General features: G+C 36.4%; 3 protein-coding genes, 2 long non-coding RNA genes and 3 pseudogenes across 8 annotated transcripts; all 8 read left to right on the top strand.

Annotated features, from left to right (window-relative positions):
• The first annotated feature begins 6,207 nt into the window (after positions 1–6,207).
• On the top strand, positions 6,208–7,773 carry LOC147476845 (uncharacterized; annotated as a pseudogene).
• Positions 7,774–15,674: 7,901 nt separating this feature from the next.
• On the top strand, positions 15,675–18,020 carry LOC147476844 (uncharacterized). 2 transcript variants are annotated; one of them, XR_015208474.1, is made up of 4 exons: positions 15,675–15,912; positions 16,773–16,876; positions 17,493–17,673; positions 17,820–18,017. It is a non-coding gene; the product is annotated as an uncharacterized LOC147476844 (long non-coding RNA). The 2 variants fall into 2 exon arrangements; XR_015208473.1 differs by lacking the exon at positions 15,675–15,912 and having other exon boundaries at positions 15,991–16,876; positions 17,820–18,020.
• A 35,796-nt stretch (positions 18,021–53,816) lies between these two features.
• LOC147476843 (pyruvate decarboxylase 1) lies at positions 53,817–58,744 on the top strand. The gene is made up of 7 exons (XM_086582083.1): positions 53,817–54,462; positions 55,031–55,194; positions 56,490–57,051; positions 57,517–57,605; positions 57,712–57,829; positions 57,953–58,141; positions 58,327–58,744. Exons 1-7 carry the CDS (start codon positions 53,980–53,982, stop codon positions 58,495–58,497), a joined length of 1,776 nt encoding a protein of 591 aa, XP_086438209.1. The 5' UTR covers positions 53,817–53,979; the 3' UTR covers positions 58,498–58,744.
• A 14,498-nt stretch (positions 58,745–73,242) lies between these two features.
• LOC147476842 (malate dehydrogenase, mitochondrial-like) lies at positions 73,243–78,962 on the top strand. Its single transcript, XM_086583004.1, has 7 exons — positions 73,243–73,728; positions 73,807–73,980; positions 74,057–74,225; positions 74,302–74,363; positions 74,446–74,570; positions 76,401–76,518; positions 78,579–78,962. Exons 1-7 carry the CDS (start codon positions 73,477–73,479, stop codon positions 78,714–78,716), a joined length of 1,038 nt encoding a protein of 345 aa, XP_086439130.1. The 5' UTR covers positions 73,243–73,476; the 3' UTR covers positions 78,717–78,962.
• Positions 78,963–79,076: 114 nt separating this feature from the next.
• Positions 79,077–79,666, top strand: LOC147476841 (uncharacterized). Its single transcript, XR_015207921.1, has 3 exons — positions 79,077–79,215; positions 79,352–79,413; positions 79,541–79,666. It is a non-coding gene; the product is annotated as an uncharacterized LOC147476841 (long non-coding RNA).
• Positions 79,667–80,047: 381 nt separating this feature from the next.
• Positions 80,048–83,194, top strand: LOC147476840 (GDSL esterase/lipase At1g28600-like). Its single transcript, XM_086583003.1, has 5 exons — positions 80,048–80,406; positions 80,513–80,725; positions 81,374–81,522; positions 81,769–82,042; positions 82,640–83,194. The coding sequence occupies exons 1-5, from the start codon at positions 80,145–80,147 to the stop codon at positions 82,897–82,899; spliced, it is 1,158 nt and encodes a 385-aa protein (XP_086439129.1). The 5' UTR covers positions 80,048–80,144; the 3' UTR covers positions 82,900–83,194.
• A 2,379-nt stretch (positions 83,195–85,573) lies between these two features.
• LOC147476839 (GDSL esterase/lipase At1g28600-like) lies at positions 85,574–100,015 on the top strand (annotated as a pseudogene). The gene is made up of 5 exons (XR_015207920.1): positions 85,574–85,905; positions 86,024–86,236; positions 86,564–86,710; positions 86,939–87,212; positions 99,460–100,015. The product of XR_015207920.1 is annotated as a GDSL esterase/lipase At1g28600-like (transcript).
• Positions 100,016–104,414: 4,399 nt separating this feature from the next.
• Positions 104,415–108,486, top strand: LOC147476838 (GDSL esterase/lipase At1g28570-like; annotated as a pseudogene). The gene is made up of 5 exons (XR_015207729.1): positions 104,415–104,715; positions 104,832–105,044; positions 106,273–106,421; positions 106,655–106,928; positions 108,031–108,486. The product of XR_015207729.1 is annotated as a GDSL esterase/lipase At1g28570-like (transcript).
• The last annotated feature ends 35,693 nt before the right edge of the window (positions 108,487–144,179 follow it).

Here is a 144,179-nt window from a genome sequence, read left to right as displayed (position 1 = left end):
TGCCAATCGGTTGACCGTTGAAGGACTTGTCAATATAGGAGGGTGACCAAGTATTTCTTCGGTTGTTGCAATGCCATCTCACAATCAATGTTCCAAGTTGCCGCCCCTTTAAAGTCCGGAAGAAGGGATGACAACGATCGGAATATTTAGAAATAAATCTATGAAGCGGCAAGCCGACCGGTAAAGCCGTTGAATTTCCTTCTTATTTTTTGGTGATGGCATATCAATAAGCGACGCGATATCGATCAGGATTAGCCTCAATACCTCTACGAGTCATGAGGTATCCCGAAATTTTTCGTAAGAGAGGCCAAAAGAATATTTGGTGGGATTGAGTCTCATGTTATACTTGTTAAGCCTATCAAAACCGGTTGGAGATCGGAAAGATGATCACCGGTAAGCCGATTTAACGACTATATCATCAATATAAGCCTCCATTATTATCCCCGCCAGATCGGAAAAATTGTATTGACAAGCTTTTGGTAGGTTGCACCGGCATTTTTTCGGACCAAAAGGCATAACGATTATGTAGCGAGAAAATGCCTTGGTCGGTAATGAAAGCGGTGAACTCTTGGTCATCAACATTCAAAGAGATCCGGTAGTACCCTGAAGAAGCATCCATGAAAGATAGGTGTTGGAATCCCGAAGTGGCATCCACTAGTTCGGAAATTCGTGGCAATGGATACGGATGAATCGGACAAGCTGCGTTAAGGTTTGTAAAATCAATACAAATTCTGATTTCACTACACCAGAATGGTCAATTCCTAACAGACCATTTTTTTCATTTCTAACGGATATAACTGTTACCAATTTACTTACGGATATATCCGTTACTCCTTAAGTTTGTTGTTAGTATATATCCCAATTTATTTTTTTGACCCAACTTTTAATATATTTTACCGATAAAAAAAGAAAAAAATCGAGAAAAAAAGAAAATAAAACAAAAGCCTAAAAGCCAAAAATCAAAAGAAAGTATAAGTCTAACTATCTCGCCTCTTCACTCTCCCTTCCCATTACCCATTTCAACTCCACCAAACTCAGAAACAATCTCCATTACCCATTTCAACTCCACAGCAGTTCAACAACTACTCTGGGTTTTCAGTTTTTTTTTTTTTTTTTTTTTTACTTTACTTATATGAACATTGGGTGGTGAATATTGGGCTTGTTCTTTTTTTGGTATTTGGAAGATTAACATACGCTGATTCGATATATGTCCCCGTGATTTCACTAAGCGATTCCTTCGTTGTTGGATTCGATTTCGATCTTTCAGTGGAGACTTGTTCTCCGGTGTTACCGAGGTGAGTTTTATTTTATTGCTTTTAATAAAGATTTCATTTTATTGTTTTATTTGATTTTTATTGTAATTAGTTATTATTTAGCTTTGATTCTTGAATACAATCGATTAATTGCCTCCCAGATTGTTACAATAGTGAAAAATAATTAAGAAACACACAAGCTATTGAATTTTATCTGCAATGCCCAATATATTTTTATTTTTCGATTTGTTATTGGTGCATTTTGGATTGAAGGGAAACAATAATGTTAACAGAGACATTGACTTTTCTTTGTTATCTTACCATCCGTTGGCTAAAAATTATTTTTGTAGATTGTTGTTTTGGGTGCATTTTCCAGCTTGATTATATTTCTTTTCTAATGATAATAATAGTAACAATAGTAGGGGAAAAGGACTCAAACATCAAAAGAAGAAGCTCCACGTTTTTTTAAGAAAGGCGATAGTTTTCTTCTTAAGTTTGGTCAATTCAATTGAAATTGTATGGTGTTGAGCTTTTTCATATGGCCGCACATTATGTGGAATTGTGGCCCATAAATGTGAAGACGTGATTTTGAATTTGATTGGGGTGAGTCCACTATTGTATCCGATTGAAGGAAGGATATTTTGGTTCTTGATTTCCAAACTTTTTGAGTTGCTAATAAAAGTAAGTGAATATTTTTGAGTTGTATCACAAGCGTCAAAATAAAATTGAAGAACCAAAAGCATGATCATCGAGAAGAGAAAGAAGTAAAAGGTAATACAAAAATTAGATGATGGCGTCTTTATTATACAGTTTGTAAAGGGTGTATGGTGTATAATGTATAGTTCGGAGGATACATCATTTGAGGTTTTGAACTTTGGAAAAACCCGATTACTTCAAATTAACTTGAACTCGCTTACGTGTTTTTTCGTTAATGGCGACTTCAATTTCGCTTTTCGACTCGGGTTTACTTGCTTTCTCACGGAAAATGGTGACTGTTTTTAGAATGTTTAAACTTACCACAATTACTCTGTTTCGATCAGCTGGTCGGCTGGTCTTGGGTAATTCAGTTTGTTCAGTGAAAGAATTCACTGCTCGATTAGTTTAGCCCTGTCTCTACTCTCGAGTCTTGAGCAGCAGCTGTGACTTGTTGGCCCATATTTCCTTTGCCTTGACAAAACACCATAACAATTTAATTGGGAGACAAGCTTCAAGTGGTGGGTACTTAGCACTTCCACTGTTTTTGGATACGCAGATTCTCAATGATTCCCTATCAAGTCAAGAAAAAGAAAATGACTGCTGCCTTTTGCAACGATGTGGCCTATTTTAAGATATTTTATACACATGGTTTAGAGCCTTCCAATCATTCCTTGGGAATTTGGTCAGTCGATTTGCATGATATTTGTTTGTTGAAATGCTTCGTAAAGTTTGGTCAATCTCGTTGCAAAAGATGGCATTTATTAGACTAAAAAATGAGATGGGTATATTAGTGAACAGCTTGTGCATGTCTAGAAGATGGAATCATGTGGCTACTGCTGTTCCTGCGCCATTGGGTACTTCAATGACGAGTCATGGGAATGTATTTTTATTGCCTGAGAATGATAAAAATTTGGAAATGCCCAGTTTTGAGTTAGGTAATAATATTGGATCTATGGAACTCATGGCTGTTCCTAAAAGAAAGGTAATCTTGTTTTTGAGTAAAAAAAGTTGGTTTCTTTTCCTGGATTTTGGGTGTGTATAAATGGGTGATGGTTGTTTGTGCTTTTGGTGATTTATGTTCATACATTAATTAGTATTGCTTTGCTAGGATTTCCGTTTCGATAATGTCTTTGAATACTTTTTTGGCGTTGTAGTTCAAACGGAAATGATTTGAAGACTGGATGACCTTTACCTGATTTGAAATGATTGCCTAATTCGTATTTTTGCATAATTATTCATCTTTTACTGCTTTATGTTTGATCAATAATATGTGCCAAATGTTATAGATAAACATTGTTTGGTATGAAAGCTATAGTTACCTTGTTAAAGGCATGAAGAGTTTTCATTTCGGTCAAAGCAGTTCTAAATATCTTAGAATGCACGATTTGATTGAGAATTCACTTTGGAAAATACTAATTGATTGTATGTTAATCTATTCATGGCATCCTCAATTTGTTGTTGTCTGCGTGATTTGTAAGTGGGAGTAGTGCATACTAGGCGGTTGGCTTAGAAAAACAAGCGTAAGATAGAATTTTCTGAAAATGTTGGTGTATGACACTTATCCATTGTGTAGCTGTTTTTTCTCATACTTGATATGTTTTCTTTTTGAAGGGTTGACTAATTTTCTCAAAAGTTTCACTTGTTGCAGCTAAGTCTAATTTTGAGGTAAAATATTAATCTTTATTGGTTTAATAGATGTGGTTATAAAAGTTTGCTTCTTTGTTGGTTATGTACATAGCTCCTGGATTACATACTACTTGAAATGCGATAATTAGTTGTTGAGGATATAAGAGTATAACTAGGCTAGACTTTTTCTTTTAGGTTGGTGCATATTTAATTTCATTAGTTGCCTTGCACTAGAATAAATCAAATCAATAGGTAGTGTTAAAGTAGCATCTGTACTCACAAATACAATTTCCTAGTGGCTCTTTCATTCTGAAAAAATATGGGCGCATGACATATATTCATTGTATTTGTTAGTTTTGAGTTGTAGATATGGTGGAAATTATATGTTGCATTAAGCGACAAGCTATACACCTGCAAAATTTAGTGTTCTAACTGTTGCTGCCCTTATGGATTGAAAACAATGTTACCTGCATTTGAATCTTATGATGGCCGTTTATTTCTTGCTTTTTGGTTGTACTTGGATAGCTAGTTGTCTGTTATTTATACTGATCATTATTTCCCTTGGTGTCTAAATATAGTATAGAATGTCTGAACCAATAAATAAAGAATGGATGAGTGAAAAGGAAAGAGGCGGCACAGTCTATTCTATGGGAGTCGAGGTTTTTCTTAAATTTGCAAAGTGGAAGTTGGGTGGGAAGAAGTGTCCTTGCCCGTGCAAGAAGTGTCGAAATAGGTATTGGTTGACTTATAAAGATGTTGAGCACCATTTAGTCTCAAACGGTATAGAGAAGTCCTATTGTGTATGGACTTTACATGGTGAGGACTTATCTAACATTGCCGTTCATCCTCCAGTGGTTGCAAATATTGGAGAAACAACCATTGGTGATGTTGCTATTGAGATGGAAGACACCGAGGAAGAAACTATTGGGGAGGTCGGGATTGGGATGGGAAACTTTGTTGACTCTTCTTTTGGATTGCATGAAAGAGTTGTGGGTGATGGCAGTCTGGGACCAGAGTTTGATGAGCCTTATGTTCCTGAACCAGACTTAGGAAAGAGATATTATGAATATAAGAAAAAGGCAACTGAAAAATTGTATCCTGCATGTGAAGGTCCCGAGACAACTCTCTCTGCACTTGTAGAACTTCACAATGTAAAGAAACAATTTGGTTGGTCTGGAACTAGTATGACAGTACTCTTATCCTTGTTGAGGCGATGGTTGCCTAAAGGTAACACACTCCCAGAGAAGTATCCGGTAATGAAGGAGATGTTAAAAGACTTAGGGATGAAGGCTACGTGCATTCATGCGTGCGAGAATTTCTTGTATCTTATATTGGAAGGCAGAGAAAGATTTGATGAGAATGTCCCGAAAGTGCCAAGCTCCAAGATATAAAGTTAAGGAGGGGGTAAAGGGAAAAAGAATTCTAAGGAGCCTAACAAAGTACTGAGACATTTTCCTTTAATTCCAAGACTTAAGCGGTTGTATAGTATACCGTGGATAGCACATGAGATGACATGGCATGCACGAAAGCGAGACTTTCCGTGGCTTATATCGTCATCCAATTGATTCGGTCGATGGAAAATTTGTAAAGAAAAGTGGCGGACTTTGCTAATGAGCGGCGCAATGTTTGGCTTGCAATTGCAACCGATGGGTTTAATCAGCGTGGCATTGGTCTACTAGTTATAGCTGTTGGCTGTCATCATTTGTGCCTTACAATCTCCCCCCTTCCATGTGCATGAAATCAGAGTTTCAGATGTTGTCTTTGCTTATACCGGGTCCCATACCAAAAGGAGACATTGATGTTTTTCTTGAACCTTTATATGACGAGTTGAAAGAGTTGTAGGAAGGAGTGCCAGCTTATGACATGAACAAAAAAGAAGACTTCACTTTGAAAGCTATACTAATGTGGGGGATCCATGATTTGCCCGCATATGGAAACTTAGCGGGCTGCGTAACACATGGTTACAAAGCTTGTCCTATTTGTGGTGACAACACTTCTTCCATATATTTGAAGTCTAGTAGGAAGAATGTATACCTTGATTACCGTATATTCCTTAAAGGTAATCACCCATTCAGGAGCGGCAAGTACTTGGGACTAGTGGGTAGCAAGAAAAGAGGAGCATAAAATTCCTCCCAAGCGATTAAATGGTGATGCACTTTTGCAAGCGTTGAGTTATGTGAAGTATAAACCTGGTAAGAAGCGGAAGAGAGGCGGTCAAAATGTGGTTAACGACAATGAGGGTAATGTAGTTACATTGGCATGGTACAGAAAGTCCATATTGTTTTTCCTTGTTTACTGGATTCACCATAAAGTTCGTCATGTTATTGATGTGATGCACACGAAAAGAAAATGTTCTGAGCACATACCGACCACGATCCTTAGTAAGAAAGACAAATCAAAGGATCTCGACCGGTGCGAGAGGATATGAGGGAACTTGGCATACACCGAAATCAGTGGATGCAAACTGACCCGCCGCAAGTGGGAAACAAGTTAAACCTACAAAGACCGTTCATTCTAGATAAAGCGGAGAAGATGAATTTTCTTAAAACTTTAAAATTTTGAAGCTCCCATCGGGTTTTCATCTAATCTGAAAGTAACATCGTCGGTCTTGATCCACCTTGTTTGTTTCGTAATGAAATCACATGACTATCATGTGATTATGCAATATCTTTTGCCCGTGCTACTTCAACATGCTTTTCCATCTCATCCCCGATTTTGCGGAGAGCTCTTCACCGGATAAGCTTATTTTTTAACATATTATGTTCGAAAGTTGTAATTGAAAAGAAATCCAAGATGCCAAATACATGGTTGCAAAGGCATTGTGCGTGTTGGAAAAGTACTTTCCACCATCATTTTTTGATATTAGCATCCACCTTGTTGTGCATCTAGCTGACGAGGCATTGATGTGTGGACCAGCTAGAGATCGTTGGATGTATCCGTTTGAGAGGTAAATTATGCTTCTTTCAATCCCCATTGTTTTTGTCTCGGTTTTAAATAAAATTAATAAATGCATTCATGGGTTTATCGCTTAAATAGGTCGATGAAGGAGTGCAAAGATATACCTAGTAACAAACGATTTGTTGAAGGATCGATTGCAGAGTCGTATCTTGTTTCTGAGTCTGTTAGGTATGCAATGGAGTACATTCCAAATCCACGAGACAAAAATCACAAAAGCACTCTTTGGTGAAGTGTTTCTAGATGAAAATGATGAATATATTGATGAGGGGCCTGTGCTTGGAGGTAAAGATGTGATTTTGTCTTCGGAGCAATTTGTACAAATCCGTAGATGGCTACTTTTTCGGTTGGAAGTCGATGGACTTGACGATCACTACAGGTGTTAGTTCTTCGCATGTGTGTCTATTTTCCCGTAATAAATTGACAGATATATATACTAACTTTTTTGGTTAAATTTTAGTGATTATCGTGAGTCTTTGCAATCTAATTCCGAGGCAATAGGAAAGGGATAGCAAAGGCAGTAGAGATACAAACAGATTTTATCGATTTGGTTATATAATAAGGTATTAGTTAATGGAGATAGGAAGATACGATTTTTTATGTTATTATTTACACTTTTTGAATTGTGTTATGTTTTCTTTGTGTAGTTCTTTGGAGAATGATGACACTTCATCTGAATTGTGGTTCTTTTGCTAGAGGGCCATTGTTCAAAGCTAAAAGTTTTCGAAAGTATCCGTTAATGGTTATTTATTTTCTACTAAGTCTCCACGATGAGACCGTTCTTACTCAAGACAGTGGTGTTTGCATGAGTGCAATTACTACATTCACATCAAGTAGGAAAGATAAAAATCCTATCGATGCATCTGCTATGTGGTATGGGGTCATCAAACAAATACTAGAGGTGGATTACACAAATTTCAAGGAAGTGGTGTTTTATTGTATTTGGGTTAGAGTGGAAGATAAGACCAATGGCTGTAAGCTATGCCCAGACTCTAACTTGTTGATGGTAAATTTTAATCGGCTCAAGAGCTCTGACAAAATGTTAGATGAGCCGGCCATTTGCGCCAAAGAAGCCCATCAAGTGTTCTATTCGAGAGATCTAAAAAATCTTGATTGGTGGGTGGTCATACATTCACCAAGGCGAATGACTAGTCAAGTGGACCAGCTAGAAGTACCAGAAGACTTTCAATCTACTCTTGCACAGCAACCTAATTTGAGATCATTGTTAGAACCACGTCGATGATTGTTGTGTGTGTACTTGTAATTTTGAAAACATGTTCAAAATACTAGTTTTCTCTTTTGATGATTATGTACTAGATTTGGATGCTAATATTTTGATATCCTGGTTAATTTGATAGTACGTGCTCTTCCTTTATTTTTTCTTATTTTCTTTTTACTTGATCTATTCTACATTTTTAAGATCTTAATAATTGTTTGTTATATGTCATATTTGAAGTGTTATGAAATCCTTGATAATATGTTTTCAATTGTTGGGAATTGTTAGGTTGTTTTGAATAATGGAGTCGGGGTAATAGAAATACACCTTTGCAAAGCGCATCGGATGCATCTTTCCCAATTGAATGTAGTTCTCGGTCATCCAAAGCGCACAATTAAGAGGTCCTTCGGGAAGTTGCTTGTTGAGGTGTGGTCTAATGGCCAAATTGTTGGACCAAATGCAAGCAACTTCAAGACTGCAATAGGGGAATGAAGTGAGGCTTCATATCCCGATCAACACTAAAGATTGGCGACTAGTGAAAGATGGCTTTAAGGATGCTATTTGGAAAGCCTTGACGGGTTTTTTTTTTGTATTGTTTTTGGTCAACTCTACCTTTCTTTAATCTATATCTCACCATATTGTTTCTTATCAATCACTTTACTCATGGCAGAAGGAATATGAATTTAATGTATCCATTTTTTTCGCTTTCGTCCATGGGTTGAGACAAATTATCCTAAAAAACTTAGGACTGTGAAAGCGACGTATCGGTCAAAGTTCTTGGCAAACACTGAAAGCATTGAAGCAGCTAAGGCAAACTGCCCACCTGGTGTTAATCCAACTCTTTGGGTTGATTTTGTTGACTATGAGCTTCAACCTAAAGTAAAAGGACAGAAATGCAAAAAATGCAAACAATAGGGCAATGAATGATATTGGTACTACTAATGGGAGGAAAACCTTCTCCCAAATACATAAGGAGCTGGTACGTATCACTTTTGAAATAAAAATATCGTTTGATCATGTATAAAATTTGCAAAACAATTAACTATGCTAGTGACTAATATATTTTCTTTTAGTTGTCTTTCTTTAGCACTATTACTAAGCATTGATTATTTGCTTGTAGCAAGAACAAAACCCTCAAGCAAAAGGACTCGGGTAGATGATCGGTGCAAGGGCGTGGAACGCCGTGATGGTTCAATTTTGGCAAGTGCTCGGGAAAAATATGTGAGTAGAAATTTTGTTTCTTTCTATTAACTAAATGTAGTTTTTGATTGCTATCGGATATATTTTTAGATATTTGATTTGATTTTAAAAAATATATATATTGCGGGGATCAAGTGAAAGCGATTCAGAAAGAAGACTAGCGAGTGGAGAGACTAACACGAAGACATCGACTCCGATCGTTGACTGAAGTACTTGGCAAGGAAAAGAAGAACCGCGGTCCGTGGAGTTGGTTCTAATATTACCGTAAAGCTACTACAACATGCTGCTGTGGCAAATGATTTAATCAACCAAATGGCCACTACATCAGTTGCAAAGGTCGAGGCCGACATGGCTTCATTGAAATCAAAGGTCGATGGAGACATGTCTGAGGTCAAATCAATGCTCAAGGTCAATTTTTTCTTTGCAATTAGTGGTAATGGTTAGAGTTGTTAATTCTTGATCCACACATAAAAAATATCCTTGCATCATCTACTCCATCGCAGGTTCTCATTCAACAACAACTATGCAATAATGTGACAGCCAATGCCGAAGCACATATGGGTGTGACTACACCTAGAACTGAACTTGGTTCAAATTCTGCTCAACGGCATTCTTCAACAACTCCTCAGAACTTGACCCCCCGCTTTTTGGGTCGGCTTGCAGCGACCTAGAGTCACATTACTAGATAAGTTTGGTGCGCGAAGTTGCTAAGGGGTCCGTTGATGTTGGTGCAACAATTTGTCATGGCAGAATTTGGTTGGTGGAGAGAGAAGAGTGTATATTGATGAAGTATTGGTTCCGATCTTTGCTGTTTATGACGGTCCACAAGATGGTAATGCAACTTTGAACGCGTGGGTTGAAGGAGGGTATATAGCTTGGCTTGATGGGCGATTGAAGTATGATTGCGTTGTTTGTAGGTTTTAGATCTTTTTTGGATTGCTCTACTTTTTGGTTTTTGTGCTTTAGTTTGGAAACTTAAGAAACAAATATGGCGTTAAACTTTGATGTAGTTGTGGTTGCCATGACTTGGAACTGTTAGTGTTATCATGACTTAGAATCTTAATTGTACATAGATGTCAATTCTTTTTATTAGTTTTATGTCTTGACTTGCCTTGTTGTAAAGAAATCAAGGCCTTCCGTGTATTTAAGTTTAAGTGCGCAGATGGCAACATGGATAGAGATGATGAGATGCTTGGAGCAATTAGTAGTCGGCCGGGGATCGTAAGCCTGGTTAGTTTTTTTCCTTCTTCTTTCCATTAGCTATTTTAATTTGAAGTTTTTACTTTTATTTGCCACTAATGATTGTGTAATTGTTTGATGCATGCAAGGTTCATAATGTTGGAACTCCATTGTTGCTACTTATGATTATCTTAACATTATCTTGGTACATACTATCCTTCTATCTGTTTTTCTTTTTATTATTATTTTGGCTTTTCTAGTATATGAAAACAGTACGTAACTAGTACATACCTTCCTTATGGTTTCGGTATCGCGAGACTGCACTGCACAATGAACCAATGAACACGCGATGATCCTTTCACTCACTTTCTTGAGCCAGAAAAGTTTAAGAGAAGTTCCTTTAGTTACTACGAGTTCCTTTAGCAGTAGAAAATTCTTTTTGATCTCAAGTAAAAAAAATTCAAAAAGTTTTTTTCTGTTTAGAGATTTGTGAGTGGTTTTTTGTTTGACTCCGATATGTTATATTTATGGTAGTGTGTTTTAAAAAAAATATATATTATTATTATAGTTGGTTTATTAATTCTGTTGTTTGGTTTTTACAGAAATTGTAGATAAGAGAGAGAGATATTATCAAACTCAACTCGGTGTGATAATCCCAAGCTAATTCTCACAACTTGTAAAATGTAAGATCTGTTTTGTCATTTTGAGAATTTGATTTTATGGGGATGGGTGGATTGTGGGTTCCGGTCTTTCATCTTATCTGTTAAGGAATTCTCATACTTGGATTCAATTCATGGTCTATTGAGTATTAATCTCTCTTCACATCCGGCAAGTAACCGAATCTTTGTAAATCCTGTGTGGGTTTCTCTTTCCAACTTATGGGCGTTGAAATTTTATTTTCCAAATTTACTTGCATGTGGTGGGAATCTGTGTGCATGAGTAAATGGAGTAATTGGGTGTCATCTGAGATCTTCAATAGGCTTCTACTTGTAGTGGAATCTATATAATATTCTTTTTTATCAAGTGAAGGCATTTTATTTTAGAGAGAATTGTTGTTAGTTATGCATTTCTTTCTCCTTAGTATCACCATAAGTTGGAGCACATTTCTTTCTCCTTTGTTTCAATGCTTTTTATGATTGGAATTATGGTCATTTGTAATGTGACAAGCACATTATCATCTTGTCCGTTTGATCATTTTAGTTGAGGGTTTTTGAATTAATGATCTGTCTTTCAATTTTGTAGACCGTGAATCGTCTTTGAAGAAATTTGGTTCTACGTTAGGTGTTGAATCATTATATGGTATATGTTTGTAAGATATGGTGATACTGAGAAAAGGCTAGATTATGGATATAATGGCTTTCGGTGCCTACAATACCCAAAGCTTCTAGATCATTTCGGGTAAATACTCCTACCATTTTTGTATGTCTTCCTAATTTTACCAAATATGAAAATGGTTCAACTTCTAATTTGTATTTTACGGTTTCGGAGAAAACGCGTTCTTATAAAAAGAAAGTTGAAGACAATAGTATGTGTGCATTTGAGTTGTTTTTGCTACTGTAGGCTGGAAACTTATTGCAAGAGAGAGAAAGTACTCCTATTTCTAGTAATGTATCCCCGAAAAGTTATTGCAAGAGAGGGAAAGTACTCTGCTTCAAGTAATGTATCTTACGGTAGAGTTCAACCCACAATTGTCAAAGATACCATTAAGAAGGAATTGCTAGATGAAGAGAAACCACTAAAACTAGAACCCCGTGATCAAGGAAGCTCGATGAGAGTGTTTTTGCTTCTGAATTTGGCTTGCAAGGTAGCAATAAGGATCGCGTTCGGATAATGGTATTTGCTTGAAGAAGGTGTTTGTGAAAAGCAGAAAAGAAATCGGGAAGGTTACCGACAAAAAACAAAGAGATGTTCTGCGGGATGTCTTTGAATCCTACAAAGCGGGAAGTTGAGCTGAGGCGCAAAAGATTGGTACCTTACCAAATGGTAATGTGCGACACGCGTGCGATTCACGAGTACCCAATGGATTTAGATACTAAACCCCCGCACTTGTAAGTTCGATAGTAGTGTGAAGGTGCCTTTGTGCACCGACCCCATTCTTCATGGTCCTTTTCCTAGGTACCATGATGATGTAAAATTAGTTAGTAAAGATGATGGCGAAAACTTCTTACGGGTGCACCCAACCTAGCACCGTGACTTTGAAGACTTTTAGGGCACCACCGCGTATTGGTGACCGCAGGATAAAGCTGTTGGCATCCGGATCTTGGAAAGTTGCCCGAAATTGAAAGATGGGGATCTTTTTAATAGTGGTAAGCTTCTTTCGGTTTATTTATATCGGTATCCCCCGTTGAGTTGGTATTTTGTTAAATCTTAATTCAATGATCACATTTTAATTGGGGGTTCTCTTATTTTATAGATGGGGACATGAAGCCTGTTTTCCTTGAAGGAAAACTTGTTACACGCGCCAAAGGTCTCAAAGGAGCTATCCTTTTAAGAAAAGGAGGCTATATGAGCAAAGCTCGAGTGTCCACATCCTACGAGGGATCATTAGTGAAGGAAATTCTAGTTCGTTCAAGAAGGTCAAGGATAATGAACTCTATTTTGGAGGAACAACAAATGGAGGTCTATATTTGACCATGTTATCGACTTTGTTTAAGCTGTTTACGCCTTTGTGCAATGTTTTCTTGAAGATCATTGTTTGTTTTGCAGCAAGTGGGGCTTCATGTTCGGTGGCTGCTCAAGACTCGTCCTCCCGGTCAAAGATTCTCATGGTAATAGAAATTGATTATGTGTCCTTGAATGATATTGGCCGACATTTAAGGAGTTCTTACATGCACTTATCTTCCTTATCTCGGTGAAGCTCAATTATCAAGTCCTTCAAGATACGAACTCTTTATCGAGATTCGGAAAGTGCAACTGTTGGTTCATTTGAAGGTATCTGAGCTTCCTATTTTAGTATTGTGGTTTGGACATTCTCATGGCGGTCTTTGTCCCAAATAACTAGCTTTCTTGTCCAACTTGGTTGATTTTTTTATTTAAAAAAGTATCCATCTCTGCTGTTTTTAATTGTGTCTTTGTTGGCATGTTATTTGTTTATAGAGGACAGTAATGGAAGCGGTAAGCTCGCTTTTACTTGGGGAGGTCTCGTGTTGATGTACTTCTGCAGGGAAAGAAGATTAGGGACAACAACAAGACATTACCGCAAACTGGAATCTCTCATAGCAATAAAATTTGGATGGATTGGGCTTCACCTCGAGCCAAATGTTGTAAATTCTCCACCACCTCTCTGCCCTCAAGACCCTCCCTTTCTGCTCCATTGTGAGGCACAACCACTAACTAGGTAAGTGATCTGCTCAAAAAATTTCAAATGATGACACTGTTCTTGTTAAGTACCAGAGACCTTTTGATGTGTCAATCTAATGCTTTCTTGAGCCAGAACAATAGTTACTACGAGTTCCTTTAGTATCGATTCGTTTTTGTTACTACTTGGCATTATTTATTGATAGGGACGTAAAACAGTTTGATGGGTTAGTCATTAGTAGGTTATATGCTTGTATAGGAGGTGAAATAGTATTACAAACATTAATGCTTTGAAAATGCAGAAACTGTCCAGGTTTTAGGATTCGGTTTTCTCTTCAGTAGGTTGCAAAAGTTCGTTCCAAATGAAAGGATTATATAATTTATTTACCGATCAACTTTTCAAACTGTCAGTTTATTGTAGCACTACTTTTATTAGGAGACTGGCCCCAAGATCTTGGGGCCACTCCACCCCTTGCCTATTGGTTTTGACTTTTGAGTTGGAGGCTCCAAAGTTAATCCATTCTCCTCCTTTCTTCCTTCATAAATACTTGTTTTGTGCTTATTGGTAGATAATGATAAACTAAGAGCAAACCTCTTTAATTTACTGTAGGCAGATGGCCTACTTCACACTGCTTGTGGGACACTAAATTATGTTGCTCAAGAGGTATTTTTCTGGTTCTATGCTGTTTAATCATGAATTGGTTTTCACTATTGCATCTTATGACAGTTTGTATTTTTCCGGTGTTTTTCTTATATTAGGTTCTTAATGATTAAGGTTATGATGGAACAACAGCGGATATATGGTCCTGTGGAGTGATTCTTTTTGTTCTTATGGCTCGCTACTTGCCTTTTGTGAGTCAAATCTAATATCTCGCATACAGAAAGGTGACTACTTAAATATGATTTCCTTCCTAATTCAATATTAATATTTGATCGAGAGAAGTGTTGCATGATCTAGTTCACTTTGAAACTACTGATCAACAAGGCTGATTTTACGTGTCCTTCATGGTTTTCGTCCCAAATAAAGAAAACCTAATTAAAGCGCATCCTTGACCCCAATCCTCTTATGTAAGTTGTCTCCACTCTCGAGAAAGCTTCTTCCACGCTAGTGGTTTTATAGTTAAACTTGACCCCAAGCCCAATCTTTGAGCTCGTTTTTTGTCTTGAAATCAGATCGTAGATTTGATGTGTTTGGCTTTTCTATAATGTTACACCTTTTATGTTCCCCAGAGAATTACAATCCCCGACATACTAGAAAATGAATGGTTTAAGAAAGGGTATAGACCACCAGACTTTGAACAAGGAGAAGACGTAAGCCTCGATGATGTTGTTGCTGTATTTAACGACTCAAAGGTATGATCACTAATTTCTGATGAATTGAGCCCTTATGCTTTGTTTTTTTTTTTATTTCTCGTGCTCAGTGGTGTTATTGTAACTGTAAGAGTATGATTATGTTCACCAGCCACTGGTCAAAACAACCAGCAGCATGACTGTTTCCCTTTGCAATTTATCTCCTAAAAATTTCATTTTTCGGACTGACTAATGAATGCTCCTTTGTAATCGTTTGTTTACACCTTCCAACTATAGGGTCTCGTCAGCCGAGAAACACGTTTTACTTCTCAGCGCCCTGCAAATGAAATAATGTCTAAAATAGAGGAAGCTGCCAAACCTCTTGGTTTTAATGTGCACAAGAATAATTACAAGGTAAAACGCTGCATCTTAATATGGTATATTGATAAGGACGCTCCACAAGTTATATGATTAAGCATTTTTAGCAAAATTATTTGATTAACTTGGCAATATGCCAACCATATTGCAGATGAAGTTGAAAGGTGACAAGACTGGAAGAAAGGGCCATCTTAACGCCACGAGGTACAAAATGATTCCTTGAGCAATATGAACTCTGTTCTTATCTGTGGGCTGTTGCTATAACATGGTATTTACTACCTTTTCTTTTCTAGGTTTCAGTTACAATTGATGGTTGTCAAGAAAAGATTCTGCCCTTTTCTGGTCGATCGGGATTGTATATCGAGGGTTCAGTTTCTCCACCGATTTCTGGTGTTGATATAAGAGTTCACTACACCATTTGGGTGATTTACTAACGCACACAATTTCCACTTTCTAATGTTTTATAACCGTTAGTTATTTGCTAACAGTAGACAAGCGTAAGGAATCATTCTTTTCCGTTTGTAAATATATAAAATTACTGTTTGTTTATTTGCTCACGGTATAATAACACTCACTTTCCGCTGGAAACAATTAAAACAAAAAAAAAATAGAAAGGAAATGACATAGATCCAATAAATTCATCGATCTCGAACTCTCATCAGTTTCAGAAAGAGCAGCAACGCCTACGCAAGGGAGAGCTTGGGTGAAGAAGGGAGCACAAACCATCATCTCTTCATCTTCGATAGAAGGTTCTTTCTCCTTTCTGGCCTTCTCTCTTCTCTTCTTCATTTGGTTATGGGATGGAGAAATCGCGGGTTCTAGGTATGATCTTCTCGTCTTCCTTTTATTTAAATTATCTCCTTTTTTCATACTTAGGGTTTTGAGAGGATCGTCGAGAGTGAATTAGTGTTTACAATAAGAAATTTCGATTTTCCAATTTCAATTTTTTAGTTAGGTCTTTGTGGTATAAAATTTAAACTGGTATGTGGGAGTCTATGAATTGGGTTTGCACTTTAAATTCATTCAGTACCTCAATACTTTGAAAATGAGGGGTTAATTTCTAGTGCATGCGGTAGAGATGTTATTAAGATGGTGATAGCGAAGGTGAGTGTTGTATTATGAGGATGGTGTGTGGAACTTTTCTCATTATCAAAATTTCCTAACTATTGTCTAGGAATTTTGCGTGTAGCAGGCGCAGTCTACATTTTAGTCTTTTTTTATTGACAACAACTGCTAAACTTTGCATGTAACTCTCTACAGAGTACTCAATATTAGGAAAGCTTTTTAAAGTTATGTTTCCTAAGCTTTTGTTGGTCAATTGGCGTTTTGCCTTGGGTTTTCACTTTGCATTTGGTAGCTCTTTCTTCTAGTTGGACTTATATTGCTGCCTTTGCTTAGAACTCTTCATTTTGTATTCTTTTCTTGTTGGAATGTCGAAAAGTAATAGATGGTCATATAATCAACTTTTCTCAAATTAAAAGGAAATAAAGCTTGTACTCGCTTGCTTTGTTCTTGGCCTGTCCATCAGAGGCTATACTTCTGTTTGCCTGTATAACACAACAATTTCTTATTTAGCGTTATGCTCGTTCTTGCCTACCATTGTGTGTTTTACAGATTAATTTAACAAAATTGTTTCTTCATCCAGATATTGATACGTTCTTCTTGCTTATTTTTGAAACAAGCTGATGGACTTTCTGTGGAGCTGAACCTTTCGTCTTGTTATGACTTAAGTAGAACGATGTTGTGACTCTATCCCAAAACAACTTTCAGTCATGCAAAAGCAGAAGTATGTCTAACTATTAATGAAATCTAACCTCTTAGTGCCTTCCATTATCGTAATAGCATATAAGTTTTCTCGCCCCTCTTATTTTATTCTTTTTTATTAGACCATAATATATTATATGCATGTACTCTTTAACTACCTCAATAACCCTCACCACAATATTATATTTTATGCATGTACTCTTTAACTACCTCAACCCTCATCACAAGATTAGTTCTTTCAACTGCCAGCCTGCCATTAGTATTGAAGCCTGTGGTATCTCAGTTTGATTTTATTACACTTTGGTTAATGCATTAAAGTTGTCATAAGCTATAGAAGGGTCCCATAAGGACACCCAGGTCTGAGAAGCTTTAATTTTTCATACAAATTTCATTTTCATCTCTTAATCAGACAAAACACGTACCAAAGTGGTTTAATTTATATTTACTTTGTTTGGTACAATGTTGGTTCTATTTTGACTAATTTTGCTTTTGTAGCTGTATTATATATTTTAGAATTTGTTATCATCATTTACCATCTTTTTCTGCCATTACTTAGTTTACTGGTCTCTGTGTATTCTAGTACAACAACTTTACACTTATAATTTTTTTTTGGATGAATTATGTTCCCTTTTTTGTAGGGTTTCTTTTCGATATGATCTTACGACTCCTCATGTTTGCTCCTGATTGTAAGTTGTGATGCATCTTCAAAGAATCACTAAATCCATTCAGCATGGGTGTGCTAGCTCGATTAATTGTTGGCTTGTCACGATTATCTGATTATGAAGTCATTAATGTTTGATTGGGATCCAAGCTGAGAAGGTATATTCCAATTCTTAGTCCTTTTATATTAACTTTGTTTTGTGATAACTTTAATGAGAAATCACATGAAAAGTATTATTTATATATAGTTTGATTCATTGATTGACCTCCAACCCCAAAACCGTTTCCATTGAAATTCTGTGCAGAAGAATCATGTAAGTTGCTTAAGGAAAGGTGCAAGCCTACACAAAAGGGTACTCGGAGTATGTTGCTTAAGTTTTGCCGTCATTCATATGTAAGTATTCGATCAAGTTCGATTGCTCTTCTTCAATTTCGTTGTTATCTAAACTAGCTTCTTGGTATATGTTGTGCAACTACATGTTGTTCTTTATTTTATGTTCTATTAAAGTTGATATAGTTGATATTCATCAGTCAAGAACATGGTTCTTATCGGTTTCTCTCTTGCTTGAGGGTGATTCAAGGTAAGGGATCAGCCACGTAGCTCGAATTATTTGCTACTTTGTTTGAAAATTATGAACGAAATCATTCCCTTGGAGGACCAAGTTCTGGTGTAGGGCTTGAGCTTGCATTTGTTAAAGGTACCAAGTTCTACTTTTAATTTTATATTACTTCACTACTTCACTTTCCCTTACTTATTTTATAGTCTACAATTGGTTTTAGACTTACTTTTCTTTGACATATACTATTCGATGGTTATTCATAAGCTAATTAAGTATTCCTTATTCTTTATTCACTACAATTCAATCAAATATCATGTTGTGTTATTAGAGAAATGAGAAGAGGCCTTCTTGTTCTAGCTCATGTATGCGTATCCTCGTGCTTCCATGTACAAGATAGTAACCATGTGTACATGGGGTGGTGAATAACAAGGTATGTACTGTTGAAGCTGGGTCCAGGTGCTGGTGGGAAGAAGTCATTCTCAACGATCTTAAGGCTAGATTCTTCCTTAGCTGTGATTGTATAAAAGTTTGATGTTCAAAGATGTTTAAGAAAGTCAATTACCATAGTCGTACTAGCTAGCGCATTGCGCTTTTGTAAACTTGCTTTATTTTTTAAATGTACTTGGAATCTTGTTATGTTTTATATATTGTTGTAAATCAATTTTGCTTGAGTGGAGTTCCTTAAAAAACTGTGATACTTGATTTTGGATTACATTCAATGCAAGTATGCAAATTAAGGTAGGTTCAGGTACTCCCCTAGGGTATAGGGAACATTTTTTTTTTGTCAAATTTTACCACCTACCTACTTGGCTAGAAACTGTTACAATACCTTATGGAACCGTTGCTAAGCAATTTATAAAGTAACACATCAACTTTTGAAAAACCGTTATAAATAATTTCAGTAACGCTCTGGAACCGTTACTAAAATTACCGTTTGTAATGGTTTATAAGCGTTACAAAAAAATTTAACAAATTTGCAACACCGTATTACTCACGCAAAAAAACCGTTACAAATAATTTTTGTAACGGTTTCTAACTGTTAATAATAGTTTGTTATGGTATAGTGGTTGTAACTACGCAGATAATAGTGGCGACACTCCTCTGCGAGAAAAGGTGAATTAGTCTTTGGAAACGACATAACCGAACGGATGGTTTCTTTATTGGTGGGCCTCTATATGATGATGCTGATTACTGAGATTGAGGCTTCAAAGGTTTGAAATCTAAATGATTTGATTTTCTTGATAATATATTCTTGGGCTGCTTTGCAAATCTTTTTCCAAACCTTGCGAACCTTTTGTATTGCATTGACAACCCATATGTTTGGATACCTCATATTTAAATTGGACCGCAGATCTAAAATTTGAGTCCTAGTAGTGTTGATGTAGTATGGGGACTTGGAAGTATGCATCTGTTCATCTCTTGCCTTGATTTTATCTATGATGTTGTGATTGACATGCTATTTTAGGATAGCGTATTTGTACACTTGTAGGTGACTAGGTGCAGTGTCTTTGTAAATTAGCTAGTTTCAGTTTTGCCTTTCACTTTCCATTTTATATTGTTTAAAGTGATACTTGATGCATTTTGTCTTTCAATGAGGTGATGTTAAATAGTTATTGTGGTGGGCCTCTAGATAAAGAACGTTGTTCTAATTTTGTGCTTAATTGTTTGCAGCTTCGGTTATCATTTAAAATCAATTGGATCAAGTTCCTTTTCTTGTCGAAGCTTAGTCAAATTGCCATATGTATATACCCTAGAGAAGAATCTTGAGTTATTTCCTTCTATTCTCATTGTCACTAAGTGGTGAAGATGGCTATAGATGAGAACTTGTGCTTTGGGTTCTCTATCTTTTGGTGCCCTCTTTCTTATATCTGTATTCTTGGGGTCCAAAGATTTTCTATTGTTAAGATTGTGTTGTGTTAGACCTTGGTCATACATGGCCCCCGATACATGGCCCGGGTACCTATAGCATCGATAAAGAATCACCACTCTTGAAGCTTTTCAGATCTGTAGAATTAGGAAGAAGCGTCGATGGCGAAGGAGAGGGTCCGATAATCAATTTGCTTCTCCATAGTCTCGACTTAGTACATTCATGTCCACCCACTCTCGGAAGGCTTTGGGAGCTCCTTTTCCGCCTTGAAAACCGGTGAAAATTTTGTACTCATCATATCATTGTATATAAGTATGAGAAGTCAGTCACATAGTTACGCTTCTACTCATCGACATTATTTGACCAAATTTGTATTGGATATTATTTGACCGGGATTTTTTTTTTATTTAGTGGCTACAGTTTACTAACGGATATATCCGTTACAAATAATAGTTAGTAAACAAGTGACCACATCCATTACTAACGGTTATATCCGTGAGAAACAAATTATTTTCCGCTAGAAACCTGGCGCCAAACTTGACTAACACTTATATCCGTTACAAATGACAAATTTAATCGGGTCCACGAAGTTGTTGGCTATCCGTTACAAATAATTTTAGTAACGGATATAAACCGTTACTAATATTATTAATCGATGAACGGTTATATCCGTTTACTAAAGTTAACCTAAGTGAGAGTGGCGTGAGAACTAACGGATATAACCGTTAGTAAAAATATTAATAACGGATATAACCGTTAGTAAATGTCTTTTCGGTGTAGTGTTTGTCCGTTCTTTTTGGCACCGCTACGACATTAGCAAGCCATTTCGGGTAAGTAACTTCGTCGGATAAAGTTAACCGCAAGTAGCTTATCAATCTCCTCTTTAACTTTGAGCTTCGATCAGGTGCCATTCTTCTTGGTTTTGCTTAACCGGCCCGAAACTTGGATCAATGTCAAGTTTATGACAGCAAATGGGTCTTCGAAGGGTCTATTTCCTCGATTTTTTCCGAAGATATGCTTATTTCATTTGTAAAGGGAAACCAACTCTTGTTGTTCTACACTCGAAAGTTCAGTGAAATAAAAGTGGTTTTTCTGCTGAATCTCCTACTTGCACTTCCAAAAGTCGATCCATTGTCGTGGCCCCTTGCACATGAGCCTCAATATTATAGATGGAGGGCACGCCGGCTTGGTAACTTTAACTTCAAGGGGGTACTTGCAAGGATCGTATTACCTCGAACTTCAGATTTTTATAGTCATCCATTGCTTTGTCATGACAGGAATGGGTAGATACCGGTCACTACTGAACCTTGCAAATATGCCGGAGAATGGGAACTTGACACACCGATGAAATGTGGAGACTATGACCCCATGGAATGTATCCAATCTTTGCCCAAAATTGCGTTATAGTGGGATCGACGGTCCATCAATAAGAAATCGAGCTCAACTTCTTTGTTCATTAATTTGATTGGTAAGGTAATTCTTCCAACAAATGAAGATGTTGTCCCATCAAAACCGATGATAGGATTGTCTTTGGCGATGATCATACCCTCGCGAAGTTGCATCCGAGAATAACATCCCATGAAAATGGCGAAGTGGATTTGGCGTGGTCGATCATCATACCCGTTGAACACGAGAAGCACCTATAGACACGAAATTATAACTGCGTCATAGTGAGGGTGATATACACCACGGAGATCATCATCAGTGAATCGGATGGGCTCTTCTTCAGAAGTCTCGGTCTGGATTCCTTTGACAAAATCGACTTTGTTGATACGGTTAAATTCACCAACATAACTAACTTTCAAACGCTTTTGATTCTTACTCTGACTTTTGGAAAGAGACTCAACATGAGAATGGGAGACATTAATGACATGCTCATAAGTTGTAGCAACTGCCTGTTGAGAGTTTTTCGTAAGATATTCGTTCAAAAGTCCTTTCTCCACTAATTTCTGAATCCGACCCCGGAGAGAGTGACAAAGTTCTGTCTCATGGCCATAGTCATTATGGAATTTACACCACAAGGCTTTGTCCCTTGTCGCTTTGGTATCTTTTGAAAGTGGATACGGCGGGGAAAGAAGATTCCCACTTTTCAACTTCATATATACCGAGTACTTGGCATTGACGGGGTTAGTTTTAGCTCGGTAGAGTTTTTCCATCCGCGATTGAAATTGACTTGCTTCTCGATTGTCATTCTTTCCATTGTTATGTTGTTGATCCGATCGTTCTTGCGCCCGGCTTAAAATTTTTGCTTTCAGAAAAATCTTTACTCTCGAATATCTTTGTCCCCTTGTCGCTTTTCGCCCGATAGGTTCTCCTCGATCACGGATGTGTTGTTCAGCCCTAACATACGATCGTATCGAGTTTTAAAGGGACATCTTTAATTAGAGAGTGGTAAAGATCCCTTACAATGAAGTTGAACTTCGTCTCTTTCATAATATAATGCTTCTTTTAAAGGCTTAAAAGAAGCATCCCATCGAAACTTCGGAACATCTGCTGCGCCTTCAAAACCTAGTAACAAAAGTATGTAACTTCGCCACGTTGTTGCTTGATGTTCGAAGTGAGTCGACATCCTTTGGCGTCTTGCAATTGTGGCGGAAACGATTAACAAACTGATTTTCTAGTTCATTGAATTGGTGAATTGATCTTGAAGGCAACTCACTAAACCCGGTAATGCTTCTCCCTTTAGAGTCGATGGAAAGAGCTTATATATGGCGGATCATCTCCACCCCATAACACCAACTTATTTTTGAGCGATAGAACATGCAAGCCGGGATCTCCTTCCGACTCATCATAAAGTTCAAAATCGGGTTGTTTGAAGTCGGGATGGTGGTAAGCTTCTTGAATGTCGACCGAAAACTTATCAAGCACGCGCCATCATTGGTATCGTCAAGTTTTTCGTTCTTACATCCCTTGACTCTCTATCGTTAAGTTCTTTTGCAATCAACTCTTTCGGTTTGTTGTTCATTTAGAGTTAAAGTATTGGCTCGAACAATTTGGGCCCGGTCGTGCCCATGTGGAGACGGATACCTTCCATTATCTCTTATTGGAGTTAGAGATCTTTGGCGGTACCCACGATCACTCCGACCGGTGATTGTCTTTGTCTATCCTCGTAACCCGACTGTCTAGGCGGTAGGAGAATTGGTCGGAATAATTATACCACTTCTCCATGTTTTTGTTGTTTTTATGCGGGATGCCCACCTTCCGGTCGTGTCGGACATATCTCGGATGGCGGTCTTCCCCACGAAATTGCTTCCGAGGTAAATCTTCCCTTTAAGATCGGACATGTCTAGGGTAGTAGTTATCCCCGCCAATCCGATTCTCCCCATAAGTACGGGTAATAGTGGTCATTACTCTGCAGTCTGGTTGGTTGATTATTGAGAAATAGCACGTTCTTTGAGGGGCGGCCGAAGTGGATCGTCAAGACGGTCCCATACAACTGGAATGGCCTGCGTCCGCCGTCGGGTCGCCTTGATGTTGTTGAATTTGCAACATCGTCCCACCGCCTTTGCCTCTTTGCCGGCTTCCTTCTCAAATTCCTATTTAAATTTTTGACTCGTCGAACTCCCGCCAACCGTATTAGGGGTGAATTGGAACATTACTATCACCTTTTTCCGCTAGTGGGCATGAGAGTGATGTCCACGTCCATATCCATGTCAATCGAAGGATCGACATGGACAGACGGGCGGACCGCATGGCGGATTACCGACTTGTCGATTTTCTTGTTGCAAAGTCATTTAAGGGTGGCGGCACTTGTCTCGCCTTTTCGGCGGGGCGGAGGCGATGGCGATTCTTACGCTTCTGATCGGATGTTGAGAATTGATCCTACTACTAGAGCAACTTGATTGTTCAACGGTTCATGCATCGGCCGATTTAAATTTCGAGGGTTCGCGATTCTTGTTAGTAGGAGGAATATGTTGACTATTTGGTCTACTTCGTGCTTACCATATTGATTGTTTCACGTGATAATGAATTCTCTCCCCCCCACAGACGGCCCAATTATGTTTCGGCAAAGAAACCGTTTCAACACAACGAGAACAATGGTAAAGAACTTCTAAGAAACAGAGGAATTTGATGTTGGGAGAGATGAAACTAAACCAAATAATGGGCCTTACGCACGTGCCCAAGATCTATTCTCTAGGGATCAAGTTTCCACGTAGTTCCATATGAAAAATAGTTTGATATTTATAGAGGTAGAGTAGAGAGTCCTTGTAGCTCAAGTAATCTTGTATCTTGAGTAATTGTGATAGAGTATAACTGTCGGTAACCGATAACTATCTCTTTGATAAGAAATGAATCGGATAAATCAACGTACATAAAGGTTCAACGTTAATGGGCCCATCACGTTGATCCATGATATTGCGAATTGGGCTTTAGCCCTGTTGATTAAATGAATAAAATAAAGACCCCTACTAATGGACGTTTGCTACGTAGGTGGGGGTCGAAACAAATCCAAAAGGATAAATTTAGACATTTACACTAGACGTTCACTTTGGATGATTTGTATGCATAATGCATCTCATAATCTCATCGAGCACCATATTATAACGAGACATGTGTATGAGTTTGAAGACATCCCATACACCATATATATGTTTCATAAAATGTGTCAAACCTGTAAAATAGCCAAATGTATTAATACTAAAAAATTAATAATGATTTACAAAGAAACAGTCACCATGCTACCAGGGGCGGGTACAGGATTTGAATCAAGGGGGCTGCTAGTGCAAATTATAACTAAAAATGTTTTTTTTGGTGAAATATACATTATTACTAGCAAATTATAACTAAAAATGTTTTTTTTGGTGAAATATACATTATTATAGCTACTATTTTTTTTCAACGGAAAAATTGGGTGGGCTACAGCCACCCCCCTGGATCCGTCTCTGCATGCTACACGAGTTCAGCCGCGCGTACCTCGAGTCTTATAATACAAGGTGGCTGCTTAAAGTAACCAAAACTCAAAAATTGGATAAAATGAGGGATGAGTGAAATTTATAAACTATTGGGGTGTCAAACAAAATGGTCCACTCAAATTTGAGTTTGGGGATGCTACATCCTTTTAACACCAAATTAAATTAATTGTTTCCAAATTTCAAACCTAGTAGATAGTTCCAACCTATTTTTCTATTTCCTTTTTAGTCTTACTTAACAATGGTTATGGATTTGAATCAAGATATATGGTTCTAATGCAAATTAATTTGGGTGATTTTGGACACACCCATAAAAACACTCTCATACCCCAACTTTAAAATAAATAAAGAAAATTGTTTTAGACATATTTAGGTTCCTAAATTACCTTTTTTTTATTAGGCGGCGTACACAAGACAAAACAAGTCATTTATTAGAATATACATCGTGAGACTATGTTTTCACTTGTAACTAAAAAAAACGTGCATGTTCTTCTCATTTTTCTTTCAAAAGCAAAAAAAAATAAAAAATAAAAAAATTGTGCTCTTGATTTCTTCTCCAATAATTTACATATTTAGCAACATTTATTTCTCTCACCAATAAACATGTAAGCACCCGCTTTTGATTTGAATCAACCATACCAAAGTAATGAGGATGAATACCAACCTAAAGAGGATGAAGAAAAAATTCAAAATCAAATTTGGACGACGGGGAATTCATATGACTATTATACTTTGAATTACTACAGTGGACACGTACAAATACCCACGTTTTTTGTCTGGCCTAATTCTTGATCAACAACTAATGATTTTGAATTCTAAAGTGCAAGATTATAAGGTCGTGTGCTGTTTCATTTTTATTTTTATTTTTTTTCCCTTATTGAAAATACCCTAAATAACTTTGGGAGATATTATTGGGGTATGACAAAAACTTTAGTTAGTTATGGGGTATGGGAGTGTTTTTATGGGTGTTTCCAAGATCACCTATTAATTTTTTGTTTGTTTTATCAAAAAATAAAATAAATTTTTGCAAAATAGAATAAAAAAAAAAAAGTGGAACAACAACAACAACAACATCAGTGGTAAAAAAAATAGCTAGCTAGCTATATAGTAGAAGTGTTATTTCCAACCCGCCCCCACCCCTAGAGTTATACTTTGGGATTACAAAATTGCAAGATTTCTGATAAATTGCAACAAAATTTTGAAATCTTTAAATTCCAACCCTAAATTAACATTTCATTTTTTTTTTTAATTTCTTGAAAAAGACGGTTATTTTTTGAGTTAGTCTTCAGTGCGCGAGATGTATGGTGCACAGATAATGTGGGCCTTTGGATCAGTACTTTTGTCATGCAATACACACGCATCCCTTGGTATGAGTAGCCTAGATTTGTTAGCATACCTTACGACCTACGACCTGCGCACCATAGATTTAGCCTATTTTTTTATATTCTGAATGCAACAGTTATTTTTTTCATAACATCAGATTTCACTCGACGTGGCATGTATGAACAAAGGGAACTCCTACAGTACTACAGTACGGTGGTAAAAAAGAAAATAACAGGTCCCACCACATTTCCCCCAGTCCACTTTTGAGGAGGCAGTCCACTTTTGAGGAGTTCAGCTCTGTTTGCGGTTATAGAATTAATATATATAATATATAAAGTGGGTGTCACTTTCGATCAAGCTAGTTTTAAGCGGCAGAATATGGAGCCCACAAAGGGGAGTGAGATCGAGTATTTTCTCAAATTTTGTGAATCAAATCGGAAATCTTTCTTTTAGTCAATTTACAAAATGGTAATGCATTATGGTAGAAAATTACAACTGACTCAGCCCCAAGAGAGTTTCCACAATCCACACTCGATTTGAGAATAGGACAAGGTGGCTGTAAGTTTATAGGATAAAGACATAAAATAAGTTGAAGGGCATACAAGACATTGCAAGAAAAAGAGGAGATTGGAGGCTGAAGTGTTGAACTGCTCGGGTCACATGAGTGCAAAAGCATAAAAATACACAAATTATCACACCCTGAATTTCGACAGAATTCAGAAAAATAATATTTGTTCCTCGACTTTTCGATCTTCGAGGTGTGACGCACTCTCAACTCCCAAAAACCCATAAACAATTTAAATATGCAGATAATTAAAAACCAATAAAAAATTTTCAATTAAACAAAAGTCTTCTTCATTACAAAAATTCACAAATAAGATTAGGTTACAAATCTCTTTTCAATAACTCTTTATTTAAAATTACAAATGAAAATACAAATAATATTGTCTCAACTGAAAATCTATATCACCTCAAGGAAAAACAAAACCTATCTTGAAATGCGGCGCTAACGCAAACCACAAGCAACAACCAACCTTCTTCAACACTAAACCTGTCAAGACTTATCAACTATGTTCATTTAATGAACATACCCGGATAAGCAAACATGCAAATTGGGTCAAGATTATAAAATCTTTGGTATGAGTAGCTCTAAAATATAGCATATACTTATACATATATATACACAATCCATAAGGCAGTTAGTTCCTCCACCGAGGCGCCTTAACTTCCAACAACTAATACGACATCCTTAAGTACAATAATTAAGGCAGGTAGTTCCTCCACTGAGGCGCCTTAGCTTCCCAACAATAATACAAAGGCATTTAGTTCCTCCACCAAGGCACCTTAGGTTCTAACTAAACTAATAACCAGCCAAGCATATTCTATACTTACCGCATCAAGTAATTAGTTTGACCCACCCTTCTGCAAAACCATATATAATCATCTATCTAAAGATATATCATTAACCAATATATTACCATAATTATATTAATTAAGGCTTTCTTTGCGTATCCCTAAAATCACGTCGTATCTATGTCTTACCTAGTTTCTCTGGCTACCATAATCGCTTTCCAATACCGAACATATACATCCACATGCCTCTCCTCACATAATGAACCACTCCGTGCGTAACTACCCTGAGCGGGATGCCGCACACCAGGTAATCCTCACACAAAAGCCATTATGTGAGTACTGCCACTATTCGGCATAAAATATCGCGCGTCTCGTTCTAATTTTGCGAACGGAATAATCAAGTCACTATTTGGCTACGCTAAAAGGGCCATTCAGATTCACTGAAACGCCAGAAGGGCCAATCAAATTACTTACGCCCGAAGGGCCATTCAAATTCACTGAAACGCTAGAAGGGCCAATCATATCACATATGCCCATCACAAAGGCCAAATCACATGAGTTATGGTAGCTAGGTTCTAGGATTTTCGTTACGTAATTTATTCAAGTGTCATACATTTATATCTCAAAATAATTCTTATTCTATCCTATGCCAGTATACTTAATTGTACTGAAGCTCAACGTTTCTTGTTATAATAAAAATCCACATTATCACATGCCAATACTATTCATTGTACGATATCCAAGCATCTCTATGTCAAATCTCAAAACTTATTATTTCGCGTCCCAATCATATATTGCACTACACCATATGGAATATCTCAAGCATTCATACATACTACAATTCATTTAAGTAGCAACTCATAATAATAATCAATCATGAAATATATTCGTTCAATATATTTATGTGAACTCAAGTCACCATCAAAGGCACGCATTATTTCCATTTGTGCACAATATAAATAGTATATAAATAATCAAAATATAAGTCCATTCCACCAAATGTCAAAATAAAACGACATTAAAAAGAAAGAACAACTCAAGTCCAAATATCACATAATTATTCGAGTCCAAATCACCAGTCAGGTCAAACTGATCAACCATCAAAAAACCCAAAATTAAAGTCCATGAATCTAAGTCCATGAGTAGTTTAATTCTCATAAAAACGTATATATATAAGTCTTATAAGAATTTTCCTCTTGTTATGTGTCAATATTTATATGCTTTACACACTACTCACGTCAAATCTTAACTAGATAATGAAAAACCTATTTATACCGGCTTCCATAACATTTTTGCATTTGCTTTGGTCTATACAATTTACAACATAAAACGTAACATAATTATACAGTCAAAAGTCCACAATCAAAGCCCGAAACCAAAACCCAAAAATCTAAATATTTAAATCCCCTATTGGATCTATTTTTAAGTTATATGGACCGGCCCAAAAACCAAATTAGAAATTGGCTCAAAACACAAATGGGTTCGGCCCAGAGAATTAAACTGAAACCGGCCCAACACTTAAACTAAAACTGGTCCACAACTTAAACTAAACTGGTCGAAACAAAAGATTAATCCGGCCCAACAACTAACTTGTGTTTAGGCCCAAAAACTTAAATCAAAACCGGCCCAACCAAAACAAAATAACATCGGGCCCAAAGAAACCAACCAAGGCCCAAGCCCAACTGACCAAACAGGTCGTCTTCTCCCTCCAGCAACTCTCTCCTCCACCACTTCCAGCCACCACCCACCGGCACTCCAAAACAAACCGAACCAACTCTATTTTGCACCCCCTGAAAAACCCAACATGCTGATACCACCCAATTGAAATTCCAGTACCCTTCCAAAATCGCATTTTGACGCCATTAATGGACCTCCAAGCTTCAACAGCACCTGACCACCCATCGAAATAGTTGGGTTTTGATCCCTAGCAAAACCTAACACTATACTATACAAAAAAAACTTGATTCCTTACCTCATTCACCACTTACAGAAAACTCAACCTCTATTGACGAGTCTTCAAGCTTTTTGTCAAAGCTTCAACAGCCCAACCACACCACAGACTCCAATCGATAGCTCGACCACCATATTCCATCCAACAACAACACACAACCCAATCGGAAGCCACCTTCCACCCACAATCAATAGCCACCACCGATTCTACCTCGACAACCAACAAAATGGTCCAACCAAAACTAATGAAATTGATAACACAATCAACAATACTCACAGTAACAGTTTATATCTCTATATGGATAAATAATTAAAATTTATTAGTAGTCAAACCCAATTTTATCATTATAAGTTGGTTTCAAAGAAGTGAGTGTAATATTTCAAAGACACAAATGTAATGAACAACAAAAATAAACAGAAAACTTTTATATTTTGACAATAAATTCGTAAATTTTAAATAGACAAAAATTCTAGTTTTAGTAGTCGATGAAAGATAAAATCTACTCACTTAATCAAAAGCTCCACGAATCTCTCCTAGTCCGAATAATCGTCATCTCCAACCCCTAAATAAAACGAAATGCCTCCATTTTTATTTTATTTTTATCTCCAAACCCTATTCTCTAGAAAAATATGAATATATACTTGGGTTTGAAACATAAGCCCAACACAGACTCGGGCCCAGAAATCAGGCCCACATATCCCAAATCCAATCCAACGAATTTTAAATAAATAATTAAATTAAATTAATAAATAAATAAATAAATATGTATTTTAAATACGGGCGCGTTACACTAATCCTAAAAGGCAATCAAAAAAGCAAAGCAACATTTCTCTGTTCCTACTTCCTGCTACTCTGTTAGTCTGTTCTCTTGTCTTCTTTTCTCTTCTCATTCACTTCTCAGTTTTTGAGTTTTGACAATGGACTATCCACATAGATGGATATAAGGGGGTGCGTGTGGGGGCGGTCGCACCCCCTGAGATTAGAAAAGCTCCACTATCATATAACTAATTGCCTAGAAAAATCTTCAAACTATAAGGATTCGCACCTCCAAAAAATTTAGCAAACTTCTACTACCGCACCCCCAAAAAATTTACAACTATAGTAAGAATATAATCAATAAAAAAAATCGTATGAAAAAAAAAACTAATAAAAAACATTCCAATAAACCAACTTTTTTTTACTTCTCTTTTTCCCCTTACAAAATTATAATTTATCATTTATTTTGAGTCCAAAACCATTAAAGAGGGACAAATGTGTCTTTGAATATGTTTGATGGGTTGATGATACTAAAACAAATAGCCAAAGGCCCAAAGCCCAACCAGTCAGTTTGTATAATTCTAATCACCCATAACAAACTCGTATGCTCTCCCTCCTTTCTTTCACTCTGAATTCTTAAACAAATAGTCAGACCTCAACCCAAAAAAAACAAAAAACAAAAAAACAAAAAACACAAATTCAGAAAAAAGACTTGCACAAACCCAAATTATTTGTGTTTTAGTTTCGCAATAAACCGCTTCAACACAAAGCAATGGTAAAAGCACTAAGAAATAGAGGAATTTGATGTTGAGGGAGAGAAACCGAACCAAATAATGGTCTACGCACTCCAAGATCTATTCTCTAGGGATCAAGTTTCAACGTAGTTCCTTATGAAAAATGGTTTTGTATTTATATCGATAGAGTAGAGAGTCCTTGTAGCTCAAGTAATCTTGTATCTTGATAAAGTATTAACCGAATGGCAAGCCATGTGGCTAAGGTTAATTATCATTATCTTAAATAAATGAATTTAATGGACGTTTGCCACGTAGGTGGGGGTCTAAACAATTTGTAAAATTCATTATCATTATCAATAAAATTTTCACTTAAAAAAACAAAAACAAAAAAACAAAACAATATAATTTTTTATTTTCAATGTTAATCTTTTATAAGTTAACATTATAACATTATATAATATAATGTTATAATGTTATATATAACATTATATATAATGATATAACATTATAAGTCTATATAACATTATATGATATAATGTTATATAGACTTATAACATTATAGGAAGTTAACAATTTGTTAAATTGTTGTAGAGTTGTGGACTAGATAATGTAGATATATATAGACATAGTAGTATCAATTAATGACTTAAGTATTTAAGTAGTTAACTTCATCAGTCTATATTAAATTCTTAGTAGTCAGCATACTATAGTTTTGTGAATTGAAATAAATGCATAATTTTGTTTATCTTTATTGTTTAAACCTTCTGACAAAAAAAAAAAAAAAAATGGTGGGGTGGGGTGTGCACATAATCTCGCATCCCTTGGCTTAGAATCCTGGCTTCGTCCCCGACTATCCACCAGGCAAACCATCCTACCCCATTCCCATGCTACCACCATTCAGAGGAGCAAGTCGTCCCGCTCCCCATAAGGGTTTATCCATCTCCTATTCTTCTCCTCCCTATAAGGATTTATCCATCTCCTATTCTTCTCCTCCAAAAGTTGTTACCAAAACCACCACTAGGCAAGAAGCTATTGACAAGGTTTGTATTACTTGTGCATTTTTTTTGAGTCCTATTATTGACGGACTCCATATTGTGTTGGGCAGACAAAAAAAAAACAATTATTACAAGTGTATCATTAGTCTCAAAAAGTCCAAAAAAATTAATAATTATTACAAGTGTGTCATTGGTCCCAAAAAATTTAATTCGAAAACCCCAAGCTTAAACGACCCGGCTAAGTCGTTTATTGTGCAAACCCAACGATATGGCCACACCGTTTTTGGATCGAGTCCCTCCAACGATGTGCCACACCGTTTGGATTTAAGACTTACTTGGCCACATCGTTTGAGACTTAGTCCAAACAATAAGCCACACCGGTCAAGAGGCCAAAAAACATAATTTTATATTTTTTCAAAGTTCAAATCCCAAACGGTGTGGCCATATCGTTGGAAATTTAGTCCAAACGGGTAGCCATATCGTTGGAGACTTAGTCCAAATGGTGTGGCCACATCGTTTGAGATTTGAACTTTGAAAAAATATAAAAAGTTTCGCTTTTGCTTCTTGACTTGGTCGATGAGCACATCGTTTGGACTAAGTCCCCAACGATGTCCACATTATTGGGGACTCAATCCAAACGATGTGGTCATATCGTTGGGTTTGCACATGAACGATCTAGCCGGGTCGTTTAAGCTTGGGGTTTTCGTATTTAACTTTTTGGGACCAATGACATACTTGTAATATTTGTTTTTTTTTAGACTTTTTGATACCAATAACACACTTGTAATAATTGTTTTTTTTTTTGGTATGCCCAACACAATATGGATCCGTCAATAAATGAAGATGGGTTTTAATTTGTACTATTATTTGCAGGCTCGTCAAAGTCGTCAGGAACGCTATCAGATCACAGAACCGCTGCTAGAAGCAGGTAAGGTGCAACTAGCTAGGTTGTTAAAAACTCATTTTAACTATATATATAAAATGTTGACTATTCTAAGACAAACTATCATGCCTTATCACATTGAATAGAAACTGGGGAGGAGTAAAACCTTAAAACATCTCCATATTTCTCCAGTCCGATCAGATAAAAAAGTAGACATAAAAATGTAAGAAGACGAAGACATGACGTAATAATTGTTATGACTATACTATACTATTGAAAAACAAAAAGTCATATGCCCACATGGCCTTCCTTCACGCGGCCCATTAGAGTTTTATAGTTGAAGGACTTAAAGCCCATTGCAGAAGCGTTTACGTTAAGGGCCCGTGCAAGTTAAGATGTTGAAATGTTTGTGACAGCACAAAATGCCGCGGATTGCATGATATTTTGAGAAATATGCAGGTTTTTAAGCCAACCGGCAGCGAAATGTCCCGGGTTGATTTTTTTTTCGATAATGATGTCCCGGTTTGATAATATTGTGAGATGTTGAATGTTGATTGATCAGATTGTTTGACGAACCGCGATTTTAAGAGCCTAAACAGGATTACAGGAACACATTCTATCGCTAAAAAACCGTGAGATGCCGCGATATTGTTAAATCAATTTAGAATTTTAATGTATGTGCCGTCAATTTTCTCATCTTTTTTGTGACAAACATATTGAATGTCAATTCCTTTGTGTAATTCACAAAACCCTTAACTCAAACTCATATTTCCTTTTTGAACCATTAACTGAGAAGAGAAAGAAGGAAGAGATAGAGAGAATCAGAGAATGAACCATTTGAAAGAAACAAATATAAAAATAGAAAGAGAATCAAGCAATGGGCTAAGATTTAGTAGAAATAAAATGAATGAATGAATTAAATAAGAGCAAGTTCAATGGGGGACTATATGGGCTGCTAAAAGCAAATGTAGCACTCCAACCACAAAAATGTCATTTCAATGGGGTTTCTAAAAGGAGTCAAAAGCCCAACCAAAGTTAAGACCTTCGCTAGTATCTGCTATAATAAGCTCAAGAGACAAACGACATAGTTTCTGCGGTCCGTGTGTTAAATTTCGACGGATGGCAAAATCTGTGTCATCCGTCCAAAAAAAATTTAACTTAAGATACAAAATAATGGACGGACGGAAGAAACTATGCCATCCGTATCATTTAGCACTTCAAAACATAAAACACAATTGAATTGATTTTTTTTTATTTTGGGGTGTCAAATTTGGCTGGGCAAGCTAAAAGGCCTATATGACATCTTTTAGCAGTCCAATTTAACAGCTTTCCATTGGATTTGCTCTAAAAAGGGATGTACTGGGTTAGTGGTCGAATGGGTTGGTTGGACCACATGCATTATTTTTTATTTTCTTTTCTTAAAGGGGAATGCGAGGAGTTGATTGGACCGCATTATTGTTCTAGTATATACCTAATAATTAGCTTTCTTACTAAAATCTCTTTGTTGCGTGGTGGGTATTATGTCTCATATTTAATTTTGAGAACCTCCTATTTAATTTTGAGAACCTAGGTTTGAACCACCCCATAGCCCATTCGAGTTTTACAAAGAAATTCATTAGAGTATTTATGAAATTTTTTGTTATTTAATATTTCTGAAAGCTCTTTGCGGAAAATAATCAACTTAAGAAAAATGAGAAGTTATATAATAAATCTGTGAAAGAAACCATGAAAAGTTTTAGACTAGAAATTTTACCAACGAGGACACAGTCAGTGAAGTTGCACATAAGAAAGCCTGGGCAAATTGCAAAGTAATAGACGACTTGAAATGAATATTAAGATTCATGGAGACATTATAAGAATAGGATTGAGAGAGCTGTTATTGTAGAGATCGTAATCGGAGACCGAAAGTGAAAAGTCCGCGAGATGTTATTGGCTTGTTGCCCTTGTACTTAAGAGTGGAAAGTCGAAACTGGGGTGGGGGTTCATTCTGTGGTTGCAATTGAGGGTTAAGGGCATCACTATGAACTTATAATATGTATTTTTGTGTAGTTTTTAGTGTGTGTCACCTTGTTAGCAATTCGCTGAATTATTCGCGAATCGAATTTTTGAAGGACAATACGTATAATACTTCCGAATATTTCAAATATTCGAAATAATTCACAATTGTTTGTTTTGAAATGAATAATTCGGTTTTTGGCGAATTTTTTAAAAAGTCGGCTAAAAAAAAAGTAATGAAAATTCAGTTGCGCTTTTGTTATTTTTTATGTATTTTATATCCTCACTCTTACTTTAAGTGGCCCATTCTTACATTTTTAGTAATAAATTAATCCAAAAGTTTTGTTTTTATATTTTTTTGGCAATATTTAAATTGTCATGTCATGGTGTGTGTATTTTGAAGTTTGAACTGTAATTTCAATCCAATAACAAATAAATGAAAGTACTTATGTAGATCGTTCAATTGGTTTCAATGTTTTCGTAACTAAATTATTTGGATATGTTTGTTATGTTGTAAAGAATAACAACTATTATTAATATTTACTAACATAATATCACGAATTTTTTACTTTCGAATTTTTGCAACAAAACGTTTAAAACACGTATTAATTAAACACTGCATAATTGCCGTATTGCTAATTTTTGACCGAATATTTGACCGTACCGTTTTTTTGAGTCGCCAAATAATTCTTGAATTATTCCCGTACCAAATTTTTGTCGTATCCCGAATTGCTAACAAAGTGTGTGTGTGGATGGAACTTTAATATGGTTTTTTGTTATTGATATGACAGGGGGATTTGCTGGGCTAGCAGTTGTAACCCCACTTTAATCTTTCCCCAAGGAAATATCATATCAGATTAGGATGTGTAAGTTCTAACTTCTAACTAATCATTTATCTTTTCTTTTTAGCACATTTGGAAAACTAACTAGATGATGTCTATAATTGGAAAACTTAGATGTGAAGAACGAATGTCTCTGCAATGAGATCAAGGATAGATGTTCTGGGTGACAAGGTCGATGAGGTGATTGTTTTTGACCGTTTTGTGGATTCTCCCTGTCGTTTGGTCATTGGTGATGTTAGGAATTAGAGATCACACTAATCTCGATTAACGACAATTATCCTCAAGATCTTGGAATCAATGACAAAACAAGAACATCAATACAACCACTAAAGCAATAATGAAAGAACAAAGAATAAACGAACACAAGGAACTTACGTGGTTTGGCAATTGCCTACGTCCACAAACACACCAAAATCCACTATAATCAAAGAGTTGTTTACAATGTCACAAGCCTCACACAAACACCAATCTCTCTCTCACACGCACACACTTTTGGCACTCACAAATTTATGTTATTACACTATCACAATGCGCTCACAAATTTGGCTATGGCCTTACACTAATTATTGCTCCAATAATGTACTCAGTCTACTCACTACGCGCCCCGTACACTATGAGCTCTCTTAATTGTGTCTTCTTAATTCTTAAATACCGTGGGGGTATTTATAGAGAACGTGAGGAACCAAAGTAGTAATTGGTTTCCAAAACCAATTTACTTGTTCATCACCGTTTAGGAGAAGTAGTGTTGGCGGGTCCATGTTTCCAATTCCAATTTGGAAACTAACCACGTGATGATTAGGCTCCATACTTAACAATCTCCCACTTGGAGACTGATAACCAAAGTAAATCAACTCCATGCATTTCCAATGCATAATGGTGTGCTTCATCCATGATCTTCAAACTAGAAGACCAATTGAAGCTAGACATTGCTTCAGCTTCTTAATAGTCACTGTCTTTGTCCATTGTGAGTCCCAGCTCACTGCAGTAGCTCCCATTGTAAAGACATAACAAGTAGTGCCTTTCTTGTGATCAATTTCACCTGCAAAGTCTGTGTCCACATAACCTTGCAAGTACACATTACCCTTCACATCAGTAGTATCACTTAGATACCACAGTATCCACTTCACATCCCAGTACTGCTTGCCACGATTGGCTATCAACCTACTAACAACTCCCACTGCACGGGAAATATTTGGATGCGTGCAAACCATGTACCACTGCCTAGGGGCTTGTGTCAAACTATACAAGCTATTTCTTAGCTTGCATACCATATTCTCTCTACCCAATTCAATGAAGCACTCACATTGCTACACATACCTTCCTCTTGGTCACCATGGAGGAAGACAATTTTCACATCTAACTACTCAAAGTGTAAATCTTCTGCTGCAACAATACTCGACATTGACATCATAGTATTTAGTTTCACAACTGGAGAAAATATGACTATGTAATCAGAGACGAGGGACTTCATCTCATTCTTCATTTCAAGCTCCCTGTCACATCCCAAATTTCCAGAAAATTTAAAATAGGGAATTATCCAAAATATAATTATCTTAATCGCCACCCTATTCCATCTTCTAAAAACCCAGGATGAAACAAAACCCTAATAACCTATTACCAAACATGATATAGAAAAAAAAATATCAAATTAAAACCGAAAGAACAACTCTTCATTCACAAATAAAAATTTACTAACCAACTCTATTACATCTGTTTCAAATCAAAATTTTCTACTTCAGAAAACTTAAACCAGTAAGGCTCCAAAAGTGAATCCAAATCAAACGTCATCATCCATTGCATTCAACCATCTATGTTTCCCAGAACACACCCACATTGCAAAAGAAAGCAAACATGGGTCAGCAAATTCACAATTTGCTGGTATAAGTAAGACTAAATATAAAAACAATATGTTCAATATTTCAAATAAAGGAATATACTATTACAATCATTTCAACTTGGAAGACAAGTTAGTTCTATTTTCTCAAAACAGCATGTAGTTTCTTCCCAAGTAAGATTTCACCCCCAATATACAATTCAAAGAATCTCATATAACAGTATATCATTCCTACTTTCTCAAAATAACTCACAATATAAATATCACTTACATTCCACTTATTAAATGCACATATGATAACCTAATTAAATATAAGTTTGATACACCTTACCTTTAAGCCAACACGTCGTCTTGGGGTAGGATATTTACGTCCCTGCATAAAAGATTAATAGATCCTACCCTCCTGTAAAATAGAGTTAGACATTACAATAAAATGATTTATATCAGCCAGTCAAATTTCCATTCATAATCAAACCTCATTTAAGACATTTAAGTCTAATTGATAGTTTGATACAACCTGGTTCGTCCCGCATATTCGGGGAACACCATTTATCATAATACCTATACCAAGGATAGTCATTCACATGACATCATTACGTCATAAAGTTTCTATGTGCATAACTATAGATCTCAGACTATCACAAGTTATTAATATTTTTGTAATAACATATCAAGTTATAGTCATTTCACAATCACATAAAAGATCACAAATATTCACTAATATTATTCATAGTCACACTTCACATCCATAACATCACACAAATTCACATATTTTTAGTTCATTCAATTCCACAATGTATCTTATTTATTAATCACTTATTTACTGACCTCACATTTAGTTCCTACTCCACGATTTGCACTCCACACATTTGCCAAATTACACATACCAATGTGCCTCTCTCACATCGAGTATCACTACAAGACATATGTCCCAAGCGGGGATATCGCCTCCAGAAACATATTTACATCTTGCAAACTCATAACTTGTGAGTCACAGCCATTTCTAGGCTTTCCATGCGCATAATCACATCCACTTATGGGCATTCAATATCTCAGGTTATTCATGGCACATTCAATGAATACCTTGGGTCATTCCCCCCACATTCAAGGAATACCCATCATACACTAACAGGTCATTCATGACACATTCAATGAATACCTTAGGTCATTCCCACCACATTCAAGGAATAATTAGCTAGTAACAAACCTGTAAACTAAACAAATACCAAATAGTAGTCACCCTTCACGGTCATGAAGAAAAACAATTCCCATGCACATATAATAACTAGCTAAAGAGGAGGTCTAGTATAAGACAAGAAATATACCAAATCATTCTAATTAAGAAAGACAACAAAATGAATAGAAAGAGATGATTACTACCCACATCTCTTTTTTCCTCCCTTTTACACTTTGTTATTCTAACTTCCTATTTATAATGAGATGATTAAATTCATTTAATGAAAGGATACTTACCTGAATTTTCCTGCTTCGTTTTCCAACTAGCAGGAGGTGTTGATTCCATAAAATAATAGCTATCCCTTGATGACGTACCAACACACCAAAGGTATTGTTTCTCATGCTATGCTATCCAATATAAGAGAGTGATACTTGCTGACTTGTATGCTTTGAGAAGGAGATGTCACTTTCGGTGGTGTTATTCCCTAGTTCATTCCCGAACCTTAAAGTAAGTTCTCTTTTTTTTTTTGTACTCTCCCCCCCCCCCCCCTTATTTTTGGTAACTATCCTTATCCCACTTCCAAGTTTTTCTCTTTCTATATTTATCATTATCATTATTTTTGCTTAATTTTTTTTTATTAATATTTTATTTCTAAGCTCTAATAAATAGGAAGGAAAAATACGGATGTTATACTCCCACTCGCTCGCATCATCAACCTCTAATGCTTTATCAAAGCACTATACGTGGCAATGATACTAGCGGTCCTTTGTTAATCAAGTAAGTTGTTGTGCTAATGGCCTCTACCCAGAACTGCTTGAGCATCCCTGCTAGTATACACATACACTTCGCTCTTTCTGTCAGTGATCTGTTCATACACTCTGCCACCTTGTTCAGTTGAGGTGTCCCTCGCAAAGTATATTCCATCTCCATTCCATTATCTGCATAATCATATATTCCTCAAACCTGCATCAACGTACTCTCCTCTATTACCGGATCTCAACTCTTTTACTTTCAAGTCTGTCTCATTTTCAACCTTGGCATTCCACTTCCTGAACACTCCATAATCCTCAGATTTATGTCTCAAGAAATATGCCCACACCTTTCTCGTGTGATCATCAATAAAAGTCACAACATATGACTTTCTGCCATGGGAGGAGACTGTAGTTGGCCGCCAGACATCTGTATGGACTAACTCAAGCTTTTTTGCTTTCAGAGTTCTGCCTACATTCTGAAAACTCACCCGCTTCCGTTCTACAACGCAGTTCTCACAGAAGCCAAACTCAGTTGACTGTAACATGGGTAGTTTTCCAACTGAGTGAAGGACTTGCATTTCTTTCTCACTCACGTGATCAAGTCTGTGGTGCCACACATCCGGATCTTCTTTGCTATACGCAATAGCAAATGAACCACATGCATCAATGGTCCTATAAAGAATACCACTCCTCTTTCCTTTTGCCACCATCATAGAACCCTTAGAGACTTTCCAAACATTACTAGTAAAGGTTGTCACATAACACTAGTAGAAAAAAGGCTTTTTGTGACTGTTTTAAAATGTTATTTGTGACTGTTCTGTTTGAAACGGTCACAAATGATAGAAAAGGGTTTTTGTGACTGTTTTAAAAAGTTTTTTGTGACGTGCGTTTTTCGGAACGGTCACAAATGGTTTTTTTTCTTCTAAAGAAGGTGTATATGTGTGGAGAACTATTTGTGATTGTCATATCCAGAAGTGTGACAAATGGTTTTTTCTAGGTTGTGGAGTATAATTTGTGACTGGTCTTCAAAAACAGTTACATATTTCCGGACTTTATGTGACAGTCTTTAAGACCCAGGTATTTTTCGCTCCCCAACTGCAAGAGCCTAAGTTACCAAAAAAAAAAAACTGCAAGAGCCCACTAAGTAAAAGTAGTTAGAACTTAGAAACCCAGGGCTCGGTTTCTCCATTCTTCCAACACCTCCAGAAACACTTCCAAGTACGTGCCTCTACCAAAAAAAAACGCTCGATCTCCTACGACTCTCTCTCTCTCTTAACTTTGGCCGTTAGGTTTCCAATAACTGTGTCAAAGTCCTTAATCAGTGTTCATTGTCTCTTCCTTCTCATCTCTCTCTTCGATTTTGAACTAAAAAGTTTTCGTATTTTGAGTTCTATGCGATTTTTCTTTCGGGAACAGGAGGTTGGTTGAATCATCAATGCCTTTACTCCCGGGCTAATCATCGAACATATTCTGTTTCTTTCGGCTCAAAAGCCAATATTTCTAATGGATTAATGAAGGTCAGTAGTACTCCAAAACCCTAATTGTTTATAGCGGCAACCACAGATTCATTTGCTTGCATCAAGGTCAAGACCATAGTGAACGTTTTTGAAGAAACGGAGAGCATCATCCAGACGTCCTGCGTCACAATAAGTGCTGCATAGGATACTGTAGATTTTAGGATCGGGAGCCAACTACTCTTGTTCGTTGAAAATGAAGTTGAAAAGGCGTCACGATCTTGGTACCGACCTACGCAAGAGGAGATTGCAGGTCCCGACACAAGACGGCCCCATAACTATATCAGAAGCAGCGTCAAGATCGCCACCTTTGATTAAGGAGTGGAGTCGGTTTGCTAGTTGCCACGGTGGGAGGTCGGTGGCTGTGTTTGATTTGAGAGCGTCAATGCTGAGAAGCGAGGGAAGCGACAGGTCATGCAAAAGTGATAATCAAGTTTCTCTTGGTTATGCAGAAGCATGGTTACATTGGGGAGTTCGAGTATGTTGATGATCATAGATCAGGCAAAATTGTCATTGAACTGAATGGTAGGCTGAACAAGTGTGGAGTTATCAGCCCTCGTTTTGATGTTGGAGTCAAAGATATTGAGCCGTAGACTGCAGGTTGCTTCCATCAAGACAGTTTGGGTATATTGTGCTGACAACTTCTGCTGGGATCATGGATCATGAGGAAGCTAGGAGGAAGAACGTTGGTGGTAAAGTGCTTGGTTTCTTCTATTAGCTGTGGTTTTTGAAGATTGGTCATTTTGGGTGTTTAGATGTTAAAGATAAAGGACTCTTGGTTTCTGAACTTTTTGCTTGAGAGAAGTAGAATTTACATTGAAGTTTAATATGGTATGCTGCTGTGTTTTAATGTTCTATTTTGATAGTTGAACATTGTTGATTTCCGTTTTTGGGGAAATGTACTCTTATTTCATTTGAATGTTTATTTAATGTTATTTTATTAGATTTCCTTTCCTCGCAAAGACTTTGTATGCAAAAAAAAAAAATGAAGGTCGATGAGTTTAATTACTATTATTATTATTGTTTACTTGAGATTTATTGTATTGAGTTTGTTATTTTGATGGATGGACAGCAATATTGTGGTTCGATTGCGGTCCCGAAGAATGGGCAGAGGAGATTTGCATTTGGAGGTAGAAGAAGCTTTGTTGTTAGAGCTTCATCCGCTTCGGCTGATTCGCCAATTGCACCTCTTCGATTAGAGTCTCCTATTGGACAATTTTTATTGATTCGCCAATTGTGCCTCTTCAATTAGAGTCTCCCATTGGACAGTTTTTATCTCAGATATTGAAAAGTCATCCCCATCTTGTTTGGCTTTGTTGTTGATCAGCGGCTTGAACAGCGACCTAAACCGATCGTGATGAGAAAGTTACACCCAAAGAAGAGCCCTCTACCGGCATGGGCCTCGTTTTGTCTGAGTTAGTTTTACTTTTAAATTTGCAATAGTTGAATTGATAGAGTAGTTGGGGTTCTTGAAAGTTGTTATTATTGTGAAAACTTTAGGAGAATTGTTGAGGTTAAGGCAAATGAGAGGAAGAAGGCGTTAGAAGAGATATTGTATGCATTAGTTGTGCAAAAGTTTATGGATGCTGATGTTTCGTTGATACCATCAATTGCCCCATCGTCTCATCTGTCGGGTAAAGTAGATACTTGACCGAATAAAGAGGATAAGCATGAAGAGTTTCATTCTCAAGAAACTTTCTGGCCAGCAAGAAGACTTCTACCTCGGATAGATGTCAAAGCTCTTAGTTTGTTCGGTGCCTCTAAGAATGTCTTTCGAACTATGATGAAGACTAATCACGAGTATTTGACGTGAATGTGACTTGGTCACAATTCTTTCCTAATCCATTCATTTGTATATTATTAAGTACTTATTTATTGATTACCTAAGTCTTAATTATGTTTATTTTTGCTATTGGAATGTTCAATGGAGTTAGCATTTATGAATGTTATTTGAATTTTAATGGATTATATTTCAGGTGTATATTTGTTACAGGTCCAATTTAATGTGAAATGTCTGTTTTCAAATATATTTTTTTTTTTTTGAAAAAAATTATAACATTTATCATGGTTTTGCCAGAACTGTCACAAAAGATACGTTTTTTTGTGACGGTTTTTGAGCAGTTGTTACCGTTTTTAATGGCTAAGAGAGGTTAGTCTGGAACAAATATTTGTGACGGTTTTGGAAAAAAAATAAATGACTCTCACTCCATCACGGTTTTGGAAAAAAAAAAAACAGTGACAAAAGACTTTTTGTCACTGTTTTTAACAGTGATATAAGGCCCTTTTTCTTGTAGTGTAACCTTCATCCGCCAACTGCCCCACAGAAATCAAGTTCTTCCTCAAATTAGGGACATGTCTCACATCCCTCAATTTCCATGCAAACCCTTTCAACTTGATCTGCATATCACCCTTGCCAACAATGTTACAAGGTTGATCATCACCAAGGAATACCTTGCCTAGGTCACCTTTGGTGTAGTTTTCAAAGAACTTCCGATTTGAAGTAACATGGAGCAATGCGCCGGAATCTATGACCCAAGACTCCCAATTGTTCTTCTCCATAAAACATATCAATGCGTCATTATCCACTTCAACAACATTAACATCTTGATTCTTGTTATTGTTGTTATTTCTTGGATCTTTACATTCATAATTGTAATGGCCTGGCATGCCACAATTGTAACACAAATCATCACTTGTATCTCTAGGTTCATGTTCAACATCATCAAGGCTATGAGATTTCCATCTCCCCTTTCTATGTTCTAACCGATGTCGACCTTTGTATGAACTCATTCCTCTACTCTCTGTGATCAATGTAGACTCTGAAGTGGAGGCACTATCCGACTGCCTTTGGATCTCCTCGGTTAGTATCATACTAACAACTTTATCATATTTCAAGATAGATTTACTAGAAGAACCACTAATTGCATAAACTGTGGCTTTCCAACTTAGTTGCATCTGCCTAAGAATTGCGCAAGCCATCACCTCATCACTAAAAGTGATCTCAACTGACTCAAGTTGGTCTTTGGTCTCATTGAACAAATTAAGATGTTCTCTGAAAGAATCTCCCTCAGACATTCTCAATGTAAAGAGTTTCATTATAAGATGTACCTTATTCGCCGCAGAGGGTTGTTCATACATACTTGAGAGAGCTTTCATGAGAGACGCTACCGTCTTCTCGTTCTTGATGTTGAAGGCTACGGACTTAGACAAACTCAATCGGATTGTCGCCAATGCTTTTCTATCAAGAAAATCCCATGCTCCTTGTTCCATCGTTGCAAACTTTTTTTCCTACCAACGGTTCATAGAGATCTTTCTGATAAAGATAATCCTCTATTTGCATCTTCCAAAAGCCGAAGTTTGTACCATCAAACCTCTCAACCATGGTTGTCGTCTTCTCGGTTGTCATTGCTCCCACTTAAACCAAACTACGGTGGAGTAATCTTCGATCACTCAAGAAATGTCTTCAAACACTTTGTGTCAAACAACGGCGGAGTTCACCACTCAAGAATTTCTTCAAACACCTTCAGTAATTCGATTCACAAACCATGCTCTGATACTAGTTGTTAGGAATTAGAGATCACACTAATCCTGACTAACGACAATTATCCTCAAGATCTTGGAATCAATGACAAAACAAGAACACCAATACAACCACTAAAGCAATAATGAAAGAACAAAGAATAAACAAACACAAGGATTTATGTACGTACTTCATTTAATAATCAAGCTTAAATATAACTAATTGTGTATCTTTACTTCATTCCATTTCTTCATAGCTCATAATATATGGATGAACGTTTTGTTGAATTATAACGAAGGTTTCCAGGGGAAGTATTCTTTTCACATTTTTAGTTAGGTACTCTGTTTTGCAATTATACATGCTATTTTACCGCGTATGCGTATGTGCTTGCCTTTCATCCATAAAGTATCGTAACAGTTTTTCTTCACCACGCCCGACACCTTTTTTTTAATGATTCATTAATGCTAAACTTTTTTCCCCCTTTATTTTATATTTTTCAAAAAAATAAAAATAAAATAAAATCCTTCATGAGTTATGCTCCGTCATAGAATGTTACAGTACTCGCTTATTTTGTCCCTTTACCAATCTTATATTAGTCACTCATAACAAATATAAATGTTGGCTAACACTCCACTCTCATAAGGTCAAATACCTAATAAAGAGATTAAGAAATGTGTCCACCGCGACTTACAAGAGTAATAACAATCATTCTATTTTCAAGAAACTCTTTAACTCAACCATCCGTTTAAGTGTGTATCTTTAGTAGGAGGGTTTGGAATTTGGAATTGTGCGTTTACTAGGAGTTCTTGGAATCGAGTTATTCACTTAGTCAGTTGGCAACTAGGTGTGTATGCTAAACTATGAAATTTAATGTAGTATCCACTCGCAGTTTTATGTTCTTGCTACATAGATCTTGTGATGTTATTTCGTTTTTCCAACACTTGCTTTTGCAACAGATTGGAAAGTCCTTTTCTTCATTTAGTGAAAAGATGTCATTAGCTTTGGGTATCAAGGATACAGTTGTAACTAGGGGTGGAACTTATTGGGTCGGGTTAACCCAAACCCGATGGACTAAAACCCAACTTTTGTTGGTCCTGGGCTAACATGTCAGATCCGTGGTTCGAGCTTGATTTTGTAAAATCAAAACCCGACTCAATTTTGGGTTGGGCTCATGTTAAAATATCAAAAAATCGAAAAACCTGAGCCCGTGTGCATATATGTACGTACATATTTCATTCATCCTATTTTTGTTAAAAATAAGGTTGAGAATCTCTATTTTAGAGAGAATAATGTTATCAACAAAGTTAGTTTACCTTTCAAACAATCAAATCTATTTTATTTCATTATAAGATTTCAATTTCAGTGTTTTTTACCTCATAATTCAAAAAAAAATCCAAAATATTTGACCAACCTGATATAACCCGACCCAACCAGACATAACCCGACCCAAGCCAAATTGGTCGGGCTAGGGCTTGGGATGAAAATTTAAGGACCGACTAGGGCTTGGTCTCGGGTTAAAACATTTGAAACTTCGGGTTGGACACGAGTTATGCCTCAACCCGACCCAACCCGCCCGAGTTCCACCCCTAGTTGTAACCCTATACCCCTTATCTTAGTGAAACGACATAAACACTTCTGCCTCCCTATGTAAGCTAATATGGCAACCAGTTTAATCAAATGTTGTTTTCCGTTTTAACAATCACGGCGTCAATTCTCCATTTATTACTTCTTTTTTATTTTATTTTGTTTCCCATTTTCAGGGAAGCTCACGGGAATGCATAGGCAATACAATTTGTCTAACTTTAGGGGTCAGTGGTATGATCTAAGACATCACTACTTTTATTAGAGTACGGACACTAACAGAAAAACAAAAGAAATCTAGACTAATATTATGTGCTATGGATTTACAGTTCTGAGCCCCAACTCATGTTCTCATTTTCCTATATTCAGGTGATAGTTTTGTTGTTTTATTTATTTTGATGCGGAATTTGTTGAAGTTATCCCTCACATGAGGAAAAAGAGAGAAATCAGTTGAAGTCTGAGTGGAAAAGGCTGAGCGCGCACGCGCTCAGATTAGTCTTGCCCGCAAGCGCGCCCGCCCTCATGTTACTGGACTTTTGGTTCGAGGAAAAATCAGGGGGGCACGCGCTCAATTTTGCCTGGACAAGGGCGCGCTCGTGCTCATGTCTATTTTCCTAGTTTCTATTTTGATACAGTAACCGTGAGATTATTGGTTACTATATAAACAGAAACAAGGTTTTGGAAAACCTAGAACTTAAAAGACAACACATAAGTCTTACAGAGAAACCCAATTTTGAGAGCAATCAAGATTGAGAGATAACATTGGCAGAGAGAAAAGCTTGTAAAGAGAGAGGAGTGATCTAGTAATATGAGAGACTGAAAGGAGTGATTGTAAACTTCCTTTGTACTTTATAAAAGGATTAGCTCTTACGGAAGTAGGCACCATTGGCAGAACCACAGTATATCTTTGTGTTGTGGTATGCTTTTACTTCTTTGCATTATTATTTATTGTTAATAGTTGTTTAGATAGTTGGACATGCTAGGTTGGTTTTAGTGGATATTTAGAATTGTATGGAGATTGTTGTTGGTTCAAATACAAGTTATCTGTGTAGTGGGGATCGATTGGTATCGTTATTCCCCAACAAGTGGTATCAGAGCCTTGGTTAGATTAATCTAGGTTGTTATCCAAATTTTGCTCGGAAGATGTTTGACAAAATTCCTGAGAGAAAGTTTGAGTTGAAATAGCTTGTAGAGATGGACCATTCTATGAACACTCTCATGATTAGTCTGAATATAGCTAACTACACCATTTGGAAAGCCAAGATGGAAGACTTGCTATATTGCAAGGACTTGGCACAGCCCATTGAGAATGGGGGCATAAAACCAGATGCAATAGTGGCGGCTGAGTGGACCAAGCTTGACATAAAAGCAATAAGGTACATTCGACAGTGGATTGACGACAGTGTCTTCCACTATGTATCCCAAGAAACTACTGCTTTTGGCTTGTGGAAGAAACTCGAAAATCTCTATGAGAGGAAGTCAACCGGAAACAAAGTGCTGCTTATTAAGAAGTTTGCTAACACGAAGTACAAAGAAGGTTCTTCAATGTCGGAGCATCTTAATGAAGTATAAAATACCATCAATCAGCTGCATTTGATGAAGATTAATATAGGAGACGAAGTTGAGGCTTTGTTCCTATTAACCTCTCTACCCGACAATTGGGAGACGTTAGCAGTTTCTCTTAACGGAGCCACTAAGGATGGAATCATTTCCATGGAGATAGCTACTAGGGCATTGTTGAATGAGGAGACAAGAAGGGGTTCACGAAGCAATTCCTCTCACTCAGAGATCCTTATCACTGAGAAGCGGGGGAGAGATAAGAGCAGAAAACCATCTCACTCTAGAGGTGATGACAAAAGCAAATCTAGGGGTGACGCTAGAACTCCTAAGGCAGAGAGGCAATGTTACTATTGTGCCACCAAGGGTCACTTCAGGTACGAGTGCAGAACACTGAAGAGGGATGAGAAGAATAACTGTGTACATGAAGACAGAGGAACGGAAACACAGGCAGAGATACTACCACACTAGTCGACGATGGTTTAGTGGGAATTGTGTCAGAATATGGTGTGTGCTGTCTTAGTACCTCATGTCAGGATAAAGAGGGGGTGATAGGTATAGGAGCATCCTATCACGTTACACCGCACAGGGAATTCTTCACTACCTACAGCAGTGGTGATTTTGGTGAGGTAAAGATGGGTAACAAGGGCGTCTCAAAGATTGTAGGCATTGGTGATGTTCATGTAGAAACCAATGTCGACTACACCTTGACACTCAAGGATGTAAGACATGTCCCTGATATTCGGCTAAACCTAATTTCTGCTGGAAAGTTAAATGATGATGGCTTTCAAAACTCGTTTGGTAACGGGGTATGGAAACTGAGCAGAGGTTCCATTGTAGCAGCCTAAGGGAAGAAAACTTGCTCTCTTTATAAGACATAGGCTAGTTTGTGTAAAGCAGAAGCAAATACAACAGAAAAAGAAGCTTCCTCCGAGCTGTGGCATAAGAGACTATGTCATATGGGCGAAAAAAACATGGAAGTTCTTGCCAAGCAAAAAGCCTTGCCAAACATTAAAGGTGCGCATTTAAATAGATGCACTCATTGTTTGGTAGGAGAGCAACACAAGGTGTCTTTCCAAAGATTCCTGTCTCACAGAAAGGACAATGTCCTTGAGCTAGTTCACACTGACTTATGTGGTCCTATGAGAGTAAAGTCCCACGGAGGAGCTTTATACTGCTTGACTTTCATTGACGATGCGTTAAGAAAGATATGGGCATATAGTGTGAAGACCAATGATGAAATACTTGACGTGTTCAAGACATTCCATAGCATGGTGGAAAGAGAGGCAGGGAAGCCTTTGAAGTGTATTCGCTTAGATAATAGGGGTGAGTACATTAGGCCGTTTGAAGAGTATTGTCATAGTCATGGGATTCATCATGAGCATACCGTTCCCAAGACTCCACAACAAAATGGTATAGCCAAGAGGATGAATCAGACCATTATAGAGAGGATGAGATGCATGCTGCCTCACTCTAAGTTACCTAGAAGTTACTGGGTAGAAGAAATACGTATAGCTGTGCATGTGATCAACCTATCGCCGTCAAAGCCTCTGAATAGTGATTATCGAGAGAAAGTATTGTCAGGCAGAGATGTTGATTATGGATACTTGAGGGTATTTGGGTGCAAGGCATTTATTCATATTCCCAAGGATGAGAGATCCAAGCTTGATGACAAAGCCAAGCAGTGCATTTTTCTAGGTTATGTGGATGAGAAGTTTGGCTACAAACTCTATGATCCGATTAACAAGAAGGTAATCCAAACTCGAGATGTTGTGTTCTTGGAAGACCAAACCATAGCAGACTTTGAGGAGGGTGAGAAGCTACATACTTATACTAATGATCTTGTTGATTCATCACCAGAAGTTCCTACTGTGGAACGTACAAAAGGTATTGAGAATGTAGAGAATCATGAGTTTGAGCTCATGATAATGATCTTATTGCTCATGATGGGATAGAACCTATTTGTATAGAAGATGCAGATGAAGTGCATGAACCACCACCTGTAAGCAAGCGAAGTGCATCCTCCTGAGCCACAAGAAAATGTGGCAAGGAGATCTGACAGAGAGAGACAAGCTTCAACCAGGTATCCACCTCATACGTATATTTTACTATTTTATGGTACTATCAAGAGGCTCTTGAAGGTACATACAAAGAGAAGTGGTTGAAGGTCATGCATGATGAGATGAATTCTTTACATAAGAATCACACTTATGAGTTAGTTGAGAAACCAAAATGAAGAAAAATTATCAAGAATAAGTGGATCTACAAAGTCAAGCATGAGGAGAATAATCCACACCCAAGGAATAAAGCTCGCCTTGTTGTGAAAGGATTTGGTCAAAGGAAAGGTATTGACTTTGATAAAATTTTCTCTCCTGTAGTGAAGATGACTTCTATCAGGGTGGTATTGGGTCTGATCGCAAGTATGAACCTAGAGGTTGAGCAACTAGATGTCAAGACATTTTTTCTTCATGGAGACCTTGAAGAAGATATCTACATGGACCATCCAGAGGGGTTTTAGGTCAAAGGCAAAGAGCACCTGGTATGTAAGCTGATAAAGAGTTTGTATGGGTTGAAGCAAGCACCGAGACAGTGGTACATAAAATTTGATTCCTTTATGGTGAAGCAAAGATACAAGAAATCTGCTTCCGATCATTATGTGTTTGTTCAGAAATTTTCAGATGGGGATTTCGTAGTGCTCTTGTTGTATGTGGATGATATGTTGATAGTTGGCCTGAACATCAACAAGATATCCAAACTGAAGAAAAACTTGAGTAAGTCCTTTGAGATGAAGAATTTGGGTCAAGCAAAGCCAGATACTTTGGATGTGGATCACTCGTGACTGAAAGAGTGGGAAGTTGTGGCTTTCTCAAGAAAGCTACATTGAAAAGGTGTTGAAGAGATTCAACATGGATTAAGCGAAGCCAGTCAGTTGTCCACTTGGTGGCCAATTCCGCATGACCAAAGAGATATGTCCAAAGGGTGAGCATGAGCAGAGTCAGATGGAAAAGATTCCTTATGCATCCGTAGTGGGCAGCTTGATGTATGCAATGGTATGTACTAGACCGGATATTGCATTCGCCATTGGTGTTGTAAGCCGATTTCTATCAAATCCGGGTAAGAAGCATTGGGAAGGTGTTAAGTGGATATTGAGATATCTCAAGGGCACTTCCAATGCTTGTTTGTGTTTTGGTGGAAATAAGCCCTTACTTGAAAGCTACACTGATGCAGATATGGCAGGTGATGTTGACTCGATGAAGTCCACCTCTGGTTATCTGGTTACCTTTGCAGGGGGAGTAGTTTCTTGGCAATCTAAGTTGTAAAAGTGTGTTGTCTTCTTCACTACGTACAGAAGCCGAGTATATTGCAGCCACTGAGTGTTGCAAAGAGATGTTATGGATGAATAGGTTTTTCGATGAAATAGGGCTAAAACAAAAACAGTTTATAGTTCTATGTGACAGTTAGAGCGTCATCCATTTGAGCAAGAATTCGAGTTTCCATTCTAGATCCAAGCACATACATGTGTGTTATCATTGGATTAGAGAAGTACTCAAAGACAAGCATTTGTGTATTGAGAAGATTCATACCGATAAGAACGGGTCAGATATGATGACCAAAGTATTACCGAAAGATAAGTTTGATGTTTGTTGTGCTACCGCCGGAATGGTAGCACACTCCTCCTGTTAATTTGGAAATTGCATGGAGATATCTCCCCCTCACTGTTCGGGAGGGGGAGATTGTTGGAGTTATCCCTCACATGAGAAAAAGGAGAGAAATCAATTGAAGTCTGCGTGGAAAAGGTTGAGCACGCTCGCGCTCGGATTGGTCTTGCCCGCAAGTGCGCCCGCCCTCATGTTACTGGACTTTTGGTTTGAGGAAAAAATCAAAGGGGCGCGCGCGCTCGATTTTGCCTAGACAAGAGTGCGCCCGCGCTCATGTCTATTTTCGTAGTTTCTATTTTGCTACAGTAATCGCGAAATTACAGGTTACTATATAAACAGAAACAAGGTTTTGGAAAACCTAGAACTCAAAAAACAACACAGAAGTCTTACAGAGAAATCCAATTTTGAGAGCAATCAAGATTGAGAGATAACATTTGCAGAAAGAAAAGCCTGTAAAGAGAGATGAGTGATATAGTAAGGTGAGAGACTGAAATGAGTGATTGTAATCTTTCTTCCCACTTTATAAAAAGATTAGCTCTTGTAGAAGTAGGCACCACTGGCCGAACCATGGTATATATTTGTGTTGTGGTATGTTTTTACTTTTTTACATTATTATTTGTTGTTAATAGTTGTTTAGATAGTTAGACATGCTAGGTTGGTTTTAGTGGATATTTAGAATTCTCTGGAGATTGTTGTTAGTTCAAATATAAATTATCTGTGTAGTGGAGATCGATTGGTATCGTTATTCTCCAACAGAATATTAATTGTTAATTGATTAATAAACCACATTTCTTTTTGAGCATGTAATTTTCAGTATATTGATACTCTTTTTGATGAATAATAAGAAGAAAAATATTCATGGATTTTCGTTTGAAAGTCTCACCAACAACAACAACATTTATTGCAAGCGCGCGTGCAGTTTTGTTTGTATATATATATATATAGAGAGAATAATTTCTAGAAGTTTTTGAACTGAAGTAATTTTTCGATTGGAGATTCCTGCCAACATTCCATTTGCCCAATTTGAACAGCCACATGACTTGTCATACTTGTCGGTGTCTCGGCGAAATGCACCGATTTCATTTGATCAAATACCATTCCACAGATCTCAGGTGTCCGTGTCATTAAGCATTACACGCGACAACACTCAGTTTTCAGCTCAAAGCCAAATAAGCTTTGGATTGCAATTCAACATTAAAATATCACTGAATTGACTAATTAATTTTCAAAGCCCAGTAAACTTTGGATTGTTTTTTTTTGTTAGCGTAATTTCTACTCCTTGACAACTCGAGTTTTATTGGAGTAGTATGTTACAATCACTCCAATTCACAATTTCACACACAACTGCAAATTACACTAACATTTTTCTCTATTTCAATATATGGTTACATCAGGGGTGGTAATGGGTGGTGTTGGGTCAGATTCGTGTCGTATCATACTCGGGTCATATGTTAGGAGAGCAAATCCAAACCCGACCTAATTACTAATCGTGTCAAATTTGTCAAATCCAAACCCAACCCGCATATATAATGGGTTACCCAACATGTGACCCGCTAAGCCAACGGGTCAATTTCGGATCGGGTTAACAGATAACCTATAAGTTATGTTTTTTTTTTTTGGATAAAGAATATTTATTAATCTAAATAATAAAAGAACTTGCAAAAGTGCGCAGAGTTGTTGAAGCACATCTGCGGAACGCCTTAACCAAACAAGTGAAACAACCTGTTAGCCAAACAAAAAACATAACCAAATCAGAAACAACAACCATGTCCAATTTGTCCACTTTGTTATCTTGTGGATAAATTTATTATTAAATAAATGCAAATATTATTGTGACTTTGACGGTTTCATTGTTCTCTTTATATAATTGAGACTAGGGTAAGGGTTCAATGTTAATGTAAGTGATCATATATTTTATTGAATGAATCTATAATATTCTATATGTTGGATTGCCGGCTAATTCTTATAAATCCAATTGATCCTTTTATGTTTAGTATTTTCTTTTAGGTAATTGGGATTATGAGATTTAATAAAATTCGGAAACATATATGTTTAAGGACTTAAAACAGGTCATATAGGTCATAGGTTGATAACCCGATCCATTAGACCTGGAAACTAATCGGATATACTAATGGATTACCCGGATTAACATGTGTGACCCTAATCCAACCAATTTATTTGACGTGTTTGACGGGTCAACTCTTAAATAACCCAAAAGCCTTTTTTCCCAACCCAAACCCACTACTAATTTTATGTCGGATTAGCAGGTCGTATACAAAACTGCCACCCAAATTACATGACTACATCCCCTAGTTACTAACTTACGTAACACTTTATTATTATAATATAACTAACCTCTCTTTAACAAAACAAAACAAAATAACTAATCTCTAAAACCAGTTACTACTAAGTCGTGGCACACATACCTGTGTCGGTTATAGATTTCATACAAACATTCTACCCAAGTTGTCCAAAATTTAAGGATTTAATTGGTCAAAAGCTTCCAAACTTTACCACTAAACAACATTAGAAAAATCAAACCCACTATAATTCACCCATCTCAAACCATCGACACATAAACCACTTTAACTCAAACAAAACTTTTGATCATTCCAATACCTTCATCCAACCAGCCCATAGTTTCTACTTTCTAAACCCCTATATACTACTCACTGTACTTTCACCATCCTCAAAAACCAATCATGGAAACTCAACCCCAGCTCAACAATACTACCAAAACCCATGAACCCAGTATCCTTAAACCCATACCAGGTGGCCCTTCAAATGGCACCTTGGGCAGACACTTGGCAAGAAGACTAGTCCAGATAGGTGTAAAAGATGTTTTCTCAGTACCTGGTGACTTTAACTTAACACTACTAGACCACTTAGTAGCTGAACCAGAACTTAACCTTGTTGGTTGTTGTAATGAACTTAATGCTGGCTATGCAGCTGACGGTTATGCACGTTCAAAAGGAGTTGGTGCATGTGTTGTTACTTTTACAGTTGGTGGACTTAGTGTTCTTAATGCTATTGCTGGTTCTAATAGTGAGAATCTTCCTGTTATTTGTATTGTTGGTGGTCCTAATAGTAATGATTATGGTACTAGTAGAATTCTTCATCATACTATTGGTTTACCTGATTTTACTCAGGAGCTTCGGTGCTTTCAGCAAGTCACTTGTGCTCAGGTGTGTTTATTTTACTTTTTGTGGATGCCCTTTTGTTGAATTGTTGTTTTTAGATGTGTAATTTGCTATTTTGTATGACTTTTTTGAGTTGGTCTTGAAATTGGGTGTTTGTTAAATTGCTTAAAATGTTCTATGATTTTAGTTTTTGTCTGAAAATGGTATTATTTTGATGTATATTTAAATCTATTTTTGATTTATTTGAGTTGGTCTTTATATAGTGATAATGCAATTTGAAGGATTCGATAACCTCGTAACATCACAGTGGGGCCATAAAAACAATAAGTTGGTCTTTATATTGGTGTTTGTTGAATTGTTAAAAGGAGAGATGGATTTTTTGTTTGTTTGGTGTTACTAGATTTGGGTAATAAGAATATTAATAAATTGTTCAGAATAAATAAATGAATTGAAATGTACTTCATTGTTCATCATTTTAGGCATGAAGAATATGTTAGTTTCTTGCACTAATTATTTAGAGAATATATTGTCTTTGAACAAGTGCTGTTTTCGCGGAATATTGGTTTAGTACTTTAGTGTTTGAGTAAATTTGTGGTGAATGTTAATGTGACAGGCAGTGGTCAACAATTTGGAAGATGCACATGAACTGATTGATACTGCGATTTCGACTGCATTGAAAGAAAGCAAACCAGTTTATATCAGCATAAGTTGTAATTTACCTGCACTTCCTCATCCGACTTTTGCTATGGAGCCAGTCCCTTACTTCCTCGCACCAACGTAAGTTTCCTCTCATTGTTTAATATTTTTCAGCTTTTAGTGAATCTGAAATGCATTTTAACTGAACATAATCAAATATTTCATTCTCGTGTTTCTACTTGTGCTGAGGTAATATTCCCATAGCAAACTGTTAGTGCCAAATCATACAGAAGCTAGGTTCGTGTCTTCTGCTGTTTTAGAGTACCTTAAAAAACTTTGGCGTGCTTGTGCTTATAGCTGAACTGCTTGATTATAAGTTTTCGGGTTATCTTCTCTGAACCTAAACAAACGAGAGCAAACCTATCGATTAAAATAACAAAGACACATTCAAATCTTTAGTCACTTCTTTTGCTTATGATGCATAATTGTTTTTATTGCATCCTCTTACTATGAGTCCAGAAAAAGCAGTGTACCATGCCTGTATACCTTTTTCATGATACTACCTTTGTTATCACAAAATAATTAGGACATCAAGAGATTGATCTTTGGAAAGGTACTTCATACTCTTTTACCAGTTAGACCTCTGTGTGTGTGTGTGTGTGTTAAATCTAACCAGAAGGGATGAATTCATTCTGAACAAACATGTACACTCCTGTTTACTATTTAATTAAGAGGTTCATCTTTTTGTCTATGTGGACTCTTTTTTTTGCTTGTTTTGATGTTTTGTTTTAAACAGTAACGTTCCCTATGCATGCTTTTAGACCTTTCATTTTATGCTATTTGTTGTTCAGTATCAGCACCTGCTTGTCAAATGCATGTTTTCAGTAGACTAAATGTGGTTGGTAGATGCTGGCACTGGACAGGTTTTAATATATTGATAGCTAATTTCTAATCATTGAACAAAAAACCTAGGACTGATCATTTGTAAGCTTACATTGTGATATTTCATCATGTCTGATAGCATTGTGAATGATTTTTCCACTCATTTTATTTCAACTTTTGTGGAGGGGGTGGGTATGTCCTCGAGTAGCTCTCAATTACATCTTCTGTCTCAGAAAGAGTCACTTTTTCTATTTATAGCTTAAAATTTGCCACCATCCAATTCTGCTGTTTACTGAAGCAGAGTTAATGTTTTGGGTATTATGCATCTAACAGTATTGTAAATATTTATGACGTGAGTTATTAATGTCCATTTCTTTCTCCTTTGTTTTGATACATTATTCTTGTGAACTCTGGATGAGGTTGTCTATGATATATTTTCCTTTCGAATAGTTTAACTTGTCATATGTAGTAATCAATTGTCCTTTGGTTGTATCACGAATATAAGTATGGTGGTTTCTAGTTTCAAGATGACAATGCTACTACTTTGTGTGCAGGACTAGTAACCAAATGGGACTAGAAGCTGCAGTGGAGGCAACAGCTGATTTTTTGAATAAGGCTGTGAAGCCTGTCCTTGTGTGTGGTCCCAAAATAAGGGTGGCCAATGCCCACAAAGCTTTTATGGAGTTAGCAGATGCATCTGGTTATCCTGTAGCGATAATGCCATCAGGAAAGGGAATGGTACCTGAGAACCATCCCCACTTCATTGGAACATACTGGGGTGCTGTAAGTACATCCTATTGTGGAGAGATTGTAGAGTCAGCTGATGCTTATGTTTTTGTGGGCCCTATCTTCAATGACTACAGTTCTGTTGGATACTCCTTACTGATAAAGAAGGAAAAGTTGGTCATAGTGCAGCCCAACCGTGTTACTATTGGAAATGGACCTTCTCTTGGATGGGTTTTCATGGCAGACTTCTTGAGTGCTTTGGCCAAAAAAATAAAGAGGAACACGACAGCTATGGAGAACTATCATCGAATATTTGTGCCTTCCGGTATTGCCCTTAAACGTGAGATAGATGAGCCTCTGAGAGTTAACATTCTCTTCAAGCACATTCAGGTAAGCATAGAAGTGACAGTTTATAATACTCTCTATTTATATGTTCCTCACGTGTATAGTCGTTCGACTTGTGCGTCTTCTTGCTGGAGTCATGTATAAGTATCCTTTGACCACTGGCATAGTTATAAACATGGTACTGCCATTAAAAGGATCTTCTGATTGGAATATATTTTTTAAATGGCTTTGAGCTTTTGATCTAATGTCCTCGTCTGAACCATCTTTGGAAAGAATATGCTGTATAGGTATTTAATATCAACAATAAGGTCAGTTTTAGTTTTTGGCATGTGATATCTCTTTAGGGAAAGAGTGAGGCATTTCAAAAATGTATTCTTTTGCATGTCGAAAACACCTAAAATCAGAATATTTTAAGCATAGAATGCGTTATGCCCCCAATTTCTGTCTTCTTTGCATGGAGCGTTCAGTCTGTTTTTTGGTTTTTGTTAATGGTTGATTCTTTTGGAGCAGAATATGCTCAGTGGAGACACAGCTGTTATTGCTGAGACAGGAGATTCATGGTTCAATTGTCAGAAGCTCCGTCTCCCAGAAAATTGTGGGTAAGTAAATGGGTGGGTTCACTGTGTCCAGTATCTGTACCTTTGCAATACTCCTATCTCTGTTTTATGTAAACATAAATAATCAAGGACACAAAAATATGTCCAGATATGAATTCCAGATGCAGTATGGATCAATTGGATGGTCAGTAGGTGCCACTCTTGGATATGCTCAAGCTGCCAAAGATAAGCGTGTGATTGCCTGCATCGGCGATGGAAGCTTTCAGGTAAGTCGAACTTGTGAATATTGATTACACATCTTACTTCCTAAAACCATTCACAGCTAAGAAGCGCGCACAAACAATATTTTGGTCACTTGTGTAGGTTCTTGAGCAATTTATTTTCTGTAGGTGACAGCTCAGGATATCTCAACAATGATTCGATGTGGACAAAGGACCATTATATTCCTTATCAACAACGGAGGCTACACAATTGAAGTTGAGATCCATGATGGGCCATATAATGTGATCAAGAACTGGGACTACACCAAGCTTGTTGATGCCATCCACAATGGTGAAGGAAAATGCTGGACTGCCAAGGTGAGCATGAAAAGTGTCAATTGTCAGTTGCTTTCATTAGTAGGATCTTGAATGGTACAGTCAACTAGTCAATGGCTATGAACCTTCACCGCATCACTCAAGTGGAACTGGATAGTGCCTGATTTATATATTAATGCCAGTTTGTTAGATCATATGTAACTGAATCCCCGATTATAACAATGTAGGTTCGTACTGAGGAACAGCTGACAGAGGCTATAGCCACAGCAACAGGAGACCAGAAGGATTCCTTATGTTTCATTGAGGTTATTGCCCATAAGGATGATACGAGCAAAGAGTTGTTGGAGTGGGGATCGCGAGTTGCACATGCCAACGGCCGCCCTCCCAATCCTCAGTAGATCTCGTGGTTGGGGATTTCTGAAATATGCTAGTCCAAGGTTTGTCAAGTACTGAATGAAGGAGAAACGACAATATGTCGAAAGGGAGTTGTACAAATTAGTTGTTGTATTTTTAAAGATCCTTATGAAATAAATGAAAAAACTTGCAACTTGACAAATGTGAGAGTAAGGGAGTTTGTTGTCTGAGAAAAAATTTAGAGAGTTACAAAACCAGTTGGATTAATTACAATTCCTTAGATTAAAACTATTTTGTTAGTTATAATTTTTATTTATATATATATATCACCTCTCTCTATAAAGCAGAAAACAGAGTACATCTTATGTGGACAATCTCTTTGCTAGGTGGCGCATTCTTAAGACATAGGTATGTCACATGGACATTTTAATTAATCATAAGTTTTCTAATACAACGACCTTTTAATCTTAAGAAATTTCCTAATACAACACAACTCTAATTAGGGGTGACAATGGGTACCGAAACCAAATATTTGGATTCTGGGTCTTAAAAAGTTAGACTCATTTTAAACGGGTCATTAAGAACCGAACCAATAAAAACTGAATAGTAAAAAACTCGTGGGTACCCGAACCGAAATCGGAACCGATTAGTATAATTTTGATATATAAAATTTAGTATTATATTACATTTAAGATAATCAAACTAATACATTATAATCTAAAATATGTTTTTTACGTGTAAAAGTTTATTAAATATATATAGCATAATAGTGAATGTGTGTTGTTAAATGTATATTTTATAACAATACTTTAAACAAGTGTATCATAGATGTTAATAATAATGTCAACGTGTATATTCTAAATTAACTAATACATTTTATATTTATTAACTTATACACGTGTATATTTAAATAGGGTACACATGCTTGATATATTGTGGTACACGCACTTATTATAAACCAATATGTAGTGTTCATGCTAAAAATTAGTGATGAGATGTAATTATAAGACGCATGTACTCACATGTTCGATTTAAAATATAATGCGAGTTAATATACGTGTATAATTGTACAAATATATGTGTATGCACGTAAAATATATCAAGGTAACAAATATATGTGATTGCACGTGTACACGATCGAGTTAATACAAGGAAACAAATATATGTGAATGCACATAAAAAAAATCAAATTTTTTGTAGATATTTAATTATTTTAATTTCTATATCAAAACTTGAAATTATCACATGCATGATTGGTAAATGTTTTAACGTGTATGATTGATATATGTTCATAGATTGATATAAATATTATTGTTGATACATCACTAATTATACATAAAATATTATCATGTAGGAAAAGAAAAAAAAAAATAAAAATAAAAATAAAAACAAGTTTTAATGTTTAAATGATTGAAATTGTTTAATAATCATAATAAATAATAAAGACCCGAATTAGAACTGAAATCGATAAAAACCCGTGGGTTTTGATGGTTTTGGGTTGGGTTCTATAATTCTCATACTAAAACTGTTGAGAACCGAAACCGATAAAACCGCATTTTATATTTATTAACTTATGCACATGTATATTTAAATAAGATACACATACTTGATATATTGTGGTACACGCACTTATTATAAACCAATATGTAGTGTTCATGTTAAAAATTAGCAATAAGATGTAATTGTAAGATGCATGTACTCGCATGTTCGATTTAAAATATAATGCGAGTTAATACGCGTGTACAAATATACGTGTATGCACGTAAAATATATCAATGTAACAAATATATGTGATTGCACGTGTACACGATCGAGAGGAAACAAATATATGTGTATTCACGTTAAAAAAATCAAATTTTTGGGGTTAGATATTTGATTATTTTAATTTATATATCAAAGCTTGAAATTATCACATGCATGAATGGTAAATGTTTTAACGTGTATGATTGATATATGTTTATAGATTGATGTAAATATGATTGTTGATACATCACTAATTATACATAAAATATTATCATGTAAGAAAAGAAAAAAATAAAAATAAATTTTAGTGTTTAAATGATTGAAATTGTTTAATAATCATAATAAATAATAAAGACCCGAATTAGAACCGAAATCGATAAAAAAAACTGTGGGTTTTGATGGTTTTGGGTTGGGTTTTATAACTCTCATACTAAAACCGTTGAGAACCAAAACCGATAGAACCGCAAATAGTAAAACCCAGACTGAAATTGTTAAAACCCGATCCAAAACCGACCCGTTGGCACCCTTAACTCTAATAAGTCAATCAACATCTCACAATGAAATTTTATACGATTCCAATAAGAAAACATTGCTAAATCAACTTAAAAAACTTATGTTAATAATTATCACTCATTAAATTCCTCACAAAAATTTAAGGGATGTGAATTTTAGAAATGATTCCGGCCATATGGCCGGGTCTAAAACCTTGTATATATATTATAACTCTACCTTCTTCAATTGAAGAAGCGTTTCTAGAGTGTCCACGTGTCATGACTAATTAAAAAAAAGTAGAAGATAAAATAGGAAACAAATATTTATCTTTATCATTAGATATATATTATAACTATACGCTCACCAATCTATTTTTTGGAGAACTCGCAGATACTCTAGTTTTTTTTTTTTTTTTCTAAACTTTATTACTAATTATAAAAAAAGTAGGATATAAATAATGAAACAATCCCATCTAGAATTTCACAGAGTCTCTAATTTTTTCTAAACACTATAACTAATTATGACAAAAAACTAAATTGCTAAAAATAATAGTTTCCACCGAAAACGATTTTCCTAAAACCCTTTCAATTTGATGCATCATCCACTGTGGAATTTAGATATTTATTCATAATTAAGGATTTCAGAAATTATAATTCTAGACACAATAATTACGACATATTCAAATTCCTTAGATATATATTATAGCTATACCCTCACTAATCTATTTTTTATTGGAGCACTCGCAGAGACTCCAATTTTTTCTAAACTCTATTACTAATTATAAAAAAGTATGATATAAATAATGAAACAATCCCATCTAGAGTTTCATAGAGTCTCTAATTTTTTCTAAACACTATAGCTAATTACGAAAAAACAATCCTATCTAGAGTTTCACAGAGTCTCCAACTTTTCCTAAACAATATAACTAATTATGAAAAAAAATATATAAGGCAAAAACCTAAATTGCTAAAAACAATAGTTTCCACCGAAAACGATTTTCTTAAAACCCTTTCGATTTGATACGCCATCCACTATGGGATTTAGACATTTATTCATAGTTAAAGATTCCAAAAATCACAATTCTGGCTACAATAATTATGACATATTCCAATTAATATTCGGCAGAATAACGAGATTCAGTTAAAGTAGACATTGGGCTTAAATAAATTATATACCAAACCAAAACAAATTACATGTGAAAAATTAAATTATACAAAAAATAACATCACAAAATATATAATAGAAAAAATAAATAAATAACGGCAAAACAATAATAAATATATATATATATATATATATATATATATATATATATATATATATATATATATATATATATATATATATATATTGAATGAAACTAACCTCAAAGAACAATTAATAAGGAACCGAAAATTGGATGCAAATTCATCGAACTAACCTCAAATAATATTTAACGAGAAATAAAAAAGTATTTAACCTCAAAAATAATATTTATTCTCAAGCATTAAACTAATCTTAAAAAGTAATTAATAGAAAATCAGAATATGGGTACAACTGCATTAAACTAACCTCAAAGAATAATTAACGGAAAATCAAAACTTGGATGCAAATATATCAAACTAACATAAAAAAATAATTTTCGGGAAATCGGAAACTGGATGCAAATACTTTGAATTAACCCTCAAAGATTAAATTAACGGAAAATCGGAAATTGGATGCAACTGCATTGAACTAACCTCAAAGAAAAATAAACTATAAATTGGAAACATGATGCAAATGTGTTGAACTAATCTTACAGAAGAATTAATGGGAAATCGAAAACCAGATGCAACTGCACTGAACTAATCTAAAAAAATAAACTAATGGACGCAAATGTATTGACCTAACCTCAAGAAATAATTAACGAAAAATCGGAAACTGGATGCAAATTTATTGAACTATTCTCGAACAATAATTAACAGAAAATCGAAAACTAGATGCAAATGCAACCTTATCAAATAATAAACAAGAAATCAGAAACTGGATACAAAAATACATTAAACTATTCTCACATAATAATTAACGGAAAATAAAAAACTGGATGTAAATATATTGAACTAACCTTAAAGAACAATTAACATGAATTTGGAAATTAGATGCAACTGCATTGAATTAACCTCAAAAAATAAATGACATGAATCGAAAATTAGATGCAACTGCATTGAACTAATCTCAAAATATAAATAACGGAAAATCAGAAATTGGATGCAAATGTATTGAACTAACCTCAAAACATAGTTGGGTTATATGTTGTGGGAATATCTCGATAAATATAGTTTTGCATTTAAAATTGTGTTTATCTTATCTCTTTCCATATGATTGGAAACTCCTTGCTATTCGAGTAACTTCAATATATATGAATTTCGCCTTATAGGCAATCTCACAAAACTTTAATCAAACTTCTATTATTAAATAACAAAATAAAGTTGAAGGGTTTTATCAAAAGTGAGTTCATTTTTTTTAATGGAGAGTGAGGTTTTCACATTATAAGAAATTTGGATGAGTGATCAATATAATATTAATATATAATAGTTATGTATATTTGTAAAATATTTCAGAATAATTAATATAATAACACTCGTTTGTAGATAATCTTTGAAGATTCTACATAGTGAGTTATGCATAATTTAAAGAATAATTAATGGGAAATCGGGAACTGGATAATCTTCGATGATCCCACATAGTAAATCAAGCATATATATTTTTTTTAATATCATGTTTGTAAGGACACTACAGATGGATCAGTAGAAGTTGGTATTACACACCATATTGGATAATTAAAAGGAAACCAGAAACTGGATTCAAATACATAACTGAGCTCAAAGAGTAATTAACGGGAAATTAGAAATTTTATGCAAATGCAATAAACTAAACTTAAAAAGTCATTAACTAGAAATAAAAAACTGGATGCAATTGCATTAAACTAACATCAGAGAATAACTAATAGGAAATTAGAAATTAGATACAAATCCTTGAAAAATATTTAACAGAAAATCGGAAACAGTATGCAAATACATCAAACAAACCTCAAATAATAATTAATGGGAAACCGAAAACTAAATGCAAATGCATTGAACTAAACTCAAAAAATAATTAACAGAAAATCAAAAACTGAATGCAACTGCATTGAACTAACCTTATAGAATAATTGGTGGGAAATGAAAAACTAAATGCAAATGCATTGAAATAACCTTAAAGAATAGTTAATGGGAAATCAGAAACCGGATGTAATTACATCGAACTAACCTCAAAGCATAAATAATCAGAAACTAGATGCAGATGTATTGAACTAACCTTAAACAGTTATTAACGGGAAATCGGAAACTGGATGCAAATGTAATGAACTAATCTTAAAGACTAAATAATGAAACATTGAAAATGGATGAAACTACGTACATTGAACTAACCTAAAAAATTAATTAACGGGAAATTAGAAACTTGATGCAAATGCATTGAACTAACCTCAAAGAACAATTAACGTAAAATCGGAAATTTGATGCAACTGCATTAAACTAACCTCAAAGAATAATTAACGAAAAATCAGAAACTGGATGTCACTGCATTAAACTAAAATTAGAGATTAACTAACGGAAAATCAGAAATTGGATGCAAATGCATTGAAATAACCTCAAATAATAGTTAACTGGAAATCGGAAGCCAGATGTAACTCCATCATACTGACCTCAAAGCATAACTAACTAGAAATTGTAAACTATCGAACTAACCTAGAAAAATAATTAATTGAAAATCAGAAACTGGATGCAAATGTATTGAACTAATCTCAAAGAGTAATTAACGGAAGATTGGAACTTAGATGCAAATACAATAAACTAATCTCAAAGACTAATTAACGAAACATCGAAAACTGGATGCAACTGTACCGAATTAACCTTAATGAATAACTAATGGGACAGTTGGAATGTTGCGTGCCGACAGTATGAATGGCGCGCGGGGTGAAATTTGCGGGCACCTAGGGTTGTTCAGATTTTGAAGAAAGTTTTGTCAAATTTCGGAGGCAAATCAGCAGGTGATACCACCACCACCTAGAGATGCTCTAATAACCCTAAAACATGTTTGTATTATATGTAAGGAGAATAAATGTCTCGACAAATATAGTTTTACATTTCAAGTAGTGTTTATCATAATTCTTTTATTATGATTAGGAATGTTTTGCTATTCAAGTAGTTTCAATATTATCTTCGCCACGTTGGTATTCTCATAAAACTTTAATCAAACTTCAATTATTAAACCTAACAACAAAAAGAAGTCGATGAATTTTATTAAGGTTTGGTGATTCCTTTTTATAGAGAGTGGTGCAAGAAATTTGAATGAGTGATTAATATAATTTTCATATCTCATAGCTATGCATAGTTGCTAATAGTTTTTTAGAATAATTTAATATAACAGCACCCGTTCGTAGTTTCCTAAATTTACTATATATATCTTTCTTATGTAAAGAAAACTGCTCGGATTTTTTAGTTTCCTAAATTATCCTAATTGCTATTTTCTATTTACAGCCTCCCATGCTGGGTCTAAGATGTAAATTCTGGTATTTAAAAGGAGTATAAATATCATTAAAAAGTAATTCTTTCAAGTCAATCATTTCTGCTCGGCTTTATGGAATATGGATATATAGTACACATGCATAACGTGTACACGTATGCTAGTATACATATAAATAAAACTCGGGCCTCGGGGACATGCTAACTATTGGGCAAATTGTAGTTACCAGTGCTAGGTCATTTGAGGTTCGACTCCTCGCGTCCCAAATCCCAACAAAACCCCTTGTTTTTTTTTACCAGTTAAATAGACTGGGCCCATCAAGCCCATGAGATGTATTTCCTTCACTGTTCAAAAAATCGGTCTAAGCGGCTGCCTAGGCAGTCTCTAGGCACCAGGCGGTGCCCAACCGACTCGCCTAGGCCCAAGTCGTTTAAGAAATTGGTGAACCGATTAGGCAGGCTAGGCGGCCTCTAGGCGGTCCAGCCATTGTTTTTTTGAATGATTAAATGTTGAAAATTAAAGACCTGTGTAGGCTTAAGATTTGAATCAGTTTAAAAGACTAAGTCTAATGTAAATTATATGCCACTATAACAAAGAATATGTTTTTATATGAATTCGATATTCTTCAACTATTACACATTTTTGTAATAAGTATCTTTGTTTGTATTTATTTTTTGAGTTATGATAAATAATTTTCTTCAATTCTTGTAGTATAGATGTGCATTACTATATATATTAGGAAAAAAAAACCGCCTAACGCCTAGCCCATCTAGGCACTGCCTAGAAGGCCTAGGCACTCTCCCACCGCTCAACTACAGCTTAGCGTTTTTTAGAACACTGATTTCCTTTGACTAGTTTATGTGTTTTCGAGTTGACGGGTTTGGGCTTGGGTCTACTTGCCTTCGTATCTTCATAAAGTTTGCATACTTGGGAGATGGTTATGAGAATTGGGACTGAGGAGTATTTCCTTTTGGCCTCATTCCTTTTCTTGTGAAGTTTTTCTTTTTTCATAGATAATTGTTGTGATCGCAAAGTTTTACTGTTCTCCCAAAAAGGTTGCCTTTTGCTTGGTATGTACAGTAAATTTATTGAAAGTTCATTTGAGAAAATTTGTGAGTTGAAGGGATTTACAGGATGGTATTGTAGGTTGTCCCACTGCCCAAAACGTACAAAGGGATATGATTGGAACTTCAGATTCAAGCTTTACCCTCAATTACAAACCATTCATGCCTGGTGCCTATAACATATTATGCCCACTGAGATCGTCTGAAGTGGTATCATTTTACAGTAGAGTCCTGATGAGGAGAGATCAATCTCTCCTAATTTCATGCGCGCGCGAGGGCATAATGGTTCATTGGAAGACAGATCTCACATCAAACTCTTGACACGTGGCTGTTGAAAAAAAATAAAATAAAAATAAAAATCTTCTTCAACGCATGTTTTTGCTGGGGAGCTATTCTCTTCTTTTTCATTGTTGGTCATCTTCTTCATGTTACATTTCCAAAAATAGAATACTCAATTCAAACTTTTCCCATTCAACCAAATATCAGTATTTAAGCTATGAAACTCAAAACTCAAAGGTAGAACCCATAAATCCAAAAGCCCTTACAAATTACAATCACTAATTATGAAAATTCAAAACCCCTTACTCCACAACTCTCATAAATCTGACAACCTTATAATCAATCCCATGAATATAATCCAAATGAATAAGATGAAAATATATTAATTTTGTCTTTGCCTCTTTTTTTAAGTTATTTGCCATGGGTCAACTCGGGATGCGAACCAACATACCAATCTAACGGATGTTGCCCAAGTGCGCTCCAAATGGGGAGAGCAGGGGAGGACCCAGGAGAGGGTTGCACCAGGTGCTTCAGCCCGGAGTCGTTTCGTTAAAAAAAAAGCAGTATGCTCATTCGCCCATTAGCCCAAAGAAAAAAAAACCCATAAGCGATTCTTTCCCCCTCGGTCTCTCCTCTCTTCGTCTCTTGATTCATCTATTCAGAGTTTACTCCTAGCACTATTCGTGCTGATTTTGCGGTCGATTTGTTGTTCATTTAATTTGAAAAACGACTAAAAAGGGTATCAAACTTTACACCTTTTGACAATATGGGGACCAAACTCTTTTTTCCTGACAGTTTGGGGACCAAACTGTTTGATTTTTGCAATGTAGGAACTTCTGTTAAATTTTTCTAACACCGTTTCTAATTTGTATTATTTTTTTTTTCAACATTGCAAATTAGAAAATTTATATTAATTTTTTTCAACATTACAAATTAATTTATATTAATTTTTTTTTCAACATTACAAATTAATTTTCATTTGTATTAATTTATAAAATAAAAATTATAAACGGTGTTAGAGAAATTTGACGGAAGTTCCTACATTACAAAAATCAAACAGTTTGGTCTACATTACAAAAAGAAAATAAGTTTGGTCCCTATAACCCCTAAGAAATTCTTTTTGGTAATTATAATATATATATATATATATATATATATATATATATATATTAAGTTAAATAATAATAATAATAATAGACAAAAATAAAAAAGGGTAAAGATTATAAAGAGATAGGGTAAAGTGGATAAACTCCATTCCCTATTTTTCGGGGTGGTTTTAAATTTTTAATTAAAAAAAAAAAAAAAAAAAAAAAAAAAAAAAAAAAAAAAAAAAAAAAGATTCACACGTAGAGGGATTGGACACAAAGAGAAGAAAATAAAAATGGAGTTTTTCACATAAAGAAGAAGAGGGGATTCTTGCTGGAAATCTACTGATAGATAGTTGCTAGCAGGAGCGTATCACGAGTGAGTAGATATTTTTATCTTTCACTGAACCTAGATTTTTATGACTGTTTAAAAACTTTACTATCAAATATGTAAGGTTTCTGTTTGCTCCTCGTTTCATATTTTTTTGTGTTTAGGAGAAAATGATCTTATGTATTCACAATTATATGGATTTGTCCAAGCCGAATTTGGCTTAGTAGAATTTTATACTTCGCAATTAATAGATACAGCTTTTAGTTGTTGTTTGTAAATCTTGAATATGAACGTTTACTACAATTAAGGGATTTCTTGCAAGACCTGAAAACTAGAAAGAAGGAAACTAAGATTTTAATATAATATAAGAGGAAAAACTAAAGTGCTGGGTCCTTCAAACAGTGATCATATGGTTTGAGTACCTCACGAAAGATGTAAACATAGGAAGCTTGCGTATCACATATAAACTCAGCCATCCGCCCAATAAAGTATCAGTCTCCTTAGTCCAGCATTATATTTGCAATGCGTACATGTAACCATAGTAATTGGATTGAATCAACTGCCTATTAAGTTGTAGATGCTTCTACCAACTTATAGCTATTCCGGAGAAGAGGAGCTGTTCTGTGTTTATGTTCCTACCAGCCATCTTTATATAGGGGATGTATTCTTAATTAATTCCAGAGATGTCATTAGACCGAACTTATCGGTTCGTGAAGGCATTGAAGATGTATTGGAGGAATGGAACACTAGAATTTTCACTTCAAGAAGCCAACGCTCTTCCTATTAGCAAGCAAGAAGGCCGGCTCCTACTTGTTCTCTCATTTTCTCTTGTTTCAAATTTGTTATTGTACGCCATGATATTGTTAATAGCGTTGTTAGTAACTAGGTGGCTGGTCAGCGCTAGCATGCATTCAGTAATTAGTACGGGCCTGGATGGTCGACGCTAACAGGTGTTTGATTTATGTTGGGGCCTGGCTGGTCGGTGCTAGCAGGTGACCCATTATTGATGAATTGCATAGTTATTATGTCGGGCTGGTCGGCGCTAGAAATTCTAGAGTGAGAGTTAGTATTTTTGTTCAGAAATTCTATTCGTCCTAAAATAGTTTTCTACATAGGTTTTGATCACAAATTGCATAAAGCTAGGGGGTGAGTTAGAGTTTTTGTAAAACATGAAAAAGTAAGGTCTGGAAGTCTGATTTCCAACCCAATCGACCTCGTTGCATTCCGAGGTTTGTGGATATGGTTATGGTGTTCGGAAGTTGGCACGTCAGAATTTTCTGATTTCAGAAATCCGGTCTGTTCCTGTTTTGGAATCGAGTTTTCACATAATTAGGGTCAGATTCAAACTCTCGCCAAAACATGAAAAAATAAGTTTTATGTGTCTGCTTTCCAACTCAATTGGCCTCGTCGCATTCCAAGGCCCGTGGTGATAGATATAAGGTCTGGAAGTTTGGTTGACAGAAAACAGTGCGTCAGAAATCAGTTTCTGTGTACTGTATTCAAGTCCAATTTTAAAATAGTTAGGGTGAGATTTAGAATTTTTATAAAACATAAGAAAATAAGATTTGGAAGTCTGCTTTCTATTCCAATTGGCCTCATTGCATTCCGAGGCCCGTGGAATTTATTATGGTGTTGGAAGTTTGATTGGTAGAAAACAGTGCATCAGAAATCAGTTTCTTCGCACTGTGTTCGAGCCTAGTTTTGGCATATTTAGAATGAGATTGGGTATTTTTGTAAAACATGAGAAAGTAAGTTCTGTGCGTCAGCTTTGCAACATAAAAAGCCTCAATGCGTTTGGATACCTGTGGAAAGAGTTGTGTCATTCGGAAGATAGTCCGTCAGAAATCTATTTTGCTGAATATTAGGATTTTTACCAATTTTCGACCTAAGTTTTCTTCTAGATGGGCTAAGGTTGGGACTTCGAGTTCTACATGAAAAAATATATCTACATACCTTAGTTTCTAAATAATTAAGTTACATGTCATTTGGATAAATGTAGAAAAAACTATAGCATTGACTATGTGGCTAATAAGAACTGCGAAGGCTTGATTTCCAATTTTGAAAGATTTGGATACGTAGGCAGCTTTGAGAAAAAGTGCAGCCACTACACTACACTACACTACACTACACTATATCTATAATATATATATTAGTTTGTAAGATAACTATGTGATTGTGTTAGAAATTACTGTTGTTTTGAGACTACATAAATATATATATGTGTGAGATAGAAGTTGTATATGAATATAGACTTTAGTATATGTAGATCTGTTTTGGACATTAGTGTGTGTGGACTTGAATTTGGGCTAATAAACTATTTGTTTACGATATTGTGTATATGAGTGTGGTTATGTAAATTGTATTTGTTTGATTATAAGTCTGTTTACATTCAATGATATTTAAGTGCTTGATTTGCCTTGACGTGCGAAAATGACTCTCTGCATGTATGGTCTGTTTTGACATGAGTAATGCTAGTATAATTATAAATGATAAAAATGTTTTAATGTGTCGCCCACATCTTTAGAACTCTCCACGCTTCAGGATTTGGTAATGAGATATTATGACTTGTGATGTCATGTGATAGATGGGTATTCATTGAATGTGCCATGAATGACCCGGGTATTCATTGAATGTGCCATGAATGACCCAATAGTTTGGACTGCCTTAGAGAGGAACTAAGGTATTCGCCTTGCGGGTTGGTCGTATTCCTTGAATGTACGGGAATGTAGATTTGGGTATTCCTTGAATGTGGCGGGAATAACTCAGGGCATTCATTGAATGTGCCATGAATGACCCATTAGTGTTATGATAGGTATTCCTTGAATGTGGCGGGAATGACCCATGGTATTCATTGAATGTGCCATGAATGACCTGATATTTTGTTATGCCCAAAAGAGGCTTTGTGATTATGTGTATGGAAAGCCCAGAGATAGCTGTGACTCACAAGTTACGAGTTTACAAGATGAAAGTATGTTTCCGGAGGCGATATCCCGCTTGGGACATATGTCTTGTAGTGGTACTTTCGGTGTGAGTGAGACACACATGGATATATGTGATTTGGCAAATGTGTGTAGTGCAAATCGTGGGAGTAGGAACTAAATGTCAATGTGTCTTTGAATAAATGAGTCAACAAGATAATTAATAAGCAAAGTAAAAATATTGATTTTTCGTGTGATGGAGTTATTGCATATGATGTATATGATTTCTTATGAGAAATATATACATGGTTTGTATGAGTTGATACTCATAAGGGATGAATGTACTCCTTGGTTGTGACTTTTCCTCGTTCTCATAAGTAGACGAGTGATACTAAAGTAAAAGTATATGAATTGTGTGATGTTATGGATATGAAGTGTGACGGTGAATAATATTAGTAAATGATGTGAGTTCTATGTGAGTGTGAATTGATTATAACTTGATAGGTTATTACGAAACTATTAATGACTTGTGATAGTCTGAGATCTATGGTTATGCACGCAGAAACTTTATGAAGTAATGATGTCATATGAATGACTACCCTTGATATAGATAAGTGGTATTCCCCGAATATGCGGGACGAACTAGGTTATATCAATTAGACTTAAATGTCTTAAATGAGGTTTGGTTATGAATGGAAATTTGACTGGCTTAGATAAATCATTTTATTGTGATGTTTAACTCTGTTTTGCAGGAGGGTAGGATTTATTAATCTTTTCTGCAGGGACGTAAATATCCTACCCTAAGACGACGTGTTGGCTTAAAGATAAGGTATACCAAACTCATATTTAATTAGGTTATCATATGTGCATTTAATAAATGGAATGTAAGTGGTATTGTATTGTGAGTTATTTTGGAAAGTGGGAATGACGAGTACTGTTATATGAGATTTTTGGAATTTGTATGTTGGGGGTGAAATCTTACTTGGGAAGAAACTACACGCCGTTTTTGGAAAACGGAACTACATTGTCTTCCAAGTTGAAATTGTTGATAATGTTATATTTATTCATTTAAAAGATTATTATATATATTTTGTTGTTAGTCTACTCATACCAAAGAAATTCAATTTTCTTGACCATGTTTGCTTTGTTTTGCAACGTGGGTGTATTCTTGGGAACATAGATGGTGGAGTGCAGTGGATGAAAACACGTGACTTGGATTTGCTCTTGGAGTCTTCTAGTTTAAGTTTTTCGAAAGTGTACCGGTTTGAATTGAAACAAATGTAATAGAGTTGGTTAGTAAAAATTTTATTTGTAATTGAAGCGTTGTTCTTTCCGTTTTAATTTGATCTCAGATTTTAATATCATGGTTGATAATATGTTAGTGGGTTTTGTTTCACCCCGGGTTTCCAGATGATTGAATATCAGTTTTAATTTTTCTGAAAATTTGGGGTGTGACAGTCTCCATATTATCAAAACGTGTAAAGTTTGATACCCTTTTTAGTTGTTTTTTTTCATTTAATTTGTTATATTGATTTAGTTGTTGTTTTTGATAGATTTCAGTTGCATGAGTTGGTCTGATTATAGTATAATCTTGTTATGGTTGTTTGAATTAGAATTGGGTGAATAAGATATTTCATGATTGATAGATATCCACAATGTCTGAGCTGTGTAGAAGATTAGTTGAAATTGGAAAGTCGAAGTCCTACCACTTGATTGATAGATTGGTTCGTTTTGTACTTATTTTTTCCATATTTACAGCAACTACAGAAAATGCGTTCTAAGCCATGAAATTTATCAAAACACAGCTTCAAAACAAAATGGATGATGAGTTTATTGTAGATTCAATGATCATCTACATTGAAAGAGATTTTGCTAATGATATTGATTTGGATTTGGTAATAGATGATTTTGACGTCCACAAGACTTGTAAAATATCATTTATGTAGTTTTGTTTTTTAAATAGATTTGTAGTCGAATTTGATTAGATATTTTGATAAATTAGTATATATATTTGGCTATTTATGAATTCTGGTGTTTCAGTTGTTTTTTGGAATGTGTCTATTATTATTTTTTCTTTTAAGACTCTGGTTATCATTGTTTAGTCTAGAAAGAGTTCAAATACTAGGTCCACCCCGTGGGGGAGAGATCGATCAGTAAGCTTAGTGCCTTAGTCACGGGCTCACGGCAGCTCATTCAACCAGTCTGATGCATTCCATGAAATTTTATTCCGGACGTAACTTTCACAGATTCACATAGGTTGATGATAGAATATGAAAAAGAAGTGGATGCTATCACAGATTCGCTCATTCTGCCCTTTTGACAAAAGTAGATTTAAAGCATATGATCTTATCTCATTCAAAGAGCTTTCAAAAGGGGTCATACACAGAGTCATAAGTGGTCTGTTATTTAGTCTGCAATTAGTGATAACTTTATCTCATTCATTTGTATTAATCCAAAGTAATTAACAAAATTAACCTAAATATAACTAAAAACCCAACTGTCACAACAGGCGGACTTCCCAATAAACTTTTTCCTCCCTTCAAAAACTCTCTCTCTTGTCAACACATCAAAATTTTCTCCTGCAAAAATGAGAGCTTCAATGTTAGCAACAATCCTGAAAAGATCGACCACATCATCATTTCTACTACGTAGATCTTACCACTCATCAGAAAGTCAACCGGAAAGAAAAGTGACTGTTTTAGGAGCAGCAGGTGGTATTGGTCAGCCACTTGCTCTTCTAATGAAACTTAACCCGCTTGTTTCTAAACTCGCTCTTTATGATATTGCTGCTACTCCTGGTGTTGCTGCTGATATCAGTCACATCAATACTAGATCTCTGGTACATATATAATTTAATTGATTTCGAATTTTGTTGATTGATTTGTTTGTTAATGATGGGTGGGGATTTTTTTTTTAGGTGAATGGGTATATGGGAGATGAACAATTGGGTGAAGCATTAGAAGGATCTGATGTTGTTATTATCCCTGCTGGTGTACCGAGAAAGCCTGGAATGACACGTGATGATTTGTTTAATATTAATGCTGGTATTGTTAAGGGGTTGTGTACCGCGATCGCAAAGTATTGCCCCAATGTAAGTTTTGAGATGTTATAATTATTATTATGTTCATTTTAATTTTTTGAACTTGTGCTGACATTGGTTAAATTAGGCTGTGATTAATATGATTAGTAATCCGGTGAACTCGACTGTGCCAATTGCGGCTGAAGTGTTTAAGAAGGCTGGGACTTATGATAAGAAAAAACTTTTTGGTGTTACTACACTTGATGTTGTTAGAGCTAAGACTTTCTATGCTGGAAAAGTTAAAGTTAATGTTGCTGGTATGTGGAATTTTGTCTTTATGAATAGCTGTTATTAGATTTGTTTTCTTTGTGATTTCATTTTGATGATTCACAGATGTTGATGTTCCTGTTGTTGGTGGTCATGCTGGCATTACCATTCTCCCTCTTTTCTCTCAAGTAACTATATTTCTCTTTTCCATTTTCACATTTTGATGATTCACAAATGTTGATTTAAGAGTTTGTTTTTGTTACAAAATAGGCAACACCCAAAGGCAGTAATTTGTCTGATGAGGAGATTACTGCTCTTACAAAGAGGACACAGGATGGTGGAACAGAGGTTGTAAATGCAAAGGCTGGAAAAGGTTCTGCAACATTATCCATGGCGTAAGTTTGCTAAATGTCTCTGAAAATGAGTAAATCAAGGGATAATTTATTGTACTTGCTAGTTGCTTTATTGGTAAAATTTTAGCTGGTGAGATGTAGATATTTGCAGGCCCCCGGTTTTGATTTATTATGGTGCATTCTAATGGCAAATTTAAGCTGGCTATTGAAGTTATGACCACGTAGCAAAAAAAATTCAGTACCATTACACATTCAATTTTACCCGATTTATTCAAAATTGACAGCCATGTAAAGTTGGTTTGCGCATCATGGGTGCTTAACAAATCAATAGGCCAGTTATTAAGTTTATAGAAAACAAATATTAGGAATTCTGGATCTGAAGTGGAGGGATGTTTAAATGAAAAATGATAAGGTAACTAAAGAAGGTCTGTTTTTCGTTATTTTTGTATTGGGTGGATATGCTGTAAGGCTTTTGGTATGATTATAACCTGCTAAAGTTAAGTGATTCAACTTTCTAATTCCAAAAAAGCTGCAAGTTGTGTAGAGACTAGCCTACTTTAATTGAAAACGTAAGGATGTTTACTCAGGAAGAGGGTAATTATGCTGAGGGAGGGTCATCTCTGATTTCATATTCGGTTTTCATAATCTTTGTGGTTTGTCCGTGTGACCGCTCTCACTACTATGCATCTATGCCAATAAATGGTGTATTGATAAATCTTTAGTGGAAAATTTAATAATATGAACAGTGTTTCTCAAATGGAAGATAAGAACTCAACTGAGCAGGATCAGCATACCACACTTCTTACATCATAACTTCTACAACACTAGAAGAGAAAAATATGAACTAAGGATTTGAAAAGTTATCTTGCCACAATTTGCTTCCCCAATAGGTCACATCTAATTATTTGAAAATTTGTATTCAATTCCAATTTATTTTAGAAGGTCAAGAAAATTTTGACCAATGATTTGAGCAATACACACCGGGTATGTATGTGTGTATGTGTTTGCTTATAAATTATTTTTAGGGGTTTTGAATCATTGTCGTAGTTTCCTCATTGCTAAGTGTAATGGTTAGTTGAGTGTTAAGTGACGAGTTGTTTTGCCATAATTTGCTTCCCCAATAGGTCACATCTAATTATTTGAAAATTTGTTTTCAAATTCTATTTTTTTTTGAAAGGTCAAGAAAATTTTGACCATTGATTTGAGCAATACGCCCCAGGTATGTAAGTGTGTATGTGTTTGCTTATAAATTACCTTTTGGGTTTTGAATCACTGTAGTAGTTTCCTCATTGCTAAGTGTAATGGTTAGTTGAGTGGAAAGTGACGAGTTGTTTTGCCATAATTTGCTTCCCCAATAGGTCACATCTAATTATTTGAAAATTTGTTTTCGAATTCTATTTTTTTTTTTGAAAGGTCAAGAAAATTTTGACCATTGATTTGAGCGATACGCCCCAAGTATGTAAGTGTGTATGTGTTTGCTTATAAATTACCTTTTGGGGTTTTGAATCACTGTAGTAGTTTCCTCATTGCTAAGTGTAATGGTTAGTTGAGTGTAAAGTCACGAGTTGTCTTGCCATAATTCGCTTCCCCAATAGGTCACATCTAATTATTACAAGTATAGACAAGAGTTCATTCTTACATTGGACCTTAAATTGTTTTATTTTCCTATTATTCATTTATTTTTGTTTTTAGGGATTTCCAATTTTATTTTTGTTGTTATTTTTATTTTGGAATATTATTTTGTAATGGAGAGACCAAGTTTGTAACCCTCCATGTGCCTGTTGATCTTCGCCTTCTTCATTCTACCACCAGTCTATTTGTTAATGCATAATATGAATGTCCTGTTAGTCTAACAACCTTGTTTATGTTCAGTTATGCAGGAGCTGTTTTTGCAGATGCCTGTTTGAAGGGACTGAATGGTGTGCCAGATATTGTCGAATGTTCTTATGTGCAATCAACCATCACTGATCTACCTTTCTTTGCCTCTAAGGTCTTGAATCTAACACCTCTTTGGAATTTTTTACATTCTCCTTTTGGACACTAGAGAAGTTTGATTGGCGTTTCTCGCAAAATTTATCTTTTATTTTTCAATGTTTGAGGATGCTAAGAATTAGCTCTCTGAAAAGTTGTTTGCTCGAGAGAAGACGGAAAGTTGGTTTAGAATTGCTTCATAGCTGCAACTCTTGATGGCCGCTGTGTTTTCTTTGGAGTTGGTTCTTTTTTAGTGTCAAAACAAATCAGAAGCAGGCGTGTTTATTCCAATGGGCCTCGTATTGGCATTTTGAGGCCCACAGTAAAATGTTTTTAAACTTGGTGAATGTCACTCATGGCTAGATTTAAAAAAAAAAAAATTATACACTTGTTTTACAAGAAAAGGCTAATATACAAATGGATAACTGTATCCATATTCTTTATCTCTAGAATTATGCGTCATATCACTTATTTACGTTCACACTATCACCGTCACCGTTGCCGTCGCCGTGTCAGTACTCGTGTCCATGTTGGGGCATCGTAACTTAGAAGCCGTGACAATTGACACAGAAGTGAAACTCAAAAGTCATACTTGCCTGTACTTTGACAGGGTATCAACTTGGAAGTGGTAATGATATGTATGGTTTAACTGCATTTTACTTTCTTGGAAGTGTTTTTAAATTTTAATTTACAGCTTCCAAAAACTTAAATACCTGAATGCTTGATTTCTCTACGGCTACTTTATTTTTGAATGATTATTTTACACTGAAATTTTTACCTTCTAAATTTTAGTAAAGAAAATCTTAATAAATATTGAATCTGACCCGGTTTAACTGTTCTGATTTTTATGAAAGTATGCTCCACTGCCATGACGGGGACATTGATTTTAGGATATTAGGACACAATGAAAAATGATATTAGGATATCGTTCCAAACTTTGATGAATGGGGACACAATGATATATGTGAAAGTATGCATTCTATTTTCTACTTATGAAAAGGAACGTTCTACTTATGGAAGTATATAGTTTAATGAAACTTAATTTTATCGATACAAAAAAATATTGAAAAATGGGGAACCAATGATATTAGGATTTCTAATTTGGACTTTGGAGAATGGAGACTCAGTTATACCTGACATGGGTCGTGTGGTTCTTTGTTCCTCTCTCCCTGTTTGTGTACTCTGACCAAGTCCAGTCTCAGTTCCTAACATTTATGTGTACTGCCTGGGCCCACCAACCAACTACACAAATGACTTTGCAGCTTCTTTGTTTTTGTTTTCTTGCATGATTAAAAATGTACACTTCAATAGGATTTGGATAAGGCTTTGGTGGTGTTTTTTCGTTGTCCAATTTAAAAGTAATCTTACATCATTACATCCTTGACCTTTTCTTCCCTAGGCCCTACAGGAGAGTGGGGTTTGATGATTGGATGGTTGTGCTAAAGGTGTCTCTACCTAGAAGATTAAAACAGAACAGAAGAGACAGAGAAGGGTTGGTGGATGGATGCCAATAATGGCATTTAGGAACTATTGCTGGAATCTTTACTTACGAAAAATGAAATCGGAGCTTTATAGATAAATAAACAATTTGCAAGTCGTTTTCCCGACATAATACAATTTCCAGCATTTCTCATGATTTATACGGATATGACCATAAAATGCAATTTAAGAACGCCAATTACGAAGTCCTTTCTACCTCTATGAACATCTTATATTGGTCTTCTGACCCGTGAGTTTTTCCTTGTTATATTCTAATTTGGTTGGAGATCTAAGGGTGAGACCCATATTAGCATTGTGACTGCGAAGTTGAGCAGCTTGTTAGTTCTGGTGGGCTATATTTATAAACTGTGTTATTTATTTTTTTTTTTTTTATTTGTTATTTATGAGTTAACAGAAAACAAATTTGTAACTATATTAGTTGATCTGAAAATATGTTAGTAACTGAAGAGTTATTAATTTGTTGATGCAGATCAGGCAGGCAATGGACTTGTTGTTTCTTGCTTATCTTAGTTTTTTATCAATTGTTATTTGGCTTATTGCTGTCTCTTATATCATAAAAACGGGCTTATTTAATTGCAGGTAAGGTTGGGAAAGAATGGTGTGGAAGAAGTACTTGGGTTGGGTAACCTGACTGACTTTGAGAAGCAAGGCCTTGAAAATCTGAAGTCTGAACTGAAATCTTCTATTGACAAAGGGATTGAGTTTGCCAATGCCTAAGCAAAGCTTGACTGTACAATTCTGGTTTCATTATGTGCCTGCGTATTGGAAAATTGGAAAATCATTAGGTTTTCTGGATTAGTTTCTGTATTCTTGACATTAGTAGTTTTTGCTACATGATTGAGTGGAACAGTTGCTCCGGCTATTAGCTGGTGATCGAATAGGATTTCTGACGTAATACGTGATAAAAGTCCTCACCTCCTCTAATAGGGATTGGTGTCAATAATAAACACCTTTTTGCGCTTCCACCTAATTTGCATTTAAATATTTTATGTTGGTAGTTAATATGTAGAGTCGTATTCTTCTTGGTTGTTGAGGTGGATTGGATAATGTATTATGGCATTAGACGTGTGATCACTGTGCATCTATTAGCAATGAGATTGTGAGGACCCATTTCCAGAGATAACATTTGTCCAGGTGACCTCAGAGTGAGAGTTCGACATCTCAACTATTTTCCGTCTCTTGCTAGTGTCGTCTGAAATGCTCAGGAAAATGGCTGGTATTATTTGCGATTAGAACTTGAATATCTTAATTGTTTTGCTTTTTATGTGTTCCATTCTTGTGGCCTAACATAAAAGTGTGCAAGAAGGATTCTGTGTTCTGAGCGCAAATTGTACAATGTGATGTTGCCTCAGGTGACCCTAGTGAGAATGAGAATCCTTGACGTGCGTGGCGCAAAGTCATTAAATTCTGACAGGTAAGCAAAGTCACCGAAGATAAAAATATAGCCAGTATAGAGCGGGATGAGTTTTTCCCAAATACTGGCTGGTTGTGGTACTGGTTGATCCACACTTGAGAGTTGAGACATTTTCCAAAATTTTCAGCTATTGGGGGCAATGATTTTAATACCCTCTGCTAGACTGTTGAAGATCTATTGCATGGATAGATTGTTAATAAGGAAGTCGTCTAATTGGGCGAATTAACGTTTGACGAAGAAAAATTTGTGCTACAACAAACCAATGAAAAACAAGACGAAAGTTCTCTCCAAGACGTAAAAAGGTAAAAATAGTTTAATGCCAAAAATGAAATCGCATGGAAAATGCTTATTGCATGGCAGCATACCTATAATTATATTACAGGTATTTTAAATTTCATCCATGCTGCAGGGCTATTAGCAATAATTTTGTACATGCGTGGCAGGCGGTCAACTTGAAGTTAGGTAATAATGTACAAAATTATAGTCTAATGTTATTGCTAATGAACTTCAGTCATACATTCGTAGTCTAATGTTAGAATGGAATTTTAAAACACGGCGTTTTAGGCTAAATATTGATGGTAGGTGTGGGGGTTTCTTCTGTTTTATTTCTCTTTCAGTCACCAACCACAAGAGGGTTGCATGAGTGGATATCGCTACTATATAAGGTCCTTCAGTTGAACTTCAAACTTCATTATTACTTCAACACTTCAACACTCTTACTTTCCTATTACATGGCTTCACCATCTGGCTCTACATTCATGTCTAAACCAACTTTGGCCACTCTTTTCCTATTACTTCTGGTTCAGATTAATGCCATATCAGGGTGCTATACATCCATATTCCAATTTGGGGATTCGCTTGCCGATACTGGAAACTTACTCTTCTCTCGAAATGACGAGCACTCTTACATGCGGAATTATCCTTATGGAGAGACGTATTTCAAACGACCCACTGGACGTTGCTCTGATGGCCGTTTGGTCATAGACTTCATTGGTATAATACTAAAACTTCGACGTGTAACATAGCTGTATATGCTTATGAAAATACAAAGTTTAGTCCAAATTAGTTTGTTTTGTAACAAGTAAAAATTCTTATGCAGCACAAGCTATGGGGATTCCATTACTACCACCATATCTTGGACATAGTAATCAAGATTTCAAACATGGAGTGAATTTCGCAGTGGTTGGGGCTACAGCACTTGATCTTGCATTCTTTGAGCAGAGACAAGTTCATGTCTACACTAACTACTCTCTTGGAGTTCAACTTGAGTGGTTCAAACAACTCTTGCCTTCTCTTTGTGCTTCACCTTCCGGTGAGTCAAACAACTTAGAATGCTTTTCTTTTCATCATATCATTCCCTAACAAGTAAATAGGTTGATAGAGTTGTTGGCTGAATTTATTATGGCGTTAAGAATATGTCCACTAGAGATATACCAAAAAGATGATGCGAAAATGCTCTTATCTTGAATTAGATAGTCTCTTTGATCTATACGACAACTTGAATAGTGATATGGAATTGGTTTGAATCTTTGTATAATGAAACCAGTTAAGCACAAACAATATATTACAGTGAACTACTTGAATTGGTCTTGATGTATTATTCCCTATATTTTTATGTCTACTTGACCGAATTAATTGCCCCCCTGTGCTGCCTGTATATATGAAATATAATGGTGTACAACATAATTATAATCTAGCACCTTCTTGATTGGCACCACAGTTGTTAGTACTAGTCGATGTGTTTGCGGCGGTTTTGGAGGTTACAATCACCTTTTTCTTTAAGTAACTAATAATCTGATCACATAAGTTTGTATGATTACTGGTTCCTCTTCGTAAGAAGACGACTTTGATTAATTAAATTATTATGAAGTATGAACTGAATTAATTAGGTGATTATGTTAAGTAACTTGTTTTGAAAGTAACAGGTATTTTATAATTTTGACTGATTTGATTTTGGCAGGTTGCCAAGACATGTTGAGAAAATCTTTATTTCTTGTGGGAGAGATCGGAGGCAATGATTATAATGACCCATTTCTTCAAGGAAAAAGTGTACAAGAGCTTAGGGCCATTGTGCCACATGTTATTGATACCATATCTTCAACAATCACGGTAATTTTCTTTTCACTAAACAAAGTTTAATAATGGTGTTCGTTTGGTTTAAGTCAAGGATTTGTGTCACCAAACTTTGAAGGAATCTCAAGTTTGTTAGATTCCTTGTCCTCATTAACCTTTCAACATATGGTCAATTTTTATTTTGGTTTTTTAGGTCAATTCCTATAGACCCTCTTAGACTAAAGCCCATTGCGCTTGCCAATGATATGTAAAGTAAACTAATAAAATTTTGTACGTGTGCAGGCATTGATCGATGAGGGCGCTGTAACGCTCATGGTTCCTGGAAACCTACCCATCGGTTGCTCACCATCCTATTTGACTGTACTTGAGAGCAAGAATAAGGACGACTATGACGCAAATGGATGTCTAAGTTGGTTGAACGAGTTCTCCCAATTTCACAACCAACTTCTTCAGAATGAGTTGAATCGATTGCGAGAAGCCCATCCTCATGCTACCATCATCTTTGCTGATTATTACAATGTTGCTATGGAATTGTACCAATTCCCAAATCAATTAGGTGAGATTCCAGGTCGTAGATTTTACTTTTCGTTACATGAGCTAGCCTTGTTAAACTTACCTTATGACTGGTTCGTAAGTCCACGAATGAGAACGGATAAAATTCAACGGCAATACCAAACACACATGCCAGTTACCTACCAAGTTTCACTAGCATCACACAGTAGACCAATTTGGGGTGGTATGGTCGTTAAGTTGGTAACCTCCTTTTTAAAAGTCCCCTAGGGAACACGTGGCCAATTCAAAATATTTGGAAACCACTAAGATTGCTGCGTTATGCTTATTTGGCAATACGTGTGTGGTTCAATTGAGTAACCAACACCTAGCGTAGCTGATTGGTCTTGGTTTCGAGTTTCTTTATGGACCTCAGGTTATGAGAAATACTGGCATGGTCGGAATAGGGTAGGATGAATAACCTACGACTGTAGGCCGGTTCCACCGTTCAAGCACCCGCAGTTGTAGTCCGCACCTTAGTATCTGTATTGCAAACTACTAAATGCGTTGCCTACCGAATTCTACGTTTTGTTGTTTAGCCATGGGCACTGTATATAACTAACTTGACAATGTTCTAATATACATGATACCCATGCAAATGCAGGATTCACTGGGCGAGCTCTTACGGCATGTTGTGGAGGGGGTGGTACATACAATTACAATGTGTCCGCCAAATGTGGGGACCAGGGATTCACTGCTTGCATCGACCCATCGCTGTACGTTAACTGGGATGGTGTTCACTTAACGGAGAGAGCGTATAATCACATAGCTACTGGAATATTAAACCGTCCGTTTACTACTCCCCGTATCAACATTGGATGTATATCATCAAACCCACAAAACGATGATCATCCATATTCTTGATTGATAGTCGATTTCCACTCCGTTTTTCTTTGTTCTCCTTGTACATCCATATAGTGCCATTTGCATTTTTCTTATACTAAAACTAGATAGGGTTTTGTTTTTTTTACCAAATTAATATTTATGAACGATATCGTTATTCTTGGAATACACACCACTGTAATAGTGTGTGCCCTGTTTAGACGCCCGGGTTCTTATGAATAGTATTCATTCAGTGCGTTAGATCATAATTTTGTAACTTGTAAAAAGAAAGAGGTTTGCTCTCTAATTGACGTATTCGTGGAAAGTTTCTTTGAAAGTGTATTCATATTTTACCTTTGAGAATTGTTATTTCTAATGAGAAACAAATGATTTGATTAAATTCTAAAACTATTACAGTCATATAATTATACGACTAGGTAGGCACGGAAGTTGTATAACAAAATAAGTTGGCCCAGTCTTTGTTTTTCCGCTTAAATACCACTTTTATCTTTCCGTGTTTTATTTACAAAAACTGTCCACACCCTTCGCTAGGTAGGCACGGAAGTTCTATACCCTCAAAACCAAGACAAACTTCCGAACACTTAACATACAAAAGGAAAAGGGTCCTGTATTGGGCAACACTGAATTCGATTGGACAGCCTCCAGCCTAAGCCCAACGGGGCCCTCAACGCATACCGGCTACCATTTTTTTCCGGTATCATCTCTCGCGAGACTGAACCAAAAAAAAAAAAAAAAAAAAATTAGTTTTCTGTCGTGTTCAGGGTGCCATTTTTTTTTTTTCCAAAAATCTAAATTTTCCGAATTCCGATTCGATATTTTTTTGAATTTGACAATGATATTTGTGTTTCGATATTCGAAATTTCGATATCTGATTTTTCTGAAAAATAATTAGATCGGAATTAGATGTGTTTTCAAAATCCGATTTCCGATTAATTTCTAAATTTTTAACATATAGCGGTCTATTTCATATAGTTACTAAATTAAAACTGCAGATAATTTACAAACCAAATAAAAACCCTAGAGAAGTAAAATATTGTCTCTCTCACAACTTCAAGAAATTAATATTGTCATTCTAGTACATGTCTCAATTTCTCTTATCTTCCTATTTACTAAAATAATGCATTAACATGAAGAAAGAACTTGCTGAATGAACGTGTTAAAAGGTCTAAGTTGTTTACTGAATTAATACATTTCAAAATGTTTGCTGAATGAATGTATTAACTGGATAAAAAATGGTTATCCTAAAAGAGAATCTGATTATATAATTCAAATTTATGATTTACTTATGTATTTTACGGATTCTAAAATTTCAGAAAATTTTCTCCGATTTTATGAACTTTCCGAATTCGGAAAAAAAATTGTCATCCAAAAAATAATTAGATCAGATTTGGAAATTAAAGGATATTGCCATCCGACAAAAATTGGAAATTTTTCCGAAAGCCCTTTATCCTATCCGAAGTCACCCCTAGTCGTGTTCATACTTCGAGTGTTGAGTTGTGAATCAACAATAGTAATTGAAGTTGGCGACTTCACCCAATTCGAGTTGTGTTTTTTAAAGTAAACTTCGAGTGTTTACTGTGAATCAACAATGCGAATTGAAGTTGGCTTCACCCATTATTTGCAGTGTACACTCGAATTTCAACGTACATCTTTCTTGTATTCCTTGAATTTTCAACTGTCATTATTCAAGGAATTTACTCGAATTTCAACATCTTTCTTGTAAATGGGTTTCAACATCTTTCTTGTATTCCTTGACACTCTGAGATATGCGGCTTGTTTATAAGATTTCCCGTAGTCAGCAACAAAATGTGTTGAAAGATGCAGTAGAATCTTATAGGATTTAAGTTGATTTCTGTTGTTATAAGAACAAGAGCCTTGGTTGGGCTAGTTTATCGTCTAGCATCATTTTTAAAATCTATTTAGGCTGTTGAATTGTTCTTTCCACTGACTTGTTTAAGACTGTGTTTGGAATTGATCATTTTTAGTCAAAACGACCCAGCCATGTCGTCCAAGAGAGTCCCCAAACGACCCAGCCATGTCGTCCTAGATACTGCCCAAACAACCTAGCTATATCGTCTAGCTAAAAATCCGAGAGCTTTGTCTCAAACGACACGCGCAGACCGTTTGAGTGTACTCTGAAACGATATGACGAGACCATTTGAGTATACACTCTAACGACATGGCGAGACCATTTGAGTAGATACTGCAATGACATGGCGAGACCGTTTTAGTATATACTCAAATGATATGGCAAAACCGTACACTCAAACGACTCGGTGGTTTCAACATGGCGAGACCGGTTGTACCGTTTGTTGGGTTTGGGTTGAAAACATTTTTTTTTAGAAAATGGCAAATTTATAATATTTTTATTTTGTTTGGGAGGGTTGACGAATGCAATTTGACGAGTGCCCGATTGAATCACCAAGGAAAAAGGGTTTCATGGCCAAGAAGGAATTCAGGAATTCACATGGAAAACGCATAACTTGTCAATGGCACACCATGTATTACTGGTATATTATAATACCTGAACTTAGGTAATATACGTTTTCAGTCAAACACTCGAAATTGGTAGGTGTTTGGGGTTCTTCTTTGTCAATTATTCTCTATCGATCAATTACCAACCACAAGTCCACAAGAGCCTTGCCCAAGTGCTGACCATATCCACTCGGTCTATTATATATAGTCCTTCAACTTCACTACTACCTCACCACTCTCACAGTCTTTTTTTTTATAATCGCACTCTTACTGTCTTACATTCCTCTTAAATGGGTTCACCATCTGGCTCTACAATCATGTCTAAACCAACTTTGGTCACTGTTTTACTACTACTTCTAGTTCAAATCAATACCATAACAGGGTGCTACACATCCTTATTCCAATTTGGGGATTCGCTTGCTGATACTGGAAACTTACTCCTCTCTCGAAATGATGAGCACTCTTACATGCGTAACTATCCTTATGGAGAGACGTTTTTCAAGCGACCCACTGGACGTTGCTCTGATGGTCGTTTGGTCGTTGACTTTATTGGTATAAATAATACACACGTCTTTTACATATAATATAGTCATATACGCGCGCTTATGCAAAATGCAAAAATATACACAATGACGCTCTGTTTTCTAACGAGAAATTCTTATATATGTAGCGGAAGCTTTGGGGATTTCTTTAATGCCACCATATCTAGGACACAGTAATCAATATTTCAAGCAAGGAGTGAATTTCGCAGTGGTTGGAGCCACAGCGCTTGATCTTGCATTCTTTGAGGAGAAAGGTGTTCATGTCTACACTAACTACTCACTTAGAGTTCAGCTTGAGTGGTTCAAACAACTATTGCCTTCTCTTTGTGCTTTCCCTTCCGGTAAGCGAAACAAGTTGGACCATTTTTTTTTGTTTCATTCCCTTGGCTGAATTTGTTATGTCGTTAAGAATGTCTCCAGTTGAGACATCCAAGAATAAGAACATAGTGTTAAAATGCTGTTATCATGAATGAGTCTTTATGACCTGTATAAGACGACTCGAATAATGAATACACTCTCTGAAGTACTATACATTATCCAATGAACACCTTGAATTGGTCTTGATGCAATATATAAAGTGAAGACTTCTTATTTTTATTCTCTTCTTTTATATGATGGAACTGAAATTAACTAGGTGAGTGATATATTTTATTGATCGAATTTGGCAGGTTGCCGAGACATGTTGACTACTTCTTTGTTTCTTGTGGGAGAGATCGGAGGGAATGATTACAACAACCCATTTCTTCAAGGAAAAAGTGTACAAGCTTCGGGCTATTGTTCCACATGTTATTGATGCCATCTCTTCAACAATCACAGTAATTTTCTTTCCACTAATCTTCAGATCAATAATAAATTCCCCCAATTTAATAACAAAATGACAAGTTAAATATTGGTTTTCACTCATTAACTCGTCAACATAAGGTCAATTTCAGTTTAACTTTCTTTTTGATGGACACTCAAAGTTTGTTCCAATGGACCCTCAAAAACAAACGTAGTCACGGCTCTTGTAACTGATAAACTGTTAAATTTTGCGCTGTGTGCAGGCGTTGATCGATGAGGGCGCTGTAACGCTCATGGTTCCTGGAAACCTACCCATTGGTTGCTCACCTTCTTATTTGACTGTACGTGAAAGTGAAAATAAGGACGACTACGACGCAAATGGATGTCTAAGTTGGTTGAACGAGTTCTCCCAATTTCACAACCAACTTCTTCAGAATGAGTTGAATAGATTGCGAGAAGCCCATCCTCATGCTACCAGCATCTATGCTGATTATTACAATGTTGCTATGGAATTGTACCAATCCCCAAATAAATTAGGTAAGATTCCAGTCCGTATATTTTAAGAGCTGTTCTTCAGTACGCGAGATGTATCGTGCGCAGGTTATGTAGGCCATAGGATCAGTACTTCTGCCGTCCTATACACACGCACCCCCTGGTATGAGTGGCTGTGATTTCACAGCGCACCATACGACCTGCGCAGGGTAGATTTAGCCATATTTTAATACTTTCCGTTTTTTTTTGAGCTGGGTAATTTTAAATTGTATTAAAAGAAAAGGAACAAAATACAAAAAGTATTTAAAGATGCAATATGTTGCATTCTCTAATGTTCATGCCAACTCAAGGCAGTCGACTATCTATATATATATATAAAAGCTCGCGCACATTCTCTCTCCTCACCATATCGCTCCATTTTGCACTTCCCGCAATATGATTGGCTCTTAAAAAAAATGATGGCTAAATAATTAGAGACACCTCCCTAGATTTGTTAATTTCTCCTTTGTTTATTTTCAAATTATAATAACCTCCCCAAAATCTAATTTTCTTAAAAAGAGATAAAAAATGTGAAAGAAAAAGAAACCCCAACTTAACGCCTACGTAGAATTGAAAGGGTTTTTTTTTTAAAGAATGGAAAATCATCAGGAGAACTCAAAGAATTCACCACGAACAAAAACTATTAATAGTATATAATTTTCGGTATATAATAAAAGTCCAGGTCTCTCTAGGTTCCAACCGTGAAGAACAGTCAAAACATGACTCCATGAACTGCTAAGAAATGCACAGTGTTGCATCATTATCATCATCTCAACAATGACCAAACAGGGAAGAGGGGGAATTTTGACTTTAGCAGAAAAATCTGAGAGATTACAAACCACTAGGTATTATTCCAAATGAGAAACAAGGAAATCAAAAATTAAACTGAACCATGGCAATGCAAGGTTATTCCAAGTTCCAAATGAGATCTACATATATAATAACACTTGACCATAGTTGTAGTAAAATTACTGCATATTTCCACCAAATCTGTCGTAGGTTCACAGCAGTGAATAGAAGATAATGCAAGATTTGAATTGTGCATGGCAAATCCAAGTCCGACCCCAAAAAGAAAACGGTAGTTTTGCTTTTGAACTTTATTTTGTTCACTGAAAGCCACTAAAGATCGCCTATTATTGTTTCCAATACCGTGAACTCCGCCTCTCATTTAGCTATTTTTAAGTCGTGAGGAACTCCAACTTCAGTCACTGCCACAAGAAATTTGGAAATAGAACTTAAATTAAAGCACATCGTCAACTGAGCATAAGAGCATATAGAAACAAGGATATAGGTAAAATCAAGCTGAAAAGTATTTGGTTTGACACTACTGAATGGGAAATAAGTCGAAATTTGAACTTCACATGACACTGTGTTTGCTGCCAAACATAAAGTTCTACTCATATGTTGCTTCCACAGTTCCACTCGCATTAACTTATGTTGCTTCCACAGTTCCACTCGCATTAACTCAGTTACCTTTAGTTTACGGATGACAAGATTCCTAAAATACAATTTAGACCACATTGTGATTTAACAGTCACATGAAATGGCGAACCAAATACCTTTGTACAATTATGAAATCCACAGACATTGTCCTAATGAAGTTTGCAAAACAATTCAAATATGCATAAAAACAACTGAACTTAAGAATTGTAGTTACAAGAGGATCAAAAGTTATAAGCCGAATAGTATTTATAAGCACTCAGGGGCTTACATCGGGAAAGGGAAGAGACTCATAATTAAACATGTCAAAAGTAAACTACCATTTGCCAATCATTTTAAAGATTCATACACATCCTCAGAACACTCTCAGATGGAACAAGATATAAGGGTTATCATATGGATTGAGGTCTCTGGAAGGGACTCTCAAGAGATACCAAATCAAAATGAATCAAGACTAGAAAATTCTTCCCATGACCAGTGGTCCACTGGCAAGACCTTGGTAATTGTTTAGCTGCGGTAAGTCTTCAGCACTTTGAAGAGCAGACACTGCTACGAGAAGCTTGCAACCTAGACCCTGAAATACAACTTAAAGCAGATTATGACTTTGCATAAAAAAAAAACATTTATTATATTGTTAACTCCATGTACAACCGTCAGAATTTATTTGATACTAGGGTTTGCCCGTGCCGTACGACACTTAATCTCTCTTTCTCAAAATCGATTTTACTTCGTTGTTAGCTTTGTTCTTACCAGTTAAATAGAGTTTGCCGCGTTGGCAATTGATTGACAATATTGCAGCTTTGGAGTTCTTTTGGGGTTTGGGGTATTCTTATTTGCTGCAAATTCTGATCGATTATTTGCTTGAATTTCAGGTAGTAGCAGTCTTACGCGTTTATTCTGCAATACTAAGTTCATATAGCCTTTAATTAATGATTGATTGTTTGTACACTCTGGAATCAGTAAAATGTACAATATTATACTAATTTTGAAACCAAGGAATATGCAAAGCTACCCTCTAGCATTGCTTGCTGATTCTACTAATTTTTCATGGGTTTATATATATTATGCACCTTGAAATAGTTTTTTAAATTGAACCACATACCTGGATGCAAAACAGGTTTGTTTGCATTAGAAATTAATTTTCTCTATAGGTTATTTAATGATAGTGGACCTTCATTAAATTTACATAGGGTGATGTCAATGATATATGGCGTAACAACTTCAAATGTTGATTTCAAGAGGAGCTTAAATGATTTTGAACCGGAATTTTTAGGAGGTGCTACTTCTTTTCCTGTACATGATTATCTGAGTTTCCTTAGTTCAGGGCCAAATTAATACCCGACCGAAGTTTTTATATAATGAGATAACTGTATTTCTATTCCATGAACAATAGTAAGCTTCCTTTTATGACTTAATCATTTGAAGCAGACCTCTTTGTTTACTATCTAAAAGTTAGTGGGTTCGACATTATTTCTTATAATTTGGTTCTTCTGCGTGGACTTGGAATTGGTTAGTTTAAGAACCCGATAAAGTCTATGAGAACCTCTCCAGCTTGGGACAATTGAATTTGAAGCTTGCTAAGGATTTAACTATTTGTTGAGCTCTGCACCGTTGTACTTTGATCATCGATATGCTTTATACACCGATTTGCATTGAGCTTTATGTGCCATATTAAATTGTCAATTTGGCATCATAAGCTTCATCGAATTATTTATCTGTATCCCAGGGCTTAATATAAAGACTCTTTGTGTCTCAGTGTGGCGAAGGACTTTTAGGAGCTCAAAAGTCAAAACCCAAATAAATTCCCTTCTCTAATTACCCAGATTACCCGATCATATCAGGTATGACTCCTCTACTTTCTTTATACTCTTCTTCTTCAGTTCATTTTTACGCGGATAGTCTTTCTCAGTTTCAAGTTGATTACCTTGAACACTACCCTATGTAGCTCCTCATGTTCCAAAAAAACAACATATAATTTTTTATTGGAACTTTTGTGTGTTTCATTTTGTTTTTCCTTTGTGGCTATGGGATACAGTTTTCCTAATGATATTTTTCGTGTGAAAACATGCAGGCTTTAGTCCCACCTGTTACTCTACATCCATACACTATGGCAATGGTCAAATGTGTTTTGGTAAGCTTTTATGGTTTTTGCACTAATAAATTCTGGCTAATTAATTTTTCTCTGAACAACTAGATGCAATGAAATCGGTATTCTATAAAAATTTGGGAGGTTTTCAGTTTAATTTTCAAGTGTTGATTAAGCTAATTAGAAATGTAGCTTTGTAGAATTGTGGGTATATTGATTTAAAATATATTGTTCATGTTATGGAATACTTGCGGGGTTACTTATCTTTTTATCGTTCATTGGTTTAATAGTATGTTACTATCATTAACTAATGTGTATCTCTGTTGCTTATGTTAAGAAGACAACACGTGTGAAGAAAAGTGAGTGAATGTTATGGTGTGTTGTGTGATCCAAATTACCAAGGAAGGTATGGAAAGTGAGCTGGAAACCACTGCGACAGCCATGTAGCAGAACCACAGTGAGATCTACTCAGCAGATGGTTAAATGAATTGGATGTAGGGAGTCTTGAACATTGTTGATACTCAAGTTTTTCGTAATTATAAATTAGAGCACCATCTACGAGATTTTCCTTGGTATCTCCATTGCCATATGATTCTCCAGCGTGATAAGGTATGATTATATTGATTTAAGAATGATACTTCTATCCTTAAGTGAAGCTGATTTATTAGCATCTTAAAATGGTAGACTACAACTCCCATATCTAATGTTACATGGTATTTGCTTGAGATCATAAAATGTGCTAGCTATACAAATATCAATGGAGAGATTTGGTTTAATATATATTGATGGTTTTAAATGAAGATAAATGGCCGGAGAATTGGAATTTTTAATTTGAGGAATAATTATATTACTTTTTTAAAATCTGAAATATAGATTATATTGATATAACAAAAGGGACATACTTCTCTGTTAATTTACGGTGATATGTATAAGATAAAACTTATATATATGTTAAGTCATACTGAAAGAATCCTAGAGCATTTTAGTAGACAATAGATATTCCTTTAAATTTACGATATCGATGCCTAAGTTTTTTTGATATTTTCAGGAGATACCTAGAACACAAAGAGATTCAAGGTTCCTCCTTAGATTGTGCTTTTCATTTCATTTGGAAATGTATGGAACCCCTAAACAATATGTAGTCTTCTATATTCAAATGAATTTCCATGAAATTTTTTAGACGACTTCTCATTTCCTAGGCAAATACAACTATTCCAATCGTTGTCACGTGGATGACACCCCTACTAAATTGGAACTTAGATTCTTTTATGTCAGGTGGGATTCGAGGTTCCTCCTTAGATTGTGTTTTTAATTTAATTTAAAAATGTATGCCACCCCTGTCTGACATTATATGTAATATTTTATTTTCAAATGAATTTCCTTGAAAATTTTCAGGCGGATTCTAATTTCCTGACAAATACAACTAATCCAACATTAAAATTATTGTTTCAAGTCACGTGCCCGTGCCACCCAATTATTTTGAATTTAGCCTTATCGTTCTGTTAAAACATATTCTCCTCAGTTTCACAAGTAAATTTATTCTTTAATTTTGAGGCTTATATATCCTCCAATTCTTGGATATATTGTTTGTTGTTGTGGTTGACATTAGTGTTTGACCGAATATATGTATAAATTTTTTTTACTCTCTTGAAATCTGTTTGTGTTCCCTAAAATATTGCAATATTTATGCTTTTGTAAAAGGATGACAAAGTGAAGGATTTTCTTTTAGCTACTACAATGCTATCAGGGATTTTGACTAATCCTCAATTAAACGTATCTATTATATTTTGCAATTTCTATCGTGGAAGATGCTTGCTTAGTGATGGTGTCATTCTTCTTTTAGAAGTTGATTATTAGTTTATTTGGTTTTAAAATTGTTCATTCATCAAATGGCTAAATAGCTATTATATTTTCATCCAAATAAATTAGCTGGAAGGCTCTCTCATTTGCTTGATGATAGCAGTGTGCTTTCTTTTAGTGGTTTTCATGATTTATATGGTAGATAATTGTCTTTTTTATGGTGAACAAGTTGTTTGTTCTTCTAGGTCATCTACTGAAAATATTATCAACAATAGGGTAGTAGACGTGATTTTTATTTTATTTTTCTATATGTAGCTAGACAAAAGGACAATAATTCAGGCACGTAGACTTCTCTTTCAATTAACGCTATAAATACCGAAAGACTTCTCCCTAATTGTCTCTCCCCGAATCTCTGAATATTTGTAATCTCATTCGAGTCATCTCTTTATGATGGAGTTATATCTAAAATCAATCTCAGCTCCTCTCTCAATGTTATTAATATGGTAAAAATTTTATGTTCATTTTTCTTCTTCTTATTTAAGGCTTCATATTCTACAAGTTAAAGTTTGGAATCTCCATTCAAATGAAGGTGTAGATGTGTAGTTTGATTTTGATTTTGATTTTTCTTTTTCACTTCTCATGATATTATTTTGTGTGTATTGATTAGGACCAAAAATTGGGATCCTTTTTCTAATATATCAAAATTGTTTTGATGTCAATATACCATGTGTTGCCTTTGTTTGGTTGTAGTCTCTTAGTTTCTTCAAGTCATATCCGGCAGTCAAGAATAACATACTATATGGGAAGTTCACACATGAATTTCATATAAGATTTCCCAAGAAATCTACACGCAGATTCGTTCTTCTTTTCTTCATGAGATAACGAGAAATTAAAGTTATACCACTCCATAAACCCATAGTGCCACTAGAAATACTTGCTAAAAATTGGGATCCTTTTTCTTATATATCAACATCGTTTTGATGTCAATTTACTCTGCATTTTTCTGCTTTGATTAGTGCTCATGGTGGCAGTGCATGTTTTCTATTGTGTATGATTTTAGTGCTGCAATGCATATTTTTGTTTATATGCTTTTGCATATTTTTATTTATCTGCTTACATGTGCTTTATTATAATGGCAATCAAATGTTTGTCATATATATATGCCAATCATGTTGCCTTTTCTAATGCTCGGTTGGTTTGATGAGAGGCACTTTGACAATCTATGAATTCAGTTGTTTGTCCTAGAAATACTTGCTGAATTTTACCCACAACACAATTATTAACTATAATTGTCTCCCTGTTCTTTGTATATCCAGTTTTTTGTTTTAAAACTCACACATTTTTGGTGAACTGCATACGTTTTGCATAACTATTTGGAATTGGTGTGCATATGATCCCTTAAAAAGTTAGAAGCTCATAATATTCTTTCTATTTTAGTTATGATGAAAGGATTGCGGCGAGTTCTTGAGGATAGGTAGTATAAACTAACATATTATCTATAAGTTGTCCTATTATTTCTTGATACTGAGAAATTATGGTTTGTGCTTGAATTTCTGCAGTGGACATATTGTACACCATTTTGAATAATAGAAATGGGAATTAGTGGATGAAGAAGGGACATCTATGAACATGTAGTCTCTTAGATTGTGAAGACCTTAGGGCTCTGCTCAGCTTATTACAGGTATATGAACATGTTGTTAGGATTATCTATGACCTCTTAAAGTTTTGCAAATGGCTCCCTTAGACAGTAAAATACATATAAGTTCATAAAATACATATAAGTTCACTGGGAAAGGGTGATGTTCAATCATATATGTCTCTAGCATGCATCCTTTCCAACACTAGATAACATTAATTCATGCATAAAATCTCATTTTTACTTTATTTTGGCCTACAAATTTTCTTAATATTTGTTTTTGGTACTACCGGCCATGTCATGCCCATTGTTTTTTCTTTATGAAATATTAGTAATTTGGTTTTGATGACATGTCTTTAAGTCTGCCTATATATTTCGTATATTTCTCAGGAAATATCTTCACAACTCAAAAACACTTTGTGCATTGCCATCTTTACATTCCTATTAGGGCCATATATAACTTTTGCATTAGGTTGAGATTAATCAAAGGTTGTGTACTCCATAACATGGATTATTTTGGTAATCAATGCTTGCAAAGTTTGTTTTGAACATTCCGACTAGATGTCTATAAGGAACGGTGCCCAAAGGATGTTAAGATATTTCCCTAGGTAATGTATAAGATGTAGATATTTTTTTAGTTCTTTTGTATGCTATATGTATAGGCTAGGATTGAATTGGTTTCCATACTACATCAAATTATTTAATAAGTTTGGACGAAAAAAAAGCGAAACAATAAAGTGTAGCAGCTATATAAGAATAGTATAAGGCATAGGTTGTAATTAGGAGAAGTCATGAAAACTTAATACGAAGTTGATTCACGAACATCATCGATCACTTGAGTCCTCACTGATTCGATGTGTGTAAGTTCTTAGACCCTTATCTATAACAAGTTAAGGTAGGTAGGGTCTGTGCCATCTATGCATATAAAAAGGTTTGTTCCTTAATGATATATCTCTTCTGTTTGGTTTATTGCTACACAGTACAACATGATATCAGTTGAGTTATGTGCAATTTTTTTTGAAATTACTAATGACTGCTAAACAAAAGAAGAAAAGGAATGTAAGAGATATTTTTTGGCTTTTCAGGTTAGTTGGAAGAGAATATAAGTATTTCTCGATTGCGTACGACTTATGATTAATTGGTACTGATTACTCTGTATGCCCATTCTTGATGCATAAAATGATGTTAGCAGTAGGATCATTGCCGCTTTCTTCTTTGTCCTTCTGTATTAAATACTTAGATGTGGAATTTTGTGGTTGCAGAATGAAAGTAATGGTACCATACACATGTGGAAATTGATGAGTGATCGATATCTCAGTTTTAACTTATATGTAGGTAGAAATATCACCATTAACATATGTTTTCTCATTCATTTATACATACTCTTGGTTGCAGACTAATCTTGGGTTCTTAAGATCTCACACTCCGAGACTCTGGGAGGAGCAAAAAAGGAGGTAAAGTATCAAACTCGGTTGTATGTGTACCCGGTTGTAATTATCGAAGAATTGTTTTTGGTTCAACTATATAATTTCATTTCTAATCCCACCTATCTGAACCAAATTATGATTGATCAAACTGGCCCTCATTTGTACACAAGAACCAAGTATGCAACAAAGGTTGGATCAATAAAGAGGTCGATTCAGTGTACTTCGTAAACAATTTCAAAAGCCAGGAAAAGTTCTCACTGAGTGGCTATGATTCCAGCTATTAGGATATGCTCCATAATTTCCACTAAGATTCAATACAATTCTCCCCCAAGTTTTTTTTGCTTATCAAATCCACAGTCTTTGTAATTGTTTCAAGAAATCAATCTTCTCTCTCACAATTTTGAAGGTAATGCAACGTGCTCTAATCTCCTATCTTTCCTCTCATCCAAGTCTGCCACTGAATTAAAGAGAATTTTTTGAAAAGCTAATGAAAAGCTTCCTATCCCATTTCTTGATTCAAGAGATCGTAGAATGCATCGGGTGATATTGGCGGGGATACCATAGGGGTAAAAAAACTTATACATGGAGGCTTTGTGGGGTTTGACTGCCTCTGTTGGCCTTCTCAAACTACTGGTGTTCTATATTGACATAGGGTGCAATGTAGAGATAACAACATCATCATCTACAAAGAACTTTTTTCCCCTTACTTTTCTTTTGTCTGAGAGAGTGGAGCTTCAGAGGAAGCTATGTTATTTGAACTATGTATTGGTTTATAGATGAAGAACTTATTCATAGTATTTCTTTTTTGATGCAGGAGGTTTAAAAGGTATACATAGAGGCAGTGCAATCGTGTAGGCTTAAAACAATAATGGCAAGTACACCTAAATGATTGAGAATATATACTCACGTTGATTGTAGAGATAATAAAGCAACTGATGGTACATATGAGTGATGCACTATTAGGGCAGCGCTAATGAGAATTGTAATTGTAACTGTTAACTCAAATATTTTAGTAGCATAGTATGTATGGAATCCATTAAGTTTTACCGAATACAAATGTATTGGTATTTATTTTGTGGGAAGAGGTTAGGTAGATGGATATATTTGACATCGTGAACAATAGGTTTTTTTTTATCCAATTTTTTGTTCTTTTACGTAACTACATTTTTAATAGTTACAGTTATGACAGAAAATGTTAAGTATGTATTTTTAATTGGTAAAAGAGACTTTGATGTGCCGACAATGATTGTTGGTGTTTGGGTTGCAATTGGGGATCTTCTACACACTACCTGTATAATTAAAAAAAAACTTTTCTAAAGTCTTTACCTTCCAAAACTTATTATTTGTGGATTCACAAATGATAAGGGTTAGGAATCATGACCTATTAATGATGTTTGATGAATTAAGTTTCAAGAAAAGCTCTTTGAAGTTAGGAATCATGGCCTATAGTGGCAAGGATGTGAATTTGATATTATTTTTCTATGATAATTTTTGTAGAAACATTGCAGAAGGATCAATAGAAGTGGCTATTACATACCTCAAAGCACACAATGGCCTTAATACATACGGAAAATGTCTTAATATCTTGACAAGTATAGTTATGCATTTGAAATGGTGTTAGCCACTTTTCGTCTAATCAAAATGCATTCCTACGTGTTTTTGGACATGTATTTTGGTAGAGGGTTGCAACGAACCATCATTTTGCTTGATTACAAGTTGGTGATTTTTTTCCGAATGTTATCGGTTGACACTTCGGCAATTTTGAAGTTTTAGAATGCCATTTACAAGCGTTTGAGCTTATTCTATCCAATTAATAACTTGCTTAACAAACAATTTAAATGGCAACTACGATTATAGCATTTATCAATTGATGATTATAAAGCTATTGATAGCACAAACTCATCTTACAGAGCAATGTACTTTGACATCAAAATTTCACCATGATCACTTTACAATTGTTGGATTTATGGTAAGTTGGAAGAAATTTATGTACGAGCAAATGGTCGTTTATAGCACTATCTTAGCCAAGTAAAATACAATTTTTTTGAGGTTGTAGGTTGCACTCTTCAAGTTGTTTATGGTATGTTCTTTAGGCACAATTATCATGTCACACTATGATGAAAGAGATGTTTCAGCACCTCGAGTTGGACCTTGGGGTGGCCTTGCTTGGGAATGATAATGGGGATAGCCTTAATGAGATGAAAACCCCAAAAACTTCTCCATGGGAAAAACCCTCGAAAAATCCTTTGTTCACATCCATTCTATATAACCATCTTTTGATGATATTGAATATCTCTGTCTTTATTCTTCTCATATGCTAACTTTGAACACTTGAGACATACACAATAGTTATCTTTTTTATTTTTTTTTAAATAAGGGAAAAATGAACGCTTTGATTATCTGACCTAGATTAAAACCGGTTGCGGCTTCTCATTTGTGAAAATATCATGTTAATGTCGAGTTCAAGTATAAGCGGAAGCAAAAAAGAGGTATAATTAATTGCTTTCTTTATCCGGGTTTCTTTCTATATCTTTGTTTAATCGATTTTGATGCATAAGCTCTACTAGCTACATGTAATATTTCAACAACATTTTGTTTTGTGCTTAATTTTATTTGACGATATGAGTATTCTGAGGTTAAATACTAAAAAATAAGTATTCTAAGGTTGGTTCTCTTTTGTAATTTTTTGGAATAAGAAAAAAAACAAACTTAGATTGAACCTTTAGATTAAAACCAATTGTGGCTTCTCATGCATATATTAAAATCTCATTTTAATATGTCGTTTACAAGTATAAGTAGAAGCAGAGAGGTATAATTAATTGCTTTATTTAGTGGGTCCAAATGTTGCAGTTATTGAGGGTTAGAAGCAAGTGTTATAAGGAAATGTCAGTGGAGCTCTTTCATGTCAGTCTTCTCCACACTGATGACCAACAGCGCAAGTTTTTATTTTTTAATAGATTTTGCTCAGCACTCTATGTTTGTAACTTTGTTTAATAGCCATAACAAATTATTGGCACTGGAAACTTTGATTAATTAATTTACTTAATTTACTGTATGAGTTTCAATATAGTTTGGAAGTAAAAAAATTTATACATAATAATAAAATGAAAAAATTATATAAAAACAGTTCCCGTTGAACGGGTCTAAAAATCCTAGTTACCATTTATAAGAATAGTAATAGTTTACAGTCACTGAAATCTATTGAAAGTCGGTATGGACCTTTTCATTTGCGTAGCCCAGTCTGGTTTTCCTTTACATACAACTTGTTGGCGGCCAATGAATGAGTTGTTAAACTTAGCTTATGACTTGTTCCCAAGTCCACCAATGAAAATGGATAAAATTCAACGCAATAGTATACACACGTGCCAGTTACCTATCAACTTTATCAAGTTCAACTAGCATCACATAGTAAAGCAATTTCCGATTTTCTGGTATGGTCGAGCATCAATTTAAGTTGGTAGCCTCCTTTTAAAAGTTATGAACTCATAGGGAACACTTGACCAAGTCACATTATGTGGAGACCACTAAAATTGCTGCTTTAAGCTTATTTGGCAATACGCTAGTGGCCCAATTGAGTAACCAACACCTAGCGTAGCTGATTGGGCTCAGTTTGGAGATACTTTAGGGACCTCAGGTTATGAGAAATGCTGGCACAGTTGGACTGGCGAGGATGAATAGCCTAGGACTATAAGCCGGTTTCACCGTTCTAGCACCCGTGGTTGTCATCCGCACCTTAGTATATGTATTGTGAACTAATTAACGAGTTGCATACCGAATTTTATATTTTGTTGTTTAGCCATGCATGGGCACTACATATAACTCACTTGACCGTGTTCTAATATACATGACACTATGAAAATGCAGGATTCACTGGGGGAGCTCTTACAGCGTGTTGTGGAGGGGGTGGTCCATACAATTACAATGTGTCCGCCAAATGTGGGTACCAGGGATCCACTGCTTGTGTTGACTCATCGCTGTTCGTGAACTGGGATGGTGTTCACTTAACGGAGAGAGCCTATAATCACATAGCAACTGGAATATTAAACGGTCCGTTTACTACTCCCCGCATCAACATTGGATATATATCATCAAAACCACAAAACGATGATCATCCATATTCTTAATTGATAGTCAATTTCCACTCCATTTATCTTTCTTTGTTCTCCTTGTACATCCGTATAGTGCCGTTTGCATTTTTCCTATACCAAAACTAGATAGGACATTTTTTTTACCAAATTAATATTTATGATGTCGTTATTCTTGGCATACACACCAGAATGTCATAGTGTGTGCCCTGTTCTTATGAGCAATATTCATTTATATCAAATACAATTCAGTGTGTTTAATCATAATTTTGTAACTTGTAAAAAGAGAGAGCTTTGTTCTCTAATTGATGAATTCGTGAAGAGTTTCTTTGAAAGTGTATTTTTTACCTTTGAGAATTGTTATTTCCAAACTTAGTTATGATATAATTCACAACAAATTAATTATTTTGTCTTTGTTTCGATTAGGAGAATGAGTCCGCAAGGTATTCGTTTACCTTGGAGAATTAGGCCAATAGGTTTGCAGCTCTATTTGTCTCCGTAATTAAACACAGGTACAAACTCACTAAAATCGTATTACATATACCATTTTTCATTCTAGCCACTTATTTGAGCAAGAAATCTCATAATTCTCAATGGCACAGTTTGGAGTAAGTTCCCGACCTCGCATGGTCTGCACTGTGCAATAAAAGATAATTTTTTTTTTTTTTTTTTTTGTCATTTGGTGTAGTCAAAATTTTAGGGTTAACTAGTATTACCCCCTAGATGAGCCAATATGAATTTCTCCCTTACTAGATGGGGAAATTAGGACCTCCTCCTTAAGTACACACAAAATAAAAGTCAACTTGAGTTGACCGTATTTTTTTTGTGTATTTGGAGGGAGACCCTAATTCCCATCTAGTGGGGGAAATCCCAATTGGCTCATCTAGTTAGGGGAGTAATATTCGTTAAGCCAAAATTTTATCGTCTAATCATTCTTTCAAACTGACACGATGAAGATCAGAATTTAAACATTCAGAGTCAAAAAATGGTGGATGGAGCCACGAAAAGAACAACATTTTATATTTGCTTATGCGCCAATGGTCTAGTTCACTACTTCACTAAGCATTCATAGCTCTTAAATTGATAAAGCCCGGTCAGCAAGGGCATCAGCAACCCTGTTAGTTTCTAGGTATATGTCTATGACAAGGATAATTTGACGGAATTTGAACCAATAATTTTTAACATATCTCGAAAGCAAAAACTGAAACATCCACTAGACTAATTAAGCTAGGACTATTTGTGCTAGTGATGATCATCTAAATTAGTGTTGCTGAGTCCACCTCAGTTACAACTTGGTTTAGTTTGAGTGCCATGCATGATGTCACGGGGTGATATTTATGAACTCAAATATGTCAAATTGGAGGTCCAAACATGTCAAAAAATTAGGGGCGAGAAAAGTCAACTTCTAGTCAAACCTTAAGTCGGTTGCTCCCAATTCATGTAGCATTCAAAACATTCCAAATAGAGTGGTCGAATACCTAAATTGGAGCACCGAGCTAGAAGTTCCCGTCACTCCTCATAGTCTCCCGACTATTAGCTAGGAACTTCTTTGGTGCAATACCAGGGTCAGTTCATGACGACACTCAAGAGGGCGTCATGGATTCTTGATGCTTTAGGACGGGAGTAATATTCGTTAAGCCAAAATTTTATCGTCTAATCATTCTTTCAAACTGACACGACGAAGATCAGAATTTAAACATTCAGAGTAAAAAAATGGTGGATGGAGCCACGAAAAGAACAACATTTTATATTTGCTTATGCGCCAATGGTCTAGTTCACTACTTCACTAAGCATTCATAGCTCTTAAATTGATAAAGCCCGGTCAGCAAGGGCATCAGCAACCCTGTTAGTTTCTAGGTATATGTCTATGACAAGGATAATTTGGACGGAATTTGAACCAATAATTTTTTAACATATCTGAGCAAAACTGAAACATCCACTAGACTAATTAAGCTAGGACTATTTGTGCTAGTGATGATCATCTAAATTAGTGTTGCTGAGTCCACCTCAGTTACAACTTGGTTTAGTTTGAGTGCCATGCATGATGTCACGGGGTGATATTTATGAACTCAAATATGTCAAATTGGAGGTCCAAACATGTCAAAAAATTAGGGGCGAGAAAAGTCAACTTCTAGTCAAACCTTAAGTCGGTTGCTCCCAATTCATGTAGCATTCAAAACATTCCAAATAGAGTGGTTGAATACCTAAATTGGAGCACCGAGCTAGAAGTTCCCATCACTCCTCATAGTCTCCCGACTATTAGCTAGGAACTTCTTTGGTGCAATACCAGGGTCAGTTCATGACGACACTCAAGAGGGCGTCATGGATTCTTGATGCTTTAGGACGGGTCTAGATACGTATCGCATTTGGAGTATGCATACGTGGTACCATTGAGAAAAGAGATAGGCAATACCATGTCCTAGCGCATCGCGCTACGTTGTGTTGCTTGGTCGTGGGAACATATACATTCTCGTCCCAATGGTGTATTTAGCTATCCAGTCTCAAAGATATGGGACAAATATGCTTAGTGTCCTCTCAGACATATCCGAGGGTTCAATTGTGGGCAAATGGGGTAACCCTCAGTCTTGACTATCTGTGAATTACTCGAGCACGAATGCTTATCAGGCTTGTGCATAGTTGAGCTGCACGATCATGTATGCAGTATGGACTCCTTTTAGCACATACTTCGGGACGTGTGTCTGTGACACATGACCACCATTAATCACAACGAACTGTAAAACGTAAACAAGAATTCAACCAACAAATAAGAACAAAATCTAAAAGGGGTAGCGATGACAGATAGGAATTACAGCGACCAACATCATCTCTAATGAGACCACCAGCTCCAACCATTGTCACCAAGTACGGTACGAGTTTAAAACGGTGTATTTGAAAAAAACTTAGTTCGTGTTTTAAACGGAACGTCTCGGAAAAAAAAACAAAAAAAAACGGATTGAAAACGGTAAAACGGATTTAAAATGTATAATATGTAAAAGAAACGGTAAAAACTGATGATAAAGAATACGATAGATAAGGAATTTGATTTTTTTATAAGAGTGGAAAAAAGAATAGGCACAGAAAATAAAACTAATAATAATACAAATAAAAGAAAATTCAAATACATGAAGATATCAAATTATCAATTACTCATCCAAATACTAGAAGTTTTAGATTCGGTACCAAAACATGACCCTAAATAATATACTACTAATTACCAACCATAATGACATAATAGAGTACTACAAATAAGTGAATAACTTTAAAATTTTTAAGTATTAATAGTCCAAAACAAAATAGAACTGTCTCAATAAGTCAATCTAACGCCTACTCTTCAAAAATGTAAATTTTAAAACTTTTTTTTTTTTATTATCGCGCTTTTTTAGAAAAAAAAAAAAAAAAAGTTTAATCGGGAGATTTTGAAAATCTCGGGTTTTAAACGTTTTTTAAGTTTAAAACGTGTTTAAAATACGATATTTTGAAAAACTTGGGTTTTAAACTGATACAAGACATCTTACCAAGTTAACGGGTTTTAAACATGTTTTTTTTAATAAAACGCCAAACTTGGTGGACGATGGCTCCAACTGGTCCTGAATTCCAACTCATTAGGCTGAGTCCAATGGCTCCCTATCCCCTTAAAAGTAGAGCTAAAGTCAATAGATTTTGCTCTCTATCATTAATTCCCTATGTATATATACAAAGGATTTTACTCTGTATCATTAATTCCCTATATATAGAGAGTAAAATAAAGATAGAGAGTAAAATCCTTTGTATATATACATAGGGAATTAATGATAGAGAGCAAAATCTGTTGACTTTAGCTCTACTTTTAAGGGGATAAGGAGCCATTGGACTCAGCCTTAGAATTTAACATCTGTGATCATAGCGGCGTAGCCCACTCCATGTTAGTGCTGTCAAATGGGTCGGGCCGGGCCAACCCGGCCCTCAAAACTTACAACCTTCACGAATTGAGAGCCGGGTCAGCTCATCCCAGTCCATGTTCATGGTTTAAACTTTGGGGAGGCAGCAAAAACACTAAATAAGTATCTTTGACGGAGATTGGTGGGTTACTTATTGCACTGATAGGTGACTGGAGTCGGTCACAGAGAAAATACGTGCTGATTTTTGACGAATATTGGTGGGTTACTTATTGCACAAACGTGACATTTTCACCGAATTTGAAGTATTGGGAGCAATGATTCTAAATTTCTTATCCCCGGCCTGTACTGGGTTGTTATTGAGGATCGACTGCATGGTAAAAAGTTTTAAAAAATAACTGTGAATGAAACGAAATTATTTTTGGTGAAGAAAAAAAATTGTGCTACAAACGAATGAAAAAATAAGACGAAACTTCACAACTCTTACATACAAAAAAAGAAAGAAAAAAGGTTTCATGCCGGGAACGGCGGGAAGTCAAGAACGAATTTGCATGGTCATGCCAAGACCAAACTTGACAACTTTATGGCACACCATCTATTACTGGTATTTTATATTAATTACCTGAAGTTAGGTACTTTACGCTTGAAATCTATTGTTAAAGTGAAATTTGAAAACCGACGTTTTAGGTGTGTGGGGTTCTGCAATGTCGTTTCTCTATCAATCGATCAATCAATTAATCAATCCCACCCCCACCCCCCTTTTTTTTAAGATAATAAACCACTTAACCACCAGAAGTCCCCAAGAGCCTTGCCCAAGTGCTTATCATATCCGATCCACTCGGTCTATTATATATAGTCCTTCAACTTAATTTCGAACTTCACAACTGCAGTATTACTTCTACACTCTTACATTCCTCTTACATGGCTTCACCATCTGGCTCTACGATCATGTCTAAACCAACTTTGGTCACTGTTTTACTATTACTTCTAGTTCAAATTAATACAATATCAGGGTGCTACACATCCATATTTCAATTTGGGGATTCGCTTGCGGATACTGGAAACTTACTTGCCTCTCGAAATGATGAGCACTCTTTCATGCGTAACTATCCTTACGGAGAGACGTTGCTCTGATGGCCGTTTGATCGTCGACTTTATTGGTATAAATAATACACACGTCTTTTACATATAATATAGTCATATAAGCTTATGAAAATGCAAAAAATATAGACTCAATGACGCTCTGTTTTGTAACGAGAAATTCTTATATATGCAGCGGAGGCTTTGGGGATTTCTTTAATGCCACTAAATCTAGGACACAGTAATCAAGATTTCAAGCAAGGAGTGAATTTCGCAGTGTCTGGAGCCACAACACTTGATCTTGCAGTCTTTGAGGAGAAAGGTGTTCATGTCTACACTAACTACTCTCTTGGAGTTCAGTTTGCCTGGTTCAAACAACTATTGCCTTCTCTCTATGCTTTGCGTTCCGGTAAGCGAAACAAGTTAGAACATTTTTTTTTGTTTCATTCCCTTGGCTGAATTTGTTTTGTCGTTGAGAATGTCTTCAGTACGTTGAGACATACCAAGAACATATATAACGTGTTTTTTTTGCTTGGTGAATTTAAATTATATTAAAAGGAAAAATAGAAAGTACAAAAAGATTAGAGGGTAAGGTGCAACAATCTGCTCCCTTCTAAAGTTCAATCTAAATAGGCACTAGCTACTCTCCTTCATAAACATGGGGTAGTGACAATTAATCAAACCTAAAGAGCCTTTGAAAAAGTGTTTCATATTGTGTAACCAAGAAAGTTTTCCCTCGGTGATGATTGCTGCATTTACTGGAAGAGCAACTCCTATTTTGGCTAGCGAATCTGAACTGCTAAATAGTGTTAAAAATGCTGTATCATGAATAAGTCGTTATGATCTATATGTCAACTTCAATTGTGATATCGAAAGGGCTTTATTCTGTAAATGATGAAATCACTTAGGGAGTGTTTGGATCCTATTTATTTATTGCCAAAAAGTGTTTATTAGTGAAAAAATATTTTTTGAAAAAATAAATGTGTTTGGTTTCAATGTTATTTTAATTGAAAATATTTAAAAAAATAGTTTTTCATCCAAAAACACTTTTGGTCCCAAAACTTGTTTTATGATAATTAGGTAAAACTTGTTTTTAAGTTAAAAACTATTTTTCTTTGAAGGAAATACTTAGGCCAAAGTCTTTAAAGGCAAATGAATCAAACTCAGGATGTTTTAGATTTTAGTGATTTATTTCTTTGGAAGAGCAACTCCTATTTTGGCGATATGCTAAATAGTGTTAAAATATATCGTTATGATCTAAATATAGCGGGGCTTTATTCTGTAAATGATGAAATTTGATTTGATAAAATTATTAGTGAAAAAATATTTTTTATGTGTTTGGTTTTATTTAAAAAAAAAATCACAACCAAACATGTTTCCCAAAACTTTTTTAAAACTGTAAAACTTTTTAGTTAAAAATAAATACTTTTTCATAAAAATATTTTTTAAGAAAAAATGATTTTTTGAAAAAATGAGAACCAAACACCCACTTAAGTACAATATAGTATCCAATGAACACCTTGAATTGGTTTTGATACAATATATAAAGTGAAGACATCTTATTTTTTATTTATTTTCATATGATCGAACAGAAATTAACTAGGTGAGTGATATATTTTATTGATCTAATTTGGTAGGTTGCCAAGACATGTTGAGTACTTCTTTGTTTCTTGTGGGAGAGATCAGAGGGAACGATTACAACTACCCATTTCTTTAAGGAAAAAGTGTACAAGAGCTTCGGGCCATTGTTCCACATGTTATTGATACCATCTCTTCAACAATCACAGTAATTTTCTTTCCACAAATCTTCACTTCAATACTTCAATAAGATGTTCCCCTAATTTAGATAGTAAGAAAAAGATAAGAAAAAAAATATTGGTTTTAATTTTCACTAGGCTTAAGTCTAGGATATGTGTGAATGTGTGATCATGGACTCACAACTTGTCAACATAAGGTAAATTTCAAATTAACTGTCTTTTTGATATTTCTAACTAACTAATAAATTGTGTACGAATGCAGGAGTTGATCGATGAGGGTGCTGTAACGCTCATGGTTCCTGGAAACCTACCAATCGGTTGCTCACCATCTTATTTGACTGTTCTTCAGAGCCAAAATAAGGATGATTATGACACAAACGGGTGTCTAAGTTGGTTGAACGAATTCTCCCAGTTTCACAACCAACTTCTTCAGAATGAGTTAAATCGATTGCGAGAAGTTCATCCTCATGCTACCATCATCTATGCTGATTATTACAAAGTTGCAATTGAATTATACCAATTTCCAAATCAATTAGGTGAGATTTTAGTCCGTCGATTTGAGTACTTACTTTTTTGTTACACGAGCCTTGTTAAACTGGTTCCAAGTCCACGAATGAATATGGATAAAATTCAACGCAATACCAAACACTATTAAGTAGTGACCTTCCAATACCATCACATGGTGGCCCATTTGACTAATCCAACACCTAGCGTAGCTGGTTTGTATTGGGGAAAACGATACCAATCGATTCCCACTAAGATAACTTGCAGTTAGACAATTTACTATTCCAATTCAAAAATCTAAATTTTCACTACAACCAACAACCACAACCTAAGCTATGAAATTAACTATCACAAATAAGCAATAACAATAAAGTAACTTACCACACAATGAGACACAAGATGTAACGTGGTTTGGCTAATGATGTCTACTTCCACAAAAACAAATCTTTTTATAAGTGTGGGAAGAAAGATTATAATCACTCCTCTCAAGTCTCTCCAAACTTACTAGATCTCTTTTATTTCCTTACAAATTTTTTCTCTTTGCAAGGGTTTCTTCTCAATTTTGGTTGCTCTCAAAATTGGGTTCTCTCAGACTTCTATTACTAAAAACCTAACTTTGGTTTTACACTAATATGAAATTTCAGTGCGTCTGTGAAATTTCAGTTTACTGGAGAAAAATCGGAACTCGGTATGTAGAGGCAAGGGTGCGGGCGCCCTTTAGAACAGATATAGGAGGGCGCGCACGCCTCCTTCTTGACCAAATTCCAGTCGCAAAAGGGAGAAAAAAAACTATCTTCTTTTCTTAGGCAAGGGTGCGTGTGCCCCTTGGGGCAGGCATCTGAGGGCGGGCTCACACGAACAGTACCTGTTTTCGACCCAAAAACATTAACTTCTTGGTTTTTCCAATCTTCCTCATGTGAGAGATGACTCCCAACAATTTGTCTCAGGTACAAGTTTCATCGGGGACCCAAGATTCTGAGCAATGGTGCCCCCCCCCTTGGCACCTGGGGTTCTTGTCCCATGCACCTAGTATCTGTATTGCGTAGCCAGTGTTACATTTTGTTGTTTAGCCGGACACTATTCATAATCTATTGTTAATTATGTTATAATATCTTTGATATTATGCAAACGCAGGATTCACTGGGGGAGATCTTACAACATGTTGTGGAGGTGGGGGTCCATACAATTACAACGTGTCCGCCAAATGTGGGTACCAGGGATCCACTGCTTGTGTTGATCCATCATTGTTTGTGAACTGGGATGGTGTTCACTGGATGGAGAGAGCGTATAATCATATAGCTACCGGTATATTAAGTGGACCGTTCACTACTCCTCGCATCAACATTGGATGTGTATCATCAAAATCACACAATGATGATCATTCGTCTTCTTGATTGAAAGTCAATTTCAAGCCAATGTCTTTTGTTATCCTCCTTGTGAAGCTCCTTGTACATCCATACAATGCCATTTGCATTTTTCCTATACCAAAGTAAGTTAGAGATTTTTTCTTACCAAATTAATTATTTACTAGATTTCATATCCGTTCATTGAACGGGTGCTGTTAAATGAAATAATTTTTTGGACTTGAAACTATTTGTAATTAAGCCATAGCATAAGCACATATTAAAAAGGTTAAACAACACAATTTCAAAGATGTTTGTTAATGTTAATAGGATCAACCTTCTCCAAGTCATATTTTTGAAAGAATGAATCTCTCCTTGATAATCAAAATTAATTCTTGTTTTTTGAATACTCAAAAAATATGAAGCCATGATGATACTACTATAGCGGATGAATTATATTAAGTATTTCATCCTAGTTAACATTCTTAATGAATTACCATGGTTGATACTTTCTATTAGTTTAAAACTCATGCAACTTGCGCAATCTATTAAACTTGAAGTAAAAAAAGCTAGTTTTTCTTGAGTTAACATTCTCTAATAGTCCATTTCATAGAATTTTTATTAGTACAATTGATGTTATATATGAGACTTTCTCTATAAAAAATAAAATTAGCCATATACGTATATGTGTGTGTAACTCTGAATTTGGCGAGCATTTCCTAAAGTTCTTGAGCACACCAACTCCTACTTATTCAGATCTTTACACCTTCACTCATTTAAGGTAAAATCCATGCTCAGCCCCAAAGAATTGATGATCTTTCCACTACCTTCACCCATACTTGGAAATAAGTACCAAGTTTTTCAACCGCTCATTTATTTTTCTTAATCTATGTAATTGAAATTGTGAACCTAATCTGGCATTTCATAGCACATATCATAATTTTTGAATATTTCATCAAATATGTCAAGGTAATGAATTCCTTAAAACCCATTAAGCCAAATAAAAAAAAAAAGAATTTGTACTGAATAATGAGATACAAAGACACATTCACATGGATGGTTGACTAAATTGGCATGGTTATACGCAACCACTATGATTATCTTCCAAGTTTGACTTCTTTTGTCTCCTTGGTTAGCCAAGTACTCTTGGAGTTTGAGTTCTCGGTGGCATCTGGAGTTGAAGGTTGGCTCCATTTCTTCAAGCATAAAGTACATGCTGCTCGATCTGAAGATCGTTGTAGAAATCTACCGCTTAAAGAAAAGCTAATAAGAAACCTAATCAAAGGATACCAAATAAGGATATATTAAATGTAAACATAAACAATTTTACCTATGATTTACAACTGGTGAAGCACCTACAAATTTGGGTGTATGTAAGCCTTATATAACTTTGTATAATGTTCAGGGTATGTAGTAGTCTCCACCACTTTTTTAAGCTCTTCCATAAGCTTGATAAGCGCGCTTTCGATATTAGAGAGGCTACACCATCAACAATAGCCTTATACAAATCTTAGGTATGTATCACGCATTCATGCTCTTCAGATCTTTAGAAGGAAAAAATCCCACTCTTCATTAATGAGCTCTCTTATTGGTTTTACCAAACATCCATGTCGCTACTCTTAAGTCTCAATCTATGAACACTATCTCCCTACATACATTCATCTATTTTTTAACACAGAATGGCTTGTCGGAGTAATTTTGAAGAACCTAAGATTTTTTCGACAATTTAGATAGAATCACATTCTATTAAAAAACATACAATATTCGTGAGCAAATTTTACACACCAACATAAAATATTCAGATGTATGTAAGTAGATTAGAGTGTGTATCCAGCTAAAGAAAGAGAATGCTTACCTGTGTGTATTTTGATATTGTTTTGACATCACCATTTGCACCAAATGTGGAATGCTATGGAACTCATCATCAATAACCAAGATCAAGGGTGAATAAAGTCTTTCCTGCATATAGATACATGATTAATATAAATACCATATTCTGGGTGGATACAAAGACTTGTAGACTAAAACTGTTAAATATACCTTTTAGGATAAACAAAAATTTTTTATCCTAAAAAACCTCCTTAACAATTTGATTCTCGTCATCTTTCACTCTCGTAGAAGCTCTCAAAGATCCTCAAAATCTTAATTTAATCTTTTCTTTTCACTGGGGTTTTATAGTCTTCGGCCTGTTTTGGTCCAAAATTTTCCTCAGAAAGGAAATTCTTCGAGCATTGAAAGGATATGTCCAACTATACACTATTATTAATATTGATCACTTTTGTCTGGAAGACCTACAATTAGTAGTACTCTCGAACATGAATGTATGCATCGTTTATGGATAACATACTATCTTCACCACCTTCTTACCAGTTCAAACTAATGAAAATGCTCCTTTGAGCTAGCTAGACATTGTTGGTAACATATACTCAAACAGTTCACATTAAAATAGGGGTCAAGCTAAGGGAATTCTTTAGACAGGCGAACTACGTACGGTTCATTAAATGGTGATATACTGTTCTTAGTTATTTGTTGGACAAAGTTGCAGTAAATGATTTGAAGATTATATATGGTTGTTTTGAGGACTGGTTCCTGAAGAATGTTGGATTATATATATAGGATTGCACAATAGGGTTTATCGTCTTGATAATTCAACCCCACACTAAGTCTAGGTACACACTTTACAGTACTACTTGCATGAAATACTTTCTCAAGCCAATATATCAATATATCTGAATTTTGTGTGCTCCCCCCAGCAAGAATGTGTAGCATAACATTTTTCAGAATAGAGTTCTAATTTCACATAATTTATATGTTTAGTGTCCCCTGCTATTTTAAATAGATCATATTCTTATGCCATATGTATATTGTAGTAGAAGAGTTAGAAGTACAAAGTTAAACACATTCTTATGTTTTAAAACATTTGTTACATAATTTTGAATTAGCTCAACATTATAATGCATTTTTATTTAATAGGCTTAAGTGAAGGATTAAGTGAGTAATGCACTTATGCACACACTACACTATCTATGACATAACGTATAGTTCAAATGTCACATATTATTTATCATACAACTATATTACTTAAAAAAGCATGTGCAACCAACAAATGAGGTGTGTACCTTACTGAGTAAGGTTTCGAGGAAGCTAGCTATCCCAACTATTAGACTCCTGCCCTTGCCTCTACCCTTGTAATGGAGATTTGAAAGAGATCAATACAAATTTAGACCTATGGAATATATACACCCGAAAAGCGAATTTCAATACCATCTAAATATAATTAAGCATTAAATAAATAAGTTTTTTTTTTACCCTATAAGCAACACTAAGACATGTAGCTCGATAGTCTTGCCATAGTAAGACTTAATTTTAAGAACTAAGCACCACAATAGACCAAATTTAATATCTATTTTAGAAAAAAATTATATTTAAACCACATGACAAAGCAAAATTAGATGAATGTAGAAATGGCACAAAGCATATGACAAAGCTTAAAATTTTGGATTTATTTGGAAGGTAAGACTTGGGTTGAGCGATAATGAGATTATGTAGAATCCTTATGCTAAAACCACTTTTCCATAAAAAAAAAACGCCTAAATAAATAATAAATAAATAAAAACTCTATAACTAATTCTTTTCCAATAACTATTATAGCTATAAGTTATCTAGTTCAAATTCATAAAGGAGTGAAAACAATAAACAATTAAGAGAAAAAGAAAATTTTAATAACAAATATAATATACTTGGCTCCAAGACAAATGTAGAATGCTTACATTGGTAGGATTGCAAATTTGTTATCCATCAGATTGCACTGTTCCAAAAAGTTCTGCAACCATGATAACAAACAATAAGAACCAACGTAATTAGCTTTCTTTAGGGGACCTAGAGTGAATTAGCTTTTTAATGGGGACCTTTAGTGGGAGAATGGGTGTAACTTAGCTTAATTAGCTTTTTTTGATCCTGTGCTCCCAAAGATTACCTTTCTGAGTAATTTTAAGTAGGTAGATAATCTTATCCCCCTGTTTTTTACCACTTATATATAGAAACTTTCGGTTCAAGCAACTTGTCGGAGAAAGAGGGTTCAGCTAGCTAGACTTTCGAGTGAATGGCTGGAAACTCGATCAAAGCTTGGTGTTTGATCACTCATACTCCTCGCAGAGATAGTTTATAGGCGAAATTTTCTCTCTTCTTTTAACAAAATTGAGGATCATTGCATCTATAAGCTGTTCTCGTTAGGTAAGGCATGAGAATCTATAAGTGAGTACTGTCCTTATTCTCTTGGTTCATCTTCTCTGGTTTCCGTTTTTCACCTTGTTTGTTGTTGGGCTTTTTCTTAGGATTTTATGGTAAAATCCTCCACTGCTAACAGTGACGAGTTCAGAAAAGCTCTGAACAAGTGAGTAACGTTCGTCTTCTATTGTTTCCACTTCAGGTAAAATCCTCCATTGTATACAGTGTGAGTTCTGAAGTGGAAAGATGGTTAGTCTTATAAGTGAAGCTCCAGTGGGTTCTGGAGATGCTGTTGATGAACATTCTTTGTCGAGTGGAGCTCCCTCTTCTGTAGCTCGGCCGCTCCCTTGATTCCTGGCGTTCCAACGTCTCATCTTTTCTCTTGGAGTTCGCTGTTCTCCAATTCTCGGGTTGCTTTTCAAGATATAAGACTGGAACAGTTCGAAATAAATGAAGTTGATGGTATTTCAGATGTTCCCTTGGATCTCATTATGAGAGGTGAAACAATGTGAAGGGAGTACCTAGTTGGTTTCTTTCTAGAGCAAATATTAGGCTTTCCTTATGTGAAGTCGGTACTACAGCAGAAATGGAAAATGAGGGGATCTTTTGAGATGTCAGCAGACCAAGATTTGTTTTATTTCAAATTTGCAAGTGATGAAGATCAGCAAGCTGTGTTGGATGAAGGTCCAGTGTTTATGGGAGGAAGATGCCTCGTTATTGGACCCTGGACTTAAAATGTTGAGCTCCAAATGAAATCACTGAATACCATTCCCATTTGTGTTAAGATGCATGGAGTACCCAAAGTGATGTGGACTGATGAAGTGTTAGGTTATTGCTAGTAAGGTGGGGAAACCACATTCTCAGGATCGTCCAACAAAGGAACGAAGACGACTGGATTATGCGTGTGTCTGTGTTGAATACTAGGTAAATGAGACATTGCCTAACTCATTCGAAATCCGACTAAGCCCAAATGATGTAAGGAAGATTTCTTATGAGTACTCTTGGATCCCTAAACGATGTGAGTTCTGCCACATTTTTTGGCACAATATAGAGAAATGCTCGAGAATAACACAACAAAACCAAGGCCAGAGAGCAACCAGCATGTATAGAGTAGATGGTAATAGTAGGAACAAGAATAGGAGAACTGTGACAGGATTAGAACGAGGAAATAATACAGTAATCTATGATGGTAATGGGCCTGGGGAAGATGTGACTAGAAGGATCTGGATTTTGAGGCAAGTCAATCTCGGAAACATTCAGTCATCGGTAGGTGATGGGACTAGTTATGTAAGTGATGAGTAGGGAAGGTCACATGTGAGTGACAAGGATAACAAAGCAGTAGATGCAGAAATTCTAGTCGATGGTCCAGAGACAGCAGGAGCACAACAAGACATAGATACAGATGGTCATGTTGATTCTCGAATGGTAGTCTATAGAGAAGGTAATGAAGATCTTATGGGATCTCGGTTTGCTATTCTAAATGTATTAGATGGACTTGACTCTTTGAATGAGTTAGTGGATGTTCAGGAGGTGGTTGACTCTAGGGATGAATCAGTGAATTGCCAGGAGGTGGCTGACTTTGGGAATGGTTTAGTGAATGCTCAGGAGGTGGCTGGCGCTGGAAATGAATTGGTGCTTTCTCAAGAGGTAGCTGACTTTGAGGAACCTTTCCAGTTGGCTCTTCAGGTATCCGAATTGGATGAATTTAATAGATAAAAGCATGACAATAAAAGTGTGGAATCAGATGGAGAGGAATCAATCCATGAAACTAAACACTTTAACGACCACATTCTTGATATAGAAACAGTGGAAAAACTTGACTCTTTGCCAATAACGGTAGAACTAGCTACCCTTAGCGGTGCAGAAAGGCAAAAATACACAGGGCAGTAACTCGAGACATAGTAGGGAGAAACAAACAGAAAAGGTAGACGGGTAGTCGAGTAGGAAAAAGAGAGGCAGACCTAAAGGGTCAAAAAATAAAAACATATATTAAACATGATAGCTCCTATCTGTGTTTGTACAAATGACATCATTTGAGCTAAGGAGATCAATAAGCTGAGAATGGAAAAGAAACTTTGCATCATGGGTGTAGGGGGGATTTCCCATCACTGAACAGATGACACATGTATGGAAAATAACCTAAGACTATAGATGTCCAGAATGAGACGAGGACCATCGGATCAGTTATGTGAATAAGTGATCTCGTGCTCAACACGAGTATTTAGTGGACATGTGCCAAGCACATGACTGACCGCCTTCAAGCATAACAGTTACCCCAGTCATTAGGAACTGATATAGACAATTCCTGAACAGAAGCAAACTAAAGATGGCGATCTTTGATGATAAGGAAGGAATCGTGATGACATATCTTAGGAGTTACTTTTTAGATATAATCTTCCCATACATGATGGGACATTATGATAAAAAAGGAAACTTACCTCTCATAAGATATGGTCTAGATTCAGACTTCCATAAGAAGAGGAATCCCAATAGGAAGGTAGAGTCCAAAGATGGAAGGGAACTCACAAGCGGTGAAGACATCCCTAACCCTAGGACTCTCGTAGCCCTTCCTATATAAACCATAGGGATTCGCTCTTAGGAACTACGCAAAATAGGGTTTGATTCTCTAATAGAAAAAAGGAGATACGTAGGTAGCCATCAGACGGTTCAGCCCAGAATTCACCATCATCTTATCCCTTCTCTATTCAGCAAAAGATTCCAGATCACAAGGCACAAAGGAAGATCAGGGGATACTTGGAATTTCTCTTACATCTTTTGGCGCCGTCTGTGGGGACGAAAGTAGGTAAATATTAGTTCCAAATGATTGATTTATTCTAAAAACTCTTACTGTTGTGATGGCAGGAGCAAAAGAAACAAAGGGTGGCACTACCACACGCAGCGTAGCCATCAAAGAAGAAGTGCACGAGATGCCTGAAGGGGGAGAGAATGTCGGTCGCCAAGATGCAAATGGTCCCCCCCAAGGACTTATGACCAACACCGATGAACCAGTTGTTCCTGGAGCAGATCTCAGGAATAACATTAAGGAGGAACGTCAAAATGGCGAGAATGCTGTCCTCACCAACCCAAAGTTTGTTCAAGCGAGTCAGGTGGTGCAGGCTCTGGAATAGCAAAGGAGCAACCTTGAGCGAGAATTACAGTTGCTAAGGTGTAGGAACTGTTATTTCAGAACCAATATTTCTACAAACCGCGAGAACCCACGCGCATCGGAATCAATGGGGTTCTCACGATTTCGAATAGAAAACATACCTTGAATCAGATTAAGATAACTCTGAGAATCCAAGCTTTATCAAATCCGAAATCAACCCCTTGATCTTCTGTTGTATTCCTTTAGAACAGATTGGACGTTGTGTGGGCAACGATCTACCAATCCCCTTCTTTCTCTCAAGATCAGAAACCAATTCAGATCTACTTTTCTTGCCTCCTTTTCTAATCCAATGAATAGTGAATTTTGGCTAGAAAGAAAGAGTATTCTATTTATAGGCTACAACAGGGACCATGAGGAGAAATTAAGGTTGGGCCTCCTGACGGGCTTGGGCTTCCCATGTTCGCCCTGAACACACGGCCTAAGTCTGTCAACAAATGGCTTATTCTACTAAAGGCCATTGTTGCACTACCGCCCTAATCCCAAATTACGTGTCAGCGTTTATGAGCTCCATATTATATGCTCGTTGATCTCCCCGTGTTTAAGATATCGAATGTCCGTTGATTAAGTCAAGTTACTGACAACTACATTAATTAACTTCTTATGTCCTTGAGTAGTACCACTCAACCTCATTGTCATGTCGAAATAAATCCACCTGCAGGGTTTACATGACAATCTTTTTGAGCTCCTCAAGGGGACATTATCAACCCGACTTCTTGCGGGACACGGATTCCTTCTATAATCAACAACACACCTTACATACAATGTCATTACCCAATCCATCGAGTTTGTTGATTCACATATGAATCTCACTCATTGATAATTTAAAGCAATGTACAATGCATGTAAGTGCCCGTTATTATATCCGGATTAGGAAGACAAGCATCCATAATAACAGAGGTGTTTGTTATCTTATATAGTCAGTATAAAGAGAAACAACCTCACTTGGTCCTGTTCAATACACACAAAGTGTACTAGTACAATCCTATAGTCAAGATAGACTAATACCAGATTATACTACAACTGTACTAATGGTTTGTCCAAAACCATCTAGGTTGTGAACGATTACTTATACTTTATAAGGTACTGATGATACGATCTTCTGTGTGTTCACACCATATCATCTACAACATAAAGTATTAGACTCATGCATATAACTAATAATATATATAATATGCATAACATTTGCCCATATGATTCTCATTCAAAATATCAAGAATTAGAGTTAATACAAAAGTAATGCTTTTAGTATATAACCCTATCATAAGGCACTTATATCAGTCCGACACAGGGAAGGAGCCACTCATCGATTTTGATGATGACGACCCTCCCGAAGCTAGTCGTACTAGGAACCCAAGGCGTGGGGACCCAGTGCGGCACTAGCTATCTGAGTCAGGATACAGCAACTCAGATGAGGACTCAGGAACAGCCTCAGAGCCAGAGTCCACCAACCAGGATCGTGATGTCAACCCTCGACACCAAACAAGAACTCAGAATAGGAAACTTTCTACCAAAGAATGTGCATGGGAAACTGAGAAGAATGACCTGATTCGTTAGATGCATCGGATGATAGGTAAGAGGAGGAAAATGCAAGACTCCCTTGTTTAATCAGCCATAATGGGAGCAGGCATATCTCCTTTTGCATCACGGGTGATGAGGAAACCATATCCCCGTGGGTACAGACAACCGAAATTTAGTGTCTTTAGTGGCAAGTCAGATCCGGTCGATCACGTATTCAGGTATCGTGCCACTATGGGACAATATGAGAGATATGACCATGTTATGTGTCAGGAGTTCAAAGCCTCTCTTTCTGGATCAACGCTCCAGTGGTACCACAGATTACCTGAGCGTCAGATCAGGTCCTCAGAGGAACTATTTAGGACCTTCATTGATAGGTACTCATGCAACAAGCATCAGCCAAAATGGATTGATGCATTGTTCAACATCAAGAAAAAGGAGGGAGAAGCGTTGAGATCTTACATGCAACGGTTTATGGAAATTTCAATCTAAATATAGTCTTGTGACGAACAGACTTCTATAATAGCTTCCAAACAAAGGTTGGATGAAAATAACGCCTTATTCGGATCTCTCTCCAGAAAACCACCCGTGATTTAGAGGAACTCCTTGATAGGGTTGAAACTCATGTGGGGTGGGAAGAAGATGTCCTGAACAGACGTCAGGAAGCGAAGAAGATTAGTCAGGCAGTTCCTGGGATTCCTCGAGAAGGGAATGGAAATTCTTCCCCAAAAATCAAAGAGAGACCGTAATCGTAATCGCCAAAGGACCGAATCTCCATCAAAGGGATGAATGCCCAGAGGGCAATACCAAAATGTAGCCAGTAGTGTAGTTGGAAAACCACAGAAGAAACCACGTATGGAAGGATCTGAAGAAGCTCTTCCCTCGATGGATAAAAACTTTACCTCTTTGAACAAGATGCCAGATGAGGTTTTGGACTCGATAAAAAATCAGAGCTACCTCAAATGGCCAGCTCCGCTAAAGCCAGGTTCCCTGGGTACCAGAGACCAAAGGACCTACTGCAAGTTCCATAAGAGTAAGGGTCACAACACTAGAGCCTGCAGGACCCTGAAAAATGAACTACATGATCTGATTGAAAGGGGGTATCTGAAGCAGTTTGTGGCACACGAACAAGCAAATGCAGTATAGCCTGAGGAGATCAGCACATCAGTTCAGGATCTTCCAGGTGCTGGACCGCTTAATGGCTAGATCTAGATAAATATGATTTTTGGAAAAGCAAGAAAACGAAATTAACTGATCACTGAAAAGGGTGCGTGATATCAGATGCAGATCGCCAAGCAGATGAGGATCACAAATAGCGAGCTGACTATAGGAGCTCAGGATAACACAGTACCCTATAAGGATTCGCTCATCCTCTTCATTGAGGCTGACTGTTGCAGCATCCAGACCTCCCATGAGGATGTACTTGTTTTGACACTTCCTTTTAGAGATTAGGATTTGCATTGCATATTAGTTGATCCAGGCAGCTCAGCAGATGTGCTATACTACGCCGCATTCAAAAAGCTTCAAATTTCAGACTCTGAAATGGTTACCACCAACTAGGGCTGTCCACGGTTCGGTTCGGGTCGGTTTAGTCCAAATATATGGACCGAATTACAAAGGCCGGTTTCAAACTTTCCAAACCGTAACCGAACCGCAGCTGAAAAATACCAAGTTCTATCCGAACTGTATAATCGGTTCGGTTCGGTTTAAAACCGAATCTAAGACTTGAAACCCAACTAACAACAATTTTCACTTCACCACGGGCTCATTTAATAAAGGCCCATTCCAAAACCTTTGGATAAGGCCCTGCCGCCCAGGGGCATGCTTACTGCTATAACTTTGGCCCTAACTATCTATAACTTCTTTGAAAGAAACTTGACTTGCTCATAGATGATATGGGACTAAAAAAACTGAATAAAAATGGAGTTTTATTTTGCAACCTAACACTTTAACACCGCATCAATAATTTCCAAAGGTTTGTCCATTGATTTCATGACTACAAGGTATCTTAAAAACATAACCAATCAATGGTGAAGAATGGATATAATATGGGGTTTGTTCTAAATTGTTGTAGATCAATATGGAGAGTTGTATAGTAAAGCTGAAGCTTCTAGAACTATAATTGATCCTGATGGTACCGTCTTAACTTGCGCTCATGCCGTGGTAGACTTCCATAACACAAGGTCTTCCATAGCAATTTGGCAAGAAAAGCCGAAAAAAACAACGTGTCTGATGTCGAACTGATGAGTGACGAGTCTTGGTCGCAGATTCGTTCTTGCTTGCAAAAATGTTGTTTGTTCGCTCCAAAATCCAAGTCATAACAATTGCAAACTGTTTTCTTGCAATTGATTCGATTAAGTTTGTCCTGAAGCGTGGGTTTTTATCTTGACTAGATTTTTCATGAGGTCACCTATCTTGAAATGATTCTCATCAGAACATATTTAAGTCAGGGCACTCTGGTCAATGCTGATTTTCACTCTGACATTGCCATTGTGAAAATTAAATCAAAGACTCCTTTACCGACGGCAAAACTTGGCTCGTCTCGCAAATTGTTGGCGGTTTCTTCTTCTCTTTGTGACAACTGTGAATCCTTCTCCATCGCCATTCTTAGTCTTATTTACATCTACTTTCCTAGATTGCTGGTTGTCAGTGGAGTAAGATCCAACCTCTGCTTTACTTTCATTGCCATAGTGAATTTTGATTATTGCACTATCCCTCTCAATTGGATCAGAAGAGTGTCCTGACAATTTCTTGTTACTCTCAGGAGCTGTAGTGTCATTTGATGAATCTAGATTGCTCTGGACTGACTTAACAATAAAGTTCAGCAGTATCTGCCTTGCCAACTCTGAGTTCTGTGACTCACCAAAACAATGAAGAGTTGCAAACTTGAATCCATATCTTAATTTTCTGTTTTGAAGCTTCTGATTCACAAAACAAATACTCCAAATTATTGCAAGCAACTGGAGCTGAAGAAATGTTTACATCCGTTTGTATTAAATCAAATCTTGAAAGAGATTCACAACTTTAGCAGACCATTCCTCCTCTCGCAGACTGGTTTTTTTAATAAACTTAGTCCTGTTTGTAAGCTTGTAAATTAAAACACAAATGTTCTTAAAAGAATGCATCAAGTAGTCTTATCAAAACACAACAAAAAACATTTGTTTATAACATTCAACTTAACACTGTCTTCAAAATATACAAAAGGTCAGCATATTCACTACTATATATGCCTATATATCCACAAATTCACATAACTACGTTAAGCACATTCACTGTCATAGCTTTTGCATCTCCACAAATTCACAAAAGTACACTTCTTCACAAATTCACAACAATAAATCAAAGCTAGCTTTCGGCAAACAAGCCCATGGTGTAGCATATCTTCGAACATTCACGAAAGCAAGTCAAAAATTATCTCCAAAACTGTTCATCACCACTAGAGAAAACAAAATCATATTTAAAAAAAAAAATGAATGTAAAGTCGAAAACCAGCCATCAGAATTTTAAAAGGTTAGAGATTTCCCACTTACCAAAATTCCAAAAGAAACAACAAGGCTACTGCCCTTACATCTCAATCCTTCAATCAGACCTGTTGTCCGAAGAAATCGCAGCTTCGAACAACTCTGAAAATGAGTTAAATTATTTTAGTGTAATAGTTTAGTAGAAACGACTAAATTTTTTAAAGGATACATTACCAGAATCAATTTCTTCATATTGCTCTAGTTCCTTCATTGAAGCTTGTAGATCAATTGGCTTTGCATTAGACCGAAGCCAATTTTGAGTGCAAATGAGGGCTTCAATTGTGTTAGGACGCAAACAGCTACGAAATGGATCAAGTATTCTGCCTCCCGTGCTAAAAGCCGACTCCGATGCAACTGAAGTCACTGGAATGGCCAATACATCCCGTGCAATGAGAGAGAGGATGGGAAACTTAGTGGCATTACTCTTCCACCAACCCAAGATATCAAAGGCATTTGATACATTTTGTTATTCGAGAGTCGAAGTCAAATACTTGTCAACCTCCGTCATACTTCCTAAACTTCCATACAAGTTATGCATCATCCATTTTGTCGCTGGATCTTTGGAGGCAATTGGTTCAGTTTCAGTTTCCAATGTTGTGCTTGGGCTCTTCCCATTACTAGCATACCATCCATGCAAACGTACTAGTGTGTCCTTCACCTTCTTTTTTATTGTTTCAATTGTGGATGCTCTATACAACCCCGTCATACTAAACCCCACATATTCTAATTTCAAACGAGGGTCAAGAACTACTGAAACTAACAACAATGGATTAATCTTTTCTGGGCTCCAATACTTGTCAAACTTTGCAATCATCCTCACACCCATATCATATAAATACAAATCGACTGATTCAGATAGCTCTTTCAAGCTAGACCTCACAATAATAAGCTCATTAAACAAAAGATCGGAAGTTACATAGTTAGATCCAGAAATTTTGTTAGTAGTTTTATAATAAATTTCAAGAAATTGAACAAACATTCTAGCTCTAATCCAATCCCTATTATCCGGAGGCCAATTGTTAGACTTCTTGGTTGGGGTTCTTGTGTTTCCCTCATCCTCATCCTCATCCTCATTAGGAGGGTGAATTGGTGTGTCAAAGTACTTGTCTATACCCATCGCCCTCATCCTCTAGCCTATCAAATGCTTTCTCAAACTTCTCTGCTGCCTCCAACATCGAATCACGTCGAGTTCCACCTTGTCGCCACATCTAAGCACACACTTTTTGCACAAACAATTTTTTCATTTTTCACACACTTGTTCCAAGTCGCCCATCTAGAAGGAGATGATCTCACATATCTTACCGCAGTCCTTATTCTAACAATTGATTCATCAAATTTTTTCAAGCCATCACGAACAATGAGATTCAAAATATGAGCAGAGCATCTAACATGCAAACATTTATGCTCCAAGGCTGTATTTTTCCAATGACTAGTCTTTTTCTTCAACCAATCAATAGCTAAGTTGTTTGAGCTTGCATTATCACATGTAACAGTTAAAAAGCTATCAATACCCCACTCTAGTAAACACTTCTCCACCATCCTCCCTATGGTTTCACCTTTATGGTTTGGCACTACACAAAAGCTAAGGATTTTTTTGTTCAATTTCCACTCGCTATCCACATAATGAGTAGTGAGACACATGTAATTAATATTTTGGAGAGAGGTCCATGTATCGGTAGTAACACAGATTTTTTGGCCTTTCAAGGCACGCTTCAACTTATTTTTCTCCTCAAAATATAAAGTAATACAATGCCGTGTAATTGTCGTGCGACGTGGGACATTGAATTGTGGAACCGCGACTCGACAAAAGTTCATAAACCCTTGATTCTCTACAAATCTAAACGGAAGCTCATCAATAATAACCATTTGGGCAAGGGCTTCTAGGCAAGACTCTTGACTGAAAGTAGTGGCCACAAGATCATGCCCACCATCTTCTTTTACTTTGAAGGATAACGTTGACTATTTTGGGTCTTTTGGTTTTCTATTAGGGTATTTCTTACATACTTTCTCAATGTGAGACTTCATACTAGAGGTCCCATTGGAAGAGGTATCACATTTGAATGGTGTCTTACAGTAGTTACAAAGAGCCTTTAAAGGAATACTACCTTCAACTTTTTTAAAATGACTCCATACCTCTGATCTATCTCCTCTCTTTCACTTTTCCGCATTTGCACCAGGCTCAAGTGTTTGAGTGGCATTAACATCTTGATGTACTTCTGGATCCACTTGAGGCATTGAAGAATCCATGGTTAAAGAAAAAGAAGATGTATTAATTAGTGGAGATGGAGAGTTAAAGATGTTGGAATGGATGAATGTAAATCGCGATCTCTTCCCTCCTTGTTGTTGTTGGGTTTTGATCTACAGAATGGTGGCTGCATAGTTGAAGTGAAGTGTGAGAGAGAATACGTTGCTTTTATGGTTTTGGGAAATAGAAAATACAATAAATCCGGTTCGGTTCGGTTATATCGGTTAACCGAGGTACAAAACCGAAAACCGCTTTGAAGTGGTCGGTTCTTAGTTTTCAAAATCTGAAACCAAACCGGTTATGTCAAAAACCAAAAAAAATGGCCGGTTCGGACCGGTTCGGTTCGGTTTTTCGGTTTTCGGTTATTTATGGACAGCCCTACCACCAACTCCAACCTATATGGATTTAGTGGGGACAAAGCTCTGATAGTTGGAAAGATCCAACTACCCGTAGCTACTTGTCTGGTAACTCTCATCATAAACTCTGTCGCAGTAAAAGCTAACACACCCTATCATATGATCTTGGGTAGGACCTGGCTGCACAGACTCCGAGCTGTTCCTAGCACCTATCACCAATGTTTGAAGTTCTCGCATAACGAGACAATAGAGACGATCAGAGGGGATCAGGTGGCTGCCAAGGCATGCTACGCACTGGTGATGAGGCAGTCCCCACTCCCTTTTGAACCAATAGAGGTGGGGCAACTCACTAAATAGCAATTACAGTTGGATCCACCTCTCCCAGACCTAGTCCCACGAGAGAGGGAGGATCCCCCCTCACTGGAGCCGTTAGAGGTAGTGGAAATTATAGGTGGTAGCTCGCCAAAGACCACTTTCATCGGCACCTTGTTGAGTTCTGAAGAGCGCCAAGCTCTGATACAGTTCCTCCGAGAGCACAGAGATATGTTTGCTTGGTCATTCGAAGAAAATATGGCATGCCAGAAGCTCAATGTTTGCAGTGATGTAGTAGTAGTCAAGTAGAAACCGAGAAGGATAGGTGCTGACAGATCCAGGGCGGTAAAAGCTGAAGTTGAAAAACTAAAAGCAGCTAATTTTGTCAGGGAAATCAATTTCCCAACCTGGATTTCTAATATCGTCCCAGTAAAAAAGAAGAATGGGTCATGGAGAATCTGTATTGATTTCATGGATCTGAACCGTGCATGTCCAAAAGACAGCTACCCTCTGCCACGGATTGACAAGTTGGTCGATGCGATGGCCAGACATGAACTGTTATCCTTTACAAATGGGTCGTCAGGTTACATGAAGAGGACCACAAGCATGCCAGTTTCATAACCAAGAATGGCCTATACTGCTATCAGGTCATGCCATTCGGATTGAAAAATGCAGCAGCTACATACCAGCATTTGGTAAACAAGATGTCCGAAGGATTAATAGGCGACATTGTGGAGGTGTATGTGGACAATCTCCTGATCAAGAGTCTGAAACGAGGAAATCACCTCTCCCATTTGAAATGTGCATTTGACGTTCTTCGAAAGTATCGCATGAAGCTTAACCCTGCGAAATGTGCTTTTGCTGTATCATCAGGAAAGTTTTTAGGGTACTTGGTTACTAAGAGAGGGATTGAGGCGAACCCAGATCAGATCCGAGCGCTCATAGAGATGCCCTAACCTAAAAACATGAAAGAGGTTCAAAAAGTTACAGGCAGGTTAGCAGCGATGAACAAGTTCATCTCCAAGAGTTCAGATAAGTGCAAACCCCTCTTTCAATTACTACAAAAGAACACCTCCTTCGCATGGACTGAAGAGTGCCAAAAGGCGTTCAATCAACTCAAAAGATACCTGGGAGCACCACCGATCCTTTTAAAGCATGTTGAGGGAGAGGTCCTGGGTCTTTATCTCTGTTCCTCTTACTACGGCATCAGTTATGTACTGATATGCATGGATAAAAAGAAGGTTGAAAAGCCTGTCTATTTCTTGAGCTAGACGCTCCTACCAGCAGAAACAAGGTACCTTAAACTCGAAAAAGTCACTTTAACACTTGTTTTTACCGAAGAGAAATTACGACCGTACTTCCAATCTTACACCATCAGAGTGATCACAGAGTACCAATTGCAATCAGTTCTGGAATGACCGAACAGGTCAGGAAGGATAGCTAAATAATCTGTGCAACTATCAGAATATTATATTATTTACGTCCCCAGGATATCAGAGAAGGGTCAGGCACTAACAGAATTCTTAGGAGATTTCCCAATGACCTACACAGGGTACGATTCAACCACCCCTAGTTCCGATGATGGCATTCGGCCTAAATCTCCAAACTCCTGTCCAGGCCCATGGGAGTCGAGCTCCGGATGGCGGCTGTTTGTGGATGGATCTTCAAATGACAGAGGTGCAGGAGTTGGAGTTGTGTTAGTTACTCCCGACAATATGTGGATGGAAAAATCTATCCAATTAGGTTGGAACGCCTCTAACAATGAGGCAGAGTATAAGGCAACACTTGCTGGCCTCACAATGGCCTTCGACCTGGGCCTAACACACCTCACAGTTTTAGTGACTCATAGCTGGTTGTGTTCCAAGTTGATGGAAGGTATGAGGCTAAGGATGAATGAATGGCCAAGTACCTGGAACTGGTAAGGGGTCTTCAAGGAAAGTTTGAGAACATTCAGTTCTATCAGCTCCCTTGATACGAAAATCGACACGCAAATGCTTTGGCATATATTGCCTCGATGTTGGGCAACAGTGAGTCACGTTCCATCCCTATAGATTTCCAGGAGAAATCTAGCATTCAAATCCCAGTTATAACAGTTTGTGTTATTCTTGCCATTACTTCAAGTTGGATGGATCCATATAAGTCCTACCTCAAAGACGGAACACTCCCTGAGGATAAGAATGTAGCAAGGCGTCTGCTTGTAAAAATACAAAGATTCACCCTCGTAGGAGACAATTTGTACAAGAAGTCCTTTCTGGGACCTCATCTTAGATGTCTCTCCCTACATCTTGCTGAATAGGTTATACGAGAAGTACATGAAGGAATTTGTGGCAACTATGCTGGGGGCAGAACACTAGCTTTCAAGATCCTAAGGTAAGGATACTTTTGGCCTTATATGCAAAAAGATGCACATGTTTTTGCCCATAAATATGAAAAATATCAATGATATGCTCCGCTAATCCATACTCCAGCAACAGAACTGCACCTATTGGCCAGCCCATATTCGTTTGCATAGTGGGGAACTGACATCGTTGGACCTCTACCACCTGCTCCTGGCAATGTCTGATTCTTACTGGTTGTGACGGATTACTTTACCAAGTGGATAGAAGCAGTTTCCCTTGTCTTCATTCGAGAATAGGACGTCAGAAAGTTCATTTGGAACAATATTGTCTGTAGGTTTGGCATACCCAAAGTTATCATCTCAGATAATGGGCAACAGTTTGCTGGAGGATTGGTCGCTGAACTCTGTGAGGAGTTTCACAATTACCCATCTATTCTCAACTCCAAGGTATCCATAAGGCAATAGCCAGGCTGAAGCCTCTAACAGGGTCATCTTGGATAACATGAAGCATAAATTAGACGACGCGAAAGGTTTATTAGTCGAGGAACTATCTAAGGTCCTATGGGCATACCGAACTACACCCAGATGGTCAACTAGGTGAGTCCCCATTTTCACTGACCTACGGAACTGAGGCTGTCATACCTCTAGAACTGGTAGCTCCCACTCAGAAGTCAGATGTTGTACACACTCTGGACAATAAAGAGTTGTTATGTAGAGAAATGGGTCCCCTAGATGAAAAATGAGAAGGTGCCGCACTTCGCTTAGCTGCTAACCAGCAGATTCTGAAAAGATCAAATGACAAGAGAGTCCGGATTCGATCTTTCAAATCTGGAGATCTAGTTTTGAGCAAGATCCCAGAGCCCAATGGCAAGCTTGGGCCCAACTGGGAAGGACCATACATCATCGACAAGGTTGGTCAAACTAGTTTTTATTATCTACGCACTGTTGAAGGGGACGTTCTTGTCAAACCATGGAATGCGTAACACCTTCGCAAGTACTATCAATAAATTGTTATTCTATGCTTTTCAATGCATTGTTCACTCCTCTCCAATTCATCAATAAAGTGCTCCACATTGCCATCGAATTTATTTCTTGCATTTGTTCTTTATTTATGATCCACAATGGACTAAGTCTTTAGGAAGCTATCTTCTCACTATCTGTTCAAGAATATTGTATGCCAATTTGCTTTAGAACCAGTGATACTGAGCATGGAAAAGTTGAACTGTATGCTAGATCCTTTCCTATTCCCACGCAGTTGGAACTGTACGCCAGTTCCTTCAAACTGCGATTATTCTTGATGGGTTAAGCCTTCAGGGAATTCGATCACGCTAACTGTTCAGTAAACTGTATGCCAGTTTGACTTGGAACAAGAGATAGTGTTCTCAAGAGCCTGAACTGTATGCTAGTTCCTTGCGCTCTCAAAACATCAACATAGGAGTTGTTGGGAAGATCTGGGTTGGATCCAGATCCCAGCACGCAAATCATGGGCCTCGAACAGTATCGGCATGATAGCGCTGAGAAAGACTCCACCACTGCTATTCTGGCGATAACCTATTTATTTTTTTTAAATAAATAGAACCTATCGTTATTAAACACAATGTTGTGCTCATGGCACCTAGTTTCTTTCGCAAAGACATATGACTCTATTATGATCGAACTCCTACTTACAGTTAACTTGAATGGCTCCCATGATATCCTGATCAGATTCTAGTCATGCCTCATTTTAATCTGTTTAGCCTACTATGGTCACCTATTGTTGTTCCAAATGAGCTTTGGGGGCATCAGGGGTAGAGTATGCATAGTAACACATGTCATATAACATAAAGTGAAGATAGTGTATACATAAATTAGAAGAGCTGCAGAGCTTAGTAAGTAAATAGTACGCATGCATAAAATAGAAGAGCTGTAGAGCTTAATAAATAAATTGTATGTGAGCTACATAGCTCAATATTACAAATTCATAGAATAATTGTTGAAAATAATTGTTTATAAGAATCATTAACTGAAAAACTTATAAAGCAGGGGTAGAATCAAACTTCGGTTCACCATCAGTGCTTGCTGTTGCACCATCGTCAGGAACTCTGGTTTCACTCTCAAGAATAGACTGTGTGGTTGGATTAGCTAGAATGGTTGAAGACTGAACAGAACACTCACCTAAAACTGGAACTGGTAGAAAAGGAAGCTGAATGGGAGGCATGTCATCATCGGTATCTTTTTCAGAGGATGAGGAGGCATCAGGCATAAGTTCTTCCTGGATAGCTGAGATACTGGTGTCTAGATCAGGAAATAAGATGAAAGGATTGGTCACTCGCCCCTGAGTATCAAACTGAGAGACATATCCAGTAGCCTCAATAGCTTTCTCAAACTTAACTTGTCTGGCAGCATCGAAGGACTCTTGAGAAACATCAAGTACCTTTAGAGCAAAGCGAATGGCATTTTTAGCTGACCTCTTCTTCACTTTCTTCATTACTTGAGAATAGAACTCAGAGGTCTCCGCCAAGAGGTCATCATCTTTCTTATCAGAACGAAGACGTTTCTCTTTTAGAGCCCTATCATAGCCTGACATGACCTCATTTGCATGGCCAATGGCTTACCCAAGGGTCCTCATCTCAGTGTTCCACGGTTAAGTTCCCCTTGGACTTAGTTATGTTTTGCTTGCAGGGTAGTGAAGTGGGTGCGCAGTTCCAAGAACTTCACTTTCCAAGTAGCAACATCAGCAGCTCCTTTTTGGGCTTTCTCCAGAGAACTCCTAAGGTTGGAAATAGTGTCTCTTATTCTTGAAGCCAGTAGCAGATTTCTTCTTTTTTGCCAAGAGCTGGTTAACCTGGATCTGTAGCTCCGCAGTTCTCTTCTTAGCAGCCTCTTTCGCCCATATCAGCTCACTAGTAGCCATGGCATCAGTGGATGAATCGGCAGAGGCCACAAAGATGGGTTCTTTCATAGCCAAAAGGTTATTCACTAACTGGAGAGGAATATACGATGTGTAAGAAACACAATGAGAGAAACCGAACATTGAACAGAGAGGAAAATCTTACCTTGGTGAGGTGAACAACATATCGGTAAAAGGACATGTCCAAGGTCCCAGCTATGTTGGCTTCACCCTTGTCAACAGGAAGTCGCGCAGCTTCCAGAACTCCAAGTGTGATATCAACATCTTTAATAGAGTGCTTGTTGGTAATAGGTTGTTCATCAGTTTGTTCTCAACGCCTTATCTCCATAATCATCTCCCTCTCAGGGGAATCTAGAGATCTTGGCGAAAAGGGAATGTCGTCACTCACCCCCCCTCCTATCACTGAATCGAGGAGGAGGGAAAGCGACAATTATAGTAGTGGTTTCAGTAATACCTTTCCCGCTTGCGATTATTAGGGAGGGGAGGGTCAATAGTCAGAAGGACATTATCACCACTTTGTTCAGAACTTGTAGAAGGAACTGGAACTAATTAGGGGTACAACTACATTCTTACAAGACTTAACAGGTGGGAGAATACTAGCGGGAACCTTAAAAAGTGACTTCACTGACAGAGAGGAGGCGAAACTTTGTTTTCTTACTAGACGGGGCAGTATCAGAAGCAGTATCAGATCTCTTCAATCTAGAACGGTTGGACGCACGCACTCCCCTTTTAAAATTACTGGTCACCAGCAGTTCATGAGGTAGTTCAGGGCCCCTCCCGCCAGTGATCACATAATTATCACTGAGAGCAGGTTCCTGAACTGAACCCGACATCGCAGCATCACTGGAGACGGCCTCCGAACTCTTTTCCTTGCGGTTTTCTCTTCTTTTAGTAATCAAAGAGGATTCATCCTGAACTGGAGGAGGAAGAAGTTTGGCATCCTGATCAACAGGAGGAGGAAGTGTTATGAGCCCAAAATTCACAGTGTTTATCCCAAAGGGGGAATAGCCAGGAACAAGTTGCAGCAGTTCTTCAGTAGACATGTTGAAATATTCAAAAAGACGGGTGGAATCAGGAACTATCACCGAAGGCATCCTCTGTTCCTTAGGGATCTTCTTGATAATGTCCACCGTAGCAGCATCAGTTGCAGTTAGTTGATTCCAGGGAGAAGAGTCGTCTCAGGAATAATATCAAAAGATATTTAGGTGAAAGACTCTTATATCAAGTTATAAAGTACCTGAGTATGAAGACTTACTGGTTGGAGCATGGGTGTGTTTTCTGTGAACAGGAATTCCCATTGGCTCACCATCAGCATCGGAAGGGCAAACGTCCCACACATCACCTAACACACGAAGGTGGTGATCAGCCCAGCCTTCGTCACTCTGCTTCCCCTCAAAGAAGACGATCGGAGAATTCTTGTCTCTGGTCATGAGGTAATAGTACGACTGGTCTCGAATACGTCGGACCTCATAAAAGTAACCGAACACCCAATGGTTTAGATCAAACTCATGTCTCTTGGCAAGAAGGATAGAGTACATAACAGTTCTGTAAAACAGGGGTGCTGCCTGACCAAGAGCAAGATTGAAGTGAATCAGACACTCTCTTAGTAATTGGTGGAGGGGAAGAGTAAGTCTGGCCCTAAGTTGACCAATGGTGATGAGTGCCACCTCCTTGTAGGCTAACTCATCAGATAACCCACTCCAGGCTGATATCTTCAGGGATGTGAAATTTATCGCATATCAGTTCTCGGAGGAAAGATCTCCGAAGTTTACAAGTGACCAGTTGGGATTCATGATCGAGAAAGAGGAAAAGTTTCAAGCTTTGGTTAAACCCTAACGGGAGATCAAAAGGTTTAGTATGCAGAAAAAGGTAGAAGAAGAGGTAATGAAAGTTCTCTCACCAGATCTTTTATATACGGATGAGATGGACGGTTAGGATGATCCCAAGCGGTGCGTCTTTTTGGGATGGAATTGTCATCATTACCTTTTTTGGGAAACGGCGTGTCTGTTCGAGCCATCTTTTCAGAGCCTTAATTAGTTGGGTACGTCAGTAGTTCTAACAAACAGTTTTGGAAAAGGATTCGTGTGCCAAAAGCAGCATCACTTCAAGCGCCCACGTTCTAGCTGGTATAAGCAGGGGCATCTGTAGGGGGATTTCCCGTCACTGAACAGATGACACGTGTATGGGAAATAACCTAAGACTACAGATGTCCAGAATGAGATGAGGACCATCAGATCAGTTCTGTGAATAAGTGATCTCGTGCTCAGCACGAATATTTAGTGGACATGTGCCAAACACATGACTGATCGCCTCCAAGCATAATAGTTACCCCAGTCGTTAGTAGCTGATATAGATAGTTCTTGAACAGAAAGAAACTGAAGATGGCGATCTTTGATGATAAGGAAGGAATCGTGATGACATATCTTAAGAGTTACTTTTTAGATATAATCTTCCCATACATGATGAGACATTATGATCAACAAGGAAACTTACCTCTCATAAGATATGGTATAGATTCATACTTCCATAAGAAGATGCATCATAATAGAAAGGCAGAGTCCAAAGATGGAAGGGAACTCACAAGCGGTGAAGACAGCCCTAACCATAGGACTCTCGTAGCCCTTCCTATATAAACCATAGGGATTCGCTCTTAGGAACTACGCAAAATAGGGTTTGATTCTCCAATAGAAAAAGGAGATACGTAGGTGATAAGAGCCCAAAACTGTAGTTTTAACCCTTTAACAATATTGCTGTTAGACCAATTATGTGATTAATAGTATAAGTTTATCACTAATTACGTGCTTTTGAGTATTTTAGGCTTTGGAGTTAAATAAATGTAAATTTGTTACTAATTAGGCGCTAAAAGGAGCTAAAGAGATTGCTATGAAAGTTCTATGAAGAAAGACCAAGTTTCATGGAGAAAAAGCTCTTAAAAAGCCCAAGTCAAAACTATTAAGTGAAAGTCAAATTGGATTAGAAAGCTGAAGAAAAATCAACAGAACTTCAAAATGCGAAATCTTTGGACTCAGACCTTGGATTTGGGCCCATTTTATATCAAAATGACCGGCTCAGAAAGCTCTTTCCAATGGTCAAGACTTTGACTTGATCAGAGCAGTATAAGTTGGTGAAAACTTGCGCTACAGTAACACAACCAGAATGGAAAGTCTTGGATTCAACAAATTGGGTTTTGGGCTCGATTTTTCGGCCCAAAACATGACTCCTCATCCCATGCACGAATTTGGGGATCTAGCTCTTCTATATCAAGAGACAAGCGCTTAACTCTTAAGCTATCTAGATCTAAACCTAGTTCTAGTTCATAAAATTTAGTTTTGTAATATAGAATTAGTTTTAATTGATTAAATTAGTTTATATAGATTAATCTAGTTAGTTGTCAATTTTATTAGTTGTGAGAACAAGTTTTGAATTTTAGAATAAATTACTTAGTTATATTTCAATATTTAAATTCGAATTCAATATTTCATTCATAGATTTAGTTGTTTTAAATTGATAATTAGTATTCATAATCTTAGTTCTAAATTAGTTTAAATTTCAATTGTGATCCATGTTTGAATCTTAGACTATTATTAATTTAGATTAAGAAAGTTTAATTAGTTATTAAATAATGACTTGTTTTTACTGTTCTTGTGTTAGAAATGATAGTCTAATGAATTCTAGCTAAACCTCCATTAGAGGCGTTTGGTGAAGCTTGGATGAAGACTTGATGTGTTAGTTAGAATTATTGCATTTAAGAGTTCACTCTAGTAGGTTAGTTGATTCACCATGAGAATGGGTTGAACTTCCTCACATGCTAATTATTAGTTGGCAGAGATTGCCATGAATAATTAGGGATCACAATTAATCTTAATTGGTTATGATTGCAATAATCTACACTAGCATATTTGGAATTTATTTAAGTGAAATCAAATCCCCCTAATCTCTTCTCCATATTCTTCTTTATATTTTATTAAATTCATATTCAATTGCTTAGTTAAATTATTATAAGTTAAATTCATATATTTAGTTTCATAGTATAAATTCACCTCTATAAATATTACTTTCACCATTGTTCCCTTGTGTTGATTAATTGATTTCTTTATGTCTTGGTAGTTTAGGAGTGGAATGATTCCGTACTCTATATATTGCATAAATCTATATGTGAGAGTAGGAAATAAATAATTGATACTGTAAGAATAAGGTTAGAGTAAATCTAGTCGTGTTTTTACGGGTTATCAAATGGCGCCGCTGCCATCTTAAACTCTTTCAGGACAAGAATTTAATTGCTTGAATCCAAGGGGCAATCCCCCATTCTCTACCCACCCACCCTTTTCATTTTTCTTTCTTTTTTTCTCATATTTTCATTACTGTTCACTATTTTAAGCACAGGGGCGCACGCCTTCCATTTTCACTTGTTCAGAGCGCGCCCGCCCTCCCTTGTGTCTGCGGAATCACAGCGAAGAATACTACGGTAAATGTATTTTAAAATTTTCAAAAATTCTGAAAATTTTAAGCTATAATATCTAAGGTGTTATTGATTTACTGGAATATTTTAAGAATTTTCCTAATTGTTTTACCTTCTGAACTAATACAATCTTTACAGTGCTGCATTTCTGTTTTCAAACCATAAGTTCTTGATAAACAGACGAGTAGGTTACTTAGGCAGTTCCAAAAAATTTATATTTTTTATAGGAGTATCTATCATAAGTCAAGAGTTTGCAGTAAAAATTTGACGAGTTTTTGATTTGTTTTGACTACCTAACTAGTGGATTGTTTTCAGTGTGTTTCTGCAGTTTTGTAAACACTTAATTTCTGGAACACCAGCCTATAAGGAGGGTTTGTAGAACTCCAATTGCTCTAAACGTTTTACAGAAACATGTAGGATCTGTCAAAAGTGTCCAGTAAAATTTTGGCAACTTTTGGCTCTATTTTGATTTGTTAACCATTCGGTTGTTTGTATTGTGTCCGAAAACTGTTTAGCAAACTTTGTAGGGCAGTAGAAGGACTTTCATAGCTCCGATTGTTCTGAAATTTTACACACTACTTACTGGACATCTTAGCAACCTACTGTAAAAATTTCAAATTTTTTGGAGAGCGCAACCCGCACCCATACAAGGCAAAGTTTGAGTGCGACCTGCGCTCAAAACACTGTGACTCGAGTTCCACCTGAGCGCGACCCGCGCCCTTCACAGACAAATTTTGAGCGCTCCCCACGCTCAACTCACTGAAAATTGCCTCAGGAATGAGCGTGACCTGCGCCCTTCACAAGCAAATTCTGAGCGCACCCCGTGCCCTCTTCTGGAGCAGCCCGATTTTCACAGGTCAGTCCAAACTTCCATTTCTTCAAGTTATTCGGTGTTTCTAACTTCTTCAATACACTGAGATTGCGTATACAAGACGCTATTCATACGCATAGCAAGGAGGCATTCAGGTACTCCTTCTTCCATTCCTCGCCTCTTATGTCAGAGGATTTTCAATTCTAGTATAATCAGGCTTGTTTATAGTAAACATCAACGTACATGCCTATCTAGAAATTTATAGTTAGAGTTTTGGTTGCATATTAATTGTCCTTAATATATTTGTAAAACCAATATGGCATATCAATATGTAGACCAACAATCATATGATTATTATGCAAACCCTTCACCATGTTCATGCTGTGGTAGTGCTTACCATTGGGCTTCTTAATGCCCATCATATCAAAAGTTTGAGCCTATTATAAGATATAATAATAATTATGAACCTCAATTTTCAAATTTTTATAGTGACCAATGCAATCAAGAGTTTTCTAGTCATCCAAATTATACAGGGAGTCAACCAGTGTCGTATAATTCTAGTTTCATAATGAGTGTGTATAACGAACCAAACACTTTTTCATGCACAATTTGTTCAGATCCAGACCACACTACCCATTCATGTCCCATATTTATTCAACCTCAACCTATCCCATCACAATACGAGATCAACCAGAGTCACTCAAATGCCAATAACTATGACTATCAAGCATCATACCAACAAGACATTTCAATCATGTCAGAAATCACCCACCCATCTAGTTCGCCACCCTTCCCAGACCAAATTTCCCAAACTATACTTCATAACCTAACTATGCTTCAGAACATAGCCCAGATGATTTCCATGATCTCCTCGCCTAACAAAGAACTTTCAACCTTGCCAGAGATCGACACACAACTAGAACAACCTATTCCCATAACCACACCATTTGACCTAGTTAAGACCTACCCTGAATTTCATGAATCATTACCTTCCCATGACCCTCCCATTAACCATTATGTTGACTCCACACCCCACCTGGATGAGGAAATTCTTAAAGACAACTATTTAGGACATGTTTTGGATGACCACTCAAATTCGATAGATGCCTCTGAGAAACCTCCCACTGATCCATCTGAAGATGAATATAAGGATGATACATTAGAAGATATTTATAAAGATGTGACAGAGGAAGAATTTGATAACTATTGGCATTCTCTTAATATGGACCCTCCGGTTGAGCATGTCCAGGCCTTTGTGTTTGCTAACCGTACTCGGCTGGATGATTCCTTGACACATTCGAATGATGCCATTGAGGATACTTATAGTGTTTTAGAGGATGAGGTGAGGAAATAGTGATTAACAATTCTAATATAAGGCATGAACAAGGTCATGTGTAGGAATTAAAGGAACTTCTTTATCGCAATGTGAATCTCAATTTAGTTTGGCAGTTGAGGAAATAACAATGGAAGAAATAGATGAATTTCTTAAAGATAAAGCCACGAGCCAAACCACAACTTTATAGATTCAACTAAGCTAGATGAAGATTTTTATGATTTCTTAAGAGCGTGTGAGGATCCACCAACTGATAAACCACCAACCAACCACCATCCACCTGAGTTACCACCTCCTATAATCCAACCATCTACCACAACTAAGCCATCCATTCACCCACCATTTCAAAGGAACCTCGATTTTGCCCTTGAGCCAATTGCCTCAGAGACCCTTTATAATTTTTTCAACCCTCACGGTGAAGAGTGTTTGCCTAGCACACAATCCCATGAGTACACCATTCTTGTAGTTGAGAACCAAGCTTTGATCGAGTGTAGTGAGACACCTAGTTTGTCTTATTTTTCCTCATTTGAGCCTCATGAAAGACATCAGGATCCATACTTCATTCCTTTCTCACCTAAAGTATCGCTAATTCATCTTTTGGGTCATTCCAACTTTTTAACACAGCTACAACATGATGGTTTGCATATGTTCTTTGATGGGTTGCATAAGTTTTCTTTCATTCTTCTACATGATTGCTTCCAATTATACAACTTTATTATGTTTGGAGGTGCATTTAGTATCATATTTTTATGGCTAGACCCCTAACTCTTTCAACTATTAGTTTATAGTTAACCACGGATCATCTATTTTGTGCCACCCCAGTTTCTTGCTTGTTTAGGGGTGTGCACAGTCTAGGGGAATCTAACTTAAAACGACCCCATATTAAGTATAGGGAAATCTGACTTTAAAAGACCCACGTTTAAAATAAATTTTCTAAACTTTGTTCTAAAAAATTTGTTTGGGGGTGGGGTGTTTGGTTTTTCCATTCTTGATCACTCAACTTCCTATTTTTATCCCTTCCTCATCTCGTAGCTAGATTTCTTGTTGTTTGTTGTTTTGATGTTATTTTTATTGTTTTTAGTAGATTGGATGTTAAGTTTTTGAATTAAGTAGTTAGATTTGTATTCGGTAGTTAATTGTATTTGAATTTGAATTTTAATATAATTTGGTTCTATTCAAATTGTGCGTGGATTTTTATGCTAATCCCACCTTTCCGAATTGTTTGGGGGTGGTATTATTTCTTCTAGCATGATTTTTAGATGATCTACAATTTTTTTTTAGAAGTAGTTTTACGGTGATTGTTGGGAATGTTGCCGATATTGGCATGGCTATGAGTAGATATGGTGGTGGGATGAAATCTCAATGAGTTAGGCAGTTACTATCCTAAATTCAACCTAAAAGATATTAGGTTTGTTTTAGAATCAAGAATATGGGTTGTTTCCGTTTTCGATTTCGGAAATATTTTGTTTCCAGCAATTGCCTTAAAACTTTTTGGCAACTTGCTGATTCGTTTTGGAAGCTCACAACCTATATAAACTTCCTTCATTCTACACTCACAACCCACACTACATCCCACTTTCATCTCTCACCTTTTACTCCCAAGTTTTCCTTTTTTTCCTTCTCACTTCAGCATTAAGCTGCTCGGAGCGCGCCTGTGCCGCAGTGGAGCGCCACCCACGCCCAAAACACTGTAAGCCCAGTTTTCCCTTGAGCGCGACCCGCGTCCTCCCAAAACCAAACATGAGCGCAACCCGCGCCCAAAACACTGCGAGTCAAAATTCTCCGGAGAGCTACCTGCGCCTATACAAGGCTTAGGTTGAGCGCACCCCGCGCCTTGACCTCCGTAGACACGAAAAATTCCAATTTTTCGTGGGTTATTCTAGGACCATTGCAGCTGTGCTAAGTAGTTTTGTGATGACATCCCCTCGTATCATACTGGAATAGTCTTTTGAAGACTTAATCCAAAGTGACGCTTATGGTGCTTGGTTTCGCGAGGTGATCATACACGTAGGCTAGGAACCGCTAATGGTAAGAGTTAATAAACTTTATTCTCCCGCACTTACATCTTATTTTTATGATAATTGTAAGTTCTTTGATAGACTAGATGGAGAACAAGTGTTCTCCATCACTATTGGGGATGAACCAATGGAAATTTCCAGGTTCTTGCTAGCATTTGTTCTTGGACTTGCTATGCCCGTTGAAATACAAGACCCATGGGGCTATTGGGTAGATAATATGTATGTCTACACCTATGAGTTTTTGCATGAGGCTTATGGGGCAGGAATTTTCCGTATTGAGGACCAAGGGGAATACAACGCCTTTGGTAGCCTGTCTATGAACGTGGGCATTGCTATGTTTTGGGTCATGCTAAACATACTAGGGGAATGGCGTTTTTCGTCTGTGAATGACGCCACTTGTAACATCTTCCTTACTTTAGCCACGGGACGTATGTTTTATGACCTTCCCCGAACCTTAGTTTCTAGTTTAGCGCGAGCCCATAACATGAGGCATAAGTACCTTCTTATGCCTATTTTAGTTTGCCATATTATGCTATGTTTCTTCCCTATTTTTTGTACCTGTTTCACGGATTGGGTTGGGGTCGACACTGTGAGACCCACCAATTGCATTATTTGATCTTTTCATGCAATGACTTGGCAAGGGTGGAGGATACAACCTCATCAAGTTGCACCTTACACCCCATCTGACCAAGTGGCGCTTAACAGGTTAGCATCCGTAGATGATAAATGGCGTCAAGCCTGACAAATTATCATGGCATGGCAGGACGTGAAGGAACCTCAATTCTTTATAGAAGGAGCGGATGAGGAGGACGATTAAGCGGGAGATAAGATAAGTTTTTAGTTTCAGTTAGTGTATGCTTATGTCCCAAGCAATTTATTTCTTATTAACCCCATAACGGGTGGAACTCTTATAGAATTGCGTCAGTTTTATTTGCTATATTAGTATGTTATAACCTTGTTTTGTAGATGTTTTAGAATTTCACGCGTTTCCATGGTATTTTTCTATCATTTTTATTTAAATACTTTGAGGACAAAACATGCTTCTTGTTTGGGGGTGGGCATAGAAACACGTGTAATTAAGGCATATGTTAAGATATAGATATGTATAATATGCACTTGTTTTTCTAGTAAAAATTTGAGAAATTTAAAAATATAAATAAAAAGTTATGCTATACACTTAGGAATATTGGTATTGTTTTTTTTTCTCTATGCTCTTAATAATCTAGAAGTCTCACGTGGCTTTTGCATTAGAATAGTTTTAGAAACTTAGGTTAATAAATAGGTAATAATCTTTGCATCTATCTATAAATATATTACATGAGTATCTATGATTGTTTGGTAGTAAGTTTCAAATCAAAAATTTAGAGTACTTATTCTACAAATCCTGTGAGAATATAGCCTAAAGCCTTATATGAGTGAAACATTTGAGAAATGACACAAGAGAGAAGTAAAATCCGGATAGAGAAAACACACGTCCACTTGCTTGATCACTATACCATATCCTAAGCGAGAATTTAGGCCCTCTTTGGATCGATATAGCCAGAAATTCAAACCTTATGAAATTATTTTCCGCTAGTCGCCCCTTTGAGCCTTTCTTTAGCCTTTCATAAACCACAATTCCTTTACCCTTTTACAAAACAAAATAAAAATAAAAATCAGCCTACCCATTCTTTGAATGAGTGAGAATAGAGATGAAGAATAGAAAATAGAAAGACCTTTGAAATCAAGAATTTGTTAAGAATTTGTTAGTCACTTCAAATAAGAAAAGAAAGTTTCCATCCAAATAAAAATAATAATAAAAGAAAATAAAGAGTTAGAACTCCAAAAATAGAATCAAAGGAGTCAAAAGCCAAAGAAAAAGAAAAATATGGCTAAGGATGGAAACAAAGTGTAGAAGCAAAAGTAAATAAAAAGGTTTTCTCTAGTTACATAATATGAAGACTCTATTATCTTAGACTTGTCCTTTTGGATATCCATTTCCTTCCTTCTTAAACTATCTCCTAATCCCCGCAACACCTAATAAAGACATCTAGCTTAATTAGGAATAGGTTAGTGTGATAGTAAGTGGCAGATGTGTTTGATCGACTCTGGCTTCCTTGTGTGTCATTGAGATTGTAAGGTAAAGTGTGCCCACTACACACTGGAGTAGCGAAACTTGAGCGGAAAAAACAGAGTGGTTTTTGTCTTGACATTTATGTGAGGTCCTACTTAAGGACGCTATTTCGAGTTTTCAGAAATAGATCGACCTGCTAGTGCATTTCATAGTATTACTCATTGTATATATGTTTATTCGTAGATGATTGATTATTATACATATATTAGCTTAGGTTTCGACTTGATTATTCTGTATCCATTGCTAGTGAGATGTATAGATAATTGAGACATAAATAAGGAAATAATAGTTTTATTTCTTAGCCGTTGTAGTATAGATGAAGTTTATGAGTACCTTCACTGGAAAACTCTCACGAGGCTATAACTCGTCCACTAGGGAATTTCTAGTGGTTTAAGGCCTTGTTGTTGATATGGTTGATGCAATCTTTTTTCTAGCTAAACGAGACTAGTTAGAACTCCATTTTTGGTCATTTATTCTAATTTTTCATATTTGCTTGAGGACAAGCAAAATACTGTTTGGGGGTGGTTTGATAAGAGCCCAAAATTGTAGTTTTAACCCTTTAACAATATTGCTGTTAGACCAATTATGTGATTAATAATATAGGTTTATCACTAATTACGTGTTTTTGAGTATTTCAGGCTTTGGAGTTGAATAAATATAAATTCATTACTAATTAGGCACTAAAAGGAGCTAAAATGATTGCTATGAAAGTTCTATGAAGAAAGATCAAGTTTCATGGAGAAAAAACTCTTAAAAAGCCCAAGTCAAAGCTGTTAACTGAAAGTCAAACCGGATTATAAAGTTGAAGAAAAGGCAATAGAACTTCAAAAGGCCATATTTTTGGACTCAGACCTCGGATTTGGGCCCATTTTATATCAAAATGACCGGCTCAGAAAGATATTTCCAATGGTCAAGATCTTAAATCGATCAGAATAGTATTAGTTAGTAAAAACTTGCGCTACAGTAACACGACCAGAATGGAAAGTTTTGGATTCAACAAATTGGGTTTTGGGCTCGATTTTTCGGCCCAAAACATGACTCCTCAGCCCATGCACGAATTTGGGGATCTAGCTCTTCTATATCAAGAAACAAAAGCTTAGCTCTTAAGCTATTTAGATCTAAACCTAGTTCTAGTTCATAAAATTTAGTTTTGTAACATAGAATTAGTTTTAATTGATTAAATTAGTTTATATAGATTAATCTAGTTAGTTGTCAATTTTATTAGTTGTGAGAACAAGTTTTGAATTTTAGAATAAATTACTTAGTTATATTTCAATATTTAAATTCGAATTCAATATTTCATTCATAGATTTAGTTGTTTTAAATTGATAATTAGTATTCATAATCTTAGTTCTAAATTAGTTTAAATTTCAATTGTAATCCATGTTTGAATCTTAGACTATTATTAATTTAGATTAAAAAAGTTTAATTAGTTATTCAATAATGACTTGTTTTTACTGTTCTTGTGTTAGAAATGATAGTCTAATGAATTCTAGCTAAACCTCTATTAGAGGAGTTTGATGAAGCTTGGATGAAGACTTGATGTGTTAGCTAGAATTATTGCATTTAAGAGTTCACTCTAGTAGGTTAGTTGATTCGCCATGAGAATGAGTTGAACTTCCTCACATGCTAATTATTAGTTGGTAGAGATTGCCATGAATAATTAGGGATCACAATTAATCTTAATTGGTTATGATTGCAATAATCTGCACTAGCATATTAAGAATTTATTTAAGTGAAATCAAATCCCCCTAATCTCTTCTCCATATTCTTCTTTATATTTTATTAAATTCATATTCAATTGCTTAGTTAAATTAGTATAAGTTAAATTCATATATTTAGTTTCATAGTATAAATTTATCTCTATAAATATTACTCTCACCATTGTTCCCTTGTGTTGATTAATTGATTTATTTATGTCTTGGTAGTTTAGGAGTGGAACGATTATGTACTCTATATATTGCATAAATCTATATGTGAGAGTAGGAAATAAATAATTGATACCGTAATAATAAGGTTAGAGTAAATCTAGTCGTGTTTTTACGGGTTATCAGTAGGCAGCCGTTAGACGGTTCAACCCTGAACTCGCCATCATCTCATCCTTTCTCTATTCAGCAAAAGATTCCAGATCACAAGGCACAGAAAAAGATCAAGGGATACTTGGAATTTCCCCTACAATGGGTCCTTTAGAAACAAAGCTGAGACAACACAAATTCCAGGACATTTGTAGTTTGTGTTGCCCTAATTGGGAGTGGTTTGGGATCATTTCGGTAGAATTTGGGTTAGTTAGGACCCAAACTTCATTAGTATGCAGCTCCTTAAAGTATCCAATCAACTGATTCACTATAAGGTCTCCTTTTTGCCTAGTAGTGAACACTTTCTGCTGACTACGGTCTACGCGAGGAATGCCAAAAGGGAGAGGATAAGTTTATGGAGAGACATAGTATCCTTTGCCTCATCCACACAGTTGCCTTGGTGTGTAGCAGGAGACTTCAATAATATCAGATTTGCTCATGAAAGGTTGGGAGGAAGTCCTATGCATCCTAACGAAGCGAGTGATTTTGTTGATTGCTTGCAACAAGCTGGACTAGATGACTTGAAATACTTGGGATTCAGTTCACATGGAGTAATAAAGTAGTGGGAAGGAGCAGAGTGATGACTAAAATTGATAGATGTCTTGTCAATAATATGTGGCTTGGAGAATTTTCATCTTCCCAAGTGGAATTTCTGCCACAAGGAGTGTCCGACCATTCTCTTATGCTGTTGTTTTGGACTGATTACAATCAAGAAAGCTTCGCCTTTTAGATTCAAGAATTTTTGGGTAGCCAAAACTGAGTTCTAGAACATGTTACAACAGTATTGGAACACAAATATATACTCGAATCTGATGTATGTTTTGATGGAAAAACTGAAGCTACTCAAGAAAAGAATAAAGCCATGGGCTAAGAATAAATTCACTGATTTACATGGTCAAGTTGTAACTGCAAGGAAAGTTCTTTGCGAAGTTCAAGTGCTTCTACAAGATTTCCCTCATGATCCTTTCTTGTGGGAAAAGGAGAGAGTGGCACTAAACAAGTATACAGAATTGGTTAAAGATGAGGAAGCGGCGATCTAACAGAAATGTAACGAGGAATGGATGATGGGTGGAGACAAATGCACAACTTTCTTTTTTCAATCTCATTAAAGAAAGGAAAGCTAGAGGAGGGATATGGAGTATGTTTGATGATCATGGAAATGCAGTATCTGGTCAGAGTCATGTTATAGATATGTTTCTACAGTACTACAAGAGGCTCATTGGCACTCCGTCTGAGCCCATTATTGATTTTTTCAATTCCTTGCAAGTCAAAGGGGTGATACAGAGTACCCAAGTGTTTCTAGAGGCAGAAATTTCTGAGAACGAGATCAAAGAGGCCCTTTTTTCTGTGAAGGACAATTCTGCTCCTGGTCCTGATGGATTAAATCCATTCTTTTTCAAGAGTTGTTGGGATTGTAGGTATGGATTTTATGAATGCTATAACAAATGTTTTTCAAACTTGCAAGATGCCTAGAGAAGTTAATTCCACCTTTCTTTGTCTTATTCCAAAGATAAAGAATCTATCTAAAGCAGAAGACTTTTGACCCATTGCTATATGTAACAATGTTTATAAGTGTATCTCTAAAGTCATTACTAATATACTCAAGATAGTGATTGATGATCTTGTTTTTTCTAACCAATCGGCTTTCATCCCTGGTAGAATGATTCAAGATAATATTTTACTCCCACATGAATTGCTCTGAGGCTATGACAGGAGACATGGGACTCTGAGATGCTCCATTAAGCTTGACATCAAAAAGCTTATGATATGGTGAGTTGGGAAGTAGTTAAAGCCATGCTTATCACTTTCAAATTTCCAGAGTAGTTGAGAAAATGGATAGAGATGTGCATTGCTTCACCATCATATTCCATCCTTGTCAATGGTTCCCCTTAAGGATTCTTTCCTAGTGCTAGAGGGTTGAGACAAGGAGATCTGCTTTCTCCTTACTTATTTGTTCTAGTTATGGAGATTTTGGCCTGTATTCTGAAGGACAGATTGGCTTCCAAGATGATAAAATACCACTCTAAATGCAAAAAAAGTCAGCTGTCACACCTAGCCTTTGCAGATGATGTCTTGATATTCTGTAAGGGTGACACAGATTCTATTGCAACACTCAAGGAAGTATTAGAAGAGTTTGGCAAGGCCACAGGGTTACAAATGAACTCTCTTAAAACTTCATTGTTGACAGGGGCCTTAAATCAACAAGATGGTAGTTCACTAGCGTAGATTCTTGGAGTGCAACTTGTGATTCCTCCAGTGAGATACCTGGGTATACCACTCATACCGGCTAGACTGGGCATACAGGGAATGCCAACCTCTCATTGAGAAAGTCACGTCCAGGATCACCAATTGGAAGTCAAGTTTTTGGTCACATGCCGGTAGACTGCAACTTATTCACTCAGTGCTAATGTCTTTCCACTCTTACTGGTCCAGAACCTTCATTCTGCCCAAAACTTGCCTGGAGAATATAGAAAAGATTTGTGCTAGATTTTTGTGGAGTGGAGCAAATATGAAAGGAGCAGTCCATCACGCAAGTTTTAGCATCATCAACAAAACCAAAG

Source organism: Coptis chinensis, chromosome 9, assembly GCF_015680905.1.
Source record: "Coptis chinensis isolate HL-2020 chromosome 9, ASM1568090v1, whole genome shotgun sequence".
Lineage (NCBI taxonomy): Eukaryota > Viridiplantae > Streptophyta > Magnoliopsida > Ranunculales > Ranunculaceae > Coptis > Coptis chinensis.
This window is presented reverse-complemented; position numbering and strand designations above follow the sequence as displayed.

Bases quoted from the DNA above. Each gene is read 5' to 3' on its own strand.
- LOC147476843 (XM_086582083.1), top strand. From the start codon at position 53,980: ATGGAAACTCAACCCCAGCTCAACAATACTACCAAAACCCATGAACCC. The intron at 55,195-56,489 runs GTAAGTTTCCTC...CTTTGTGTGCAG, and splicing joins CCTTACTTCCTCGCACCAAC to GACTAGTAACCAAATGGGAC. The intron at 57,606-57,711 runs GTAAGTAAATGG...AAATATGTCCAG, and splicing joins CGTCTCCCAGAAAATTGTGG to ATATGAATTCCAGATGCAGT.
- LOC147476842 (XM_086583004.1), top strand. From the start codon at position 73,477: ATGAGAGCTTCAATGTTAGCAACAATCCTGAAAAGATCGACCACATCA. The intron at 73,729-73,806 runs GTACATATATAA...TTTTTTTTTTAG, and splicing joins ACATCAATACTAGATCTCTG to GTGAATGGGTATATGGGAGA. The intron at 76,519-78,578 runs GTCTTGAATCTA...ATTTAATTGCAG, and splicing joins TACCTTTCTTTGCCTCTAAG to GTAAGGTTGGGAAAGAATGG.
- LOC147476840 (XM_086583003.1), top strand. From the start codon at position 80,145: ATGGCTTCACCATCTGGCTCTACATTCATGTCTAAACCAACTTTGGCC. The intron at 80,726-81,373 runs GTGAGTCAAACA...TGATTTTGGCAG, and splicing joins TCTTTGTGCTTCACCTTCCG to GTTGCCAAGACATGTTGAGA. The intron at 81,523-81,768 runs GTAATTTTCTTT...GTACGTGTGCAG, and splicing joins CCATATCTTCAACAATCACG to GCATTGATCGATGAGGGCGC.